The sequence below is a fragment of the Cornus florida genome, unplaced genomic scaffold (assembly GCF_030987335.1).
Source record: "Cornus florida cultivar Cherokee Brave unplaced genomic scaffold, ASM3098733v1 CherokeeBrave_3.0.0_Hap2_Chr10, whole genome shotgun sequence".
Lineage (NCBI taxonomy): Eukaryota > Viridiplantae > Streptophyta > Magnoliopsida > Cornales > Cornaceae > Cornus > Cornus florida.
This window is the reverse complement of record NW_026775580.1, coordinates 108,963,336-109,107,514: the sequence shown is the minus strand read 5'-3', so window position 1 is coordinate 109,107,514 and position 144,179 is coordinate 108,963,336. Positions and strand designations below refer to the sequence as shown.

The window sequence follows — 144,179 nt, the reverse complement described above, 5'->3', positions numbered from 1 at the left end:
ACTCTCCGGGCGCGTTCCAAGCACTGTTTTGCTTTTCCAGATGCTTACTAGCTTCCTGTAGGTGTTTGCAAGCTGATGGAAGATCTTCGCGCAGTGATTAGAGCAATTAAATGTTAAAAGCTGATTCCATTGGCCGTTTTATTTGTTTTATCTGTTATTTATTTATTTATGCGATGTGTGAAATGCATGGAATATATAATTGTTAATTATTTATTATTCATGCATTGGATCCATGATATTTATTTAAATGGCTTGATTTACATTAATTAAATTATGAAAATTAATTGGATTAGATTACTAATTAATTTGATGGCACTTATTGGGAAACGAAAAATTATTTTTGTAAATTATTTTTAAAGTGTGCTTCAAATTAAATATTAGTGAATCATTTAAAGTCCAAATATTTTCTAAATTTAATGGGATTAAAATCAAGACGTTTTGCATGCATTATATCATGTAAATTGAAAACCCTAATTATTAATGACTAAAAATTGAGTGGGAGCTGGGATTTTTATACATTACCCCATGGCCTTCGTTATTAAAACCATTGTAATTAGATCTTCAAAAATAAGGCCCCACGCATGATTTGAAGAGTCTTAATATTACAAGAATGGTTGTCTCATGAAAATAAAAATATTAAATGTTCATTGTAATTAGATCTTAAAAAATAAGGCCCTACGCATGATTTAAAGAGTCTAGATTATAATGACAACATATTTAATGTTTTATTTTTCATTAGAGCATTAATAATGTTATACACTCAATCTAAAATCAATAGTGTTAGCTCCCCAACGGAGTGGTCTACACTAGGTGATTTTAGAAAGGCTAAACATAATCGGGAGTCATTTCATATAGATAGACAAGGCATTGTCTTAAGAGATATGGAGATGATGGGATTTGCCCGCCAATAGCAATAATGAACTTCGCCAACCGAATAAGTTATTGGTGTATTGGTTATCCGATTTTTCATGCAGTGGTTAAGGGACCCACATACTATTTTAATGGAAGTGCTCACCTAATAGTAAATGAATCTCAACAATAGTAATAATGAACTCCTCCAACAGGATAAGTTATTGACATATTGATTGGTTGATTTATTATGCTACAGAGTTGAGGGACCCGCATTAATTAAAAGGGATTGTTCACCAATAATGATAATGATCTCTTGTTCGATTGAGATTTATTGTATTATGTGGTTAACAAGCTCATTTTAATTTTAAATATGCATGACATTATTAATAGTTCACCTTGCATATTGTATGAATGCATTTATATTCAGATTAATTATGTCTAATCCAGTTTATCTACTTGCTTACATATTCTATGATATTGGACCTTATTTATAATGACTGGAAAATGAACTTAGATATTTTATTCACAACGTAAGGGTACAAAATGTGTTTATTACTCCTATACCTATCTCTTTTACTTTGAGATACCAAATTTGACATTAATGCTTTTAATAAATTAGATAAGGCAAATGATATGACTTGGTGCAATATTCTAGAGTTTAGCTCGAATATACTCCAAAGCTAACATTTGTATTATTTTATTTTCTTCAAGCATCATATTAAATGTCAATGAGATATTTTGGTGAGATTAGATAGAGCATATGCCTAAGTACTGTGTCAAATTTAAATACCATCAAGATAGCCTCATGAATTCCAGTTTGAAATCAAATTTTGGAAAATGATTGTTTATTATTTAAAATTAGCTGGAGATCAATAAGGCTGACTTGGGTGGTAAGTTTCAAGTTGACATGATTATTGCCTTGTTACCAAACTCATTCGACTCTGTTAGAGTGAACTAAATAAGGAATCAGTTTGAGTTCACACTCGTTGATATTCTTATAGAATTGGTAACAAATGAAGGGATAATCAACAGTATGGGCGTTCCTATCAATCTAACCTAGTCTATACCATCTTCTTCTAGGCCCAAATGGATGGGCAAAGCAAAGAAGAAGGATGATAATAGGACTAGGCTAGCACAAAACATAGATATCTAAAAGGTTAAAGGGAATAAGGCAGTGCATGTTGAGGGCGAATGAAACTGTTTCTTTTGCCGTTAACTAAGACACTAAAGGAAAAACTGTCTAAGCAATGACGTGGCATAGGAAAATATATATTTAATCATTGAGCCATGTTATGTGGTTGTATCTATTGATTCCTGATGGATAGATTCTAGAGCCACTAAACATGTTTGCAATTTATTGTAAGGATTTCAGGAATCCAGAAGCCTTGATGATATGGATATATATTTATCTTTTGACCTGATGCCAAGGTTGTAGTTAAGTCAGTGGGAGTATTACATCTGAAATTAGAAAGTATGAGGATATTAGTATTAGAGAACTATCTTTATGCACAGAAGTGAAACGCAATCTCATTCTTATTTCACTTTTGGCTTATAAAAACTAGATCGTTATTTTGTAAAACTGGTTTTATAAAATTGAATAGATATGCGATTGCTTCTGGTGCATTGAAAGATGGTTAATATACTATAATCACAAGCTCTTAAGATTTGCAGGATGTAGAAACTAATGTTGCATCTTCTAGATTGAATGTTAAGAGAAAATTTGTTATTCCTGACTCATTGTATTTTTGGTGTCTATTTTTGGGTTGTAATCAATCAAAATGAGATTTAAAGATTGGTTAAAGAAGGTTTATTACCTAGTGAGGCAGAGGAGCCTAAACCAAACTTGTGAATCTTGTTTTGAAGGATAGATAACTCTAAGGGCCTAATCAGCCAAATGAAATAGACATAAAGAACAATTGGAGTCGGTACACACGTACACGTGTAGTCTTATGAACATCCAATCAAGATTACTCACGTTTTGGATAAATTTACCTGTTGCGACACAAGTCTTATACTTTTGGTATATTCCGAGAGGGTCAAGACTGATGTGGAGCACAGATTAGGTAAACTTATCAAGACACTTCGATCTGATCGAGTATTTGAGTATTTCTTGGGATAGTGCAAAGACCATATGGTCAATGAGGGTGTTGTGTACCAGTTTTCCGCAATTGACGCTAAATTAATTTAGGTGTCAAATAGGAATAACAGAATTCTACTTAACATGGTTAGATGTATGATCAGTAATGCCACATTATCTCTGTCATTTAAGAGTTTAGCGTTAATAACATCGATGCGCATTATGAACTGCATTCCATCTTAATCTGTCTCAAGGATACCGTTGAGCTGTGTTTTTGACTAAATATTAGTTTGAATCATATGCACATATGGGGTAGTCTTGCACATGTGCGTTTGATATGGACAAGTAAGTTGGAATCAGATCATAGGCATGCTAGATTTGATAGCTACTCTAAATGTCACTAGGATGGATTATTTTATGATCTCAAAGATAAAAGTTAATTGTTTTCACTCACTGTTTATCTATAGAGGAATCATATTATGAATCACATACCTAGTAGCATAATGTTAGAGAATTTGGTATGAGTACCAGATGTACCACATGTGAACACACTTATTATAGAGATTGAGAATAATATATGAATTCCCTATTGATGCGTTAGCATCATCTACTACACAGATTCTTGCATCGGTACATTGATGTAGTGGGAGGATTATCATCCAATTCGACAGAATCATGTTTTTAGGTGAGACCATAATGGACATCCCTGTTAAACATGAGTTGGACCCGGTAAGCTATACGGAAGCGTGAACCGATGTGGATACAGATCGTTTTGGTGAGTTACTATGAAATCAGAGTTGGAATCTATGTATTCTAATAAATTCTGGGATCTTGTAGAACTTTCTAGTAGGGTGATTCCTATGGAAGGCAAGTTAATCTACAAAAAGATACCAGAAGATTTCTTAGTGAATAAATCATGAGTGTACAAGGGAATGTCATTATTTTTCTTAATTCTATATATTGATAACATCCTACTCATTTATAATGAGGTGGAAGTTTTGTCATCAATTAAAAGGTAGTTGTTCAATTACTTTTAAATGAAGGATTTTCAAGATGTAAGCTATATTCCTAGGATCAAGCTTTTGCAAGATCAGGTTAAAAGGAAAATAGGCTTATCTTAATAATCCTACATTGATAAAGTTTTGACCAGGTTTGGTATGCATAACTCAAAGAATGAGTTCTTGCTTTATTGATATGGATCGCTCTCTTTAGTAAGTAGTTTTTTCAAGACTAGCAGAGGAGATTGAGCAAATGAGACTGGAACAATATGTTTCGGCATATGAGAGTCTCATATATGCCATGGTCTATACCAAACAGGACATCCGCTACATAGTAGGGATAGTCAGTAGAGATCAGTCCAATACTGGACTTGACAACTGGTCTATTGTAAAAAATATCATTAAGTACCTAAGGAGAATCAATGATATCATACTCATTTATGGATGTGATGATATGGTCCTAGTCAGGTATGCTAGTTCTGATTTTCAATCAGAAGTAGATACTATGAGGTTCATGACTTAGTGTATGTTCACTTAATGGAAGGGAAATCAGTTGGTAGATTGTCAAGCAGATTTCAACTGTTGACTTAAACCTGCAGGTGGAATATATTGCAGCCTTAAAGGTGGCAATATAAGCCTATTGGTTTGATCTCACTGATTTAGAGGTTGTGGAGCATACTAGCCTGCCTATCGAGCTATATTGCGACAATAGTGCAGAAGTAGTCCAAACCAATGACCCAAGGTTCCATAGATGAACAAAATACACTGATAGGAAGTATCATGTTCTACATGATATTATCCGGCAAGAAAATGTACTTGTAGCTAGAACATTGCATTGGAACACAACTTTGTTGATCCATTATCAAAGGTGTCATTGATCAATAATTTTGATCATCATCTGGATAACATTGGAGTTAGGTGCAATTTGAATTGGCTATGAGGGCAAGTGGGAGCTGTTGGGATTTAAATGCCCTGGCATAGCAAATTCCTGTTTGGATTAATTGACATATGTTCCTGACGTTTCTGAAATATTTATGTTTTATACAATTGGTGAATTCAATGTATTATATTTCGATTCACTATGAAATTGATAGTGTCCATGTAATTACAAGAAATATTTATGTATATGTATGTGATGGCAATCAATGCATGATATATAAATAGTAATTATAAATTGTTCATAGTCGGTAATTATGGATGGACTCATAATTAATTAAGACTTGAACTGGATCCGCGTTAGGTTGAGATATATTGCGAAAGCCGTCGTATGCAATTACTCCCTATCACCGTCATGACATTTGACTCTTAAGCATGAGAAAAGTATAGACTCTTTTATTAATTAATAATTACTTTGATTTGTTCGGCGGATTCTTCGGGATCCTTATACCGACACTTCGGGTAGTTATGTAATTAATAGTTAGAGGGTTATATTTTCAATATTTGCATCATTGCTACTTGTATTTATTTTGTATTGATTATGGTTGATCACAAAGTAAATTCGAAGGCCTTCGTATGATTTTAGACAAAATGATTTATTATATATTTATTTATTAAATTATTATTTTTGTCGAACAAATGTTTTATTGTGATCGAGCCAGAAATAATCAAAGGTACCAAAATAAATATATTAATTAAGTAGTCGGATTGATGGCATTATTTATCCGATAACTAATTATGCATAGAGGGGTCAAAGTGCAACATTGTCTTAGATGTTATTTATTATTTGATTGGAGTTCAATTAATTTCTTTTAGTGGAGTAGAAATTAATTTATGAATTAATTTAATTGGGTCCATGGACCGGGCCAATCATTAATTCATTGTAGCCAATAAAGTAATAGGCCCAATGGATTCTCACTCATAGCCCAACTTGATATTGGAATCATATTAGATTTGAGACATGTGAATTAGAGATTGAGAAGGATTAGTTGTTTCCTTTTCTTTACCTTTATGTTGCCTATAAATATACATGGTCTATGTATATTTTAGGGGTGATTTTGATGAGAAGAAAAAAAAGGAATAAATTTTCTCTCTCTAGAAAATTAGGGTTTATGTTCTCATCTAATAGAGGCTCCCACAAGCCTAGTTTTCCAAGGTAATTCATGGAGGCTTATGAGTGATTTCTAAAGGCAAAATAATTACCAAGAAGATGGAGATCCAAGGAGAAGGCATCTTGTTAAGGGATCTACAATAAGTGAGAACATTCACTTTACAGGAAAGTTTTAAAGGTTTACTCAGACCTTTGATGTAAGTATTCAATCCATTAATTGAATGATACATCATATTTTTATTTTTGCATAAAACTTGTCTCTATGTAATGAATCAAGATTTATGAATTTAAATCCCTCGAAAAGTTTTTTTAAAACTAGCACGTTTCCGAACAAAAACAACTCTTTTACACTACAGATAATCACCAAAATGAACAAAACCATCTACACATATGATATGAATGTTGCTTTTCGCAATTTGTTCAGTGAACCAGTCAACCTTTAGTTACTAACTTCATCTTTTCCTTCTCTTCTGTGCTGCTGCTTCATCACCATCATTCATAGGATTAGAATAAAATCAAAATGTGAGTCTTCACTCCTTAATCTATACACCATTCGCATTTGAATCATTAATTAGGACGAAGAGAGTATAAACATTACCGAAACAAAACAATGCTGATGATCAAATTGCAATTACTTGAGAAAATTGCTAAACAACTTTATTATACTACATTAGTTCAGATAATCACCAAACCAAAATGAACAAAATCATCTTGCATAATATGTATGATCTTTGAATTTGATAACTATGTTTCGACTTTGTTATAGTACTACATGAATGCGGCTTTAGTTACTAACTTCAACTCCTCCTGTGCTTCTTCTTCTTCTTCTTCTTCTTCTTCATAATCATCTTTTATAGGATAAGAATAACAAGGAGGGTCTGCTGCATCATTCATGATCCGATGATGTCAAAGCAGCAGAGCCATAAGTCTCTTGGATCGAAGTCAACATGGCCATTATCATCTTGGTTGCTATTAGGTCAGTGCATCTGTTCAAATCATCCTGATGCCACAACATAAAAAATCAGGCAAATTAGTCAAACATGGATGCAAGATAAACTAGCTAAAAAAATTATTTGATTAATCTGAATTTCTGTTTTTCATTACTCTGTTAACAAATGGAGCAAAAGCCTAGGTCAAAGCATGGTCCTGATGATACGGATTCAGCTACAAGAGCCGAAGCTGCAATTATGGATGGCTTGAATTGCGTAAATTCGATACCTGTGATTAAAACAATGATTTTGAAAAATAATCATTTATATAACACTAAATAAGTAAGAAAAAGAAAAAAAAATCTGGTTACCAGTTTACATTTTCCTCACAGAGTACCTGCTCAAAATTTGGAGAGAACAAGAAACAATCTCCATTATAAGAAAATCAAAGAATCAGTAGTTTCTGGCTCAAGAGTGTGTTTGTCTCACTAGTTTGAGTATGAAGTCCATCGTTTGCTTTCTCCCAAAGACAGCGGTGGGGTTCTGGTGGTAGTTCTCAGAGGCCATGAACTCTGCTTCAGCTGCCAAGAGACTCTGAAAGGTCTCGAGCTCAGATTCGTTATGGTCATCCATTTCCCTTCTTGTTTGTTTTCAGTCTGTAATTATGCTTTCTGAGAGAAGGATAGTGGTTGTTTAGAGAGAGAGAGAGTCCGAGTTTGGCACGCTTAAGAGGAAGGTTGGTTTTAGTCGAGTCTTTCTGAGGCGGCTATTTTGATAGTTGTTACTGTTACAAGCATCTGAGAGGGAAAGTCCTTTGTACCGGATGGGACCGAGTATAGAAGCTCTACCTTTGTTTTTGTTATTGAGTTTCTTTTGGTCTTATATAGAATGGTGGAGGTGGGAATTTCAATGTTTATCCTGGGTATACCCCTAAGAGGGTGCGTCTAGACGCAACAGTAAAGTTACTCTATTGTAATCTAGAGATCGTTCAAAACCAAAAAAGTCTCTCTATTCGAATGTAAGATTGGATCCCGGGTTTACTTAAATGTATATACACACACACAAAAGGTGAAAAAAGAAAAAGAAAAAATCCCATTTGGAAGTTATTTGTAATTGTAAGAATCTAAGCAAAAATCAACAATGATTTCAGCATTCAAAGAGCATCAGCTCTTTATTGAATCAGTTTCACCACCCTGTCAAGTCTTATTCCATTCTCAACTCTCAAGCCAAAGTTTCCTCAAACAAAGTCCTAAATTCAGTATATCAATATCCCATAGAACATTTGATTCCGTAGTCTTCTTCTTCATATATATACTGCTGAATAGAAACTAAGAATCTGCATAAATGGCTAAAGTTCATGTCCCTAAATTATATATTTGTGTTCGTGCTGTTTGCATTTATGTTTGCACCAGAAGTCTTTTTTCCAGAATAAAATCAAATTATCAATATGTGAATCTTCACTCCACAATCATTACAACAAAAGATTCGACAAGAAAAGCAAAATAAGCTTCAACATACATAGGAAATAAATTCTTTCCACGCAAAAACACAGCTTAATTTCCAACTCAAAACACCTGCAAAGATTAGAGAAAACTACATCCGTTACATAGTCAACGGAAATAGGCCGGCATCATTAACTGCTTTTTATACCTTCTACTTGCCTACAATTAGTTTGGCTCGTGCATGTCCAGCTTCTATCCTGAACTGTTCTCCCAAGCCAAGATGTGCCATCAGCAACCAAACGAAAGTAATAAGCTCACCACCTTTGCTGAGCTGCTGAGCATGGGTGTTTGCTCTGCAATGACTTGCAGCATAGGACAACAATTCCACCCACACTTTGCTCATTATCATCCACCTCTTTTTCTTCATTTCGTTCAGATCTTTCGCGAGCATACATGCATCAAACAACAGTGATTTGCTTCTATCCCCCTTCACTTCAACAGGTTTGACAACTGTATTTACAGAAAGTAGATTATCACAGACTTTTGTTCGTTCTTCATTTGGTTCTGATCGTTTTCCTTTAAAACGATTCATCAATTTCTGCACAATACGCTCCCATGCCGATTTTGACTCCACCCTGCGGAAGAATTTTCTGGCTTCCGCACAGGTGTACCGGAACCTGATTTGCCCAATACCTGCCACTGCTGACATCATTGTATGCCGCATGACCAAAAGATACAACATATATTCTGACAAGAGTTTACAAAATTCGCGATTTGGATCACGATCATCATTGGAGTGATTTTGGTTATTGTGATCAGGTGTTTTGAAGTAGCACAGTTCAGTAGCAATATGCCATAACAAAAGGCTTTCATCATATTCAACCTCCTCGCTCACGCTTGATACAATGGATGCGTGGTAGCAACTGTTCTGTGAGAGAACCCAATCACCTCTCGCTGAAAATATCTTCTTTGCAGTTTTTGAATCCTTCGCTCTCAGAGCCTTCGCCCTCAACTCATCAAAAATAAATTTCTTTAGATTCTCCTTAACAAGTTTGGTTTCCTTGTATTGCATTTCATCAAAAAATTCCTTGAGCCCGAAAAAATCAGTTGCTTTGTCGAGCCACTTGAACCGTTCCTTCATACAGTATCTTATCAAGCTGTGCTGTGAGACAGATTTAGATCACCGGCATCTATTGTCAAATGAAACTCTCTCACGGATGGCAGAAACAGTAGAATTGGCCTTGGAATTCTTGAGTTTCACTATAGTCCAGTCACAGAAAATGAGCTTGAAGAGAGCCAGTAAGTCCAAGCCAACAGCACCAATAAGCAAAGTGTAGGTAACAGCAACATCAGTTCTATGGATTTCGTGGTCTTTATGAATGGATGCAAATTGTATGAAGGATGCCGCTATCAGAACAGAACATATGATGCGGAAAAAGTATCCGACCTTACGATGCACCATTGCCATCTTAGTGTAGAGCACATCATAAATCAAATTGAGCTCAACTTCCATCACTTTAAAAGCATCTTCATAATGCCTTTGAAAGAAGAGTTTTCGACTCTCATTGCGTTCATGGAAGCTAAACATGAGGTCAACAATAAGTCCCTTGAAAATTTTAAAGAAATCGTGCCCATGTTTCACCACCTCAATATCTGTAAGTTTTGGTTTTGGATCTTGAGGTAATTCTTCCTCTTCCGGTATATTAGTTCTGAAACCTTTTTCAGGTTCCTTTACTATTTCAATTTCAACTGGAACTTGGGCAGCTTCCTTAGATGAGTATTCCTCCATGAGCTGAGCATAATTTGGTCCAGCATCTGGTTTTGGAAGCATGTTGTCCTTGAAATTACCCAAGCATGCTAGATATAGAGCACGGGTCCACTCAGCATACTTAATAGTTCCAGCAATCACCAGGAGGACAGTTGGAATATAGAATTGGTTAGGGATCGATTGTGGGAAACATAAAGAACTGCAACAAGCTGGATGACAAGCCAAAGCAAATGTCGAATCCACAGCTCATTATCTTCGAGAGAGAAAGCAGTGATGGTATCAGGGCCACCAAGGTGTAGCAAAAGGAATGGAGCCCAAAAAGCTGCAAGGTCATCATTTACCCTAACCTTCTCACAGTCATCCCCTTGCCCATTGGAGATGAGTCCAACAGCAAAGGCCGCAACCCAATCAGCAAGCAAATAAGCCGACCAGATCATCATGGTTACAATTCTATGTCCAGTTCGTTTCCGTGATGTTGCAGAGAAAATTAACACTACCTGGAAGAAGAGACTGACAAGAACAGCACCACGGAGATTCCATTAATCCCATACCCTCTTGACCCCGTGTGGAATGGGGAAAGCCATTTTACCACTAATTTTTTGATATCTTTCTTAATTTGCACCGTGCAGCTGCTCCTGATTAGTTTGTGAGAGACAAATTGCAACATAGTATCAACAGTCTAAATGAAGGACCCAATATCTAATTAAGTACAACTAAAAGGCAAATCTTGATTGGATAAAAAAAATAGGAGTAAAATGCTGCAGTTTAGATTAGAGCAACACAATTCATTGTCAACCATGAAGTGCAAATTGAAAAAGTTTTGTTCAATCCAAAGAACAGTAGAAATAAATGAAAGGAACTAATGAAAATCAAAATGGCAATCTACTTCCGGTGCTCCATTTTTTCTTGAATTACTCCAACCTGGACAATGAAATTGCACCTCCTAATGTTATCTAAGAATCTCAATGGGGCAATTCCATAACCCCATAAACCCTAAATGACCTTCAAAATCACCCTAAACGAAACTGGCATTTTTTTCTTTCTTTCTCTTAACTGAAAGTGCTGTTGTTTCTCCATGGGACCAAAACCATTTTGCAACAAATTAATCAGTAACAAGATAAGGTAGCTTAAGAAACAGGATAGTGCTTTGTGGATGTCCTGCATTCACTTTGCAAATAAATCGAAGTAATATTTTTGGTCTCAGAAGCAAATCAGTAGCAGTGCAATTTTTCAGTAGTTGCATCACTGCTTGATCATGAGACATACAATCACTGTCACTGTTCCCCTCAGGCACTTGGATAGTATTAGATTTATATTTTATCATTTTAATCCCTTTAGACAGTATAGTAATTTAAGTAACACAAGATTGTAATAAGGAAAAAAAAAACTAAAATTCAGGATAAATCATTGATAAATCCAAATTTGTTGGAAGAACTTGTTCATGTTATGTTAATTACCTAAAATTAAATAAATAAATTGTTAAAGTTTACCAACAGGCCATTAGCACAAAGGGTTAGCCTCTCCTCCCTCAAAGAGGCGGTGAGGGGTTTGAGCCCAGTAATGGTCAATTTGTGAAGTGTGTGTACCCTATAAAAAATAAAAATAAAAATAAAAAGTTCAAGTTTTCTTAGTTAAAGAGTGAGTCAGATTACCCAGAATTGATGCACCCACGACCACTGGCCAACACAATGACAGATCAGAGTTACTAAATTAAGATGAAATAAAGCTAGTTTTTCAAGCATTTCTTTGAAATGTACTGACAATACAAGAATGCATACCCAATTTAGTGTACGAATATTCACAAGGCGAAGATAGTGAAATTACCTGTGTTTTTTTCTTCCTCCTGCTCTCCTACTTTTGCTTCTTGATGTAAGTTTGTGTGTGTGTGTGTGTGTGTGTGTGTGTGTGTGTGTATTCCTTTATCTAATGAGGTTTTAGATGAACAAAAGAAGGGGCTCAGAAACTGATACCTACCTTCACATTGCTCAAAGTCTTCGTCAAGTCAATATTCTCTCTCCTTTTTTTCTTTTTTTTCTTTTTTATGTTGTTGTCGCATCAAGTCGTTAAGAAATTCGTAATACTAATTTGGATATATATCTTTTATTATTATTATATTATTATCTTGTATATTTCCTTTTCGCTTTTCACGCGCTTCATGGTAGACTAACCTTTACGCGTGGGGTACGAGGTAGGCAGCAATCCAATGATCTCAACCTCACTGGAACGTCGGTTGGTAACGGGTATGCATTTGTATTGTCAGTACATTTCATATGTTACAGTAATTATCACATGAAGGGAAAAAAAAATCATCAGATTAATTTGATCATTTTTCATATTAATATTTTGTAGCATTTACATATTAGATCCGAATTGAGCATGTTTTGGATTGATTAAAAGAAAAAGTCTATAATAAGTTTTCAAGGTAAGTAACCAGAGTTCTTGATAACCATCACATGTCTTCAAACTAAAAATTATTGTTTTATTAATGAGCTTGAAAGTAATATATTGATACTTTCTTAAGTCGCATAAGCGGGCACAAGAGGTTCGCAAAAATGATAAAATTCAAATCACATAATGAAATTATTTGGAAGAGCATTAGCAAGAATAGCAAAGACATCCGTTTAGAAGAATTATGTGACTTAGGTATTCTTTTGCTCTTCAAAGTGGAAGTTTTAAAATTTTATGTTCAAGTCTATATAGGAGCAAAGCAGGGGCGAAACCCCTAATGGGCTAACTTGGACTATAGTCCAGGTCCAAAAAATAAAAAGTAATAATTAAAAATTAGTACTACTATTTTCTATTAACCATAATCCAGCCCAAACTGTCCAACCCATAATAAAACATAAATTATAAATGGTTCAAAAAAGCTTATAAACAAATTAGAACTAGAAGATTGAAGAAGACCTAGGGACTATTTGGCATGATATGGTATTGTTTTTGATATTTTCATCTTCTCTACTTGAAAATTTTTTTTCCCAGTAAATTGTTTACTTGAATTCTTTCTTTAGCCCCCTATTTTAAAATCCTGGCTCCACCCTGAGCAAAGTGGGTTGTAAATCTGAGAGTACATAATTGTGTAAAGACAAAGACGTGATCAATACAAAACCTTGTATCCATACAGTTCTTCTTCTTCAAATTTATCACAAACTGAGTTGCAGCATAGGACAACAATTCCACCCACACTTTGCTCATTATCTCCCACCTCTTCTTATGCTCCAATGCCGATGCCGACAAGAAACGGGACTTAAGTCTTGATTGCCCACTACTGCCTCAGAAGAACTTCTTCTTGGCTTCCTCGCAGGTGTCCCGGAACCTGATTTGCCAAATATCTTTCAGGACCATCATTGGGGCGACTTTGGTCATTGTGATCAGGGTCTGTGAAATAGCACAGTTCAGTAGCAATATGCGACAACAGAAGGCTTTGGTCATATATAGTCAACCTAGCTCTTTGCTCACGCTTGATACAATTGAGGTGTCGTGGCAACTGTTATCCGATAGAATCCAATCACCTCTGGCCGAAAATATCTGCTTTTCAGTTTCTTAATCCTTCACCCTCAGCTAGCTCACTGAAAATGAATTCTGTTAGATTATCCTCAACAGGTTTGGTTTGCTTGTATTGCATTTCATCGAGAAAAGTGAGTCCGAAAAAATCAGTTAACTTGCTTTGTTGAGCCACTTGAACCGTTCCTGCATGCAGTATCTTATCAAGCTATACTGAGAGAGATTTAGACCACCTGCATCTATTGTCAAATGAAACTCTCTCACGGATGGCAGAAACTGTAGATTTGGACTTGGAATTGCTGAGTAGTCCAAGCCAACCGCACCAATAAGCAAAGCGTAGGTAACAACAACATCAGTTCTATGGATTTGGTGCTTTTGTACCAAGGATGCCACTAGCAGAACAGAACATATGAGGATCTTACAATGCACCACTACCATCTCGGTGTAGGTGGACTATGGAGCACATCATACATGAAATTGAGCTCCACTTGTATCACTCTAAAAGCTTTTTTATAAGAAATTTCGATTCTTATTGCGATCATGGAAGCTAAGCATGAGGTCAACCAAAAGTCAAAGAGCCTGTACCCATGATTCACTACCTCAGTATCTGTAAGTGTTATTGCATCTCGAGTTAATCCTTCCTCTTCCACTATACATATCAGTTATGTGAGAAACAAATTCAACTGGAACTTGGGCAGCTTTCTTTGATCCATCTGTATACCCACACGAGCATATCATATCATAGCTTGGTCCAGCTTCTGGTTGTGTGATTCTCCTTGCAGTCATGATTCTTTTTATCACAGCACAGCATCAACCATCTGAACATTTCCATGGACAGCAAAGCAATTTCGTCTAGAATTGTCATGATTCATGTGAATTATTGACATGGCATTCAAAACTTATAGACGGCCGTGACTTGCTCTATTATAGATGGTCCATGTGAATTATTGATTGCTAAGTTTTGGAAATGGTGACATTTTTTTTCATATTTTCTTGTGGACTTCCTCTCCATATTTTCAAATTTGTCTGTTATGTGTAAATGAAACTTTTATTTTTTTTAGTTAAAAATGTGTAAATGAAACTTGATTGTGCTAACATTTGAAAAAATTCAAAGTAGAGCATCAACCATCTATCTAAAGGTTTCTATTGACAGCAAAACAAATTTAGTTTCCCTCTAACTGCGTCTAGAATTGTTATGAAAATGAAGTGAGCAGAGGATGATCAAGCTTTGAAGAAAATGTAACGACCCTAGCTGATGTCAAGAATTTTACAAAAAATTCGGCATAACCTCCACTAAAAATAAACCTATCACAACCTGTTTAATTGCATTTTTAACCTGTCATGGCTCAAATTCCGAATTCACGGCAATAGTAGATGATGATACACAATCAAATGACCTCAATAATACTTCAAACTAGTATTACTCTCCCCATTCATCAATAAGGTTTACATGTTATCAAATTCACATCCAAAATATAATCAAATACCTTAATTACATTACATGACAAAGTTTTTGCAAAATATACATATACACCTTCACACTTTTAGTGCTTTGCAAAAATAATGGAAGATATACAAAAAACACAAAAGTGAGCTTCTAGTATCGCTCAAGCTTGAGGTGGGTTGTCGTCCACCGGTTCTTTTCCAAGACCTGAAAAAAATGTATAAATAATAGGGTGAGCTATATGCTCAGTAGGTGACACTTAAGACACAAATCTTGTGTCCTTGTGAATTCAAGCAAAGTATAGGCCAATGGGAGATAGGGATCATACAACGTAGGGGATCAAATATAACATACAAGTCAATTCCAAGTATAAACAATGCAATGCAATGAAATGAAATGCAATGCATGTCAATGACACTCCCCATTTTCATTCTCAAAACCATCACTTTCAAACGTTAATACAGCCCGCCCTTTGGTAACCCCGCCGCGACACGAGAGGAGGATTGGCTAGTGTACCTGACCCTTGGTAACCCCGCGGCGTCATTATGGGGCCCAACTAGCTTAACCACACTAGGGCGACTCCCTAGTCCCCTCTAGGCTATATTAACCTCCGGCCCGTTGGTAACCCTGCAGCGACCGGGTTTATCAAAACCATTTCACAAAAACTATCATCTCCCAAAAATTCCTCATTTTCATTTCAAGACAAATTCTCCCATTTCATGCATCCCAATGACATGTCCAAGAATGTACATATAATCTCAATATCATGACAATGTGAAATTTTGGCACAATACAATTAAGAATGGTCTCATACATCACTTTCAGCAAGTTTACACATGGTGGACATAAACTCAACACATAGGCAAGCTTTTCACATAATACATCACATGTGCATAAACATACATTTCTCTAGACAACATTAAAATAATCATTAACACAATTAATCCCCAAGTAAAGCATGTTAGCACATAAAAGAGGTGTAATTCAAAAAAAACACCACAAAGCCATCATCTATACATGCTTTTCACATAGACAAGTCATAACCCTAAGACATGAATTTTTTCTAAACATCACTTACACCTCATTGAAGCAATTAATTCTCAAATTTAGCATGTCTAGCACAGCAAAAGAGCATAACTCACAATGGAACAAGAAGGGAGTGGATTAAGATGCCCCTACCTCAAGATTGCACCAAAACCCTAGAAAATGGGTCCTCAAATTCGAGCTCCAAGGAAGGTAGCAAAACTGGAATTGCTGGTACTAGAACGTAGAGCTCGTCACACTCGTCGTTTTGCCTCAAACGGCACCTAAATCCGGCAAGGATTGAGAGAGTAATCAAGGGTTAAAGCTTGAAGTGAAAAAAAAAAAAAAAAAAGGAAAAGAGAAAGAGCTGAGAGCAGCAGTCGGGAGAAAGAGAGAGAAAAAGAACAGAGACTAACTTGGTCTCTTAATTCATTTAAAAGGGACGTGGGTCCCACCTCTCTTTTTCTAATTTCTTTTTCTCTTTTTTTTTTTTTTTTTTTTTTTTTTCTTTTAATACACACCGCACACACAGGCATATATATATATAAAGGCACAAACATTACACTCTCCCCTACTTTAAAAGATTTCGTCCCCGAAATCAAGACATACCTGAGGAAGAAAACAACTCTGGATACTTGGAGCGAACCTCCTGTTCAAGCTCCCAAGTAGCTTCCTCGACTCCGTGGTGTCTCCAAAGGACTTTCACCATTGGTATCGTCTTGTTCCTCAACACCCTCTACTGAGTGTCAATGATCTGAACTGGTCCTTCCTCGTAGGAAACATCCTCATCAATATCCACATCTACCCAACTCAAAATGTGAGATGGATCCGGTTCGTACTTCCGTAACATCGATACATGGAAAATATTGTGGACCCTATCCAACTGTGGTGGCAAAGCAAGCCTGTAGGCAACCTCTCCTACTCGGTCCAAAATCTCAAACGGTCCAATAAATTGTGGCGACAACTTGCCACTTTTCCCGAATCTCATCAATCCCTTCCGTGGAGAAACCCGTAGAAAAACGTGGTCTCCCACCTCAAAGGATAACGGTCGTCTCCGCTTAGCCGCATAGCTTTTCTGACGGCTCTGAGCTGTAAGTAACCTCTGTCTTATCAACTTAATCTTTTCAGTAGTCTCGAGTACAATATTGGGTCCTAAGGCGGCTGTCTCACCTACCTCAGTCCAACAAACAGGAGACCTACAAGGTCTACCATACAACGCCTCAAATGGAGCCATCTGGATGCTCGCCTGATAACTGTTGTTGTAGGCAAACTCAATAAGTGGAAGGTGATCCTCCCAACTACCTCCCAAATCAAGCACACATGCCCGAAGCATGTCCTCCAAAATTTGGATAGTACGCTCCGACTGATCGTCTGTCTGTGGATGGAATGCCGTACTAAGATGCAACGTTGAACCAAACGCTGCTTGAAGTCCTTCCCAGAACTTCGAAGTGAACTTAGCATCCCTATCTGAAACAATGGTTACTGGAACTCCATGCAACCTTACAATCTCCTTCACATAAAGAACACCAAGTTTCTCTGCATCATCTGTTGCCTTAATAGGCAAAAAGTGAGCCGTCTTGGTCAATCTGTCAATGATGGCCCATACGGCCTCATTGCCCCTCCTTGACCTTAGAAAACCTGTCACAAAATCCATAGCAATATGGTCCCATTTCCATTGGGTAATGGTTGCAACAAACCTGCTGGCCTCTGATGCTCGGCCTTCACCTGCTCACAGGTAAGGCATCTAGCCACAAACTGTGCAACATCATTCTTCATCCCGCTCCACCAATACTGACGTCTCAAATTGTGATACATTTTAGTACCACCTAGATGAACTGTAAAACGGGAAGTGTGAAACTCCCGTAGGACATCCTCACGACATACTGTGGGAACCACCAACAAACCCCTGAACCGCAGACCCCCATCTGCATGCAAGGCCCAATCTTTCACTGTCTCACCACTAGAGATCAAAGCGTGGATGGCATCTAAGTCCGGGTCCTGTCTCTGTGACTCAATCACTCCTACAACAAGAGTAGGCTGAGCCACAAGACTAAATAAGAATGCCGACTCACTGTAACCATCATCATCAAAACACTGTAATCCCATCTCTGCCAGATCTTTAAGCATCTTCCATTTCCGAATAGCTAAACTGGCCAAAGTTCCACGAGATTTTAGGCTTAAGGCATCAGCTACAACATTTGCCTTGCCCGGATGATACTGCAAATCAAAGTTGTAATCTTCCAAGTACTCAACCCATCGTCTCTATTTGTTGTTCAAGTCCTTTTGGGAAAAAAGGTACTTGAGACTTTTATGACCCGAGTATACCTCGAATCTCTCACCATACAAATAATGTCTCCAACACTTCAAGGCAAACACAACTGCCGCTAACTCCAGATCATGAGTAGGGTAGTTAAGCTAGTGAGTCTTCAACTGTCGAGACCCATAAGCCACTACTCTACCATCCTGCATCAACACACATCCCAACCCGTCACGTGAAGTATCACAATAGATCATATAACCCAAGCCTCGCTCAGGTATCACCAACACTGGAGCTGTAGTCAATCTCGTCTTCAACTCCTGAAAAGATGAATCACAGGCCTCATTCCAGACAAACTTGACCCCTTTCCAGGTCAAACGGGTCATAGGAGCTGCCAAACGGGAGAAATCCTTCACAAATCTCCGATAGTAACCCGCTAAACCAAGAAAACTGCGGATCTCAAACACATTCTTGGGTCGCTCCCAAGTCAAAACTACTTCAACCTTTGATGGATCAACTGATACTCCACCTTCTGAAACAACATGCCCCAAAAACTTCACCTCTTGTAGCCAAAACTCACATTTCTCGTATTTGGCATACAATCGGTGTTCCCGCAAAATCTGTAAAACAATACTCAAATGGACCTCGTGATCTTCCCGAGTCCGTGAGTACACAAGAATGTCATCCACGAAAACTACCACAAACTGGTCCAAGTAATCGTGAAAGACGCGGTTCATCAAGTCCATGAATGCCGCTGGCGCATTAGTCAAGCCAAAAGGCATAACAAGGAACTCATAGTGTCCATACCGTGTACGGAATGCTGTCTTCGGGATATCCTCATCCCTAACCCGCAACTGATAATAGCCAGACCTCAAGTCAATCTTCGAGAAACAACTGGCTCCCCTCAACTGATCAAATAAATCATCTATCCTTGGCAAATGATATTTTTTCTTGATGGTGGCATGATTCAACTTCCGATAATCAATGCACAACCTCAACGAACCATATTTCTTCTTAGCAAACAAGACCGGTGCGCCCCACGGTGACACACTCGGTCGGATGAAACCTTTCATCCTCAAATCATCAAGTTGCCTCTTCAATTCTTCCAATTCAACTGGTGCCATACGATACGGTGCCATAGAAATCGGCGCAGTACCATGCATCAAATCAATAGTGAACTCCACTTCTCGGTGTGGAGGCAACTCTGTCAAATCCTCTGGAAAAACATCCAAGAAGTCACAAACAATTGCCGGATAAACTTCTCCTACGACATCATCTTCTTCAGCTAAAAGGCTAGCTAAGAAATAATCACCATGACTTCGTCCACGAACTCCATAAAACGATGAAATGTGGGAATCACTCCGATCTCCCACGAAAAAGAAACAGTCTCCCTCAGGAGTGCAAACTGTAATTCTCCCTTTGAAACAATTGATCGTGGCATGAAAGAAGGCCAACCAATCCATCCCAAGAATGACATCAAAGCTAGTCATCTCCAGGAGGATAAGGTCAAACACAAAGGTCCGCCCGGCTATCACAATGGAGCAATCCCACACAACTCGGCTCAATGACACTGAAACCCCAACTGGCGTATCAACACATAACGCCCGATCCATGAAACTAACCTCCAACCCCGATGCAAGTGCAAATGATGATGAAATGAAAGAATGAGATACACTAGAGTCAAACAAAACACGGACCCAACAACCAAACACTGGAAATATACCTCGAAGAACTGACGGTCCAGAAGATGCATCGGTCTGTGCCAATGCAAAAACACGTCCCTGTGGTACCTGTGCCTGAGGACTGCCAACCTGAACACCTGACTGCTGCACTGACATAGTAAGAGTATCCCTCCTAACTGATCGTGAACCCTGTGAAGACATAGTAGGCTGTGGTGGTGGTGGTGGTCTGAAACCTGACTGAACTGTAGCCGATTGTGACGGCCTCTGCTGTGACCCTCTACCACTAATGGTACCTGCTCTCTGACTCGGACAATCACGAATCAAGTGACCCTGCTGGCCACACCCATAACAAGCCTTCGGAGCTGACGAAACTGAAAACGATCTCATCGGACAACTAGACTTGTAATGTCCGGGCTACTGACACTGATAACAAACAACTGCACTCCTGTCAGATCCAGCTGGCATAGGAGTGGTAGGAGCAGATCTTGTAGACTGTTGCCCCTGAAACTGAGATGGACTGCCCATATTCCTTTTCCAAGAAGGTCCCTCTGAGGATAGCCCTGCACCCCTCTTTTGCTTCAATTGCTCTCTTCTTGCATCCTTCTCTCTATTGTCAGCCTCCAGCATCAAAGCCCTTTCCACTGCTTTAGAGTAAACCTTAATAAACTGTGCCGTGATCAACGGCCTCATTCGATCATTAAGACCCGAGACAAATTTCCGAGTCTTGTTAGCTTCATCTCTCACCACTTCTGGAGCAAAACGGGAGAGTGAGGTGAACTTGTTCTCATACTCCGCCACTGACATGTTCCCTTGAATAAGATTATGAAACTGGTCTTGTAACTCCCATCTTTTAGAAAGCGGAAAGTACTTTTCATAGAACAGTTCCTTGAACCTGTCCCAGCTCATCTCTTCAATCTTGTACTGGTTGGTGATCGACTTTTACCAAACCTTGGCATCCATAGCAAACTTGGAAGTTGCTAGGATGATCTTCAAGTGATCTTCTGTCACATCCATTGAGGTCAACTGAGTTTCGACTTGATCCATGTAGTTGTCGGCTACCATTGGATCCGCACTGCCCTCAAACATTACTGGCATCAACTGAGAAAACCCCTTAATGATCTTGAGACGCTTTTGAGTTGGAGTCTCCTCAACTCGAACTGTAGGTTGTGGTACCAACTGCGGCTGAGCAACAATAGTTTCTCTCATGGCATTTTGCAACAATCGATTCAACTCTAGTGCCACAGAACCTTCACCCACTTCTACGGGTGCGGGTGTTTCAACATTCTCTCTTCTTGGGGGAACAGCTCTTGGGGGAATCAAGTCCCTAAGAAGCATGTTCTCATCAACTGGCTCCGCCGGATTGGAGCTAGAGCTCTCACCAACATCGCCCCTTGTTGGCCTAGGGCCAACTTTTCTAGGTTCCTCACGCCGTGACATCGTGCTATAAAACGAGAAAACGATTCAGAAACATGACACTAAGGTCCACTGTGGACGACTCAATAAGAATTAATACCGTACAACACTTAGCATGCAAGACTATGCAAGAAACATTTTAACATAAACAAGTAAGCAAGTAAGCACATAGGCAATTAAGCATGCTCATTTAAATAAGATACCACGTAGCAAGTAGTCAAGTAAGCAACACAAACAACATTCCATGCGACTCTATGTAGGCCTCTACCCGTCGTCCTAAAGGTTTTCGAACCTTTGCTCTGATACCAAATTTTGTAACAACCCTAGCTGATGCCAAGAATTTTACAAAAAATTCGGCATAACCTCCCATAAAAATAGGCCTATCACAACCTGTTTAATTGCATTTTTAACCTGTCATGACTCAAATTCCGAATTCACGGCAATAGTAGATGATGATACACAATCAAATGACCTCAATAATACTTCAAACTAGTATTACTCTCCCCATTCATCAATAAGGTTTACATGTTATCAAATTCACATCCAAAATATCATCAAATACCTTAATTACATTACATGACAAAGTTTTTGCAAAATATACATATACACCTTCACACTTTTAGTGCTTTGCAAAAATAATGGGAGATATACAAAAGACACAAAAGTGAGCTTCTAGTATCGCTCAAGCTTGAGGTGGGTTGTCGTCCACCGGTTCTTTTCCAAGACCTGAAAAAAATGTATAAATAGTAGGGTGAGCTATATGCTCAGTAGGTGACACTTAAGACACAAATCTTGTGTCCTTGTGAATTCAAGCAAAGCATAGGCCAATGGGAGATAGGGATCATACAACGTAGGGGATCAAATACAACATACAAGTCAATTCCAAGTATAAACAATGCAATGCAATGAAATGAAATGCAATGCATGTCAATGACACTCACCATTTTCATTCTCAAAACCATCACTTTCAAACGTTAATACAGCCCACCCTTTGGTAACCCCGCCGCGACACGAGAGGAGGATTGGCTAGTGTCCCTGACCTTTGGTAACCCCGCGGCGTCATTATGGGGCCCAGCTAGCTCAACCACACTAGGGCGACTCCCTAGTCCCTTCTAGGCTATATTAACCTCCGGCCCGTTGGTAACCCCGCAGTGACCGGGTTTATCAAAACCATTTCACAAAAACTATCATCTCCCAAAAATTCCTCATTTTCATTTCAAGACAAATTCTCCCATTTCATGCATCCTAATGACATGTCCAAGAATGTACATATAATCTCAATATCATGACAATGTGAAATTTTGGCACAATACAATTAAGAATGGTCTCATACATCACTTTCAGCAAGTTTACACATGGTGGACATAAACTCAACACATAGGCAAGCTTTTCACATAATACATCACATGTGCATAAACATACATTTCTCTAGACAATATTAAAATAATCATTAACACAATTAATCCCCAAGTAAAGCATGTTAGCACATAAAAGAGGTGTAATTCACAAAAAACACCACAAAGCCATCATCTATACATGCTTTTCACATAGACAAGTCATAACCCTAAGACATGAATTTTTTCTAAATATCACTTACACCTCATTGAAGCAATTAATTCTCAAATTTAGCATGTCTAGCACAACAAAAGAGCATAACTCACAATGGAACAAGAAGGGAGTGGATTAAGATGCCCCTACCTCAAGATTGCACCAAAACCCTAGAAAATGGGTCCTCAAATTCGAGCTCCAAGGAAGGTAGCAAAACTAGAATTGCTGGTACTAGAACGTAGAGCTCGTCACACTCGTCGTTTTGCCTTAAACGGCACCTAAATCCGGCAAGGATTGAGAGAGTAATCAAGGGTTAAAGCTTGAAGTGAAAAAAAAAAAAAAAAAAAAAGGAAAAGAGAAGGAGCCGAGAGCGGCAGTCGGGAGAAAGAGAGAGAAAAAGAACAGAGACTAACTTGGTCTCTTAATTCATTTAAAAGGGACGTGGGTCCCACCTCTCTTTTTCTAATTTCTTTTTCTCTTTCTTTTTTTTTTTCTTTTAATACACACCGCACACACAAGCATATATATATATATATATATATATATATATGAAGGCACAAACATTACAGAAAAACACCGTTAACATCATTTTATTTATTTATTTAATGCTATATAAACATACCCGGATTTAAGTTGTTCAATGTTTGGTGGTTATTCCAATCCAATAACCATGTACTGTGGACCTTGAACACGCTCTTTAATCTGTCACATATTTTAAAGATGTGATATTCTTCAACATTTAAGCAAAAATTGTGTTGACATTGGATTAGCTAGAAAGTGGGTCAATATTTAAACGACATATAATGTCAAGAAGGAAAAGACTGTCATAGATTCAAAAGACATTGTAGGTAAAAACAGAAAGACTGTTGATAACTAAACATCTGAGCTAAATTTAATGGTTACCAAACACATCTAAACAGAATTTTTCAAAATAAAAGTGCTTTCAAATAGTAGAGAAACAATGCCAAACCGGCTCTTCGCATGCCTGGTGAAATCAGATTCCTCGGATGATTTTGATTGCATGTGCAAAGGCTTTATTCTACTGTTATTTAACTTATTTATGTTATTTCTACACGTATATAAGCCATTGTCCTCTCTCATAGGACATTATATACAGATGCATATACTTTTTGCTGTTATATATACACAGACATGCATTAATTAATACTACAATTTATCTAACAAGTAACAACACAACAAAAATAGAAAGGAAAAAAAAAAAAAAAAAATTCTAGCAGACTATATTGAGCTGATGTTTATATTAGTATAAGAAGAATTGGAGAGGAAGCTAACAGATCATATTAATTGGCCCTACACTCCTCTAGTCCTCTGCAACACAAACAAAATCAACCACAATTGTATGGTTCAGATCAATTATTTATGTGGACCAATTTAGTTGAAGAAAACTAGAGGTGAGTGAGGTCCATTCAAATTTATGAACCTCGCCAAGAAGTAAATTATTTTTGAAATTAAACACATTCAATTCTTCTCTTTATTTATAGAAAACTCAAAATATACATGAATGCAAGCCCAAACTCAAAACAAAAGAAACGAAATTTCAAATTGGTAGCCGTTGGCAGATGACCAATGTTCTGCTGAAGAAATTCCAAGCAGAGCATCAACCATCTAAAGGTTTATATTGACAGCAAAACAAATTTAATTTCCCTCTAACTGAATCTAGAATTGTTCTGAGTGAAGTTTAGCAGAGGATTATCCAGCTTTGAAGAAAAAGCACCGTTAACATAATACACACACACACACACACACACACATATATATATATTTTATTTTGATGCTATATAAACATACCCGGATTTAAGTAGTTCAATGTTCAGTGGTTATTCAAATCCAATAACCATTTATTGTGGACCTTAAACACACTCTTTTATCCACCACATTTCTTAAAAATGTGAAAGGAAAAGAATGTGTTGATAACTAAACATCTGATTATGACAAGCCTTGCATATATACTACAAATATTGCAACTATTTTTCATTCAATTTGTCATACATAAATTAGTGGAGTTTCTATTGGCCCAAGGTGTGTGTTCAAAAGGGAGAAAAAGAAAAGCAGCAGCACCTAGGAAAGATGTTTATGCATTTCTTCGTCATAATAAACTCTTCTTGTACTTCTCCATCATTGTAGTCTGCTTAAGCAATGATGCAACCGCCACCACCACGACGATTGCCATCACAACCTCGTAGGTTGGTCACTAAACTCATTCACAGTGATTCGATTCACTCACCATATTATAACCCTGGTGCCACCACCTTGGATCGTGCTAGGTGGGCTATAGAAAGCTCACTAGCACGCATTGCTTACCTAAAGGCAAGGATAGAAAGCGGATTAAACACCACTAATGATGTCCGAGGTGGTGTTATCCCAATTGATATTGGCATAGAATTCCTTCTAAACTTTTCTATTGGAGAGCCACCAGTTCCACAACTAGCAATAATGGACACCGGCAGCATCCTGACATGGGTTCAATGCCTCCCATGTACCATTTGTTTCAACCAGTTACACCCCATTTTTGATCCTTCAAAGTCATCCACGTATGTAGACATACCGTGCAAATCTCCTACTTGTAATCACCTCAAGTTTCATAGTCAAGTAGAATTTCGATGTGATAGTTTCTATCGTTGCGGTTATAGCCTGCAATACATGGACAAAAGTACAACAGCAGGAAATGTTGCCTTTGAAAAGCTTACATTCATGACATCTGATGAAGGCACAGTAAGTGTCCCCAGCATGGTGTTTGGCTGTGGACACAATATTAATGACTTCTTAGCCAGCAAAATAACTGGAGTTATGGGACTTGCCTATCATAGTACATCTTCGCCTTTTCAACTGGGCTCTAAATTTTCTTATTGCATTAGCAATATAAACGATCCTTACTATAATCATAACCGGTTAATCATTGGGGATGGAGCATATATTGAAGGCTATTCAACACCAATTGCAGTGCATGACAACCTATACCATTTGACCTTGGAAGGCATAAGCATGGGAGAGAAAAGGCTTGACATCAATAGAGATCTATTCGGCAAAGATAGGGTTGTGATGGACTCGGGTACAACGGATACTCTTCTAACAAGGAGTGGGTTCGAGCCACTTAAAGCCGAGGTGCAATCCTTGATATGTGGATTGCTGACACAGGAGGTTGATAGCAAGAACCCCGGGTACCTAAGTTACAGGGGGGTTGTGGATGAAGAGCTTAAAGGATTCCCAGTGGTGACATTTCACTTGGCTGGAGGGGCGGACTTAGTGCTAGACATAGACAACATGTTCCGACAGACTGACTTAGTGCTAGACATAGACAACATGTTCCAACATGGCCATGGTTGAAAGTCGATTACCCAATCAGTTGAGCATACTTGGGATTATTGCTCAACAGAATTACAACATTGGTTACGACCTAAACAAAATGAAACTCTATTTCCAGAGAATTGATTGTGAACTTCTTGAGGATTGATCACAACTCTTACAAATATATATTTGTCTTGAGGACAATAAAATTAGTGTGTTTAGTGAGTTTTATGTGTATTCATGTATAAGTTGCTCTAGAACTATAAATTATTTATGTAGGGCTCAAAAATATATATATTAAGATTGTGTCCGTTTTTTATTTTAAACTAACACTTTAACAATAAGGACATTGTCATTCTACAATAACTAAACAATAATAATTTAAAATTTTATGTTAATTTCACATTGAAGGAGTTCCTCCCACCACTCTGGAATTTTATTTTTTTTTTGGAATAGTTCAATAGATAAAACTATGTAAATTTAACAAGCAATTTATTAAGCACATAGAAAGAACCTCATGGTTTAGAAATCTTACACTGAAATGATTGAACAAGGCCCTGATGCAGGCTTGAAATATCAATCCACCGGAATTCGATGGCCTTCACAATCCAAATGCGGAAGAAAATTCACAAATATCTATCTATGATGATGAATCAGGGAAAGTTAAGTTTTGAGAAAGAGAAGAATAAAATGAGAGTTATAATTTACTATCATGCCTTAATGTTAAGATGGAATCCAAATCAAGGGTGAATCTAGAGGTGGGCTTTGGTGGGCTTAAGCCCACCCAAAAGAAAAAATACTTATTAATATAGGCAATTTTAGCACAGCCCAAAAAAAATAAAAAATTTATCACTAGTATTACCCCACCCAAATATTAGTCTATCCAAACAAGCTCAAGTCAGCTAAATTTATGTTCAATATTAGCTTACCCCATTGATAATTTCTGGATCCACCCTTATCCAAATGCCTTATAAAGTTTGTGATGTCTGTATATATTAGTGTGTGTGGTGTAATTTAAATGAAAAAGAAAAAGAGAAAAGAAAAGTTAATGAGTGGGACCCACAAGCATTTAAATGGTCATGAGACCATCCTTGCTTTCATTTTTTTTTTTTCTCATTCCCGTAAGGTTATCTCTCTTGTCCAGAACTCCTTCTTTTTTTTTTTTTTTTTTTTATCTTTTTTGGTTCCAATCTTCAAGCTTTGATTCCATCTTCATTACTTGCCGGATTTAGGTGCCGTTTGAGGCAAAACGACGAGTGTGACGAGCTCTACGTTTTAGTACCAGCAATTCCAGTTTTGCTACCTTCCTTGGAGCTCAAAAATTTAAACCCATTTCTAGGGTTTTGCCTATTTTGAGGTAGGGACATCTTAATCCACTCTAGTCTTGTTCTATTGTGAATTTTACCTCCATGTTGTATTAAATATGCTTAATTTAGAGTTAATTATATCTATGATGGTATTAATGATGTCTAGAGGGTTTTCACGATCTTGAATATGGTTGGTTCATGTGCAAATTATATTTAGTTGTTGATTTCCTATGTTTACTATGTGCTAGCATGCTGAAATTGATGTATGAGAGTATGTTTATTTAAATTGCGCCAAATTTCCCAATTCATGATGTTGAGCTCATATATATATATATACATGCACATGCTTAAATGTATTTTGTTGTATCTTAATGTGTTAATAATTACTTGGGAGATGTTGAACATGTTGAATGTTTAATTTTATGATAGAAAATTTTAAATGCCATGACATTGAATGTATGGAACATATATACATGCACATACCATTGAGTTTGCATGAAATGGGAGAAATTGTTCTTGAAATAAAAATGGGGAATTTCAGGGAAGTGTTTTTGATAAAATGGTTTTATGCGAAACCCGATCGCTGCGGGGTTACCAACGGGCCGGAGGTTAATATAGCCTAAAAGGGACTAGGGAGTCGCCCTAGCGTGGTTGAGCTAGCTGGGCCCCATAATGACGCCGCGGGGTTACCAAGGGTCAGGGACACTAGCCAATCCTCCTTTCGTGTCGCGGCGGGGTTACCAAAGGGCGGGCTGTATTAACGTTTGAAAGTGATGATTTTGAGAATGAAAATAGGGAGTGTCATTGACATGCATTGCATGTCATTTCATTGTATTGCATTGTTTATACTTGGAATTGACTTGTATGTTGTATTTGATCCCCTACGTTGTATGATCCCTATCTCCCATTGGCCTATGCTTTGCTTGAATTCACAAGGACACAAGATTTGTATCTTAAGTGTCACCTACTGAGCATATAGCTCACCCTACTATTTATACATTTTTTTCAGGTCTTGGAAAAGAATCGGTGGACGACAACCCACCTCAAGCTTGAGCGATACTAGAAGCTCACTTTTGTGTCTTTTGTATATTTCCCATTATTTTTGCAAAGCACTAAAAGTATAAAGGCATATATGTATATTTTGCAAAACTTTGTCATGTGACCTTGTTGATGAATGGGAAGGATAATTTTAGTTAAAGTAATTATCGATGTTATTTGATTGTGTATGATCATATACTGTTGCCGTGAATTCGGAAATTGAGCTATGATAGGTTAAAAAAGAATTTAAACAGGGTATGGTAGGCCTATTTTTAGGGGAGGTTATGCCGATTTTTTTGTAAAATTCTTGGCATCAGCTAGGGTCGTTACAAAGTTTAACGTTAAACTTTCACTTAAGCTGTTTTTTTCTTTTTTTTTTTCTTTTCTTTTTTTTTTTTTTTTTTTTTCTTTTTTTGTATTACTTTGTAAAAGGGTAAGTTTATAAACAAAAGAAAAAAATGTATAAAGGCTCTCTTGGAGACAAACAAGGCCCATGGGCCATCAAAAGATAAGAGAGCAAACAAAGCCCAAAATGAACTATACAAGGCCTAATTGGGCTCAAGTCAAGAAAATTCAACAAAATACAAAATCAAAATAGCAGCAAAAACAAAGCCAAATCTTGCTATCATTTCTTTTCAAATCTTCCCACTTTATTAGGATAGAAAAGCTATTCCTCTAAATCTCTCCAAATCATTTCTTTTCTTTTTCTTTCAATTCCATAAATCCAAACGAAGCCTAAGAGATGCAGACTAACTCTAAAAGCTTAGATGATTGAATATAATATTTTTTTTGATAAGTGTAGATGATTGCATATAATATTATATTTTATATGCACATGAGCAAAACCTATTTAATAAAATTCCTAGTTAATAAAATCAATCAAAGGGTAAGTCTAACCCTGGTATAAAAGTCGGTTTAAAAGCACTCTTAATTTATTTATTATTTTTTAAAAAATTGCTTTTAACGTATTTTAGTAACAAAAACGAACACTTTTAACTGATAAATATTTCTGCTCAAGAAAACTTTTGGATTAATTTAAAACTACATGTTAAGTATAAGTTCTATTTTTCAGGAAAACTGATGCATAGGGCAGAAGACCTTGGTTTTGTTAAGGGTTTCAAAGTGGGTAGAGATTTAGACCATCAGATGGAGATTTCCCAGTTACTCTTTGCAGATGACACCCTGGTTTTCTGTGATGCTAATGTGTCTCAACTTCGACACTTGAGGTGTATTCTGACTTATTTTCAGGCAGTTTCCGGGCTAAAGGTCAATGTGACAAACAGTGTGCTTGTCCCAGTAGAGAATGGTCCAAATATTTCCTCTTTAGCTGCAGTCCTTGGATGCAAAGTGAGCTCATTCCCTATTCCTTATTTGGGTTTACCCTTAGGGGTCTCTTCTAGTTTAGTGGGGAGTTGGGATTCTGTGATTGACACGTATGCGAAGAGATTAGCAGGTTGGAAGAAGCAATACTTGTTAAAAGGGGGTAAAGTTATTCTTATAAAGAGCACCTTGTCGAGCCTTCCCACTTATTTTCTCTCTATGTTCCAAATCCCTTGTTCCATTGCAGACAGGATTGAAAAAATTCAAAGGGTTTTCCTTTGGGGTGGTAAGGGCGATGAGTTCAAGTACCACCTTGTCAGATGGGAGGATGTTTGTAAGCCTGTGAAATTGGGTGGACTTGGTATAAGACGTTTAGTTCCTTTCAATCAAGCTCTCTTAGGTAAGTGGTTATGGAGATTTGGGAGGGAAAGACATCGACCATGGCGCAGGCTAGTCTCTTGTCGATTTGGCGAAGAGGCTGGAGGTTGGTCTACTTATCCGGTTACCCTAGTGGGAGGAGTAGGGATGTGGAAGGCTATTCGGAAAGGATATGATGTTTTTTCGGCTCATATCAGATTCAAACTCCATGACGGACGTTGCATTCGGTTTTGGGAAGATCTCTGGTATGGGGATCAGTCACTTTCTCGTACTTTTCCAAGATTATATAGTATTGCCGTTAATAAACACGCCTACATAGTCGACTGCTATTGACTTGATAGTAGCGGGATTATATGGGATGTGCATTTTCGGCGCTCTTTTCAGGATTAGGAGATGGACGAAGTATGCGTTTTTTTGGATCCTCTGTATCGACAGGAGGGCGTTGGTAGGGGTAATGATGTTTTAAGTTGGGTTCCCTCTTCTCATGGTCGTTTCGAAGTTAGATCTTTGTTCTTATGTTTGTCAAATTTTGTTAATCGAGACTTCTCGTAAAAAACTATTTGGCGATCTATGGCTCCAACTAGGGTGGGTTTCTTTGTTTGGACTGCTGTGTGGAGAAAGATTCTGACAATTTATAATTTGAGAAAAAGGGGCAATTGTTGTAATGTCTGTAAATTAAAAAGAAAAAGAAAAAGAGAAAAGAAAAGAATTTTTGGTGGGTCCCACCACTAAACCTTAAGTGGCTAGAGACCATTTTTAGTCTCTCATTCTTTCTCTCTCCCCATATCTATCTTTCTCTCTCAATTTTCTATTTCATTTTCTTTTCTTTTTCAACCCAATCTTTGAGGCAAGATTTATTCTTCGTTACTTGGCGGATTTAGGTGCCGTTTAAGGCAAAACGAAGGTCACATCAAGCTCTACGCATCCATACCAGAAATTCCAGCTTTTAGCCTCTTCTTGGAGTTCGAAATTTGTGACCCATTTTTAAGGGTTTTGGTGCAAACTTAAGGTAAGGACACCTTAATCCACTACCTTCTTGTTCCATTGTGAGTTATAATCATTTGTTATTCCAAGCATGCTTAATTAGAAGTTAATTGTATCAATGATTATTTTAAATGTTATATAGAGAAATTCATGTATTTGAATGTGAGTTGTTTTATGTGTAAAGCATGCTCAAATGTATTTTGATGTATCTTAATGTGTTAATAATTACTTGGAAGATGTTGAACATGTTGAATGTTTAATTTTATGGTATAGAATTTTAAATGCCATGACATTGAATGTATGGAACATATATACATGCACATACCATTGGGTTTACATGAAATGGGAGAAATTGTTCTTGAAATAAATATGGGAAATTTCAGGGAAGTGTTTTTGATGAAATGGTTTTATGTGAAACTCGGTCGCTGCGGGGTTACCAACGGGCCGGAGGTTAATATAGCCTAGAGGGGACTAGGGAGTCGCCCTAGCGTGGTTGAGCTAGCTGGGCCCCATAATGACGCGGCGGGGTTACCAAGGGTCAGAGACACTAGCCAATCCTCCTCTCGTGTTGCGGCGGGGCTACCAAAAGGGCGGGCTGTATTAACAGTTTGGAAATGATGTTTTGGATTCTGAAAATGGGGAGCGACACTAGCATGCATTGCATCTCATACCATTGCATTGGATATACTTGACATTGAATCGTTATGCTGTATTATTTCCCGACATTGTATGATCCCCATTTCCCATTGGCCTATGCTTTGTTTGGATTCACAAGGACACACGATGTGTGTCTTAAGTGTCACCTGCTGAGTTTTATGCTCACCCTACTATTTATATTATTTTTTTCAGGTCTTGGAAATGAACTAGCGGACGACAATCCACATCAGGCTTGAAAATTGTTAGAAGGTTGTTTGCTATTTTGTATTTTGACCGTTCTATGTATATTTGTAGTTGTGAAAATGTAACTAAGTTAGTATTCATGGCCTTGTAACTTAAGAACGAACTTATCTTTTATTTGATGTAAATGAAACTAGTGGAATTATGGTATATGTTTCCATGCAATTGTATCATGTAACGTTGTAAGACAGGGACTTTAAATATTAATCTTGTATTTTGGGACTGTAATTATGATAATTTAGATTATTTGGTGTGTGGATGTTCCACCATGAAAGAAATTATGTTAAGGTATAATGAACGGATGAATGGGATGCTTGATGATTTTATGTGTTTTGTGTATTAGGACAGGTTGTTGAAGGCCCATTTTTAGGGGAGGTTATGCCGAATTTTTTTAAAATTTTGGCATCAGCTAGGGTCGTTACAAATTTGGTATCAGAGCGATAGTTCGAATACCATTAGGACGACGGGTAGAGGCTTGCCTAGGGCTGTCTGGGAAGTCATTTGCATTGTTATTTCCTTGTTTGGAAAAGTGTTTTGCTATGTGAAAAAACATGCTTAACTGCTTACTTGCTTACGTGCTTATGTGTTTATATGTTTACATTAATGTGTTCATTGCATAGTATTACATGCTAAATGTTTGTACAGTATGTTTTTGCATTGGGTTGTTCACGGTTGGACCTTAGTGTTATCGTTATTGAATTGTTTCCTTTGTTTTATAGAACGATGTCACGGCGTGAGGAAATCAGGGAAGTTGGCCCTAGACCGACTAGGGGTAATGTTGGCGAGAGCTCCAGCTCCAATCCGGAGGAACGAAATGATGAGGACACACTTCTTAGGGACTTGATTCCCCCGAGAACTGTCCCCACAAGGAAGGATAATGTTGAAGCACCCGTAGAAGTGAGTGAAGGTTCTGTGGCACTGGAGTTTAATCGTTTGTTGCAAAATGTCGTGAAGGCAACGATTGCTGCTCAGTCGCAGTCGGCACCACAACTTACAGTTCAAGTTGAAGAGACGCCAGCTCAGAAGCGTCTCAAGATTATTAAGGGGTTTTCTCAGCTGATGCCGGTTATGTTTGAGGGCGGTGCGGATCCAATGATAGCAGATGACTACATGGAGCAAGTTGAAACTCAATTGACTTCTATGGATGTGACAGAGGATCATTTGAAGATCATCCTAGCTACTTATAAGTTTGCTAAGGATGCTAAATTATGGTGGAAGTCGGTTACGAGCCGATACAAGGTGGAAGAGATGAGTTGGGACAAGTTCAAGGAATTGTTTTATGAAAAGTACTTTCCACTTTCCAAAAGATGGGAGTTACAAGACCAGTTTCATAACCTTATCCAAGGGAGCATGTCAGTGGTAGAATATGAAAACAAGTTCACTTCACTTTCTCGCTTTGCTCCAGAAATGGTGAGAGATGAAGTTAACAAGACTCGGAAGTTTGTTTCTGGTCTTAATGATCGGATGAGGCCGTTGATCACGGCACAGTTCATTAAGGTTTACTCTGAAGCAGTGGAAAGGGCTTTGATGCTGGAAGCTGATAATAAAGAGAAGGATGCAAGAAGAGAGCAGTTGAAGCAAAAGAGGGGTGCAGGGCCATCTTCAGAAGGATCTTCTTGGAAAATGAACAAGCGCGGTCCATCTCAGTTTCAGGGACAGCAGTCTGCATGATCTGCTCCTACCACTCCTTTGCCAGCTGGGTCTAATAGGAATGCAGTTGTTTGCTTTCAATGTCAGTAGCCTGGGCATTACAAGTCCAGTTGTCCTATGAGATTGACTTCAGTTTCTTCAGCTCCGAAGGCTTGTTATGGGTATGGCCAGCAGGGCCATTTGATTCGGGACTGTCCGAGTCAAGGAGCAGGCACCACTAGTGGCAGAGGGTCACGGCAGAGGCCGTTACAGTCGGCTACGGTTCAATCAGGTTTCAGACCACCGCCGCTGCCACCGCCACAACCTGCCTTGTCTTCTAAGGGTTCACGACCAGCTAGGAGGGATACTCCTACTGTGTTGGCACAACAGTCTAGTGTTCAGATTAGTGGTTCACAGGCACAGGCACCGCAGGGGCGTGTCTTTGCCCTTGCATCATCGACTGATGTATCTCCTGGATCTTCAGTTCTCCGAGGTATATTTCTAGTGTTTGGTTCTTGGGCCCGTGTTCTGTTTGATTCTGGTGCATCTCATTCTTTCATTTCATCATCATTTGCGTTTGCATCGGGGTTAGAGGTCAGTTTTATGGATCGGGCGTTATGTGTTGATACGCCAGTTGGAGTTTCAGTGTCTTTGAGCCGAATCGTGAGGGACTGTTCCATTGTGATAGCCGGGCGGACTTTTGTGTTTGACCTTATCCTCCTAGAAATGACTAGCTTTGATGTCATTCTCGGGATGGATTGGTTAGCTTCTTTTCATGCCACGATCGACTGTTTCAGATGAAGGGTTACAGTTTGTACTCCCGAGGGAGACTGTTTCTTTTTCGTGGGAGATCGGAGTGATTCCCACATTTCATCATTTTATGGAATTCATGGACGGAGTCGTGGTGATTACTTTTTGGCTACCCTTATAGCCGAAGAGGATGATGTTGTGGAAGAATATTATCCTGCAGTTGTTCGTGATTTTCTGGATGTGTTTCCGAAGGATTTGACAGAGTTGCCTCCACACCGAGAAGTGGAGTTCTCTATTGAGTTAATGCCAGGTACCGCGCTGATTTCTATGGCACCGTATCGTATGGCACCAGTTGAATTGGAGGAATTAAAAAGATAGCTTGATAATTTGAGGATGAAAGGTTTCATCCGACCGAGTGTGTCATCATGGGGCGCACCGGTCTTGTTTGCTAAGAAGAAAGATGGTTCTTTGAGGTTGTGCATCGATTATCGGAAATTGAATCGCGCCACCATCAAGAACAAGTATCCTTTGCCAAGGATAAATGATTTATTTGATCAGTTGAGGGGAGCCAGTTGTTTCTCCAAGATTGACTTGAGGTCTGGCTATTATCATTTGTGGGTTAGGGATGAGGATATCCCGAAGACAGCATTCCGTACACGGTATGGACACTATGAGTTCCTTGTTATGCCTTTTGGCTTGACTAATGCTCCAGCGGCATTCATGGACTTAATGAACCGTGTCTTTCACGATTACTTGGACCAGTTTGTGGTAGTTTTGGTGGATAACATTCTTGTGTATTCACGATCTCGGGAGGAACACGAGATCCATTTAAGTATTGTTTTACAGATTTTGCGGGAGCACCGGTTGTATGTCAAATATGAGAAATGTGAGTTTTGGCTACAAGAGGTGAAGTTTTTGGGACATGTTGTTTCAGAAGGCGGAGTGTCAGTTGATCCATCAAAGATTGAAGCTGTTTTGAATTGGGAGCAACCCAAGAATGTGTTTGAGATCCGTAGTTTTCTTGGTCTAGCGGGTTACTACCGGAGATTTGTGAAAGATTTCTCCCGTTTGGCAGCGTCTATGACCCGTTTAACCCGGAAAGGGATTAAGTTTGCATGGAATGAAGCCTGTGAGTCATCTTTCCAGGAATTGAAGACAAGATTGACTACGGCTCCAGTGTTGGTGATACCTGAGCGTGGCTTGGGTTAAGTGATCTATTGTGATGCTTCACGTGATGGTTTAGGGTGTGTGTTGATGCAGGATGGTAGAGTAGTGGCTTATGGGTTTCGACAGTTGAAGACTCACGAGTACAACTACCCTACTCATGATTTGGAGTTGGCGGCAGTTGTGTTTGCCCTAAAGTGTTGGAGATACTACTTGTATGGTGAGAGATTCGAGGTGTACTCGGATCATAAAAGTCTCAAGTACCTTTTCTCCCAAAAGGACTTAAACAATAGACAGAGAAGATGGGTTAAATTCTTGGAAATTATAATTTTGACTTGCAGTATCATCCGGACAAGGCAAATGTGGTAGCAGATGCCTTAAGCTGAAAATCTCGTGGAACTTTGGCCTGTCTGGTTATTCGGAAGTGGAAGATGCTTAAGGATTTGGCAGAGATGGGATTGTATTGTTTTGATGATGATGTTGACAGCGAGCCGGCATTTTTGTTTAGTCTTATGGCTCAGCCTACTCTTGTTGTACGAGTGATTGAGTCACAGAGACAGGACCCGGATTTAGATGCCATTCACGCTTTGATCTCCAGTGGTGAGACAGTGAAAGATTGGGCTTTGTATACAGATGGGGGTCTATGGTTCAGGGGTTTGTTGGTGGTTCCTACTGTTTGTCATGAGGACGTCTTACTAGAGTTTCACACTTCCTGCTTTGCAGTTCATCCAGGTGGTACCAAGATGTATCACAATTTGAGACGTCAGTATTGGTGGAACGGGATGAAAAAAGATGTTGCACAATTTGTGGCTAGATGTCTTACCTATCAGCAGGTGAAGGCTGAGCATCAGAGACCAGCCGATTTGTTGCAACCATTACCTGTAGCGCAATGGAAATGGGAGCATATTGCTATGGATTTTGTGACAGGTCTTCCAAGGTCACGAAGAGGCAATGAGTCCGTATGGGTCATCATTGACAGATTGACTAAGACGGCTCACTTTTTGCCTATTAAGGCAACAGATGATGCAGAGAAGCTTGGTGTTCTTTATGTGAAGGAGATTGTAAGGTTGCATGGAGTTTCAGTAACCATTGTTTCAGATAGGGATGCTAAGTTCACTTCGAAGTTTTGGGAAGGACTTCAAGCAGCGTTTGGCTCAGCGTTGCACCTGAGTACGGCATTCCATCCACAGACTGACGGTCAGTCGGAGCGTACTATCCAGATTTTGGAGGATATGCTTCGGGCATGTGTGCTTGACTTGGGTGGTAGTTGGGAGGATCACCTTCTACTTATTGAATTTGCCTTCAACAATAGTTATCAGGCGAGCATTCAGATGGCTCCATTTGAGGCGTTGTATGGTAGACCTTGTAGGTCTCTTGTTTGTTGGACTGAGGTAGGCGAGACAGCCGCCTTAGGACCTGACATTGTACTCGAGACTACTGAGAAGATTAAGTTGATAAGACAGAGGTTACTTACAGCTCAGAGCCGACAGAAGAGTTATACGGATAAGCGGAGACGGTCGTTATCCTTTGAGGTGGGAGACCACATTTTTCTTCGGGTTTCTCCACGGAAGGGATTGATGAGATTCGGGAAAAGTGGCAAGTTGTCTCCACGATTCATTGGACCATTTGAGATTTTGGACCGTGTAGGAGAGGTTGCCTACAGACTTACTTTGCCACCACAGTTGGATAGGGTCCACAATGTTTTCCATGTATCGATGTTACGGAAGTACGAGCCAGATCCATCTCACATTTTGAGTTGGGTTGATGTAGACATTGATGAGGATGTTTCCTACGAGGAAGGACCAGTTCAGATTCTTAACACACAACAAAAGGTGTTGAGGAACAAGACGATACCAATGGTGAAAGTCCTTTGGAGACACCACGGAGTCGAAGAGGCTACTTGGGAGCTCGAACAGGAGGTTCGCTCCAAGTATCCAGAGTTGTTTTCTTCTCCAGGTATGTCTTGATTTCGAGGACGAAATCTTTTAAAGTTGGGGAGAATGTAATGTCTGTAAATTAAAAAGAAAAAGAAAAAGAGAAAAGAAAAGAATTTTTGGTGGGTCCCACCACTAAGCCTTAAGTGGCTAGAGACTATTTTTGGTCTCTCATTCTTTCTCTCTCCCCATATCTATCTCTCTCTCTCAATTTTCTATTTCATTTTCTTTTCTTTTTCAACCCAATCTTTGAGGCAATATTTATTCTTCGTTACTTGGCGGATTTAGGTGCCGTTTGAGGCAAAACGAAACTCACGTCAAGCTCTACGCATCCATACCAGAAATTCCAGCTTTTAGCCTCTTCTTGGAGTTCAAAATTTGTGACCTATTTTTAAGGGTTTTGGTGCAAACTTGAGCTAGGGACACCTTAATCCACTGCCTTCTTGTTCCATTGTGAGTTATAATCATTTGTTATGCCAAACATGCTTAATTAGAAGTTAATTGTATCAATGATTATTTTAAATATTGTCTAGAGAAATTCATGTATTTGAATGTGAGTTGTTTTATGTGTAAAGCATGCTCAAATGTATTTTGATGTATCTTAATGTGTTAATAATTACTTGGAAGATGTTGAACATGTTGAATGTTTAATTTTATGGTGTAGAATTTTAAATGCCATGACATTGAATGTATGGAACATATATACATGCACATACCATTGGGTTTGCATGAAATGGGAGAAATTGTTCTTGAAATAAATATGGGGAATTTCAGGGAAGTGTTTTTGATGAAATGGTTTTATGCGAAACCCGGTCGCTGCGGGGTTACCAACGGGCCGGAGGTTAATATAGCCTAGAGGGGACTAGGGAGCCGCCCTAGCGTGGTTGAGCTAGCTGGGCCCCATAATGACGCGGCGGGGTTACCAAGGGTCAGGGACACTAACCAATCCTCCTCTCGTGTTGCGGCGGGGCTACCAAAAGGGCGGGCTGTATTAACAGTTTGGAAATGATGTTTTGGATTCTGAAAATGGGGAGCAACACTAGCATGCATTGCATCTCATACCATTGCATTGGATATACTTGACATTGAATCGTTATACTGTATTATTTCCCGACATTGTATGATCTCCATTTCCCATTGGCCTATGCTTTGTTTGGATTCACAAGGACACAAGATGTGTGTCTTAAGTGTCACCTGCTGAGTTTTATGCTCACCCTACTATTTATATTATTTTTTTCAGGTCTTGGAAATGAACTAGCGGACGACAATCCACCTCAGGCTTGAAAATTGTTAGAAGGTTGTTTGCTATTTTGTATTTTGACCGTTCTATGTATATTTGTAGTTGTGGAAATGTAACTAAGTTAGTATTCATGGCCTTGTAACTTAAGAACGAACTTATCTTTTATTTGATGTAAATGAAACTAGTGGAATTATGGTATATGTTTCCATGCAATTGTATCATGTAACGTTGTAAGACAGGGACTTTAAATATTAATCTTGTATTTTGGGACTGTAATTATGATAATTTAGATTATTTGGTGTGTGGATGTTCCACCATGAAAGGAACTATGTTAAGGTATAATGAACGGATGAATGGGATGCTTGATGATTTGTGTGTTTTATGTATTGGGACAAATTGTTGAAGACCCATTTTTAGGGGAGGTTATGCCGAATTTTTTTAAAATTTTGGCATCAGCTAGGGTCGTTACAATTGTATAGTTAATCGCTATTGTCTATGCAAGGATGACCAGGAGTCCGTTAATCACCTCCTTTTGCATTGCCCTGTGGCGATTGACTGTTGGAATCTTATTGTTGGGTTGTTTGGCATGTGTTGGGTTATGTCACGATCTACTGAGGAATTGATTCATATTTGGAGAGGTTGTCGAGTGAGAAGAGACGTTCGTGATTTCTGGAGAATTGTACCACATTGCGTATGGTGGTGCATTGGAAGGAGAGAAACAGCAGAATGTTTGAAGGAAAAGAGTCGCCTACGAAAACGGTCAAACTTTACATTCTTCGTTCTCTCTTCAATTATGTGAAAATGAGCTTTTGTTCTTCTTCATATGATTTAATTACTTTTTTGGATTCTTTGGGGCCTTAGCTCCGGTTCCACTTTTGTAATTAGGACGCGTTCCCTTCTTGAACGCCTTTTTTTAATATTATTTTTACTTATAAAAAAAAAAAGTTCTATTTTTCAGGTAATAATTTTTCCTTACAAAATTTTGTCCTTTTTTATTTTCAATAAAGACAATTTTTTCCTTATTTTATAAAATACTACTTATCAAATATAGAAATATCCCATTCAAGGGTACTACTGTAAATTAGCAATAAAAATACTTTAAAAAATGTTGTCACGTTTAGCTTTGAAGTTTCATCACCTTGAACTTGTCGGTTAGGGCCCGGAAATAATTTTCCATATTACATAGATTAATGCTAGAGCCAGTGCAATATTTGTAATTATCAGAAATTGGAGCTAGTCACAGTGATCAAAGAGAAATTATGTACGGGTGATTAGAAGCTTCAAAAGTCGTTAGACCTATTTTTATTTTTTATTTTTTATTTTTATTTGTTTTTGGACCTATTTTATTTACTAATTAAGGGTAGAGCAATTAGAGAAAGTAATTCAATCATTAACAACCAATATGAAAAGTCCATTCTCCATCACTCATTTTCTTCGAATACCTTGTGAAATCAGAGTCCTGGATGATTTTGATTGCTCTTAGGCTTTATTTTACACGTACATAAATCAGTATGTATATATTCTACACACATGCGTTATTACAACTCAGCAAACACAACCACCAAAAACAGAAAGATGATACCGCTTGCTTACTCTCTTTTTTTAGCATATACTTTTTGCTTACTAGCTGTTTATATATACAAAAAAAAAACACGCATTAATACAATTTATGTAACACCGAAGATATCCTAGCAGACTATATTGATTTGATGTTTACATTCAAATATGAAGAATTGGAGAGGAAGCTAATGGATCATATTAATTGGTCCTGCACTCCTCTAGTCCTCTATGATGATCACCTGAAATTAATTAATTTAAGGAGTCTGAAAGTTGTGTGGTTCACATCAATTATTCATGTGGGCCAATTTCGTTGAAGAAAACTAGGAGTGAGTGAGGTCCATTAAAATTTATGAACCTCACCTCCAAGTAAATTATTTTTGAAATTCAACACAATCAATTTCTTCCTTTATATATAGAAAACTCGAGGTACTATAATATATACATACATTTTCTATTTTTTTAAAAAAAATTAAAGCTATATAAAACATACCCGGATTTAAATTGTTCAATGTTTGGTGGTTATTCCAATCCAATAACCATGTACTGTGGACCTTGACCATGCTCTTTGATCTGTTACATATTTTAAAGATGTGATATTCTTCAACATTTCAGCAAAAATTGTGCTGGCATTGGAATAAGCAGAATGTGGGTCAATATTTAAATGATATAATGTCAAGAAGGAAAAAGATTGTGACAGAGATTCAACAGATAATGTAGGTAAAGGAAAATAAGGTGTTGATAACTAAAACATCTGTATATAACGAGCCCTGCATATATACCACAAAGATGAGAAGGTATCTGAAATCAAAGAAAAGGTCGACTTTTGAGCAACAATTTATTTTGATCACCCATCTTGTTAATACATACATGCATATAGATAGTGAAGGAGTTTCTATTAGAGCCAAGGTGGGTGCTCTAAAAGAGGGAAAAGCAGCAGCAGCAACAAGGAGATTATCAAGAAATCAATGTGCATTAGTGTTAACTACAAATAATTTAGTTGGAATGCATTTCTTCGTCATAATAAACTCTTTCTTGTACTCCTCCATCATAGTCTCCTCAAGCAATGATGCAACCACCACCAAAGCGACGATCGCCATTACAAAACCTCATAGGGTGGTCACTAAACTCATTCACCGTGATTCAATTCACTCCCCATATTATAAACCTAGTGCCACCACCTCGGAACGTGCTAGGTGGGCTACAGAAAGCTCGATGGCACGCTTTACTTACCTAAAGGCAAGGATGGAAAGCACTTTAAGCACCACTAATGATGTCCGAGGTGGTGTTATTCCAATTGATGATACTGGCATTGGATTCCTTGTAAAATTCTCCATTGGAGAGCCACCAGTTCCACAACTTGCGGTAATGGACACCGGCAGCAGCCTGTCATGGGTTCAATGCCTCCCATGCACCAAATGTTTCAAACAGTTAAACCCCATTTTTGATCCTTCAAAGTCATCCACGTTTGTAGACTTACCATGCAATTCTCCTGTTTGTGGTATATATGTAGGTACATTTCAATGTGATGAATTTCAATCTCGTTGCACTTATCGCCTGGTATACTTGGACAACGATACCACAGAAGGTAACGTTGCCTTTGAAAAGCTTACATTCATGACATCTGATGAAGGCACAACAAGTGTTCCCAGCATCTTGTTTGGCTGCGGACACTCTAATAATTTCATAGCCGGCAAATTAAGTGGAGTTATGGGACTCGGCTATCATACTACATCTTTGCTTCTCGATTGGGTTCTAAATTCTCTTATTGCATTGGCAATGTAAACGATCCTTACTATAATCATAACCTGTTAATTATTGGGGTTGGAGCTTATACTGAAGGCTATTCAACACCAATTGCAGTGCGTAAGGACATATACTTTTTGAGTTTAGAAGGCATAAGCGTGGGAGACAAAAGGCTTGACATCAACAGAGATCTATTTGGCAAAGATAGGGTTGTGATCGACTCAGGTTCAACGGATACTCTTCTAGCAAGAAGTGGGTATGAACCGCTTAAAGCCAAGGTGCAATCCTTGATAGGTGGATTATTGAAACCGGTGGTTGATAGTGAGAATCCCGAGTACCTATGTTACAAAGGGGTTGTGAGTGAAGACCTTAAAGGATTCCCGGTGGTGACATTTCACTTTGCTGGAGGGGCAGACTTTGTGTTAGACATAGACAACATGTTTCGACAGATTGACACTAATAAGTTTTGCATGGCTGTGATTGAAAGTCACTTACCGAATCAATTCAGTATGCTTGGGATTATTGCTCAACAGAATTACAACATTGGTTATGATCTAAGGAACATGAAACTCTATTTCCAGAGAATTGATTGTGAACTTCTTGAGGATTGATCACAACTCTTAGAAATATATATTTGTGCAGTAAAATTAGTGTGTTTAATGTTACAAACAACCTGTCGTACTTTTATTTTTCCTTAATCCCATGTTAAGGGGCGTTATGAGTTCCACATTAACTTGTGATTGCTTCAGTGTACTAATTTAAGTGTTATCTCTTGCCAATTCACCATAAAAAGCTGCAAAATTCAAATTCCAAGTGAAGATTTAATTCAACTCTTGGTTTCATTTCTATAATGGTGCCAATCGCAAACATATATGTGTAATCATGTAAAAGTTAATTTAGAACTATACATTGTGTAGGGCTCATAAAAATTAAAAGAATAAAGATTTTGTCAGTTTTATATTTTAAACTCACACACTTTAACTGTTGGGATTTATATGCCCTGGTATAGCAAATTCCTATCTGGATTAAAGTGACATATGTTCCTGACATATCTGAAATATTTATGATTTATATAATTGGTGAATTCAATGTATTATGTTTCGATTCACTATGAAATTGATAGTGTCCCTGTGATTACAAGAAATATTTATATATATGTATGTGATGGCAATCAATGCATGATATATAAATAGTAACCATAAATAGTTCATAGTCGGTAATTATGGATAGACTCATAATTAATTAAGATTTGAACTAGATCCGCGTTAGGTTGAGATATATTGCGAGAGCCGTCGTATGCAATTGCTCCCTATCACCGTCATGGCATTTGACTCTTAAGCATGAGAAAATTATAGACTCTTTTATTAATTAATAAATACTTTGATTTGTTCGGCGGATACTTCGGGATCCTTAGACCGACACTTTGGGTAGTTATGTAATTAATAGTTAGATGGTTATATTTTCGATATTTGCATCATTACTACTTGTATTTATTTTGTATTGATTATGGTTGATCACAAAGTAAATTCGAAGGCCTTCGTATGTTTTTAGACAAAATGATTTATTATATATTTATTTATTTAAATTATTATTTTTTGTCAAACAAATGTTTTATTGTGATCGAGCCAGAAATAATCAAAGGTACCAAAATAAATATGTTAATTAAGTAGTCGGATTGATGGCTTTATTTATCCGATAACTAATTATGTATAGAGGGGTCAAAGTGCAATATTGACTTAGAGTTTATTTATTATTTAATTGGAGTTCAATTAATTTCTTTTAGTGGAGTAGAAATTAATTTATGAATTAATTGAATTGGGTCCATGGACCGGGCCAATTATTAATTCATTGTAGCCAATAAAATAATAGGCCCAATGGATTCTCACTCATAGCCCAACTTGATATTGGAATCATATTAGATTTGAGACATGTGAATTAGAGATTGAGAAGGATTAGTTGTTTCCTTTTCTTTACCTTTATGTTGCCTATAAATATACATGGTCTATGTATATTTTAGGGGGGATTTTTAGTAGAAGGAAAAAGGAATATATTTTCTCTCTCTAGAAAATTAAGGTTTATGTTCTCATCTAATAGAGGCTCCCACAAGCCTAGTTTTCCAAGGTCATTCATGGAGGCATATGAGTGATTCCTAAAGGCAAAACAATTAACAAGAAGATGGAGATCCAAGGAGAATGCATCTTACTAAGGGATCTACAATAAGTGAGAACGTTCACTTTAGAGGAGAGATCTAAGGTTTACTCAAACCTTGATGTAAGTATTCAATCTTTTAATTGAATGATACATCATATTTTATTTTTGAATAAAACTTGTCTCTATGTGATTAATCAAGATCTATGAATTTAAATCCCTCGAAAAGTTTTTAAAACTAGCACGTTTCCCAACAGTGATATCAGAGCGAGGTTTGATTCATTACTAGAGATCATGATTTTATGAAAATCATCATTCATGGATCCAAAATTATATTCATATATATTTTTATTGATGTATGTTGATGTATGATTTAATATGTTGATATATATTGATACATGATGATGTATGAATAACTGTGAATGAATGATGATGTATGGTTGGGCCATGGATGAAGTTTATAGGAATATTGAATGTAATTTTATCTTTGAATGAATGTAATTAAGGCTTTGATTTAGCCGTTTGAAAGTTCAATGATGTAATTTATTTTTCCCATTGTATTTCAAGTTGTAAATATTTTTAAAGCCATGTAATATTCATCAAAGGATGCTATGAAGCTTCAAGAAGGTCCAAAAGGGTTAAATTATGCTTCAGTAATTTTCTGAAATTTTTCTGAATTTTTCTGGAATTTTTTGAGGCTTAATTTAATTTTCTGAAATTTTTCGGCGTTTTTCCGGTGGCCGGAGCATCGCCGGCGGCGAGAAGAGGCGTCGGAGGAGGCTGGAATCAGATATGGTGCATAGGGGGTGAGCCTGGCACGTGAGGAACACGCGCAAGGAGGTGACATATGCTGGCGCGTGCATTGCACGCGCCAGCCAAGGTTGTATGACCTCTACGCGCGTGCAGGCGCGTGGAGGCAGGTCCCACGCGCCCCACGCGCGTGCCAGCGTGTGAGGGCGCGTGCCAGCGCGTGGGGGCGCGTGCCTTCACCTGCAGCATGCCCCAGGCGCGTGTGAGCGCGTGTGGGGCCCTCCAGGCGCGTTCCAAGCGGTGTTTTGCTTCTCCTGGTGCGTATCAGCCTTATGTGGGTGTTTGCAAGCCGATGGATGATCTTCCCGCAATACTTAGAGTAGTTAAATGTTAAAAGTTGAATCCATTGGCCATTTATTTTGCTTCTGTCTGTTATTTATTTATTTAACTGATGCATGGAATAATTAATTATTTATTATTATTATTCATGCATTGGATCCATGATATTTATTTAAATGGCTTGATTTATATTAATTAAGTTATGAAAATTAATTGGATCTGATTACTAATTAATTTGAGGGCACTAATTGGGAAACGCAAAATTATTTTTTGTAAATTATTTTTTAAAGTGTGTTTCAAATTAAATATTAGTGAATCGTTTAAAGTCCAAATATTTTTTAAATTTAATTGGATTAAAATCAAGACGTTTTGCATGCATTATATCATGTAAATGAATAAAATGAAAACCCTAATTATGAATGATTAAAAATTGAGTGGGAGCGGGGATTTTTATACATTGCCCCATGGCTTTTGTTATTAACACCATTGTAATTAGGTCTTCAAAAATAAGGCCCCACGCATGATTTGAAGAATCTTAATATTATAAGAATGGTTATCTCATGAAAATAATAATATTAAATGTTCATTGTAATTAGATCTTTAAAAATAAGGCCCTACGCATGATTTAAAGAGTCTAGATTATAATGACAAGATATTTAATGTTTTATTTTTCATTAGAACTTTAATAACATTATACACTCAATCTAAAATCAATAGTGTTAGCTCCCCAACAGAGTGGTCTACACTAGGTGATTTTAGAAAGGCTAAACTAAATCGGGAATCATTCCATATAGATAGGCATGGCATTGTCTTAAGAGATATGGAAATGATGAGATTTGCTCGCCAATAGCAATAATGAATTTCGCCAACCGAATAAGTTATTGGTGTATTGGTTATCCGATTTTTCATGCAGTGGTTAAGGGACCCACATATTATTATTTTAATGGAAGTGTTCACCTAATAGCAAATGAATCTCTACAATAGTAATAATGAACTCCTCCAACATGATAAGTTATTGACATATTGATTAGTTAATTTATTATGCTACAGAGTTGAGGGACCCGCATTAATTAAAAAGGATTGTTCACCAATAATGATAATGATCTCTTATTCAATTGGGATTTATTATATTATGTAGTTAACAAACTCATTTTAATTTTAAATATGCATGACAGTATTAATAATTCACCTAGCATATTGTATGAATGCATTTATATTCAATTTAATTATGTCTAATCCAGTTTATCTGCTTGCTTACATATTCAATGTAACTGGACCTCATTAATATTGACTGGGAAAGGAATTTAGATATTTTATTCACAACGTAAGGGTACAAACGTATTTACTACTCCTAAACCTAATCCTTTTACTTTAAGATACCCAAGAGAGCATTAATGCTTTGAATAAGTGAAATAAGGCAAATGAGATGACTTGGTGCAATATTCTAGAGTTTACCTCGAATACGCTCCAAAGCTAACATTTACATTATTTTATTTTCTTCAAGCATCATGTTAAATGTCAATATGATGTTTTGGTGAGATTAGATAGGGCGTATGCTTACGTACTATGTCAGACTTGAACACTATTAAGATAGCCTAAGGAACTCCAGTATGAAATCGAATTTTGGAAAATGATTGTTTATTATTTAAAAATTAGCTGGAGATCAATAGGGCTGACTTAAGTGGTAAGTTTCAAGTTGACATGATTATTGCCTTATTACCAAACTCGTTCGATTCTGTTAGAGTGAGCTAAATAAGGAATCAGTTTGAGTTCACACTCGCTGATATTCTTATAGAATTGGTAACAGATGAAGGGATAATCAAGAGTATGGGCGTTCCTATCAATCTAACCTAGTCTATACCATCTTCTTCTAGGCCCAAGTGGACGGGCAAAGCAAAGAAGAATGATGATAATAGGACTAGGCTAGCACAAAACATGGGTATCCAAAAGGTTAAAGGGAATAAGGCAGTGTATGTTGAGGGCAAATTAAATTATTTCTTTTGCTGCTAACGAAGACACTAAAGGACGAACTGTCTAAGCAATGACGTGGTATAGGTATATATATATTTAATCATTGAGCCATGTTATGTGGTTGTATCTATTAATTCCTGATGAATAGATTCTGAAGCTACTAAACATGTTTGTAATTCATTGCAAGGATTTCAGGAATCCAGAAGCCTCGATGATATGGAATATATTTGTACTTGACCTAATGTCAAGGTTGTAGCTAAGTCAGTGGGAGTATTACATCTAAAATTAGAGAGTATGAGGATATTAGTATTAGAGAACTATCTTTATGCACAAATGTTAAACGCAATCCCATTCTTATTTCACTTTTGGTTTATAAAAACTGTGTTGTTATTTTTTAAAACTGGTTTTATAAAATTGAATAGATATGCGATTGCTTCTGGTGCATTGAAAGATGGTTAATATACTATAATCACAAACTCTTAAGATTTGCAGGATGTAGAAACTAATGTTGCATATTCTAGATTGAATGTTAAGAGAAAAATTGTTATTCCTAACTCATTGTATTTTTAGTGTCTATTTTTGAGTTATAATCAATCAAAATGAGATTCAAAGATTGGTCAAAGAAGGTTAATTACCTAGTGAAGCAGAGGAGCCTAAACCAAAATTGTGAACCCTGTTTTGAAGGATAGATAACTCTTAGGGCTTAATGAGCCAGATGAAATAGACATAAAGGACAATTGAAGTCGGTACACACGGACACGTGTGGTCTTGTGAACATCCAAGCAAGATTACTCACGTTTTGGATAAATTTACCTATTGCGACACAAGTCTTATACTTTTGGTATATTCCGAGAAGGTCAAGACTGATGTAGAGCACAGATTAGGTAAACTTATCAAGACACTTCGATCTGATCGAGGATATGAGTATTTCTTGGGATAGTGCAAAGACTATATGGTCAATGAGGTATTATGTACCAGTTTTTCGCAATTGACGCTAAATAAATTTAGGTGTCAAATAGGAATAACAGAATTCCACTTAACATGGTTAGATCTATGATCAGTTATGCCACATTATCTCTTTCATTTAAGAGTTTAGCGTTAATGACATCGATGCGCATTATGAACTGCATTCCATCTTAGTCTGTCTCAAGGATACCGTTGAGCTGTGTTTTTGACTAAATCTTAGTTTGAATCACATGCACATATGGGGTAGTCTTGCACATGTGCGCTTGATATGGACAAGTAAGTTGGAAACAGATCATACGCATGATAGATTTGATAGCTACTCTAAAAGTCACTAGGATGGATTATTTTATGATCTCAATGATAAAAGTTGATTGTTTACACTCACTGTTTATCTATAGGAGGATCATATTATGAATTACATACCTAGTAGCATAATGTTAGAGAATATGGTATGAGTACCAGATGTACCACATGTGAACACACTTATTATAGAGATTGAGAATAATAAATGAATTCCCTATTGATGCGTTAGCATCATCTAGTACACAGATTCCTGCATCGGTACATTGATGTAGTGGGAGGATTATCATCCAATCCGACAGAATCATGTTTTTAGGTGAGACCGTTATGGACATCCCTGTTAAACATGAGTTGGACCCAGTAAGCTACACGGAAGCGTGAACCGATATGGATACAGATCGTTTTGGCGAGTTACTATGAAATCAGAGTTGGAATCTATGTATTCTAATAAATTCTGGGATCTTGTAGAACTTTCTAGTAGGGTGATTCCTATGGAAGGCAAGTTAATCTACAAAAAGATACCAGAAGATTTCTTAGTGAATAAATTATGAGTGTACAAGGGAATGTCATTATTTTTCTGATTCTATATATATTGATGACATCCTACTCATATAGAATGATGTGGAAGGTTTGTCATCAATAAAGAGGTAGTTGTTCAATTACTTTTAAATGAAGGATTTTTCAAGATGTAAGCTATATTCCTAGGATCAAGCTTTTGCAAGATCGGGATAAAAGGAAAATAGGCTTATCTTAATAATCCTACATTGATAAAGTTTTGACCAGGTTTGGTATGCATAACTCAAAGAATGAGTTCTTACTTTATTGATATGGATTGCTCTCTCTAGTAAGTAGTTTTTCAAGACTAGCAGAGGAGATTGAGCAAATGAAACTGGAACTATATGCTTTGGCATATGGGAGTCTCATATATGCCATGGTCTATACCAAACAGGACATCCGCTACATAGTAAGGATAATCAGTAGAGATTAGTCTAATCCTGGACTTGATAACTGGTCTGTTGTGAAAAATATCATTAAGTACCTAAGGAGAACCAATAATATCATACTCATTTATGGATGTGATGATATGGTCCTAGTCAGGTATGCTAATTCTGATTTTCAATCAGAAGTAGATATTATGAGATTCATGACTTAGTGTATGTTCATTTAATGGAAGGGAAATCAGTTGGTAGAGTGCTAAGCAGATTTCAACTGCTGACTCAAATCTGCAGGTGGAATACATTGCAGCCTTAAAGGCGGCAAAATAAGCCTATTGGTTTGATCTCACTGATTTAGAGGTTGTGGAGCATACTAGCCTGCCATCGAGCTATATTGCGATAATAGTGCAGAAGTAGTCCAAACCAATGACCCAAGGTTCCATAAATGAACAAAATACACTGATAGGAAGTATCATGTTCTACATGATATTGTCCGGCAGGAAAATGTACTTGTGGCAAGAACATTGCATTGGAACACAACTTTGTTGATCCATTAACAAAGGTGTCATCGATCAATAGTTTTGATCAACACCTGGATAACATTGGAGTTAGATGCAATTTGAATTGGCTATGAGGGCAAGTGGGAGCTGTTGGGATTTATATGCCCTGGCATAGCAAATTCCTATCTGGATTAAAGTGACATATGTTCCTAACATATCTGAAATATTTATGATTTATATAATTGGTAAATTCAATGTATTATGTTTCGATTCACTATGAAATTGATAGTGTCCCTGTGATTACAAGAAATATTTATATATATGTATGTGATGGCAATCAATGCATGATATATAAATAGTAATCATAAATGGTTCATAGTCAGTAATTATGGATGGACTCATAATCAATTAAGATTTGAACTGGATCCGCGTTAGGTTGAGATATATTGCGAGAGCCGTCGTATGCAATTGCTCTCTATCACCGTCATGGTATTTGACTCTTAAGCATAAGAAAATTATAGACTCTTTTATTAATTAATAAATACTTTGATTTGTTCGGCGGATACTTCGGGATCCTTAGACCGACACTTTGGGTAGTTATGTAATTAATAGTTAGAGGGTTATATTTTCGATATTTGCATCATTACTACTTGTATTTATTTTGTATTGATTATGGTTAATCACAAAGTAAATTCGAAGGCCTTCGTATGTTTTTAGACAAAATGATTTATTAGATATTTATTTATTTAAATTATTATTTTTTGTCAAACAAATGTTTTATTGTGATCGAGCCAGAAATAATCAAAGGTACCAAAATAAATATGTTAATTAAGTAGTCGGATTGATGGCTTTATTTATTCGATAACTAATTATGCATAGAGGGGTCAAAGTGCAATATTGACTTAGAGGTTATTTATTATTTAATTGGAGTTCAATTAATTTCTTTTAGTGGAGTAAAAATTAATTTATGAATTAATTGAATTGGGTCCATGGACCGGGCCAATTATTAATTCATTGTAGCCAATAAAATAATAGGCCCAATGGATTCTCACTCATAGCCCAACTTGATATTGGACTTATATTAGATTTGAGACATGTGAATTAGAGATTGAGAAGGATTAGTTGTTTCCTTTTCTTTACCTTTATGTTGCCTATAAATATACATGGTCTATGTATATTTTAGGGGGGATTTTTAGTAGAAGGAAAAATGAATATATTTTCTCTCTCTAGAAAATTAGGGTTTATGTTCTCATCTAATGGAGGCTCCCACAAGCCTAGTTTTCCAAGGTCATTCATGGAGGCATATGAATGATTCCTAAAGACAAAACAATTACCAAGAAGATGGAGATCCAAGGAGAATGCATCTTGCTAAGGGATCTACAATAAGTGAGAACGTTCACTTTAGAAGAGAGATCTAAGGTTTACTCAAATTTTGATGTAAGTATTCAATCTTTTAATTGAATGATACATCATGTTTTATTTTTGCATAAAACTTGTCTCTATGTGATGAATCAAGATCTATGAATTTAAATCCCTCGAAAAGTTTTTAAAACTAGCACGTTTCCCAACATTAACAATAACGACGTTCTCATTTTAAAATAAATAAATATAAATAATTTAAAATTTTATGTTAGTTTCACAATGAATGAGTCTCTCCCACCACACTGGAATTATTATTATTATGAATAATTCAACAGATTAAACTACGTAAATTCAAGAAGCAGATGATTAATAACACATCATGTAATGAAACTCATGGTTTTGAAATCTTACAGTGAAATGATTGAACCAGGCCCTCCTGATGCAGACTTGAAATATCAATCCACTGGAAGGAATTAGAAAGGCTTGACAATCGAAATGCCGAAGAGAATTCACGTACATCTATCTATGTCTATGATGATGAATCAGGGAAAGCAGAGGGGATTGACAGATACGGTAAGAGATGTAGACTAACCCCTTCGTTTGGATACATAGGAGAGAGAAGAAAAGAAATGATAGGTATAATTTATATTCATGTTTAGATAAATAAGAGAGAAAATAAATGAATTGATAATATTGTTGTTTGGATAATGCAAATGAAAGAAAAGAAAGGTAAGAATAATAATTAATTTACCATATTACCCTTCTTGATGAGGTCGGTAGCTAGGGTAAATCTTTCAGCCTCCATAATCGTCTCTCTCTCAAAATTATCTTTCTCACAGATTTGAACTTGCCTTTTTTCTCTCTCACTCTCTCACCACCATTCATTATACCCCCACACGACGCGTTCTATTTTGCTCGTCTTTTGCCCCCTCTCTCTCTCTCTAAAAAAATTATCTCTCTCTTTAAAAACTATTTTTGGTTCTGTATTTTCCTTCAACGAAATCTACCCTTCAGAACTGTTCCAAATCGTTGCTAGATTTTCATGTCTCATACAAATTCATATATGTTTGGATTTCGTGTCTCATACACATACATATATATATTTCTGACTTATTAATTTTTTTCTTCCTTGATTCTGTAATCAAGGTCTCCCTCTGCAACTGCAACTTCCAGCGATAAGGTTTTTCTGCAACTTCCGGCAATAAAGTTTTTCTGCAACTTCCGGCGACTTTTCCCCTCTCTGCAACTGATCAGAACCCATATCCGGCTGTCTCTCTCTCTTGCCCCTTGGTATAATTTGCTCCCTTTCTCTCCAAATCCCTCCAAATCTTGTCAATTTTGTAGGGATTGGGTTTTACTATATTGGAGGGATAGCCTATCCCTCCAAATCCTTCCCAATCATTTCTTTTCTTCTCAATTCCCTTCACCTAAACACACTAAACTCTATCCTTCCCTTTCTTTTCTCTCCAAATCTCTCCAATTCCCTCAATCCAAACGAGGCCTAAAAGCTCTGATGAGTGCATATATTATATATATACATATATATATAGATATAGAAGAGGGGATGTCACGGGAACGCTTGGGACTTGGGCCTTTTTTTCGCAAAGGGGCTTTCACAAACCCTAGTTAATATCAAATCAATCAAGGGTTAGTGTGACCCTGGCTATTTATAGATTTTAGGGTTAATTACACTCACACCTCCTGAAATTTGATATATTGACAATCACATGAAAGTTAGCCATTTTTTTACATTGACACCCCCTATAAGTATTTTCCTTTAAAATCATGTAAAATGTCTAATAACCCTTTATTGTTTAATTCATTAAAATATCAGAAGTGCAAAATGACCAAAATGCCCATTATAATTATTTTTTATTATTTAATTCATTTTACTACTTTCTCTTTCTAACCTATCACCTAATGGAGGCGCTGTCCTCTGGACACCCACTGATTGGTTGCATCCCACGACGAGATTTAGGGGATCTAACCGCAGACGTCGAGTCCTTTGAGCCGACGTAAAAAAACGGGTCGAATTTGGAGATCTGATCGAGCACCAGAGTGATGACTGAATTGCCAGAGCAAGCCGTGTTGAAGTGTAAAGTCGACGAGGATGTGGAATCGTGGACCATAAGGCTATACAAGAATGACGACCCTTTGATTTGAGAAGAAATAAGAGCGAGCTGCCGCCGATTCTGAAGGCCAAGGATACAAATCCGAGTTTCTTACCAACGATTACAATATTGTGTGCCAGTGCAAATCGTTGACTTGATGAGTTTTATTATTATTAAATCCATGGCAGCACGAGAAAAGGATTAGCTAACTGTCCCTGACCACAAGGCAACTTCAGGGCGTCATTTGGGGCCCAATTAACTCAACCACGCTAGGGTAGTCTCCATAATTCCCCTTAAGTCACATTAACCCCACGGTCCCTAGGCAACTCCTAGGCGGCCGGGTTTTTCGCAAACCCTTTCATTAAAAAATCATTTCCCCAAAAATAATTTCTTCCCTTTTCAAATCAAATTTCCCATTTTATACCCAATGCCATACATGAATGCATCATGCCTTTCCATATCATGTCAATATCAATTTTCACATATTTTATATACATCATTCTTGCATACAAAATAAAATAAAATAATTAACTCAAAAGTTTCAACAAAAATCGAACTCAAATTCATAACATACAACATTCTATGCATATAGGGAATTTAAACTTAGCATGCTTTTTCATATAAATTCAATTAAAACATGTTCATAGCACCAATTTCTCACATAAGAATACAACTAACATGATTATTACACATAGCCCATATAACCACAAACAAAATCATATAATTAAGACATGGTGGAGTCAAATAATAGAGAAATAATTCACCAAAATCAAATATTGCATGCATTAGAGACATCTACCTTAAATTAAGCAAAAACCCCCAATTTGTGCTTTAGATCTCGAATTCCCTAGAGTGCACCAAATAAGGAATTGTTCCGATCAATTCGTAGATCTTGATGGGCTCGTCAATTTGCCACAAACGGCACTCAAAAACTCCAAGTATTAAAAGAGAAATCAAATTTGGAAGTTTGAGACAAAAAGGAAAAAAAAAAAAAAAAAAAAAAAATCTAGAAAAGGAAATAGAGGAAAAGGGTTGTGAGAGAGAAAAAAGAGAGAGAGATTATGTGATCAAAATGGCCTCTTGGCCTTATTTTTAAAAGGCATGTGGGCCCCACCATTTTGTTTTATTTTCTTTTTATCTCTTTTCATTTTCTTTACACCACACAAATAAATATATACCAACTATATAAAACTTACATAAAAATGAAAATATTACAATCTACCCTCCTTAAAGAGATTTCGTCCTCAAAATCTACACTCCTTAAAGAAAGAGACCCACAGCCACACACCTTCTCAAGAACAGCTCACTAAATTCCAAAACCATGGACTCACCAACATCATTATTACCTTTGATACCAGACGTCACCTGGCAAATCAGAAACCATTGCCATAAAACCGATGTTCACCACCCTATGAAGGTACTCATCACTCACGACATCAAAACACAAGACTACAAGACCTTACGCTTGACTCAAAACGGACATCGGTCCACTCTACACTGCAGCGAAAGGCTCCAATGCCCAAAAAAAACACAGTCACCAGACCACCGAAAAAAACAACATCCAACCTCAACTCACCCTTCAAAGGACGCACAAAATCTCAATTCTATACATCTCCGTCAGACCAAATACTCACTATCTAACACGTAGCTAGACCATTACATATCAGTACAAGTAACCATCAACCGTACCATTCTGTAACCATTACACTTAACAACCTCAAGACGACAAAATAATGAATCTCCCAATGCCTGCATAAACATTAGTCACCAAATCAGTAAAGCGCACTATCTTGTAATCAGGACAAAATCCTCAGAACAAAATCTTCAATGACTAAACAAATTGGACACTTGGTTCCACCTAACACACCTCATCACCCAAGACAGACCACCTGAATCCTCACTGTCACGTTGGCACAACCCGCAATACAGTACCCTCATTGTCCTTAACAACCAAAACAATCATGGACCTTTGATCCGACATCATGTTAAAGAGGGACTGATTCAAAAAAAAAATGGTTGGCCAGGCCATTCTCATCATCGATCCGATCTCAACACAGACGTCGTTCCTGTCCTCAGGTCCAGACCTCGAGTACAATCTCACACAGTACACAAATTAACAATGAGATCCACTCACAATCCATCCATCACTATACGTAACTCAACAACCATGGGATTCATTTACTATCAATTCATCTCTCTACGCAACCACAACGGTTATATAGTCACATACCTACTCTAAAAATCCCAATCATACTTTAATCATAACAAGCTAAAAATAACACAGCGCCAATACCATAATCATCAATCAACCTAAAAACTTTCTAATCACCTCATATTACCTACAACAGGTAGTCAACATCATAACATCATTTAATTCAATTCTTATTTTTTCGAAACGTACAACACGACTGTTTCATGTTTGAAACCTCATACCAAAGTCAATCGTTCCATTTATTCCTCAATAGAATCACACATTCACTTTCTAGCTACTTAACACTCAAACAATACTAACACTCGTCTTCAAGACACTGCTAGAATCAGTCACCTATAAAAACATCCAAATACATGAGTTACATCACGTCACCTAATCATCCTCAATCTTTCATTCATGACAAATTTTTTGCCACCACTACTAGTACTAGACATTGAAAACATACAATCCCCATCTGACAACTAGTGCCTCACATACCACCGGTCAAGACCACATTCAAAACAAGCATTACAGAAACCAATGACTCCACCTCCCTCCAATGGAGTGAGTCGACTCCCTTCAACCGGAGCTTCTACCGATGAACCCTAACAACATAACAAACCACACACAGGTCCGCCCTCCCACGAATGCGCACAACTCCTAATTGGAGAACAAGACTCACGACAACCGGCGTCCTTGCCAGGACTAGAACAACGGAAAGGGTAACAAACCCCCTTCTCTCACAAGAGTCTGACGACTCACACCTAAATGCACCCGACAACCTATCATACGCTACTCATCATTCGTCCGACTATGGACACCCAATCTCACCTGAGATGAATTGAACTCCTTATACACAAGAAGAAAAACTAACTTGGAAACACATACGGAACCACAAACATCAATCTAAGTGACCTCGCCACTAACGGACCGCCCTACACAATCAACGCAGAAACCTCGCACGCACTTCTCCGTCACACTATGCTAACCGAAACCAATCAGATAAAAGCACCAATACCCTCAACATACTAACACTAAAAACCATCACTGCACGTTGGACACCGCGTCCCATCCTACCCAATAATCTTCGAATGAGAAACTCTATAAAGTGCAATGATACATGATCACCCGTTCCACCTCTACCCTTTGAAAGCGACACTGCCTCGATCACCGTACACACAAGACCCGTGACCTCAATCACAACGACCCACAAACTCGCCAAAAGAAAAGGGTGTCTATCTGGCAACATCGTCCTCACTGACTCTAATGACTACACCACCCACAATCACCTCAACTAGCACACAATCCATCACCTACCTGACAACACACATCAAAAAACTCGTAATTTCCAAACCGCATTTGGACCATACCTTAAACCACTCTACTCATCAGCACTAAACATCACACTACAACACCATAACACTTTTACTGCCATTCATTCCAACCATAGTTCTATCATATCATCCCACCGTACCATCAAACCACTACTAAAGGATTTTTCCTCGAATATCCCTAAGACAACATCACCATAACAAAAAAATAAGCGCCATTACTTTCGATACTCCCCACAACGACCACTACCTAACACTAGAAAAGAACATCCATACAGCAACGTCATGCCGACAAACCTTCAAAACAAAATGAGCACAAATCTCAAAATGCTCAACATCCAATTGTCACCTCAATACCATCAACGATGCCATCAATCATTAACGCTTAACCGATAACATCAAACCACTCTTTCTAAGTGATCTACGCATCTAAACAAGAAAACTCTATACCCCAAGTTCAACATCGTTACTTTTTCCCATTCTCTCTCCCTAAAACATCCTTGGTCCCAAAAAAAAAAAAATCAAATGGGACTACCAACTGACCTACAAGATCAACCTCGTCCCAATCACTCCAATTATTAGTTTATCCCTTCAAATCCTCAAGCAACAAGCACTATCTCCTGATACTCCAGACATAATCTGAAATATAACCTTAATCTACAACTTTCAAATTCTAAAACACAATTTATTTGATAACACCATACTCACCAGCTATTACTTCATTCATAAATAACCAAGCACTCCAATGACCCCATACAACCCGCCTTATTGTGCAATCATGCACTATTCAACTAAAACTAACCACTATACATCACCTCAAGACCTTCTAGACAGATGTGCCAACCCAGAACCCCGCTCATCTACTGAGCCATGCAACCGACTCACCAAAAGTCGATTACCTGCAACACACTCTCGTAACTATCCTAAATGAGAATCATTCCTTGACAAACCAGCCTCTAGAACAAACTCCTACAAAACCATGAAATGATCTACATCCCGCAACCGGTCCTAAATCACCATAGACCTACAGAGTCCACTAAGTCCCCACGACAGTCAGAACCAACACGCTTCCTTAGACCGTACCAAAAGATACACATCTACAACTCATATACCACATTCGTGACTTGAACAATCTCTGATACACTTACCACGACCGGTTCGATAAGAACCTCCGCACCAAACCGTGACCCAAGTCACTAACACTAACCTCCTAAGGTCATACCTTTCTCCCTTGAAACTCTCACTCGCACACCTGACCTCCATGGTCACAGGAACCCATCCACCAATGCATGAAACTCACACACAACAAGAACACCATGCCATGAAATACAAACCCGTTCTAAGATCATGCTCTAAGCACCGCACAAAATGCACCAAAAGATTAAATAGACCCCACACTGGATAGCTCAATCCACGAGCTAAAAGATCAAGCCATTCTTTCGATAAGAACTGGCACTCAACCACCCTGGAGCAACCGAGCTCTTCGCCTACTCAGGTCAAAATTGACACAACCCTCAATGCCGTGACAAGTACTCTACCGTACTAGCAACCATCCCATGCTCGACTGCATACATGCATAAAAGTACATAGGTATACATACAAGACATACTTATATATATATACACACACACACACACAAAATAACTAGAACATAACCCTTGACACAACTGTGTCCTATCGCATTAGTTTAAACAACGAGTTCATTAAATTATTATGTGAAATTAATTATCCCTTCTATTCTCATCATCATTTCGCATACTACACACTTGCACAATCCATACTCACAGCTTGCCATTAACATACTTCTCATACTTATCATCATATCGAAATCAACATGCTTTCAATCATTATCATGGTAATAGCATACATTATTTTAAACACATAAATATGTGGTCACATAGGCAAATAAGCAAGTAAGCAAGTAAGCATGTTTTCCAAAATCATAAACACATAAGCAATTAAACAAATAAGCATACTTCTCAAATAACAATCACTTTAACACATAGGCACATAAACAATGCAATTCAACTTCCCATGCAATCCTAGGTAGGCCTCTACCCGTTGTCCTAATGGTTTTCGAACCATTGCTCTGATACCAATTTTGTAACGTCCCGAACTTGAGGGTCCGAAATCGCTAACCGAGTTCTTACCCGAACCCGATGTCAACTAAGGGCACTACTATCCTTTCTTATATCAATACATAATATACGTGACATCCCAGGGTTTATATAATAATAATAATAAATAAATAATACTAAAATGAGGTCATAGCAATAAAGTATGTCAAAACGGTCTACTAACCCATTGAACCCTGTGGAAGAGCGTCGTCCGCCACTTTCCTTCCGTGTCCTGAAAAATGTTAAATATAAGGGGTGAGCAAATTGCTCAATAGGTGGTGCCTAAGGCACGCCTCTTGTGACCCCGTGAATCTAAATAATGATAGAAAAATAGAGAAGTGGGATCATGCTGTATAGGGGTAAACATAGCAACAAAATCGACAGTCTAAGTCATAATTAAACTTATGTTGTGCAATGAGATGCAATGTCATGCAATGTCACGCAATGTCACTTCCCATTTTCTAAAACCATTTCTACCACCATTTCTAAACCGTTAATGCAACATGTCTCATGGCAGCTCCATGGCGGCACGAGAGAATGATTGGCTAACTGTCCCTGACCACAAGGCAACTCTAGGGCATCATTTGGGGCCCAGTTAACTTAACCATGCTAGGGTAGTCTCCCTAGTTCCCTCTAGGTCACATTAACCCTACGGTCCCTAGGCAACTCCTAGGCGGTCGGGTTTTTCGCAAACCCTTTCATAAAAAAATCATTTCCCCAAAAATCATTTCTTCCCTTTTCAAATCAAATTTTCTATTTTCTGCCCAATGCCATACATGAATGCATCATGCCTTTCCATGTCATGTCAATATCAATTTCTACATATTTTATATATATCATTCTTGTATACAAAATAAAATAAAATAATTAACTCAAAAGCTTCAACAAAAATCGAATTCAAATTCATAACATATAACATTCTAGGCATATAGGGAGTTTAAACTTAACATGTTTTTTCATATAATTTCAATTAAAACATGTTCATAGCACCAATTTCTCACATAAGAATACAACTAGCATGATTATTACACATAACCCATATAACGACAAACAAAATCATATAATTAAGATATGGTGGAGTCAAATAATAGAGAAATAATTCACCAAAATCAAAGATTACATGTATTAGAGACCCCTACCTCAAATTAAGCAAAAACCCCCAATTTGTGCTTTAGATCTCGAATTTCGTAGAGTGCACCAAATAAGGAATTGTTCCAATCAATTCGTAGATCTTGATGGGCTCGTTAATTTGCCGCAAACGGCACTCAAAAACTCCAAGTATTAAAAGAGAAATTAAATTTGGAAGTTTGAGACAAAAAGAAAAAGAAAAAATCAAGAAAAGGAAAGAGAGGAAAAGGGTTGCGGGAGAGAGAGATTGTGTGATCAAAATGGCCTCTTGGCCTTATTTTTAAAAGGCATGTGGGCCCACCATTTTCTTTTATTTTCTTTTTATCTCTTTTCATTTTCTTTACACCACACAAATAAATATATATCAACTATATGAGACCCACATAAAAATGAAATTATTACATATTCTCTTTCCTCTCCACCCACTGCCGTCACTATCTCTATCCTCTCCACCTCATTTTCCACCCTTCGTCGCTGCCATGGCCATGGTATTTTGTTTTATATATTCTTTTGGTGGTTTATTTTCTGGGTTTAGCTTTGTATGTTATGATATCTTTCTCTACAATTTTTTTTTTTTTTTTTTCAATTTATTACTTTGTTTTTGTCATATTTTGAATTTCAAACCCTAATTCCTTTTGCCCAACAATCTATAGATTGAAGCTAATCACAACCCTAATTTTAAGATTAATTTGTCATCGTACCATTCGGAAATGAATGTAGGGGGGAATCAACGGTAAGAAATGGTGGTGGGTTCTGAATATATTGGTTTTTACGGTGGGGTGGCAGCAATGGTCGTGGAAGCTAGAGATGATGAGAGGTGCGACAACTAAAGATGTATGTTGGTGTTCTTGGGTTCTGATTGGGTGAGCAATGGTGTTATTGGGTTCCAATTAATTGGGTCATGGTCGATGGATCGGTGATGGTGATTGCCGATCGTTACAGATGAGAAGGGGAAAGAGACGACACGAAGGGGACTGAGATAGAATGCAACGAAAGGGGCAAATGAGAGATTGAGAGAGAGAGAAAAGAAATGGTGTCGTGTAGAGCAATAAGAGACTTGTCAAAAAAATTTGGCAGCTCTTATATTTAAGAGGAGATTTGAAAATCTCAAATTTTAAGAGCCCAAATGAGAGCCCATTGGAGAGCTCACTTTTTACCCACCTCTCAAATTTTGAATTTGAGAACTCATATAGCAGCCCATTGCTCTTTATGTGAAATGATAAGTCACATTTTTCTCTGAAATACCAATACAATTGAAAATTCACTTTTATATTTTTAGTAATTGCTTGTTTTACTTTTATCCTTTTCCCTGTAAAATAAAATATTCATTGATATTCAAGAGTCCACCAAGCCAAATAGGCATACCGCATACTATCAACAAACATCTTATAACTCATTCAAAAATAATATCAATCAATTGAACCGAGTCACTCATAGCACCCTTAACTTAAGTCAAAGCTTCAGCAATATTCGCTTCAACTATTTTGCCCAAAAAGAACAAATGCATTTTACAACTGTTCGTTGTTGGTAACGTTGGATCTCAGAGAAAACAATAACCGGTAACATTTCAAACTGGATTGACTAAGTTTCCTCATTGAGTATTCTTCTCCTCAAATCCAATAATTTTGATGGTGAAATTCCTCTTCAATTGTGCCACTTAAAAATGTTATGTTTGTTAACCATACGGGATCTTTCTCGGAATAATCTTAAATAATACTGTATTTCTCTTTAGATACTTTGACTTTGTAACAAGAAGAAAAATGTTAAAATAGAATCAGCGTATATAGAAATGATATATTCAGCTTACCGTTTTAGTGATATTCAAAATTCGTAATCAAAGGCATTTAATTGGATAAGTACTGAAGCAATTCATAATTAAACGCTAAATTGAATTTTCATACAATACCTAAGTTAAAAAATAAGAGAGTTCATACATCTTAAAAGCATTGCTCTAATAAAATATATATATTGTTCTGTGTCCTCCAACAAAATCAAGTGGTGTTGTGTTTTAGGTTATTTATTACTTTACAAAATCAAGTGGTGTTGTTTTAGTCTCCCAATATTCTAATAAAAAATGTAACCTAATTGGAATAGGAAAGAAACGACCAATTTGTTCCCAGCTGGTTTCGCTTAAACGCAACCGTTTCTGTTAGACCAGTGAGTTATAATTCAAAATCAAAATTTGAAAATCAACTGCGCAACCAGTTGCTGAGAGCGCGACCGACTCCGCAAAGGTAGTGCACTTTTTAGAAAACTATCTTTTGAAATAGAGAAATGATAGGTCTTCCGAACTCAATTGCCGACTCCTCCTCCGAATACAACATAGTTGGATTACCTTAGAACTCTTAAAAAAATTTCCGTAAACATCTCTTTCTCTTCGACTCATTCCCAACCACGTTGTATTCGGAGGAGAAGTCGGTAATTGAGATCGAAAGACCTATAACTTCTCTTAAATATTTCTAAATGCCTACACCTAAACTCACCAGTGATAGAATAAAGTGTATTCACACATTTGCCCCTTCTAATTTGATAATTCTCATCAAACACACATCCATATCTTCGATTTCGTTTTGAAACTCGAGACTCAAAATTAAAGAATAAAATTATAACTCAATTGGACTTGTTTTGAAATTGAAATTTGCCGATTACAATATTATTTCACACTACAAATCCGTCTTAGTGTGTGAGAGAGAGTATGAAAGTATCTAATTTGTGAAGAGTAATTTAAAGAAGAAATCTCAATGGTCACTTTTTGACAATTAAATTTTAAATTTAGTACCATTCATCTTTTGGTGACTTTATTGTCACTTTAAAGTAAATTTGCTTAGAATTGATCATTAATACTTAATTTTCTCTATATATTTTTTTTCTTTCTTTTGGTTTTTGTTCTTAGGATGGTTTGAGACAGCTGCTAGAACATACATGATAATATCAAATGTAACATTAGCCCCACAAATATGATAATATCAAATGCAACTCCAAAATTGAATTCAAATATTAAATTTATTGCAGTTGATATAATTAAAAATAATAATGAGTTTGTAATATTTTTTTTACATTAATCTTTTATACTCATACCATCAACGTTTATCACTTCTTTGTTATTAAGAACATTTATTCCACCGTGATATATCATGCACTGCTGCCTTACAAGAGGAGATGGGATGTGATAGCTTATGTTCTTCGTATTTATAGTGCACTAAAGTTACTTTTCCTTGAATTATCTTTTATTTTTTTAATTTATACAAAAGAAAAAATATATATATAGAATTATTTATTATTTTCTCATAATCTAGATCCTAGATATTTTATACATTTTTGTCACAAATCATTTGACTAGAGATATCTATAGATCTTCTCATTTTTACAAATAAAAAATAAAAAATCAACAATTACTACTTTATTAATTTCTCATATTCTAGATTAATATTTTGTATCCATATTTTTCACATGTCATTTGTTTAAAGAAATCTACCTAGATTTTTAGTAGTCCTCCTTGGACTCTTCCAAAAACGTGCACCAATTATCAACATGGTGAAATGATGGTCCGAAGTGGATATTGCGAACGATTTAGTGATTCATAGGGTCGAGAATTTGGCTAATGGATGTGGCTTCACCAGAGTAATGTTTGAGAGTGATGCAACAAGTTGCATACGTGACGGTTAAAAATGGTTGGTCCATTGCTCTCTCAAGGCCCGACATCCAGACTCTCATTCAAACCCGCCTTAAGGGCAAATGGGTTGGCCCAAAGGCATGGCAGACATGGGCCATGAGAAGAGAACTAGACCAGTGACCAAATTCTCCACGAATGTTCTAAAGTCAATCGGCGACTAGGTATCGGAGAGGAGTTTCCGGCATGCTCACTAAGCCATAGTCGCCGGACGTCTTCACTTTGCTTCACTCACTCTCTGGTAAGCTAGTTTGCTTTCCATTCAAATCTTTGTGTTCTGTTAGGTCTCTCTCTGTTCTGATTTGGACCACGAACTCAACTCTTAAAACAAAAACCCTAATTTAAAGTGAATTTCAATCAATTTTGACAAGCCTGGTTTGGAGGCTCTACTAGTGTTTGAATCTTCCATTCACGAACAAACCAAACCTAATTTTACAATTCTTAGTTTGTGAAGATTTAATTTAACTCTTAGTTTCATTTTTATAATGATGCCAATTGCAAACATATGTGTGTATTAATATATAAGTTACTCTAGAACCTGTACGCAATTTTTTTTGTTCTTTCCACCAAAAGTTTTATCTTTCTCTCTCTAATTTTCTTCCCTGTAAATCTGTTTTCCTCCTTCAACTTTCTTTCTTTTCTCTCCCATTTTTATTCTGCCCTCTGTCTCTTCCTATATTTGTTCTCTCTAAAACATTCAATAAAACCTTCATCTTTCAACCAAAAGTATTCGTTCTCTCTCTACATTTCTTCAAGAGCATAAAATATATTTCAGGAGTTTTCTTTTGCACTTTACCCAATTTATTTATTTATTTATTTATTTATTTATTATTTTTTTTTCCTGTCGACAAATATTTTATCTTTGCTCATAAAAACAAATACCTTCCAAACTCTTCATACATGAAGAAAAAAGCTAAATGATAGTCGACACCTTTGCTTTTGGTTCACTTTTGCACCAGTGTTCCAGAACCAGGGCGTTTCGATGCGGTCTTTCGCTTCACGCTGCTGTCGTCAAGACAGGAGTGCAAGCCAATGTCGTCGTCTCCAACCACATCCTCAATATGTATGCCAAGTGTGGCAACATTGTATTTGCCCGCAAAGTGTTTGAAGAAATGTCTGAGAGAAACCTTGTGACTTGGTCTGCTATGATATCTGGCTATGACCAGTCTGCAGAACCTCTAATGGCAATTGACCTTTTTTCTCAAATGCGGCTTGTGCCCAATGAATACATCTTTGCCAGTGCTATCAGTGCATGTGCCAGTCTCTTTGCACGGACACAAGGCCAACAGATTCACGCTCAATCTATGAAGTTGGGTTATTCTTCTATCTCTTTCGTTTCAAATTCTCTTATTTCAATGTACATGAAATGCGGCGGATTTAAAGATGCTTTATCAGTCTTTAGTGGCATTTCTGAACCAAATCGTGTCTCTTATAATGCACTTATTACTGGGTTGGTAGAAAACCAGCAACCAGAAAGTGGGTTTGAAGTGTTCAAACTTATGTACCAACGAGGTCTAATCCCGGATCGTTTTACTTTCGTGGGAGTTCTGGGAATTTGCACTTCTGCAGACGATATGTGGGGAGGAATGGAATTGCATTGCCAAACAGTGAAGCTCAATCTTGACTCCACTGCCTTTATTGGCAATGTGATAATAACAATGTACTCGAAGTTCAATTTGGTAGAAGAAGCCATGAAGGCTTTCGAATTGATTGAAGAGAAAGATGTCATTTCATGGAACACTCTTATTACTGCTTGTTCTCATTGTGATCACTATGCAAAGGGTTTGAGTGTTTTCAACAAGATGACGAAAGAAAATGGTATAATGCCTGATGACTTTACTTATGCCAGTGCCCTTGCTGCATGTGCTGGCCTTGCTTCAATACGTCATGGCAGCCAGATTCATGCTCATCTCATCAGAACAAGGCTGGATGAGGATGTGGGCGTTAGTAATGCACTTCTCAACATGTATGCTAAATGCGGTTGTATTGGATATGCGTACACTGTTTTTAACCAAGTGAAATGTCGTAATGTTGTCTCATGGAACAGCATTATAGCTGGATTTGGAAATCATGGGCTTGGCGAAAAAGCCCTAGAACTCTTTGAGCAGATGAAAGAAAGGTGTTTGCAGCCAGATTCTGTTACATTTGTTGGACTTCTGACAGCTTGCAATCATGCAGGGCTTGTGGACAAAGGCCAAGCTTACTTCAATTCCATGTCTGAAATCTATGGGATTGCCCCTAGTGTGGAGCATTTATCTTGCCTAATCGATTTACTGGGACGAGCTGGCAGACTAAATGAGGCTGAGGAGTACATAGAAAAGTTCCCTTTTGGGCATGACCCAGTTATATTAGGGAGCTTGCTTTCTTCATGTCGACTGCATGGAGATGTTGTAATTGGTGAACGCTTGGCTAGACGGCTTCTAAAACGTGAGCCTGTTACTACTTCATCGTATGTTCTATTGTCGAACTTATATGCTTCAGATGGAATGTGGGATGCCGTTGCAGAGGCAAGAAAGATGTTGAAGGGTAGTGGACTAAAGAAAGAGCCAGGCCATAGTCTGCTTGAAGTGAAAGGAATAGTGGAAAAGTTCACAGTTGGTGATTTTTCTCATTCAAAAATTGAAGAGATAGTGGACATACTCAAAACTTTCAGTTGGGCAGGGGATGAAGTTTCATTATATAATTAATCAAGTCGTCAAAAAAAAGGTGTGTTATGTTATTTACATTTATTTCTACATAAAAAGGTGTGATTCTTATATACCCCCAAAAAAGGTACCGACTTTATCTTAATATTTAATTAGCATCAAGAAGAAGTAGAAAAAAATTGATATGTAGAATATGGAAGTTGTTGTTATTGATGGGATGGATTGGAGGTTGGGATAGAAAAACCATTTATGCTATTAAATACAAAAACGAAATGAAAGCTCTAGTATAAAATGTGATGTGGTTAGAGTGGTTTTTAGTTTTTGATTATTATAATATTTGGTACCAAAAGAAGTCTTCAACCGGAGAGGGAGAGAGCTTTTTTCTCTAGAATCCTAAGCTAGCTCTTTGGTAATTAGTATCATTCTTGTATATAGTGCTATATAGATTTATATGCTGGGATTTAGGTTGTTCGATGTTCAGGGGTTCAATACTAGTATTCCTTTCAATAATCATGTATATACATGCTCTTTAGTGCATCACATATTTTTAAGATAGATGTTTTTCAACATTAAGGAGATAAAAATTATGTTGATACTTTTTCTTTTTCAATATATCCAATAGAGATATTGTAGGTAAAGAAAAAGAATTTGTAGTTAAACATATAAATATGACAGCCTTGCTTTGTACAAAGATGAGGTCTCCAAGAAGAAAAAAAGGTGGACTGTTAAGAAACAATCTTTCAAACAGACACACACTTTGATAGGTAATTACCAATCTTTCTAATAATTATTTTAGGAAGTCAGCATAAATTAAATATAATGCTTACAAGCTTTTTTTCAGTGTGTGAGTATATATATTGCAGCTATACAGTTTATTCATTTGTCATACAAATAAATCAGTAGACAAGTTTCTATATGCGCAGAGTGGGTGTTTAAAAAGAAAACAAAAGCTAGAATAGCTTTAGATCAAATTAAAAAGAAAACAAAAGCTAGAATAGCTTTAGATCAAACTTTATCGGTGCTTCAACTGAATAATTTTGTCCTCTACTCTCTATCTATTAAAGATGCTTAAATATTCATTTCTTCATCTTGAACTCTCTCTTGTCCTTGTCATTGTCGTTTCCTCAAGCAGTCATGCAGCCATCACTAGGCCTCATAGGTTGGTCACTAAACTCATACACCGTGATTCGGTCCTCTCCCCGTACTACAACCCTAATGCCACCACCTTGGACCTTGCTAGATGGGCTACAGAAAGCTCGGTGGCACGCTCTGCTTACTTGAGGGCAAGGACAGCGAGCTCTTTATACTCCACGGTTGATGTCCGAGGTGGTGTTATTCCTATTGTTACTGGCATTATATTTCTTGTGAATTTCTCTATTGGAGAGCCGCCAGTTTCACAACTCGCGGCAATGGACACCGGAAGCATCCTATTATGGATTCAATGCCTCCCTTGCACAAAATGTTTTGACCAATTAGGCCCCATATTTGATCCCTCCAAGTCATCCACGTATGACGAGTTATCTTGTGCTTCTCCTTATTGTGATTTTCCATTTAGATGTGATAAATCTCGAAGTTGCAGGTATGGTGAGAACTACTATGACAATACTTCCACAAATGGAGGCCTTGCCCTTGAAAAGCTCACATTCTTGACATCTGATGAATCCACAACTAGTGTCCAGAGCATAGTGTTTGGTTGTGGACACATTAATGAGAACAAAATAGGCAAATTTAGTGGGGTTTTGGGACTCGGCAATCACGTTGTATCTTTGCCTTCACAATTAGGTTCTGTATTTTCTTATTGCATTGGCAATATAAACGATCCTTACTATACTCATAACCAGCTAATTATAGGAAACGGGGCTAGGATTGAAGGCTATTCAACTCCAATGACAATCTATAGAGGATTGTACTATCTAACCTTAGAAGGCATAAGTGTGGGACAGAAACGGCTTGACATTGACCCAGAAACTTTCAAACGAAATCCATTGGGCAGAGGTGGTGTGATCATTGACTCAGGCATGACAGATACTCTTCTAGTAAGACCTGGGTTCGAACCGCTTAAAGCCGAGGTGCAAGCAGTGATAGGTGGATTGTTGAGACGGGTGGTGATTACTATGAAACCTAATCTCCTATGCTACAGGGGGGTCGTGAGCGAAGACCTTAAAGGGTTCCCAGTAGTGACATTTCACTTTGCTGGAGGGGCTGACTTAGTGTTAGACATAGACAACATGTTTCAACAGCACGGCCCTAATGCATTTTGCATGGCTGTGTTTGTGTCTGATGATGAGGATCGGCCTAGTGCAATTGGGATTATGGCTCAACAATATTACAACATTGGCTATGACCTATCCGGCAAGAAACTTTATTTCCAGAGAATTGATTGTGAACTACTTGAGGACTGATCAACTCCTATGATTTGTAGTGAGGACTTTAGTGCGATTAATGCTATTTTTGCTTTCCTGTTTTTTTTTTTTTTTGCCTCCTGTACTCCTTGTTAAGCACTTTTAAGATTCATAAATTTATTAGTAATCTTTGATTACTTTATTATCCTCGTATCATGTATATATTAATATAACAAAAAAAATATTTGACTAAAGTACTTGTAGCGGAATGTTACAGATTCAGCTACAGAATTCAAGTTATGCCTTAGGCAGCTTGGCTATTTTCATTCTTTCGGATATGTGTTTCGGGCCTTTGGCCTATTTTCTTTTTGTATATGGGATTTTGGGCCTTTTGAATGGGTCTGCCCAAGTCTGTTTGGTAGTCCTTAACCACCTCCATCTGAAAGCCGTTGGAATCTGCAACCCTCACCTAAATTGACCTAATCATCTATACTTCTTTGAATTTCCGACAAAAATGAACAAATATATAAATAAATAAAAAGAAAAAAGATTAGAGTGAGCATATTATTAGATTTGGCATCAAATTAACTCACCTAAAAATGAGTTGTTCTTCTTTTCTCTTTTATTTATTTTAAAACAAATAAACTCCTTATAGATATCTAATATATCTATATATATAATTCTAGTAAAGTTCCCTATATAGGTCATTTATATACTTCTTCTACTGTGATGTTGATGTATTTGGCACAAGGATACAAACAATTCTTACAAGGAATTTCTGCTTGCCATTTTTCCATGTGTTAATGCATTAGTTGTAGAATTATTATTTTTTAGAATACTTTTATTTTTTATTTATTTTGGCTTGCCATGGAAGAAGCTAGATTTCATAGACTATTCCAAACTTGATTGTTATTTTATTTTTTGGCCACATGTTCTGTGAATTAATTGTTCATATATGGTAACATAATTAATTTTCATGCAAACTTTGCTTTCTGTAGTGTTACAAGAAATATATAATTCCTCTTTAAAACCCCATGTTTATGGACCTTCAACAAGCTCCTTTTTTTTTTTTTTTTTTTAATCTCATTTTTTAAAGGCAAGATGGTCTTCAAAGATCAAAAGCAAGAATTTATATATATGCTGAGCTTTGTAATAGAAATTCTGTCAACACTAGAATGAATATTTTGATATTTTATTATATTTGATATACATATCCACTGTATATATCTTTAATGTGCCCATGCATTTTTAATAATCCTTTAAATACAACAGGTCATGCATTATGCATACTATAAAGATGATATGGTCTCCAACAAAAGATTAACCTTTATGCAACAATCTTTATAGCACACATGCGGTCAACCAACAATCTTGTTAGTAATTATTTAACAAATTAAAATAAAAGATCATGCTTTTTATAAGCTCTTTTATACTACGTGTATTGCAACTAGCAATACGTTGTTCAAATTTTTAAACCAATAGATTAGTACTGAAGTTAGTTTCTATAAATCCAAGGTTGGTATTCAAACAATAAAGGAAAAAGAAAACAACAGAAAAGTTAAAATTTACTAGAAAAATCAAATTGTATCATCAGTGCTATGAATAATTTTGTTCCCATTTTCTTATCCATGAAAGTTGCTTCTGCATTTGTTAGTTTCAAGCTCATGATTCTTTGTTCCTTCATCATTGTCGTCTCCTCAAGCTATAATCCTGCAGCCATTGCCATGGCAACGCCGCCTCATAGGTTGGTCACTAAACTCATTCACCGTGACTCCGTTCGCTCTCCATATTACAACCCTAATGCCACCACCTCTGACCATGCAAGGGGAGCTATAGAGAGCTCGATGGCACGTTATGGTTACTTAAAGGCAAGGAAAGAAAGCTATTCTTTCACCACAGATGATGTCCGAGGTGATCTTCTTCCCGAAGATCATGCCTCCGCATTACTCGTGAATCTCTCGATCGGCGAGCCACCGGTTCCACAACTCGTGGCGATGGACACCGGCAGCACCCTATTATGGGTTCAGTGCCAACCTTGCAGAAGTTGCTTCAACCAGTATAGTCCCATATTCCGTCCTTCTAAGTCATCCACATACGCTTACCTACCGTGTGAATCTTCTTATTGTGATGATCCAAATGTCGGATATTGCGGTCTTGGAGACGATTGCGTTTATGGAAAAGTATATGGTGATGGAACCACGACAGAAGGACAACTTGGTACTGAAAAGCTCACGTTTGTGACGTCTGATGAAGGCATAATTAGTGTGCCTAATGTGGTTTTTGGTTGTGGACACGAGAATAAGAACAGTGGCATAGGCAAAATGAGTGGAGTTCTAGGACTCGGACCTTATTATGTTTCTTTGCCTTATCAGTTTGGTTCTAGGCTATTTTCGTATTGCATTGGTAATATAGATGATCCTCACTATAACTATCACCAGTTAATTATTGGGGAGGGGGCGAAAATCGAAGGCTATTCAACGCCAGTGACAACGTATAGAGGCTTTTACTATGTAACCCTAGAAGGCATAAGTCTGGGAGAGAAACGAGTTAACATCGATCCAACAACGTTCAAACGAGATTCGTTAGGCAAAGGTGGTGTGATCATAGACTCAGGCTCGACGTGGACTTTCCTAGCGAAAGATGGGTTCGAACCATTGAGCAGAGAGGTGCAGGAGTTGATAGGTGGAGTGTTGGAGCCAGTGGCACCTACTGATCAAGATGGTAGAGGTCACCTGTGCTACAAGGGGATTTTGAGTCGAGACCTAAAAGGGTTCCCGGTGGTGACATTTCACTTTGCTGGAGGAGCTGACTTAGGGTTAGACATAACCAGCTTGTTTCAACAAGATGGCCCTGATGTATTTTGCATGGCAGTGCTTGGGTCTGATGATGAGGATCGTGGGACGAGTGTAATTGGGATTAGGGCTCAGCAATATTACAACATTGCATATGACTTGAATTACATGAAACTCTATTTCCAAAGAATTGATTGTGAACTTCTTGAGGACTAATTACAAGAATTGGAATCATGGCCCCAGGTATTACAAATTTTCATTTGAAATAAGGCCGTTTCTGATTCATTAACTATAATTTTCTTTTTCTTTTTCTTTTTTCTATCACTTTGCTCAATTTCTATTTGAGTATTGAACTTGGTAACTTTTGCCATCCCAAAAGAGAAGGCGTATGATTTAAGTTATAACAAGGACTTGGGTACCTCTGATATTATTTAGTCTCTTAATTTCATGTTTACTAGGATAGCACATGCATAAGTCAATAGGTAGCAATTTTTTGTTTTTTGTTTTTTGTTTTTAAATTTTTTTGTGGGTAATTTAATAGGCTGTGTGTTGCACGCGACTCATAGAAATAAAAAAAATTAAGGTTCCATTTTAAAACATTTTTCGGAAAATATCTTGCACTTGTAGCTCATCTTTTTCTTCCCTACAAATAATTTGATTGAATATCTCACAAACAAACCTTCGTCTAACAATTATTATTTTGTAGAAACCGCAGTCTACTTTGTAGATTTTTATGATTGTAAATATTTTTAGTGATACAGATAAGAGCTTAAATTTTTATATGAAAATACTTTCAAAAATCAAACATATGAAAACTTATTCTTAGAAATTATTTTCAGTGAACCAAAAACTGAACAATGAAAAAAAAAAAAAAAAAAAAAAAAAAAATTACATCAAAAATATTTTACATCAAAAACATTTTACGCCAAAATCCAATGTCAAATAATTATGGAAAATATTTTTTGTTATTTTTCATTGTTTGGCTCCCCTTTAAAAATAAAATATTTTACGCTAAAATGGTTGAAAATGATTTACCAAGTAAATAAATAGCCGTAAGTCGTTTTGTAATTTTAAGTCCACAAGTCACAAGTCTCCTCGAAATACATGAGCAACAAAGAGATAAAAAAAAGTCAAATGTTTCAAATCAATACACCATTTGACGATGGTGATCCTTGCTAACAGGCAATAATAGTTATCTTGGTTAATGTTGTCAATTGTGCATCTGGCAGGCTATTATGGTGCTAGGTTATGGCACATGATGCCAAGCTAAGGAAAAAGAAAAGTATTATATATGTAATAGTAAATTCTAAATGGTAGGTGGTCTTTTGAGGATAAAATTTAATAATAAAATTGTGTATACTTAGACATAAAAAAATGATAATATCATATTATGTGATAGTATGAGGTCCTTATAAATTGTAAAACATAAGGTATTTGATACACGTTGTCAAAAGAAATTCAAGAATTGTTGTTGACCTTTGAGCTGTTTGATAGAATGTCTCACAAAATTATTTTATTTACAAACCTCAGTGTATATCGTCCCAATCTGATGTTGCAATTATAACTCATCTTTTTTATGAGTACAAACTGTTTGATAGAATGTCTCATAAACAAACCTTAGTCTAATTATTATTATTTTTTACAAACCGTAGTCTACTTTAGATTTTAATGATCATGACTGTTTTTAATGGTAGAGATAAGAGCTTGAATTTTATATGCAAATATTTCCGACCACACAGTGAACCAACAACAAATATATATATATATATATATATACAAATAACAAATTTTAAATGGAATTTTTTTTACAACAAAAAATTTTACGTAAAATGTTTTTTGAAAAATATTTTTGTCATTTTTTGGAGTTTGGCTCCCTTTTAAAAATTGAAAGTGTTTTTCTAGTAAAATATTTTATGCTAAGGCTCCGTTTGTTTGGGCGTAAAATATTTTTCAGAAAATATTATCTTATATTTTGGTGTTTGGTTGTCATAAAATATTTACGAAGAAAAAAATATTAAAATTTAACAAAAATAACTTATCCATTAATTTTTGGCAATTTATTTTACATGCCCTGCCTGATGAACTCAACGTAAACTTTTGCCAAACACAAACAAAATAAAAATAAAAGAATATTTTATTTAAAAAATATATATATTTTTCAAAAAAAATATTTTACGTTGAAACAAACAAATATAAAAATTAAAATTTCTTTTTTCACGGATCCCACTTTCTGACCATATGAAGCCAGACCCTGCGTTGCTAATAATGGCTTCAAAAATTAAAACTGTTCCTCAATGGTTAAGGTAGAAACCCAAGATCAATATTTTTATATAAAAATAACTTTAAATTTTTATTTTTTAAAAAAAAAAATTTTATACAAACACACGAAACATATGGTTGTTGATGTAATCTATGTCTAGTCGTTTTAGGTCTAACTTGATTCATATCCTCCGGATCTGATATTGCAATTATAGATCATCTTTTTCTTGTCTACAAACTATTTCATAGAAGGTCTCTCATACAATCTTAGTCTAATTATTATTATTATTATTATTTTACAAACCACGGTCTACTTTTTATAATATTATGATCATTAAAGTTTTAATGATAGAGATTAGACTATTAGAGCGTGAATTTTTATATAAAAATATTTTCAAAAATCAAACAAATTAAAACTATTTCTTAAAAATTATTTTCACCTAACGAAGCACTTAAAAATGAAAATGAAAAAAGAATTTTACAAACAATATATGAAAAATATTTTATGCTCTGCTCCGTTTGTTTGGATGTAAAGTATTTTCTGGTTTTTTATTTTCTAGTGTTTGTTTATCGTAAAATATTTTCGAATCAAAAAAGTATTTAAAATCTAACAAAAATAATTTACTCATCAATTTTCGACAAGTTATTTTACAGCTCCCTCCCGAGATGGACTCGCCCTCAACCTCGACCTAGATATTTGTCAAATACTGAAAAATTAAAAATTAAAAAACATATATTTAACTTGAAAAAGGAAAATATTTTACGTTAAAACAAATGGGCCCGAGGGAAAAATATTTTGCAAAAAAAACATTTTACGAAAATATTTTTCATTATTTTTTGGTGTTTGGCTCCCTTTTAAAAATTGAAAAATGTTTTCCATGTAAAATATGTTATCATAAAATAGGTGAAAATGACTTGCCAAGTAAATAGCCGTAAGTTGTTTTACATTTTTTTAGTAGACTTTTTGACGATTGTCACTCATCGCCGGCGATAATTCTAATTCAGTTTATCAAATCCGGTATTTTATATCTACGCGCGCCAACAGCAATTTGGTCGTTGATAAACCTTTTTGATGCCGATTATATATCTAATTGACGGTGTGTATAGGTTGTGAAACATAAGTTATTGATGTTCTCTCTATCAAAGTAAATCCAAAATTTCTTGTCGACGTTTGAACTTCAAAGGAAGTTTGGGTCATATTGGGTCGCTGGTGAACTATTTTTTTTATGCCGATCATCAAATTGACGGTTGTGTTTAGACTGTGTACATAAGTTTCTGATATTCTATCTGTCAAAGTAAATTCAAAATTTCTTCTTCATGTTTGAACTTCATCGAGTCTGGCAAAATCATGTCAATTCTAAGTTGATTCATATCCTCTCAATATTATGTTGCAATTATATTATAGCTCGTCTTTTCTTATTCACACACTGTTGACAAACAAACGTTAGTCTAATTTACTTATTTATTTATAAACATCATTTTACATCGATTGTTGCAATTATAACTCAACTTCTTCTTGTGTACATACTGTTTGATAGAATGTTTCAAAAACAAACCTTTGTCTAATTTTATTTTTTATATTATTTTTTGACACCTCAATCTACTTTGTAAAATTTTATGACCACCAAAGTTTTAACGATAGTGATGAGAGATTGACTTTATATACAAAAACATTCTCAAAAACCACGCATATGAAAACTATTTCTTTAAATTTATTTTCTATTTTGTTAGTCTAATTTTATTTCATTTTTATATTTTGACAAACCTCAGTCTACTTTGTAGATTTTTATGATCATCTAAGTTTTAATGATAAAGACAAGAGCTTAAATTTTTAAATGAAAAAATTTTCAAATATCAAACACATGAAAACTATTTCTTAATTTTTTTTTTTCAGCGAACAAACACTGAAAATTGGAACCCAAAAAAAAATATACATTTTACAAAGAAAATAATTTATGTGAAAAAAAAAAATTACCAAAAAACAAACATTTTACAAGTAAAACTTTTTTTTGGAAAATATTTGTGATATTTTTTGGTGGTTTTTTTTCTCATTTTTTAAAAATTGAAAATATTTGTAATTTTTTTAGTATTTGGCTGTTGTAAAATATTTGACGTTGAAATAGATGAAATAACTTATCAAGGAAATAGATGTATTTGCCGACAATTGTTATGTCGCTGATGAACTTTTTTGACATGATCGGGATGCCAATGAGTTAAGATTCTCTATGTTCTCTCTATTAAAGGAAATCCAAAATTTTAGGTTGACATATGAACTTCGATACTGTCCCAAACTGTTGGCGTATGAACTTCGATACTGTCACGGTCTTCTATTCGTTTCAATCATATCTTAAAAAAACAACTCACTTTTTCTTGTCTACAAACTGTTTGATAGAATGCTCACAAACAAATCTTAGTCTAATTATTTTTTTTACATAGAAAATATTTTACAACAAAAAAAATTTAAATTGAAACAAGTTAAGAATAACAATTTGTGTTCGCGGGTCGTAATCGTATTGTGTCGACTTAAGAGTATTCTACTAAACAGCTCAACTCGAATACGACCTGTTTTATAATCGTGTTAGGAACCTTCAACACTAACCTTACCTGTTTATTAAACGGGTTACATTTAATGACCTGTTTAATAAAATCAAATATTTTATTATTTAAATTATTAATAATACTTGATCAAACATTAAATACTTGAAAAATATAAATTTCAATCCAACCAAATTACTAAATAATCTTTAGTCTACAAAAAAAAAAAATATATATATATATAAGATATAAGTTTTAATAGTTATTTTAGAACTTAAATAGAAATTTGTTTATGACACGTATAGTTAAACGGATATAAACGAACCCCTCAATCCAAACATGACACGATTAACTAAACAGGTTAATCGTGTCGACTCGTTTATGATCTGAATCTGTTTAAGGTCAACTTAAGCCCATTTAACTCGTGTTGTATTCGAGTCGTGTTGGTGAGTCATGTCAAACTTTGTCACACTTAGATTGTGTACCTCACCCAATATAATAGCTTACTGGTACCACCTACACACGCTCACACACACACCCGCGGACAAGGCCGCCACATACTCTCAAATATAATATAGACATATTTTATTGATTATTGACCCTCTCATTCTTTAGTGTTTTAACTTATAAGTGTGTGTGTATATATATATAAACAAAGCTACTTAAATTTGGTGAAATAATCAGAATTATATGTTAGATGGTCATCATTTTCTTAAATGCCCTGTTTATGGTATTGAAGTCAGAAGTTGAGATTATTATATGTTTGATCCAAATCTATTCACATGAAATAATTTATTAGGTCCATTTCTAAATACATCACAATCAAATCCCAACTCACCCTTAATCAAAATTTACTCATTTTTGCTAATTAAGTTAATACAATATTTACTCCAATTAAATTTGTTGTAAGTGCCCCTTTTAACACGCAAAAGACCCTACGTCTCTTGTTTTACTTGTTCTTGGTTTTTGTTTCGACATGAAAGTGTGACATTTTGTTGTTGTTGTTGTTGTTGTTAGCTAACATGAAAACAAAAACCCATTTGCGTGGTGGGCCACAACTCACAAGTGTTTTTATGTAACACCACACCACCTAGAAAGCAAGTCTTTCTTTCTGATAAATTGGTCTTCGTTTTGTTTGTTTTGGCCACTCTGTGGAGTCCTGTTTTAGACAGTCAAAATTGTCATCACACTCTGCGTATGATGACTTCCATGGTGTCCTTCTGACTTGGTCGTAATTCAAGGTTTAGACTGCTTACTCCCTTATTACTGTATTTTGAACTCCAATTAGACTACTCAACTGTTTTTAACTGACTCTTGTTGAGAATAAGAAGAACTTTTGAAATTGACCGTTGAAATAGTTTAGATTTGATTACATTTGTGGAGCTTGTCAAATTGTTGAATTTTACCATAACCTACCCTGATGAACTAATAAGCAGTATAAGACTTGAGAAGAAGAAGAAGAAGAAAATATTTCAAATTCAAAGTTAAAAATTAGATTATAACTAAAACATGCGGTTAAGTGATTATCTCTTCTTCTTTCAAAGTCAAAAATGAAAGATTTAAATTTTTTAATGATATTGTGAAAATTTGTTTGCCAACCCATGTATAGTGATAAACAAATCAAAAGAACAAAAGTGAATAAAATTCATTCACGCATCATGTATTTAAAATAACGTTTTTTCCTTTCTTTCACTCATGTTCACTTTTTTCGATCAAATTTTTTAGTATCTTTATCCACACCAAAATATATTGGACAAATTACATTAATATCTAAAAAATCTCATATATATATAGATATATATATAGTAAAATTGAATTTGATGACGGTGCTTAGAAGTTAGAACCCTAGTCCCCATCTCCACCCCCAAACCCCACGGCAGGGACGAATTCAAAATAGGTCAGAGTCCATGGGGAGTGATTTGTAGTGAGTGGTCCGCACAAAAAAAAAGGCTCTGTCAAGTAGAAAGACACGTTTTCTTCCTATCAAATTCTTACTTGACTTTTTAGTAATTTCCAAAAGTGGTTGGCCAAATGTCCAAATTGCCTACTATTTTCCACTATTAAGCCCATGGAATAAAGTCTTCTTGTGGGTCTCATCTATTTATTTATATACACATCCCTATTTAATTTTTCTATGCATGAAAACATACAAGTGAAGTCTCATCTACTTTCTATAGACATTTATATTCGTGAGACAAATAGAGAGAGAGAGATAGAGATATAGAGAGATGGGTTGTTCTTTCTCTTGCAGTTCATCATCTACTTTCAACAACATTCGTATTGTGCACCTCAATGGCTATGTTGAGGACTTTGAACCACCAGTCACGGTGGTCCAAGTCACCGGCAAGCCACCGAAGCATTTTCTGTGCACTCAGGTCCAACTTCTGTCCGGTGACTTGAAGGCCCTCAAGCCCAACACTCAACTCGAGCCGGGCCACGTTTACTTCTTGCTATCATACGCAACATTCCAGGCCGAGGTCTCTCCCATGGACTTGGCCTCTATGGCCAGGAAGCTCACCAAAGTTGCAAAGACTAGCCGGTCGGAATCCCTGTCTGGCCGGACAAGTTTCGGGTCCAGCCCACATTGCTCGAGCCCAATATGGAGCTCACCGGGTCGGAGTCCTAACCGGTTCTCGGAACAGTGCACAAGGGTGGAGCCAGAAAGTGGTGTGGTGGCTTATGGTTTATCCAAGTCATCAAAAGCAAGGTCATGGAAGCCAATTTTGGACACCATTAGAGAAAAATCGTTCAATAGGAGAAGTGAATCGGACTTACAAGAAAATCATATAGAGGCATCAAAAGTTGCATGAATGTGAGGTAGGTTATATTGTTGTAAATAAAAGTGCTATGGAATTTTTTTTTTTGTGTGTGTGTGTGTGTGATGGAGTTTTATGTAATGTGCTGATGGGAAATTGGGTAATGAATTTTTCTTCTTTGTTGCTATTTCAACTTCCTATAAATGGCTATATCCAAAAGGCATGTTTATAAAGTTATGTAATGAAAATCTTTCATGGGAAATTTGAGGATGCCCAAATTATGAGGCTTTCAGTCCAATTCTCTTGACTTCTTAAAATCAATCTGAAATCATGTTTTTGGTAAGAGTCATGAGTTAAAAATTCAATGAATTTTCTAATCCAATGTTTAGCATCACGATGCTTATACGAGCACAATTAATCAAATCGATGAAATTGTACCAATGGACCATTAATCAATGATATATAACCCCCAATAATCCAATGATATATAACCCAATAATAATCTCCCGAGTGCAGTGATAGCCCAGTGATAGGATAGCTGTAGTTTGGAACCTTTGACTTAGGTTTGAATCCCACCCCATCTTTTCCCTTCGCATATTACTAACACACTAACGTTGCCAAGATAAAAATATATATATAATAATAATAACCTCCTGGGAGGGTTTGCCTCCCGGTGTGGATAATATGCTTGTGTAAAGACTTATCTAATATAAAATAAATTTGTTAACTAAAAATTCAGACTTGCATTTGAGCATTCCAATTCTTGATGTTTTTGAGGTGCAGTGTATCTGATCATTTGAATTTCCATCCACTTGAAAGTTGGAATTTAAGTGTGTACAAAATATGGAAGTTTCTCCAATTTATCTCGAGTGTACCTATTTTTCAACTCTATTTATCAATTTCTACAAGCAAACCCTCCTCATGAAAACTGCAGCCAAATGTTATGAATCATTTTGTTCAGCAACTTCTACTTGCAAATTTGTCAATAACCCAAAACTTAGTACATTAATTTAATTCTTTACAAGTTTGTTCAGCTACAAAGAATTTGGAAAGTGTCAAATTCCATGGATTAATAAGATTAGAGAACACTAGTCCGCTTGTGTGGTCCAAGTGGTTCAAAGCGGTACAACAATTGGAGCTGGTGGGACCCACCTCATATTTGGTGAGCAGTCCCACCCACTTTCCTTGCTATATGATACAGTGAAATGCTTAGGTACCCAAGTTTCTCCTCTGGCATTCCTTCCTCTAAGAAGCTCTCTTTCAATTTCCTCCAGAGCTGTCTTAGCTTCCTTTGCTTTCTCCCAATTTTTCTTCAAAATGCTTTCACTCACTTGACCCCACACCACAGCTGATTCACTTGCCCAAACACCCTAGGACAGTGAATAACACAATCAGATACAAAGTTACAATCATAAGCATATATACACATACATTTACACACACACACACACACACACACAAAAAAGCATAATCCATTCATAGATCATACATGTAGTTCATATGTCAATGTTGTTAGTAGCTTGTTAAAACAGATGATTAATTGAACTTGCATAATCATCTATAACTGAGATGATTTGTTGTATATCAGACTATTTGATTGAATTTGTCTGTGTGCATCTTATGGTATGATCGTTCTTCATAAATGACCTCTCATATATGTAATAGAATTCAACGATGGATACAACAATTGGAAGGGGTTGGTTACCTCTGGATTGTTGGCAATGGGTGTCTTCAGTCCTGAAATCATGTCCTTCGCATTGTATATCACCGTCACTTTTCCGTTACTAGCATCCTTAATTGTAATCGTTCTGCATATTTAGATCAAGCAAAACAAATAAAAAAAAGTGTCAACAAAAATAAAATGCAATGTTTATGTTAAACTCATTGGGATACAACAAATGTGTTTGGCATAGAGTCCTTGCAATAAAACTTCCACAAAAAGTAACCAACATCTCAAATTCCTTCTTTGCAACAAACAACATTTAATAAGGAAGTATTATCTTCAAATACCCCATGAATTACAAGCACAACAGAAGGAAAGCCCATGTACTAAATGAATATTCAATAGGGAAAAAAGTACCTATCCCAGTGGCCATTAATCTCGTATATAGTCTTCAATGATGATGACATAAAAATCTTTCCATTAATTGCCCGGTGATTTGTTCGGCGGCCTAAAAAAGAGTTGGTTCGATAACAAAACTCAGCTTCTAGATCAGTTTCTGGACATCGGATTGTGACGCTGCCCACCCAATCAACACGGGGAAACGGCAAGAATCTTATCACAAGCTTTGGAGAGTTCATTACATAACTTTCACCCTTACTCAGGAGCTTCAGCAGTCTTTTCCCACACACCTCGGTTTCTACAGAGGTACCTACAACATGTATTTAGGAATATAAATAAACAAACTAATATTAAAGGAAAAACAATTTTTAAATGATGTAATTAAACACCATAAGGATGATAATAATTACAGTTGAATTAGAAGCATAAGGATGTTCAATGATGTAATTTAACACCATGTCTATAGTTGATGCATGTCTACAGTTGAACAATTTTTGATGCATTGTTATAAATATTTATAACATCAATGATTCCAAACTTTACACTACCAATATTCAGAGGATAAGATTTATACCATGAAATTTTGGAGTAGGATATTGACACCATAACAATTCAACATTATCTTTCTCATCAGTTGCATGAAGGGCAGACACCGGTGGGTGATGAGAAACCTGCAAGCATGGAACACTAGGGTTCAGACATAAGCCAAAAGCAGGGGTATACACATTAGAGGAGCGAAAACACGTCATGCAGAGTGAAGCCAGTCGAGCTTCCAAGCTCAGCATGGACTGATGATCTTGGATTCCCCAAGGTAAACCAGACCAAGTGCTGTTACTTGAGAAAATCAATTGATTCAATCATATTACTACCATAGTACTAAATTGAGCTTGCTTAGCAATGAAAGTTAAAAACAGTTTGATCTTGGTTCACCTAGCTTGCAAAGAAGTTAAATTTGGCAATAAAGCTCTCTAGGTAAAGAATAGAAATAGAAATATGCTCTAGTACCTGTTCAAGCAGCACATTGAGGTTGCCCCTTGACACATGGTGAGTCTCTCCAAGAATGGGATTGTAAGGAGCAACGCCAAATGCCAGAGGGCGCATGGTAGATATGCTCCATGCAACGACAGATGTAAATCTTTCAATTGAGCTCTCGCCATTGGCAATCTTGGTCAACAAATTGTCACCAACGCAATACACTGATTCCCCATAACACTGAAGTTGTGACTTTGGAATGTTGAAGAGCGGTGGCAGCTGAAATTGTAGATGGAACATATTAACAAAATCATCATATGATCAGAGCATTGTTGACATCAACACATCAACAACCAGACACCCACAATCATACATAAGCTGAAAAGTGAGAAAACAACAATGTTGTCCCTATTACCAAAACAGAGTATTGGCTTTACCCATTTGCACACCTACTAAATAAATTGTTACTAGATACACGAACCATAAAACTAAGCATCGAAGGAAAAAATTAGTTTGAACAATTATAATTAGCTCTTCATATACTCGGTTCTGGCTACAATTACATTCATTTTTTCTGACATTGAAACCATAAGGTGTGTAACTAAACAAATGCAAACAAAATTTAGATATGAAATATTTGACTGCTTTTCTCTGTATTAAGAAAAATCCATGAAACTTAGGGGTCTAATTGTTTAGAGGTTTCCACTTGGAGATTCCTTTCTTTAATTTGTCATAACATCTTTAAAACTAAGCAACTAACTATTTATACAAATGTGTCATGTATTCTTCCTTGCATTTTGGGATACAATAGAAACTCCAAACTCTTTAACAAACATTGAATTTAAATGTCCCACCATGGCACCATATGATATGTGTAATCCTAGAAGAGGGTGTAAAAACTATTGTCCTGAGCATCTCTCAAATTTTGTACTTTTTATTTCACTCCACAGACCTCTCAAACTATTGTGCATAGCATCTCTCAAACTATTGTGCTTGGCATCTCTCAAACTCTCAAACTATTGTTCCGACAATTTACAATTACAAAAATTATATATATATATATATATATATATATATATATTCCTCCATATTTTTTCCTTTCACAAGTAACACCAAATCAAGATCTTTAAGGAGAACAATCAGTTCAACATTTTTTATGACTTATAAATAATCTAAAAGTCAGCCTAAATTGTGGGTTTTACAATTCAAGGCTAGGGTTTAATTAAAGACATGTGCAATGAAAGTTGACTATATAACACATACATATATATATATATATATATATATATATATATATTGGTATACATGCCTGGAAGCGGGTGAGATCTGTGCCGGGGCGTACACTCTTCAAGAGACTCAAGATACGTTGTATAAGATTAGGAGCTCTGTAATTAACATCTGATTCCCCCTCTAACGAAATTGGTGATGTAAGAACAGCAACCTTTACACCTCCAACATCTCCTTCCTTCACCTGCACCACACCATATAATTATCATTATCATTGTAATTATAATTATCATTCCACCAACAGTATTAGTTTTCCCCAAAAATAATAATATCAATAGTTTTTTTTTGGTAAAATAATATATATAATTACGCTGGCGACGGATTTTTTTCTCTCTTTTTCGATGAATTATGTGCGAAGTAGTAAAAATAATAATAATTTCTTAATTAATTTTTTTTTTTGATCAGTTCGATCCACCATTTACGCTGCCGACGGATGATTCTCAGCCAAAAGTTCAATCAGCCGTTTGGAGGAAATTGAAGTAAAGAATCCAAGAAAAAAGTGAAAAAAGCCAAGGAGAACGCACAATTTTTTAATGGTTTGTTTATAATCCAATGATTAGGTATAAGAAATTGATTTTAAAAAACAAAAATTAAAATTAAACATCCAATTCTAAAAAAGAGCACCGAATAAATATTATTCCGTGTGCCTTACGATTGAAAAATTATGCTATTAATAATTTTATTGAAAAAATAATAAATTAATACTTTGAATTTACAATTAAAGAAGGTTTAGCATGTTTGAGATGAACTGTTTTGAAAAGGAAAAAAAAAAAAACAAAAAAGAGATACGCAAGAAAAGGATTATGAGCTGTCCATTTAAGTTGACCAAAGAACAAGCTTTAAATATATCAAACACTAATTCTTAAATATTTTCGAAGCCCAAGGAAAGTCAAATTTTTCATTTTATATAGTGTTACTATTAATAATTCTATATTTTATCCATTAATAAATTTGATTGTCCTATTAAGAAAAGATTTTTTTTTTAATAGTTTGTGATTAATTCTCGTTCTCCTGTTCTTACAATAGTCTCGTCATTTTCGTGAGGCCCAGCAGTCATATGGGCCTTGTGATTATGAAATTGTTAAAAGAGTATATATATCTTCCCTAGCAAGCAAACCAAAAAAAAAAAAAAAACTTTTTTTTATTATATATTTTTACCATTTATCAAGAAAATCCAGTTGTTGATGGCACAAGTTTTGGTTTCAGTACTTTGTAATTATTGTATAATGAAATTATATATAACATATATTTATATTATATAATATAATAATATACGCATTCGCATGTGATCAAATCTTACCGTTCAACAAACATAAAGAGAACACAAGACTCCAAACCCGGCCTGCCAAGGTCCAACCCTACCCACTATCCCATTTTTGCTTTCCACATGACAACAAAGCATTATATCAATATATTAATTATACCTAAGATATATCAATTCATATGTATAATATATTAACACCCACTACACATATTAATCGGTAACTGATTTTTACACGCCGGAAAAGCCCCACTTTTCCGACCATACCAATCAAACAGCCAATCAAAATATACATGTTCACAGAATATGTAGAGATATGTATATAGAGAGAGAGAGAGAATTAAGTACCATTAATTGGAGTGACGGGTCTGTCGGCATGGAGGAGCTTGCTTACGACTCGATGCAGAGAGAGAGAGGATTAAGGTCTGTTGGTTTATGGTAGATTTGAACGATAAGGCAGAAAGGCCTTTTTAAAAGGCTTTGGAGAGAGAGAGAATTGAGTAGTATTTCGTCTATATGGGTACGATCGAGTATATACAATATATATATATATACACACACATATATATATATCTAATTGGAAAAATTGACTAATGAGTTGTTGTAAAAGAAAAAAATGTTTCGTTTCATTCAAGAAAGGCACAGGAAAGGGACATAAAGAAGGGAAAGCAATGACTTACTAGTGTTGTATAACATGGATACAAAGTGATTACGAAACCGGGTAATGCCGAATTTGACCATTACGCCATTTTATATAATTAAAACAACCTCTTCTTTCTTTCTTTTTTATTTTTATTTTCTGAAAGGATATTGTGATTTTTTCACTTTTTTTTTTTTTTAAATGTGGGACTTGAACCAAATATATACAAATTATTATATGGTCTGAAATTACATAATCGGACGAAACCATGTACATTTATTCACGTAGGAACTCAGACCCCTCCATTCCTCATTGAAGATGAGGAGATAATACATTTGGGGCACTAAAGTGCTGTTTGATAAAACTGAAAATTAATCGGTTAAATTTTTAAGTACTAAATTTTAAGCATTAAAATTTTAAGTGTTAAATGTATTAATTTGAAAACATGTTTGATAATATTTTGATTTTAAGCACTGAATTTAATAAGATTATTTATTATATACAAAAATTGAAGTCTAAAAGTTGTACATATTAAATTTTTACCCTCAATATCTGGTACTCATAACAATTTTATATTTATAATATAAAAATATTAATAAAATAATCACATTAATTCACTCAATGAAATATATCAATTTAAAAATGAATATTAATGTCAAATAATTATTTAAAAAAAAAATAGAATTCTTATCTATAAATAGAACTCTATTATATAAATAACTAATGAAAATTTAAATTATATGAATTTTGGATTACATAACATTTATATAGGATATCTAAAAGAGTGCTAAAAAAAAATAATAATAATTAAAAAAAATTAAAATTAAAATTTAAAATATATGGGTTTTGGATTATTTATTATGTAGGATATCAAAAAAAATGTTACAAACATTAAAGAAAGTAAAATTTAAAGCATATTGGCTTTGGATTACATAATATTTGTGTAGGATATTGAAAAGGGTTGTTATAACGAAAGTACGTGAAAAATAATTCTTATCTAGGAATAGAATTCTATTATATAAATAAGTGATAAAAATTTAAAATATATGGGCATTGGATTATATGATACTTATGTACGGTATCAAAAAGAATATTAAAAATATTTTTTAAAAAAAAAGGTGAAAAAGAATTCTTATTTACAAATAGAATTCGATTATATAAATACATTGTGTTCTATAATGAATCAATTTAAATAGGTAACTAAAAGAGACATGTTTATAAGATACTAAATAGAACTATTATTTTATTATTATTATTATTATTATTATTTTAGGAGGGGGGGGGGGGGCGGGGGTTTAAAAATATAATAATAATAACAGCCAACCAAATATATATAGAAGAGTTTTTCAACGATAAAACTTTTCAGATGCATAGAGAAATCACAAAAAGAAGTCTAAGAACAACTCCAACGGCCCAAAATTTAGAGATTCTTGTCCTCTTTTAGCTATTGGATTGCTCCAATAGAATCTCCAAAAAATGGGCCACATGTTTTGGGTTGCAGAAAAGGGCGACCCAGTTAGCGATTGCAGGCTTCTTACTTGCGGGCCCGACCAATTTTTGGATTTTTAACTTTTGCGGTCCAGCAACACTGTAGCCTAGAATACGTTTAAGGGCGTGTTTGGTAGTGGAAAAAAAAAATTCTAAAAATCAGTTTTTTTTTGCATTTTTTGGCCTTTTTTTTACCTTTTTTTTTTTATCTCATCATAATTGAACTAAAGAGCCATTAAGGCACTATTTAGCTTATACAAACAGTGCCTTAAAGGTTTTTTAGGCCAAAAAAAAGTTTTAAAAAAATAGAAAAAAGTGAATTTTTTTTCCTTTATAAAAAAATAAAGGGAAAAAAGATAATAATAACAACCAACCAAATATATATAAAAGAGTTTTTCAACGACAAAACTTTTCAGATGCATAGAGAAATCACAAAAAGAAGTCTAAGAACAACTCCAACGGCCCAAAATTTAGAGATTCTTGGCCTCTTTTAGCTATTGGACTGCTCCAATAGAATCTCCAAAAAATGGGCCACATGTTTTGGGTTGCGGAAAAGGGCGACCCAGTTAGCGATTGCAGGCCTCTTTTACCTGCGTGTTTGGTAAAGAAAAAAAAAAAAAAAAAATTCTAAAAATCAGTTTTTTTTTTGCATTTTTGGCCTTTTTTTTTTTTCCTTACCATAATTAAACTAAAGAGCCATTAAGGCACTGTTTAGCCATTAAGGCACTATTTAGCTGACACAAACAGTGCCTTAAAGGTTTTTTTAGGCCAAAAAAAGTTTTAAAAAAATAGAAAAAAGTGAATTTTTTTCCCTTTATAAAATTTTAATGTTCCTATTACATCATAGCCGTTTTAGGTACTGTTTGGCTGACCCAAACAGTGCCTTAACAGCTATATTGGCTAACCAAATAAATTTTTTTCCCTAACAAATAGAAAAAAGTAATTTATTAAAATTATTAAAATGTTAATATTTTTGGAGAGTGAAAATTCACCATTGGAGTACATGCGATAGCTAAAATTTGGAGACTCTAAAATGCTGACGTGACTATGAGAAATGCTGACGTGGCTATTGAAAAATGGTGATGTGGCAAATTTGGAGAACCTAATTTTAGAGATTCCATTGGAGATGCTCTAAAGAAATAATAAAGAGAAGCCTAGAAGAGACAGCGTGATTATTTGAGGGTAAAATAGTTATTAAAAAATAGTTTTAAAACCTAATTAGCTACTGTCTTTCGCGATAGGCAACCCTCCCCTCGCTTAAAATTTTGGTCTATTTTAAGTGGTACCTACATGTTTAGTGGTATTCTAAAATTTTATCAAACGCACTTATTTTTAAAAACCACTTACCGTCTCCTTCATACAGCGTTGAAGTATGGAATCAAGTGGGCCTAAGTCTTTGATAATCCGGAATTATTTACTCCTCGTTTCCTTTTATGTTTAGATGAATAAGTAATAAAGTATGAGGGCAAAGAAATTGGATTAAAACCTTGTGATAATGAAAGTTTTTTTTTTTTTTTTTCCCTTTTAGAGTACATGTATCGGCCCCACAACACGCACCATTCAAGTCAGGAGTGCGATTCGAAAGCGAAACTTCAAGGATTTACCTCCTAAATTCCTGTCAACGCCGCTATGCCTCTAGGGCTTATGATAATGAAAGATAGTGTAGCACAGTAAACACACTTCTATTTTTAAAAATTGCTTTAAATGTATTTGATAATCATTAAAAACACTTTTAATGGTAACAATTTTAGCTCAGTAAAGCTTTTGAATAAAGCTAGGATTTGAAATTTTTTAATCAGGTTGTATATTTTAGGTATCTATTTTTCTTTAAATAATTTTATCTTTTTTTATTTTTTATAAAGACATTCTGAACTTTTTTTTTATAGAGTCATGATACATAGGTAGAAAGATTGGACCGATTTGTTAGGTAGAATCTACATAACACAAAAAGATAATTAATATGGTAATCAAATGGACCCACTAGCATGTCCATTAAAACAGCATGAATTTTCAAAGACAATTACCCTTATATTGTCTTCTTTTATTCATCCTTCCTTTTTTAGGATCATTTAACCTAGATCATCGTTTAAAAACAACTATAATTAAAAATTCTTTAAATTTCTTTTATAAATTTTATCAGAACATTCTCCTTCTCCTTTATATAAATAAATAACAAGTTTTAAATTTTTCATCATAACTCCAAAAAAAAAAAGTGGTGGTGTTTGTATGCAGGGTATGATTAACACTCTTTTGCACAAAACCAACAACAGACTAAATGAGCTCGTCAATAAAGTGACGGATCTACAGAACCAAGTTCATCAACTTGAAAAGGAAAGAAAGAGAATGCCACCATGTAAGAGGAACAAGTGGTCTCTCAAGGCGACTTGATGGCGACGACAATGGTAGTGATGTCACCAAGTACTGTAAAGTGAAATATTTGTGTATCCCGGTTATAATCGAGAATCAATGATGGCAATGGAGAAAAGGGTGAGAGAAGAAAATAAAGAATGGTTTGACTATGGTATAGAGATGGATGATGGGAGACATTAATGTTAATTGAGATTCTATGCTAATTTGGATTATAGGATAATTTTGTCTTTAAAATTTTTATCTTTCCAAGTGTAATACAATTATAGTGACACATCACCATCAGTTTGAGTTTTGGGTCTGAGTATTCCGTACAAGTATCATTTTCTTTTTTTATAAAGTTGTTATTATCAACATTATATTAAAGAATGTTATTATAAAATTAACAATACAAATATTTTTAAAAAATATTATTACTAAACAAATTTTAAAATAATTTACTTATAAAAGGACTTATTATAATATGTATCAAACACCAAACGATTATTAAACAAAAAGCATGTGAACATTTTATTGGTGGGTCAAGTACGTAAAACACCTCTAAAGTATGCTTACGTGTATATCACATCACTCACATACAAAAAATACCCTTAAAGTTTTAATTTGTGCACATAGGTCTCTCTGACAAATTTAAACCTCAAGTTGACTAAATTACCCTTACTGAACTATTTTATAAACTATATAAAAATAAATAATTTTGTAAACGGGCTGAAAAGGACATTATTGGAGAATGTCTTTCTTGTGCAAAAAAACACCCCAAAAATTTCAATCTAGTGCAAATAGGTAACTCTAACAAATTTAAACCCTAAGTTGACTAAATTACTTTTAATGAACCATTTTATAAAAAATATAAAAATAAATAATTTTATAAAATGACTAAAAGTAACATTATTAGAGGACGCCGGCAATGGACAAGTAAAGATAAAAGTATAAAAGAAAAGTTGAGATAAAAATAGAAAATAAAAAACAAAAATAAAGTGCAAGCTAAAAAAACAAAAAAAATTCAAACTCTGAAAACCAGTGCACACTGATATTGGGATTTTTTATTTAATTTTTGTTTAACAATGTTGGTACGAAATAAAATACAATAAAGAAAAAAAAATTAGTAGAAAAGAGTAAATTGGAATCTCAAAAAATTCAAATCATTATTTTACAAATTATCAAAGTTTAAAAAAAAAAAAAAAAAATGTTTAGAAATATATATAGAAAAAAGTTTTTTTTTTTAAAATATATATATATATATATAAAAGGTAATATACACATAACACCATATACTATGAGATTAGTAGCATATATATCCCATTGGACATTTTCGAAAAAGTAAAAAGGCAAAATGGATATTACATTACTAATTTATGTCAGGAGGGATATTTTTGCATAATATGAAGAAAAAAAATAGGAATATTTTTTGCACATTCTTTTAAACAGGAAGTAAAAATATTAGGCAAAGTATATTTTAAAAGTGTTTTATACACTTGTCCCTTTTTTTGATATACCATGTGGATCAGCTAAATGCTCTCCATTGATTGGGATGCATTCCTTCCACCACTTGATTGAACACCTGACATCAGTCTGGCACCTGCGAAAATGAAAAATAGTGCGTGTAGCACAACAGAGCTTGTTTAGAAGCACTTCTATTTTAAAAAAAAAATTGAGTTTAACTGTATTTGGTAATTATTAAAAGCATTTTTAATAATAATAATTTTAATTAGGAATTTTTTTTGAATAGAACTAAGATTTGGAGTATTTTAAATTGCAAGTTATATATTTTAGGTATCTATTTTTCCTGAAACAGTTTTATCATTTTTTTTGATTTTTTACAAAGACATTCTTAACATTCTTTTATAAAGTTGCTACTATCAAATATGGTATTTTTATGTTAAAAAATATTATTATAAAATTAACAACACAAATGTAATAAAAAATATTGTTACTAAACAAATTTTAAAATAATTTTAATTATAAAACTACTTATTATAATATGTTCATCAAACACCTAACATATTTTTTTTATCAACGATAACTTTTTAGACAACTCTAATAACGAAAGAATAGTGATACTCATACCGAACAGTTACAGTGAATTGCCTAACCTAATAATTTTTAAATGATTATTTATACCAAATACAACTAAGTGGAAGGCTTCACTTCCTTATTTATTGTATAATTCACCGATTAAAAGAGTAGCTTTAACAATTTACAGCAACTATTCAGTCCAAAAATCATTTTCCATAACAAAAACACTTCTTTTATTATAACAAAAACATCAAAGGTGGAATTTTATTGATAAACCATATGAATCAGCTAAATGCCCTCCATTGATGGCACCAAACGATGGAATTTTATTGATAAACCATATGAATCAGCTAAATGCTCTCCAGTGATGGCGTCGAACGGTGGAATTTTATTGATATACCATATGAATCAGCTAAATGCTCTCCATTGATGGGGATGCATTCCTTCCACCAATTTGATTGAACACCTGTTGTCAATCGGTTCGACACCAATTAAAATTATGAGAGGCAATTCGTGTTCGCATGTCGTAATCGTGTCGTGTCAACTTAAGAGTATTATACTAAACAGTTCAACCCGAACGCGACCCATTTAATAATCGTGTCAAGAACTCTCAATACTAACACGACCTATTTACAAAAAAAAAAATTATATATTATTTAAATTATTAATAATACTCAATAAAATAATAAATATTTATAAAAATATAAGTTTTAATCAACCAAATTACTAAATAGTTTATAGTTTACAAAAAATTAAATTATAAGACACAAATTTATATAGTAATTTTAGAACTTAAACGGAAATTTATTTACGACATATATAGTTAAACGTGTACAAACGGATTACACGAGTTGAACCCCTCAACCCAAACACGACACGATTAACTAAACGGGTTAATCGTGTTAAACCGTTTATGACCCGAACTCGTTTAAGGATAACTCAAACCCATTTAACTCGTGTCGTGTTCGAATCGTATTTGCTAGTCGTGTCAATTTTTGCCACCCCTAATTAAAATAATAGTCGATTAACTTCTTTTCTATCTATACTATCCCTTGACTCCTTCCGACATTTATATTAATTGCAAAGTCAAATATCTATCTCTATTGCAATCAATCACTGAATAACATTATAAATGATATAGCATTTTCGGTTAAATTTCATTGTCTATTTTTTCTTTTTCTTTTCTTTTTGTTGATTAAAGAGTGTGTGTGTGTGTGTTTTTTTTTAAAGGGTTAAATCATTTTCTTTCTTATTTATTATTGTTATGTTTGAAAATATCAAATCAACACCTTAAATTTAATATTAAAAAAATATTATTTATTTCTAAATTTAAAATACAAAAATGTGTGTAATTCAAGAAAATCTTTGTGAGATGGATTTGAAGGAACAGAATCTATCCTAACTCCTAAGGCACACCTCTTTTCTTTAATTTTTTTTTATCTAATTTTTATTTTTTTGCCACTCCTTGATGTTATTTTGTTACAGTTTTTAATTGAAAATAGTTGACAACTTGGCATGATAGTGTGGCATATCCTACAAAGCATGTATTACCTATGTCTTGAATTTATTGTAAAATTTAACAGAAATTCGACCTATTCGTACTTGAAATGGATCACTCACCAATCTCACATATAAATCTGTATTTTTAGTGATTGAAAACATAATGTAAAATAACATTTTGACTAAACTTGGGATTCCGCGTAAAGCAACCACTTAAATTAATGGAATTTATGGCACGAAAGAGAATGGTTATTAAGCTATCTACGTAAATTAATTATATCCATATCTGTTATATCTATCTACCTATATCTATAAACCTTAAACACATTGACCCCACAAAAAGAATAGGTATTTTGCAAACACCTGTCTGTCACCTTCACCCTTTTTATTTTGCAACTGACATAAAATATCACCAAATTACACCCATTGTATTTGAAATGCATGCGTATGAGATGGTAAATAAGTAAGTTGAAAAAAAATCAATTTTCAAATCATAAATTTGGATCATTTTAATCTTCAGTGTCGTATATATGTATGTATGTTACATATATATATATATATAATAAAATAAAATAAAATCACTAGTCCAGTCTTACAACCACTGCATATATACATACCTAGATGGAATAAAAAATCATCAATTCTCACTGTAGAGCAAAGTTTGTCGTATGTTCCGATATGCAATGTATTGATCGATACGTAACATTTTTTAAAGTTTGATATACGATTTGTATCGATCAGTTTACACTGATTTTATTCGAATTTGTTATTCGAATTTGTTACATCGTTACCGTAACTATGACTGATACTGAGAACCATGCTGCAGAGTCCCTTAGAATGCTATTTATATAATAAGTCAATATATATGGTGTGTTTGTGTATGGGTGTTATGTATGATAATGTCAATGTAAACTTCGTCTTTATTGTCCTCATGTGCTACCTTAGTCTTAAGTCACAGAGCATGTGGTCAACTTCACGAATTGATTTGTGTAGCATAGTGGAGTTTTGATTTGTCTCCTTCGGATTATTATCACAAGATCAAATTAAGTGGAAAAAATCTGATCAAGTCGGAGACAATCAAAATTGATATAGATCAAAGATTTTGCCAGAGATAAAATAACAGATTCACTCATACTAATCAAAACAAGTCAAACATGAGCAGATTTAACCGAACAAAAGCAAAAACGGCATAAAAAATACTCACAGAGCGAACTTATTGACAAAAAGGCACCTTCCCACTCTCATGGAAGGGAGTAGGGAGAAAAACGGAGGGAAAAAAGGGGTTGTTATAGAGAGAAAGGTTAGCAAAGAAATTGGATTGAAAGCTTGTGAAAATGAAAGATAGTGTAGCACAGTAAAAACGCTTTTATTTTTAAAAATTGATTTAAGTGTGTTTGATAATCATTAAAAGTGCTTTTAATGGTAAGAATTTTAGCTCAGTAAAACTTTTGAAATTTTTTAAACTTGGGTTGTATATTTTAGGTATCTATTTTTCTTTAAACAATTATATCTTTTTTTATTTTTTATAAAGACATTCTAACCTTCTTTTATAAAGTTGCTATTATCAAATATGATAACATTATATTAAAAAATATTATTATAAAATTAACAATACAAATATTTAAAAAAATATTATTACCAAATAAATTTTAAAATAATTTAATTATAAAAATACTTATTATAATATGTTCTATCAAACACCTAACAAAAACACCAAACGGCTCTTAAACAAATGGCATATGAACGTTTTATTGATATACCATATGGATCACTAAAAGCTCTCCGTGGATGGGGATGCATTCCTTCCACCAATTGATTGAACACCTGATATCAATCAGTCACCGGCACAGATCAAAATAGTAGTCGGTTAACTTATTTTCTATCCATCCTTATCCTCCCTTTATTATTCTACTCCTTCCGACATCTATTGCAATCAATCACTGAATAACAATATAAATGCTATAGCATTTTCGGTTAATTTTTCTGTCCTTTTTTTTTAATGTTAATTAATGAGTATGTGTGTGTGGCGGGAATCTAAAGTATAGCGGACAGATGGCTGGAATCTAAGGAAATGCATCGAGGAGAGATCAACATGAAAGGAAGAGGACAGTTGTTATCTAGGACCGAGCTCAGTGCATTAAATGCACCATCTTGCCTTCACCGTGGTTCAAACCCCTTACCTCCCTTTAAAAAGTAGGAATCTAATATCGTTAGGCCACTTGCGTACATGACCCACATTAAATATAAGAGGTATAATACCCCTAATTTTTAAAAAGATAAAATTTAAATTTAAATTATTTTTATTTTTCATTTTGATGTGACTATTTGCTTGTATGTTAAATTGTGTATTCTTTATTTGATCTACATTGTTACTTGTGTATTTGAATTTTCTTATTTGGTTAATTATTTTCTTTAATTGAATTGTGGTTTGTTTAATTGTTATTATTTATTTGAGTTAATTGTATTGTTGGTATTATTTTAAAATTGTATTATTGTTTTCATTATTAAGTGGTTTAAATTTAATGGTCTTTAATACGCGCTTAAGTGGAGGTTTAATTAATGGTTTTCATTAATTAATAAAATTAGGGTTTTTGTATATTTTTATGGGTTAGCCGACATAATTTATTTAGTATATAGATTAGGATTTCAATTGGACCTAAGTCTCAATATTACCTATAAATATATACGTTATATGTCTGCCTAGGGTTTGAGAACCATATTCACTATACAGTGAAGGCAGAGCATGGCAGAGGCTTGTGAGGACAACTGAGAGATATCAATGTGGGTTATGACTGTGGATTGAAGGTCGGACATAGGAGAAAGGAAGAGCCGGAGTAGTGGAAGGCTTAACAGTATTCAGAAATTGCCAGAAAGTTAGAGACGACGCCGGGTTTCATAACTGAAATCACAAGTAAGTTCTTTTCTTCCTCCTTCCCTTTGCCTGTGTTCTGTGCACCTAGTTAGCCTCTAGGGTATTAATTAGATAATAATTGAACCATGTATGATTGTTGTATGAAATATTTGATAACCTGTTATCAGTGAAATTAATCTGAAATTGTTCAGTCATATATGGTTTGTATGTCTCTGTTTCCGTATAAAAACGTCTACCTGTTCTAAATCTTTTGTTGGATCTTCTGCACTAAATCAAGAACTTAATCATCACTAGATGTAAATTAAGGCCTGTAAGCTCAAAATAGAGGAAGAACAGTAAGGTTCAAGTGGCCGGAGACGGAGAGGACAAGCTGAAATGGAGCAGAAGAAGGCCGGAAGCTCTCAAAAGGGGTGAGAGGCGACTCCATAGAAGTGGGAGCCAGCTCCCACACAAGTAGAGCCAGCTCCAAGGGCCTTGGAGCCGGCTCCAAGTCCATTAGAGCCTGCTCTCAAAATCTAGAGCAGGCTCTCTCTCAAAAATAGTTTTGAATTATTTTTTTTTACGAGTGATTTTGAGACTGTAAAGGCTGTGAACTGTATGGGCTGAGGCTGGGACTTCATAGAAGGATTCAAAGGGTAATTTTAGGTATTAATAAGACCTGCAGTGGATTAAAGTTTAATTCTAAATCAACAGGACAAACAGTATAAAACTGGCACATATTCTATACAGGTAACGGATGAAAATCGGATTATTTGCTTAACTGAATTTAGCAATTTAATGGGATTTGGGATGTTTATAAAACCTATTTTCAATGCATGATAGGGTCCTCTGTATATTTATTTTGATCTATACGTGCGTTGGGATGTTAATTGTAGAATTATTAAACTCTTTCTGTAATTAATTGGATTACCGTTGGATTTTATTCGCTAGGAGCCCTCTCTTTTGTTTTTGGAGCCTTCTCTTTTGGTTTAGAGCCTTCTCTTTTGTTTTAGAGCCTTCTCCTTTGTGTTTGGGAGCCTTCTCCTTTTGGTTTTAGAGCAGTCTCTTACGAGGATTTGTTTCTGAAGTTTTTAGGCAACGTTTGGATGATTCTATTTTGGTCTGGACAGTGTGGTGAGTACTGGGGTTTTGTTTTACCAATTTCAAGAGTGGTTAAAGCCTCTTATTGCATAATTTATGTCTCTACACTAAAGGATGAAACAGTATAAAACTATACGATTTAACATACTGTTAACGGGTGGAAGGAATTGAATTATTCTGGAAAATTCTGGGACTTCACAGAATGATTTAAAAGGTTAATCTTGGGTATTGATAAGACCTTTAGTTGGTTAGAGTTTACTTCTAAATCAACCGGACAAATGGTATAAAATTATTGAACTTTCTATACTGTTAACAGATGAATTACGGATTAGTTGCTTAACTAAATTTTAGCAATTTAATGGGATCCAGTATGTTAATAAAACTTGTTTTAAATGCATGATAAGGTTTTTATTTTAGATTGAAACTATGCATGCCTTGAATGTTAATTGTTAGAATATTAAATTCTCGGATGCAGTTACATGGAGTAATACTGGATTTTAATTGCGAGATTGTTAATCTTCTTTCTGCAATTATTTAGATATTTGGTTTTGGACTGTAAATTACTTACTTATTATTTATATGTTGTAATTTACATGGACATGGAGGATTGTATGCACCGGTATGGGACGGTGACATACTAGGTTTGGTTTTGCTCAAAACGCTAATTCCTACCTTATGGATTTTATTTGGTGAACAGATTTACCTGTTCAATCAATTATATGGACTTTGTGGATTGTATGCACCGGTATGGGACGGTGGCATACTAGGGACAGACTGATTCAAAATACTCAGTCCTACCTATTTTGGAATAAGGGTACGGGTTGTTACTAAAATCCTCCTTATGTATATGAGTCAATGCGGTTGAATACGCCGAACGACTTACTGGATTTCTTATGGATGAATTTGAACAGATTTTATATATATTGTTATGGTACCGTGACATAAGCTTGAGTCTCATAGTCGATGGTTAGGAAGCGTATATGCAGTCGGATGTATAACTAACTATGTTGGTTGAGGTATACCCTGTTAAGCTTAAGTAGTCATGCCCACTCAGGTGCGTATTACATGTTGCCTTCTATTCAGGTTAAGACCCTCAGCATAGTTTAGTAAGAGTCCTGTAATGTGGATATATATATATTTAGCTATTACGGACTATATAGATATTGTTGAGGTATTTAGGGTATATCTGCGTATCGGGTCACTGTTTGGACTGTAGTTAGAGAAGAATTTGCATGTGGGCCTGACCCATTCTTATTTTTACAGGTGTTTGTTTGTTCCAGTTTTAGAGCTAGATCGTGCTGAGTAAATACAGTCATTCACTCCACCGATGACTAGGATTTTATTTCACATACTATACTTGGGTTTTATTTTGCAGTTGGGATTTTAGGGGTCCACTAAATGGATTCCCGAGTTGTATAATTTGGAGAAGGATTTGTATTAGAAATGGAGAATTTAGATGTATCAGAATAATTCTTTATTAATAAAATTTTATTATGAGGTTTTTGGATTATCATTCTAGTTTCTTTTCAGCAATTTATTTATTCCTGTTTTCTTAATTGTATTATGTGTTCGTTAACTGCTAATTGATTTGATATCTTCGGGTAATCGGGCGTGGGCCTGGCCAACTCGCATTCGGAAGTCCGGGGGTATCACAGGAGGTGACCCCTCCCACGAACCAAGGTATTAACCGCCTCGGGCCACCTACTAGTGTCCCTTCCGTCAGAGGCATAACCATTAGACATATAGGTAGGAGAGGAACCATCCTCGTGACCAGAGGTCTTTAACTGAAGGAACTAATATAAATGGGAGCGGTTCCTTTCCAAAAATAGTTCTCTCCAGGCATCTACAGGAATTAATCCTACGACTCTTAAGGTGCCACATCAACAACTTATTTTTGACTCGTTCAAAACACTAAAAGTTACTACACTTTCTTAAAATATCTAACTATATTAAATTACAGTTTACCCACATTAAAAAAAAACTTTTTTTCTCTTTCTCCTCTCTTCCTTCTCTCTCCTATATATAACATATATATATCACATGGCTAGATATATATATATATATATATATATATATATATATATATATATATATAAAGATTATATGCATATACGTCGGACTCCAGGGATGTTGTCTTTGGCGTCCATGCGCTCGAAAAAGGCGGCCATGGGTTTTGTGATCTGGCTTCCATGTCTACAACAGGATTCGTTCTCCAATAATATATATTTAAGAGTTTGAATAGTTTTGTTGATTGCCATCACCAAGCATTGGAATTATTAATTGATTCGAAGGCTTCAAGCTTGAACAATTTTGTTGATTGAAGGTTTGAAGCATTTGTTCGCCACTTTTCAACAGATTCTTGTGAAGCCAATTCAATGCGACATCTGGAACGACATAGAAAGAAAGAAATAGGAGGTTTGAGAGAGAGAGTTGTCAATGGCAGATCAAGAAATACTCCGACTGTATATAATCTGTATATATATACATATATATATATATATGTAATACCCCGATAATTTTAAAAGATTTATTAATTAGGATTAATTATTTTATTTTATTTTTCAATGATTTATTTTATTTTATTGAGTGCTAGATTAATTATCTTATTTTAATTAAGTTATATTTCGTGATTATGTATGATGATTGATTGTTTGTGTGGTTGATTATTGATTGAATTATTGGTGTGTTGATTTTATTGGTATTATATGACTTAGTTGTAAATTCTTGTTTGTTTATGTGCTTCATGTAATTAGTTATTTTAATTTCTGTATTTAATTAATTATCTTATTTATTTAAATTAATTGGATTGGGATTAAGGAAAGTTGGACCAAAAGATTTGGTCTTGGGCTTGTATGAAACCTTATTGGGTTAATTAATGAAGGTCCGTGGTTATTTAATTATTTAAATGATCACTTTTGTATCAATTATATTTATATATATATATAATTATATATAAATATAATTAATTAATAATTGTTATGGAAAGATATATATATAGATATATATTTATTGATATTTATAAGTATATATGATTTAATTAACTAATGAGTTAATTATGGAAGGAATATATATTTATATATATATATGTTTATAGATATAAATTATTTAAAGATTATTATTTTAATTCATAATACTAGTTGGAATAGGATTTGGAATTTAAGGTGTATAAAAATACACATAAGGCTTTAGGGTTAAAGGTTTTACACGTTAGAAAAATAAAACAGACAGAGAGAGAGGAAGAAGAAGGGCTGACAAGGAGGAGGTCGGATCTGAAAAGGAGGACGTCGGAATTGGAAGAGATAATTAAAGCTTAAAGCGTCGGTTTCGTTTCGAAACCTTCAGGCGAGTTCTTCTCTAACTTTCCTCTTAGAACTCATAAGGATTTCACCTTGAGTATCAAAATTTAAGATTAAATTTATTGATTAAATGATGGTTAGAACGGAATCTTAAAAATATGAATTATTATATTTTATTTTTGGAATTTTAGATTTTTATTGTTTTATATATGTGTTGTATATTTTGTTTACATCAATCGATAGGCTGGATCTAGACCCAAGAGGGTTAATTAGTGTTTCTAGCATTTATGAGAATTTTTTGGAATTTTTAGATTAATTTTAGAATGTGTTTTATATTTTTTGGAATTATTCAAGAATTATTTTCTATCTTAATTTGGCAAAATTATATAGATAATTTATAATATATATATATACAACACTGGAGGCGGCTTTGTAAGGTGGGCGCAACAATAGGGTAGTAATCTGGTGTAGGACGGTGCATGGTAAGAGGTTACACCACTAATCTGGGCCATTGGAATAGTTTAGATATAAGTGGAATAATTCGGTGCATTGCGGTGTACACAAAAGAGTGCACATGTGAATCTGGACCATGGATTAAGTTTGGTCAACAGAAGATTGATCTGGTGTGGGTGCATACATGTGAGCTCAAGTGAGCTAATCTGGTGTGGGTGCGTTTGTGTGAGCTCAAGTGAGCTAATTAATTGTGGGCGCGCTCACAGTAGTGTTTGAGCTCAGCCAATTATTTTGCCTGTTTGTGACATAAAATTAAAACGGTCATAACTTAGTCATTTTAAATCGAAACTGGGTCATTCTTGAGCTCAAATTCAAGGATTTTTCGTCCTCTTTCCAATGGTACCAATTTCATTATCAGATTCCCATCCTACTAGGAGATATTTATGTTTTAGTGAGAAAGTGTCGGAAAACTATTTAAACCAATATGGAGTATTTAAAGGAAACTATTTCTGACATATTTAGTTGTACTAATTTGTGTAAATATAATAAATTAATAATTTGTTATGGAAGGAAGTGTATATATATATATATATATATATATATATATATATATATATAATTTGTCTATGAGTTGTATGGAAGGATGAATATATATATATATATGTATGTATGTATGTATATTGATTTTAAATAATCAAGGATTATTAAAGAAGGTGTTAAACACATATATACATTAAATAACATATGTGTAGGTATATATATATATAAATCATTTAAGATGATTAATATTATCATTCTTATTTGGCATATCTTAATAGGCTGGTTGTTAAATTAATGATATGCGTATAATATGCATGTGATGGCTATGTATGATTTAGCGTATTGTTAATTTTAAAGTTAATTCATGGTTAAAGTGTGGGCATGGATGAATTGTCAAATGATTAAATATATTACCTAAATATTTGTATGAATAGAATACATATATGGAAAGCATGGATGAATTGCTAATTAAATGTATGAATAAATATACCTGTGGAGGCATGGTTGAATTGCCAATGTATAAATATACATACACGGAGGCATGGTTGAATTGCCAATGTATAAATAAATATACTTATGGAGGCATGGTTGAATTGCCAATATATAAATAAAAATATTTACAATGGCATGGTTGATTTGCCAAAGCATAATTACGTTGTTATGTGTTAGATGATTAAAATATCATCTATGGTTGTTGTATGTATGGATTGGATTAGGGTTAGATATTCTTAAATGAGAATAGTTTAGTACTTACTGGTTAGTGTATTATTTTACATTAATAAAATAATGTTGGGGAAGACGTGGATGATTTGTCAAAACTTGGATTTTGGATATGTGATTTAAACAATTAAAATCATTATCGGGTTAGGATTAAATAGAGTATTTCTTTTATTATAATTTGTTGTTTAAATGATTAAACAACTGACTAGGATGGGATTAAGGTCAAAGGAGTTTTTATAAAATGAAATGGTAGATTGGTCTAGGTATGAATATTATTTTAATAATTATTTAATAGGTATGGAAATTTAATAAACCTATTAATGGATGTGATTAGTATAGTATATATAATTATATATAGACATGTATATCGTGCTTTATTAAAGTTAAAACTTTATTAGGTTTGGTTTTGATCAGAGATGATCTGCTTATTGGTTTTCAGAGGCCTGGTAGAGTGAACTTGCTCGTAGGGTTTAACCCACGATTTATTTTTCAGGTTATTAGAAGTTCCAGTCTCGAGGTTGAGGATCCGCAGCTGAGAGACTGTTATTCATCTATTCATCTTGTGTACTTTTGAGTAGTATTGGATTATAGATAATGTTTTAAGGGGTCCTTGGGTTATGGGATTCCCGAGTTGTAATTGTTGGAGAGTTATTAATTAATGGAAATTATTATTTATTAGTTTTTCTTCAGCGTATTATTTATTTTTTTATTTCACTTTGTATTCTGTGTTTGTTTAAAATACTTTAATTTGTTTTGATATCCCTTGATTTTGTGCGCGGACTTGATCAATCCGTGTTCCAAAATTAGGGGGTATCACAATATATATATATATATATATATATATATATATATATCTACCAATCTGGATATATATATGTTATATATAGGAAAGAGAAGGAAGAGAGGATAAAGAGAAAAAAAGTTTTTTTGAATGTGGGTAAACTTATAATTTAATATAGTTAGATATTTTAAGAAAGTGTAATAACTTTTAGTCTTTTGAAGAGTCAAAAATAAGTTGTTGATGTGGCGCCTTAAGGGTCATATGATTAATACATGTAGATACCTGGAGAGAACTATTCTTGGAGAGGATCCATACTCAATATACATAGCCGAGATAATCAGTCATTAAGGTATATACCAACTACCCCCGAGCTCGAGTTACTTGGGTACTAATTTCTGCCTTCCCTAACTCTCTCAATCTCAATAGTAACGAAGAGTCTCTCATATTACTCAGATTTCCTCTTAAATATTAATTTTAACATTCCTGACCTATTCCTCATTCTTGAAAACTATCATCAACACTTATTTTCTATCCATCCAACGCTTATATTAATTGCAAAGTCAAGTATCTATTGCAATCAATCACTGAATAACAATACAAATGCTATAGCATTTTCGGTTAATTTTTCAATTTTTTTTCTTTTCTTTTCTTTTTGTTGATTAATGAGTATGTATGTGTGGTTTTTATTTATTGTTTTTTTTTTAATTATTATTAAAGTGTTAAATCACTTCCTTCCCTATATATTATTGTTATGTTTGAAAGTACCTTAAATTTGAAATTAAAGAAATATTATCTAATTCTAAATATAAAATACAACAATGTGTGTAATTCAAGAAAATCTTTGTGAGATGGATTTGAAGGAACAGAATCCATCCTAAGGCACACCTCTTTTCTTTAATTTTTTTCTTCTCTTTTTTTTTTTTTTATCTAATATTTATTTTTTTGCCACTCCTTGATGTTATTTTGTTACAGTTTTTAATTGAAAATAGTTGACAACTTGGCATGATAGTGTGGCATATCCTACAAAGCATGTATTAACTATGTCTTGAATTTATTGTAAAATTTAAAAGAAATTCGACCTGTTCGTACTTGAAATGGATTTTTTTTTTTGTTTTTTTGACATACTTGAAATGGACCACTCACCTATCTCAGATATAAATATGTATTCATAGTGATTGAAAACATAGCGTTAACTTACGATTTGACTCTAAACTTGGGATTCCGCTAAAACCAACCACTTACATTAATGGAGTTTATCGTACGAAAGAGAATGGTTATTAAGCTATCTACGTAAATTAATTATATCCATATCTATTATATCTATCTACCTATATCTATAAACCATAAACACATTGACCCCACAAAAAGATTTGGTATTTTGCATACACTTTTCTATGGGTGCAACTTAAGTTGAATAATTCGAAACTAATTCGCGTCCAGTCTAATTTTTTATAGGTTTGAATAATTATTTTTATATATATATCTGAATTCGAGTTTAGGTTGCTATCACTTCAAATATATATATATATATATATATATATATATACTTTTAAATACATTATATATAATATTTAAATTATGATTAACTTATTATATGTTTACATTTAAGAGAATTAATTTTTTAAAAATTTGTTAGTAATTTATTAAAAAACTATAAAAAGTCAATAAATTTTTTTTTACTCAAGAGTAATTTAATCTAAAACTAATTCAAGATTATATTAAATTTTCGGTATAAAGATTAGTTATATGAGTAACTCAAATTAACCCGAAATTTAAGCCCGAATTTTAAAGTAGAAGGATGGGTTGAGTTTGGGCTGAGTAATTAAGGTTAAAGATAAGGTTAGAGTTGGGTTCGAATTTAGCATTTCATATGATAAGTTCAACTCAAATTATACTTCAAACTCGTTTAATCCGCCCAAATTACAGCCGTACACCTGTCATCTATATACGGTACCTTGAAAAATATCTCAAGGAAAGTAAGATTAATCATATTCTTCCTTTTTTTATTTTTTAAAAAAAACTACTGTACACTCCACTATCAAAAAAAACTCCACCAATGATACGGTGTATCGATAATACTGTAGAACTTCTCTTTGCTATATGTGTTGCGTCATATTAGACCAATCCCAAACTCACACACATTTCGTAGATTTCGACAGAAATATAGATTTCACCGTCTTAACTAAAGCCCTAAAGCTCTAAAGCCCTTATTTGTCCACGTACATCAAGGTTCCTTAAATACGTCTTCTCAAATTCAACTCAACTCCATTTCGTGGTGGCCCATTTTCAAAATGAATTTTTTATATATATATTTTTTGTCATCGTCTTTCAAAATCATTTCTTCCACTAGAAGTCTAGAAAGATGATTCAAAGAATACAAAAAGATTTTGTCAAAAAAATATAAAATAACCAGAGGAAAATTGGAAGAAATTTCAATTGAAATCTATGCAATTTTTTTTTCAATCCTAACAAGAAATTTGCACTAATTTGTCTCTATGTAAATTTCAACCTTCACCCTTTTATTTTGCAACTGACATATAATATCACCAAATTACACGCATGGTATTTGAAATGCATGTGATGTGTATGAGATGGTAAGTAAGTTGAAATAAAATCAAATTTCAAATCATAAATTTGGATCATTTTAATCTTCATTTTTGTATATATGTATGTATGTTACATATATATATATGATGAAGGGATTGTAAGAAAAAAACTTAATCTATTCCACAAAAAATATAAAAAAAAACTTAATCTATTCCACAAAAAAAATATGACGAAGGGATTGTAAGAAAAACAAGTTTGAAAGTGATACCTAATTTGATATTTGATTAATCCCCCCCTCTTTTTCTTAGTAATAAATATAAATATATATACACATATATATCTTACAACTAAATGATAGCTGCAAGATATTAATTTTAAGTTATTGAGCATGTGGTCAACTTCACAAATTGATTTGTGTAGCATAGTGGAGTTTTGATTTGTCTCCTTCGGACCATTATATGTTTAAATGTTTTTGATTTATTTGTTGAACAATATTTTTATTATTTTGGTCTCTTTTTCAAAAGTTTTTTGGTATTACCAAAATGTTTCATGCTTTAGTTCTGACGCAATACACTGTCCGAAAAAGAAAAAAAAAAAAAACAGGGTTTGCCAAAAAGCCCTAGAAATATAATATATAGTGTTATACCTCAACCACCACAAATATATGTTTAACCCAAGACAGACGAAAAAATATTCTTTTCAAAGGTCCCAGGGGTTGCACCAACATTAATAATAAATCAATCATAGCAAAGATGGTGGTGTGACATAAAAACATTCCATATGAAATGGAGTAATGGACATTAAATAGTAAAGACCACACATAAATTATAGGGATAGGACTCTCCCTCAAGAAGGGAGGTGCATTAAGGTTCGCAACTGCTAAATGGAGCCTAGTTTTAAAGGCTTTTGTGAACAAAGTTCAATTTGCCATTTATACGGGTAAACTTAATGTACCAAATATCAGTAGCAAGTATTTTTGAAAAATTTAGTCAGGGAAACATAAAATCTTCATGCCACGTGCTCATGATTTCACTCAAGGTTCTTATATACGTTAAAGAAATCACTTTAAACAAAATAACTTAAAAAATTAAGTCTATTTCAAATCTGTTTTTCGTAATTTTGTAAATAAGACATATCATGAACGTTTTGTTGGGTTGATTAGTTCTAATTAAAAGCATACTTTTCAGTTCAATGTAAATGGCAATTTCTCTTCCTCGTACAAAACAGAAAATCTAAAAACAAGGGTGGGAAATTTTTTAATTTTTTTTATAAAAAAAAAAAACTTAATCTATTCCACAAAAAATATATGATGAAGGGATTGTAAGAAAAACAAGTTTGAAAGTGATACCTAATTTGATATTTGATTAATCCCTCTTTTTCTTAGTAATAAATATAAATATATATACACATATATATCTTATAACTAAATGATGACTGCAAGATAGAGATCGATACTTTCTTATTAATGTCAGTGTGTGTATACTTTTTTATATTTTTTTTGTTCGTTATTAGTGAATTAAAGGCACCAATCCCATGCAACTTATTATAACACTTAAGAATTATAAAAGTCTGGTTTATGGAATAACACAATTTTAAACTCAAATTTATGATAACAGTTATTAACCGAATAAAAATTTGAACCATTTTAAATTTTCAATTATCAATAAATAGGAAATTGTTTTGAGATTACTAAATAAATGAGGTCTGTCTTATTATGAGATTACAGAGTGTCAACTTGTGATTAGCCCAGAACATGTAATCTCGAACCAAATAAAAATTTCTCTTCGAAGAGGGAATGGCAGGCACATAATTGAAATATAGAAACAGAATTGGTGAACATACATTTTGCATTGTGAAAGCCCCAAAGTCATTGCCTCATAATTAGTACACTTATTTGGTATGGATGGACCACATGCTGTGTATATCTGTTATTTAGGGTAGGATTATGACTTCAAAATTGAACATCATATATACTCAGAAAAATGAAACAAAAGATAGTGATCTACAATCATCTGCCCATAATTACAATACTAACCTCACACAACATGCATACACAAAGACTGATTAGATGGCCTTTCCAATGGTGAACCCTAGTCCTAACCAAATAGAGATGAGGTTAGGTTCGAGAAGACTACTGCATGTGTAGATAAAGATATATATCCAAAGTTTTTATGATACGTGGCAATCAATTTTGTCTAAAGTTCTGCAACTTTATTTGATTAGGGTTTGGCAAAGTAGTAAAGTTAAATTTGCCCAACTTTATTATAAAATCTATGTGTATATTATTAATTTGTACAACACAATTTGAAATCAATATATATATATATATAGTGACATGATTTGGGGTAAATGTTGATAGCTGATAATTAATCATATGAAACATATAAGTCCCACATGGTCCACTTCAATCAAATGAATGGCAATCCCTAGCTTTAAGGTCACCCATTGGTACCATTTCTTAATAATTAAGGTGCTTGTGAACATTAGATTTTTTTGTAACATTCATCAGAGATATATTAATTCACGTGGACTGCATGAGACAGCAGACTCAAGTATCCAAACAAGGCTAAGATTGTACCATATTATTGACTGGTAAATCGAATTGCTATATGTTATTACAACTTGTCAAACACACATCTTCTGTGTAGTTATTCACTTTTTTCTTTTCTTTTTTTTTTCTTGTTTTTTTTTTTTCTTTTTTTTTTCGTTTTACATTCTATGTCTTGAAACACTATGTAGAACAAGTAACCAGGACAAACATCCAAAACAAAAAAATATAAAATAAAACAAAGACAAGAAAAGAAAAAATTACATTAAAAACATTGCTCAAGAGATATATAGCCGTAGAAGGCTACATATAGAGAGAGAGAGAGATTTAAGATTTGTGAGATAGAGACGAATTGGGAGGCCCTTGGCTGGGATGGGCATGGGATCAGCCACAATCTTCTCATCTGGAATGATTTTCTCCCACCTGAACCTCTTCACCAGGTGGTGCATGAAAACAAGTATTTCAGGACGGGGATATTCTTTTCCCGGACACATCAAATGGAACAAATGTGTAAGGAGCCAATCCACTTCCCTCAAATCTTGAAGGATTGAATTTTAGAGGCTCCGAAAAGATTTCAGGATTTCTATGTGTTGAATTCGCAGTCCAATATATATGTACCAACAAAAAAGCTTTGGATATTGAATGAATTATGCTTTCAGAGGAATTTTCTTTTAAAAAAATAAATTAAAGTAGTATATATGAGCCTCTTCACATGTAGAGATAAGACTCTATATATTCAGACTCTAAAATAGTAGGAGTTTCGTGCACAAAGTTACCAGTTATATATATGTGTGTGTATATAGATGTGTAATTGATGAGTAAATTTGAGTTAATTACCTTCTAGCCCTTTGGAATGGAGAAACCATTGAACCTGAAAGCATTGAGGGCTTCTCTGAAGGTTCCTTGAAGGGGAGGTGCAAGTCTAAGCACTTCACAAGGGACATTCCAGGAGTACCCATCTTTTGAATATCATCCCAGTTCAACAACTCACCTGGACCTTTTGACTTTGCTATCTCCATTTGCTCTGTTTATAAAAAACCAAAACTAATTAATTAAAATGTTAATCATGGATTGGGTTTGCAATATATATGGTGTGTTTTTGTATGAGTGTCATGTATCACACAATGTCTATGTAAACTTTGTCTTATTGTCGTCATGTGGTATATTAGTCTTAAATCAAAGAGCATGTGGTCAACTTCACAAATTGATTTGTGTAGAATATTGGAGTTTTGATTTGTCTCCTACTCTCCTTCATATCATTATCACAAAGTACAAAGGCCTCAATATATATATAGACCAACCCAATCTTTAGCCCAAATGTGACGCAAATGGAGTTTTGGACGGGTTCGATATATCTATGTAGTATTTCTTATTTTATTTTTGTTGGAAACGGCATTAGAAAACACAAACTTTGGAAGGATTATTAAAAAGATTCCGCTAAGAATTTTTTGCGAATCTATTGATGAGCGCGTTCCTCTCTGCGAGGAGATGAACGTGGTATATTTATTTTCTCAAATCCGTTTCCGGGTGAATGAGAAATTGGCTCCAAAGTAAGTGATTTATAAAGCCTAAATGGGTGTGAATAAAGTGGGAAATGCTTGTCCCACATCGAAAAAGTAGCAAAGCAACCTTGAGTATATATATGTCTAGTATGGGATTTGGGTTTGGGCCCAAGGGCACCCAAGTTTTTAAGAGGGGGAGGACCTAGGCTAGCCTGGATCCGAACCAACTACCACACGCGCGCCGCCGGTCCGGGCTAGGGCGGGGCGGGGCGGGGCTTGATTGTGAAATGTGTGGTAATTTTATTTTGTTGCTAGACTTATCAAAATGGGCCTGTTTACTGGGCTGAATTAATAGCCGAGTTGGGTTATTCTGGGATGGGCTGGATCAGAATTAAAAGGATTCAGTTTTAAATTTTGAACCAAGAGTTGCACCCTTTACAAATTAAAAGCCACCAACAGTTTTTTAATTCTGATTGGTCAACAATGGTTGCACCCATTCGGACTATGGGTGCACCCATTGAGAATAGGCACCAACAAGCCTATAAATACCCATCATTGGGTTCATTTCATTTCACACCAAATTCAGAAATCTTCTTCTCTTCTTCTGAATTTCTTCTTCTAATTCTTCTTGTTCGGTTTGGGTTCAACCTAAACTGGTTTGGATTGGGTTCGAACCTTGGTTTCCGAGTTAGGGTTCAATCCTGGTCTCCGAGTCTGAGTTCATCAGAGAGTACTACACCGAGCCGGTTCGCCTATTCCATTGGTTTGAAGTGCTACTACCAAAGGAAGAAAAGTCGTTGTATCCTGGGAGATAGACGCCGAAGAGTCCGTTAGCACCGTAGCGGGGCGTATCTGTCTTAAGGCTATAGAATTAAATTCTAGCCTCGACTTTATCAGGTTCTTTTATAGTTTTATTTTCTTGATATTAAACTATATAAATATATATATATATAGATTATTATAATAAATATTATATTTACAAATAATATTTAAATAAATTATACTATAGTATATGATACATTAATTTATTTTTATTAACAATCTTAAGACAGATAACTTTATACTATAGTAATAATTATTTAATTATTATTCTTGTTATAATTATAATTTGACTCGTGGTCTGTATATCAATATATAACAGACAAATGGCAAGTACGAGTATTACTGTGCCTAATGTTCCCGTCAGTCATGGGGAGAAGCCCGAAAAATTCAACGGGACAGAGTTTAAAAGGTGGCAACAGAAAATGATGTTCTACCTTACAACTCTGAATCTAAGCAAGTATCTGACTGAGACTGCTCCAGTGTTAGATGAGGGTGATACAGACATTACCAAGCTTGGAGCTGTTGATACATGGAAGCATGGAGACTTCCTATGCAAGAACTACATCCTCAATGGATTGGACAACACCTTATATAATGTGTACAGTCCAATAAATACTGCTAAAGAGCTTTGGGAGTCGTTAGACAAAAAGTATAAAACAGAGGATGCTGGATTGAAGAAATTCGTGGTTGGACGATTTCTGGACTTCAAAATGATAGACTCCAAGACAGTCGTGAGCCAAGTGCAGGAGCTCCAGTTAATCCTACATGAGATACATGCTGAGAAGATGACATTGAGTGAATCCTTTCAAGTAGTTTCAATCATTGAAAAGCTGCCACCTACTTGGAAAGATTTCAAAAATTACTTGAAGCATAAGCGCAAGGAAATGGGGCTCGAAGACTTAATTGTCAGGCTGAGAATTGAAGAAGATAACCGTACATCTGAAAAAAGAGCCGGAAATTCTTCAATAGTGTCAAAGGCAAATGTAGTGGAAGCAGGACAGAAAAATAAGAAGAGGAAGCACTCTGGAGAAGGTCCTAGCCAAGGAAACTACAAGAAGTTCACTGGGAAGTGTTTCATATGCGGCAAGCTAGGACACCGAGCTAAAGATTGTCGTAGCCGCAAAACACATCATAACCCCAAGAAGAAGACCACTGAGGTGCACATAGCTGAAGAAGATAAGTTGACAGCTAATGTATCAGAGTTAAATCTTTCAGCTGTGGTTTCTGAAATCAACCTGGTAAGCAACAACAGAGAATGGTGGGTGGACACAGGAGCAACTCGTCATGTTTGCTCTGAAAAGAGGATGTTCACTACCTATGAAACTATAAATAATGAAGAACAACTCTACATGGGGAATTCTTCTACTGCAAAGGTTGAAGGACAAGAAAAAATCAAGCTGCTAATGACCTCAGGGAAAGAGCTCACTCTTAATAATGTGCTGCATGTACCAGACATCAGGAAGAACTTGGTCTCTGGGTCACTACTAAGCAAGAATGGGTTCAAGCTGGTCTTTGTATCTGATAAGTTTGTGCTGACTAAGAATGGGGTGTATGTGGGCAAAGGGTATTTAAGTAATGGACTATTTAAGTTCAATGTAATGACTGTTGTACCCAAAGCTATTAATGATAATAATAAAGCTAGTGCTTCTTCTGCTTATATTATTGACTCATCTGATGTATGGCATGGTAGGTTAGGACATGTTAATTATGATACTATTCGTAGATTGATTAACATGGAATCTATACCTAAATTTAATATTGATTTAAATCAAAAATGCCAAACATGTGTAGAAGCAAAATTGACTAGAACCTCATTTCACTCCATAGAGCGAAGTACTGAACCTCTAGCATTAATTCACAGTGATATCTGTGACTTTAAATCTGTGCCAACTAGAGGTGGGAAAAAGTATTTCGTTACTTTTATTGATGACTGCACAAGATATTGTTATGTATACTTGTTAAGAAGTAAAGATGAAGCCTTGAAAATGTTTAAACATTACAAGAATGAGGTTGAGAATCAACTTGGAAAAAAGATAAAGATGTTTAGAAGTGATAGAGGTGGTGAATACGAAATACCATTCGCTGACATTTGTTCAGAACATGGTATTATTCACCAAACTACCGCTCCTTATTCACCTCAACAGAACGGTGTTGCTGAACGCAAAAATCGTACCTTAAAAGAAATGATGAATGCTATGTTGATAAGTTCTGGTTTAACCCAGAATTTGTGGGGGGAAGCTTTGCTCTCTGCTAATTATGTTCTCAACAAGGTACCTCAAAAGAAATCAAATGTGACACCTTATGAATTATGGAAAGGTCAAAAACCTTACTATAAATTCTTAAAAGTGTGGGGGTGTTTAGCTAAGGTTGCGGTTCCTACTCCTAAGAAAGTTAAGATAGGACCAAAAACCTTTGATGGTATTTTCATAGGCTATGCACAGAATAGTAGTGCATATCGTTTTCTTGTGCATAAATCAGACATTCCTGATATCCATGTCAATACAATTATTGAGTCAAGGAATGCTTATTTCTTTGAGGATATATTTCCTTGCAAAAATCCTCTTAAAAGAAATTATGATACTGCTAATAGCAATATACAAGAGAATATAGACCAAGAGTCTATAGATGATAAAAATGAGGAAGAACCTAGACGTAGCAAAAGAGCTAGAACGTCTAAGTCATTCGGTCCTGACTTTCTGACATATATATTGGAGAATGAGCCACAAAGCTACAAGGAAGCTATGTCTTCTCCTGAAGCTAATTTATGGAAAGAAGCCATAAATAGTGAAATTGAATCCATCATGCAAAATCATACTTGGGAGTTGGTGGATCTTCCTCCTGGTACTAAACCTTTAGGGTATAAGTGGATTTTCAAGAGGAAGATAAAGCCTGATGGTTCAATTGAAAAATATAAAGCCCGACTTGTTGCTAAGGGATATAGGCAAAAAGAAGGCCTGGATTATTTTGATACATATTCACCAGTCACAAGAATAACATCCATTAGATTGTTACTAGCTATTGCAGCACTGCAAAACTTAGAAATACATCAAATGGATGTTAAGACTGCCTTCTTAAATGGTGAATTAGAGGAGGAAATTTATATGGAACAACCTGAAGGGTTTATAGTTCCAGGGAAAGAAAAGAAGGTGTGCAAACTTGTAAAATCCTTATATGGATTAAAACAAGCACCTAAACAATGGCATGAAAAATTTGACAAAGTGATGTTGTCAAATGGTTTTAAAATTAATGAGTGTGATAAATGTGTGTATGTGAAAAACACTCAAAATGGATATGTCATTGTGTGCCTATATGTGGATGATATGCTAATAATGGGTAGTAATGATGTTATAATCAAAACTACTAAAAAGATGTTGACCAAAAATTTTGATATGAAAGATTTAGGCATAGCAGATGTCATACTAGGAATTAAGATTTCTAGAACATCAGATGGTCTAGTATTATCTCAATCTCACTATATTGAGAAAATATTAGAAAAGTTTAATAAAGGGGATAGTAGTCTTGTAAAGACTCCTGTTGATGTAAATCTTCATTTATCGAAAAATACTGGTCCTAGCATATCACAACTTGAGTATTCTCGCATTATAGGAAGCTTAATGTACTTGACGAATTGCACACGCCCAGACATAGCATACTCAGTTAATAAATTGAGTAGATATACTAGTAATCCAGGAAAGAACCATTGGACTGCAATAATTAGGGTTCTAAGGTATTTAAAATATACTATAAGTTATGGATTACATTATTCTAGATATCCAGCAGTACTTGAAGGATACAGTGATGCTAATTGGATATCAGATACTAAGGATTCTAAATCCACAAGTGGCTATGTCTTTACTATTGGAGGAGGTGCCATATCTTGGAAATCTTCAAAACAAACTTGTATTGCCAGATCCACTATGGAATCTGAATTTATTGCTTTGGATAAAGCAGGTGAAGAAGCTGAGTGGCTTCGTAATTTCTTAGAAGATATTCCAAATTGGCCTAAACCGGTGCCCGCTATATGTATACATTGTGATAGTCAATCAGCAATTGGAAGGGCACAAAGTAATATGTACAACGGTAAGTCTCGACATATACGTCGACGACATAATACCGTTAGACAATTGCTCTCAAGTGGGATAATCTCAATAGATTATATCAGGTCAAAAGATAATTTAGCGGATCCGTTTACAAAAGGTTTGACAAGAGAGCAAGTATATAGTTCATCGAGGGGAATGGGATTAAAGCCGAAAGCTAACGAGTCATCTTAATGGAAACCCAACCTAGTTGACTGGAGATCCCAAGATCTAGGTTCAAAGGGACAACAGAAATTCTGAATGGCTCACCAGAAGCACTGGGAAGATTCAATCTTCTACCCATTTCTATGATGAAACAGTGTTACCTACAGCGATGAGTAGGATAAGCTATGCTTTTAATGACTCTTATACCTTGAAAATTCAAGTGGGGTATGGTAGGATACTCTTAATAAGAAGTCACCTATATGAGTGTGAAGTGGGGCCGCTTCTATGAGAACTTCCAAGGCTAAGTTTTCTGGAGCGCTCATGAAATACCAGGCGTTGTTCAGGGCCATATGAACACAACCGTGAGAACCGACTTTGTGTGGGAAGGAATTGTGTGTTTGCTATTGTCTTGGTTTACATCAATGGCTGAACAGTTCAAGACATAATGTTCACTGGTTAGCTAGTAAATCCGATAGTAATACACTAGGGAAGGTTCAAGGCCAAAAGCTACCTATCCCGATGCAGTAACTTTCCAATAGTACTCTCTATAGTGTCTGTATCTTCTCCTTTTGTAATCTGCGAAAATTTTCATTCATGTGGGGGATTGTTGGAAACGGCATTAGAAAACACAAACTTTGGAAGGATTATTAAAAAGATTCCGCTAAGAATTTTTTGCGAATCTATTGATGAGCGCGTTCCTCTCTGCGAGGAGATGAACGTGGTATATTTATTTTCTCAAATCCGTTTCCGGGTGAATGAGAAATTGGCTCCAAAGTAAGTGATTTATAAAGCCTAAATGGGTGTGAATAAAGTGGGAAATGCTTGTCCCACATCGAAAAAGTAGCAAAGCAACCTTGAGTATATATATGTCTAGTATGGGATTTGGGTTTGGGCCCAAGGGCACCCAAGTTTTTAAGAGGGGGAGGACCTAGGCTAGCCTGGATCCGAACCAACTACCACACGCGCGCACCGCCCGCCCGACCCGACCCGGTCCGGGCTAGGGCGGGGCGGGTCGGGGCTTGATTGTGAAATGGGTTTAACTTTTTACCCAAAGTTAGGATGGGCCTGTGTGGTAATTTTATTTTGTTGCTAGACTTATCAAAATGGGCCTGTTTACTGGGCTGAATTAATAGCCGAGTTGGGTTATTTGCTTGCTGGGCTGGATCAGAATTAAAAGGATTCAGTTTTAAATTTTGAACCAAGAGTTGCACCCTTTACAAATTAAAAGCCACCAACAGTTTTTTAATTCTGATTGGTCAACAATGGTTGCACCCATTCGGACTATGGGTACACCCATTGAGAATAGGCACCAACAAGCCTATAAATACCCATCATTGGGTTCATTTCATTTCACACCAAATTCAGAAATCTTCTTCTCTTCTTCTGAATTTCTTCTTCTAATTCTTCTTGTTCGGTTTGGGTTCAACCTAAACTGGTTTGGATTGGGTTCGAACCTTGGTTTCCGAGTTAGGGTTCAATCCTGGTCTCCGAGTCTGAGTTCATCAGAGAGTACTACACCGAGCCGGTTCGCCTATTCCATTGGTTTGAAGTGCTACTACCAAAGGAAGAAAAGTCGTTGTATCCTGGGAGATAGACGCCGAAGAGTCCGTTAGCACCGTAGCGGGGCGTATCTGTCTTAAGGATATAGAATTAAATTCTAGCCTCGACTTTATCAGGTTCTTTTATAGTTTTATTTTCTTGATATTAAACTATATAAATATATATATATATAGATTATTATAATAAATATTATATTTACAAATAATATTTAAATAAATTATACTATAGTATATGATACATTAATTTATTTTTATTAACAATTTTTCCCTCACAACCAAAATACCATTATATAACAAAATTACCTGAGTCTTCTTTCACTACTGTAAGAATATTAACATACAAATATTCAACAAACATAACATACATGAGGTCAATCTCTAAGGCTTTGATATTAGCCTGGCCAACAAAATTTACACGACAACATATAATTGAAAACAGAGCAAGATGAAGCCAAGATATTACAGCACGAGTGATGCTCTCAGAAGCTCCAAATACATCCCCTTCTCCTCGAGTCAAGTTTTGCACTAAACCACCAATATCCACTTGACCTTTCACCATACCCAGTCAAAGCGATTTCCAAACTTGAGTCATTGCAAGCTGTGAAAATCCGCCAGCAAGCTGAGCACATTGGTATTTCTTATGTTGATGTTGCCTGAATCTGTAAATGGGGTTGAAAACAAATTGGTGAGAGATTGAAAGAGGTTGAAAATGGAAAGAGCTTGAGTGCTTATTGTGAGAGTGAGATTAATAATTTGGATATGTTTGTAACAATTCAAAAGGGCAAAACTGAGACTATACATCTACTTTATATCACGTAGTGGTTAAAAGTTAAAATAAAAAAAGTGAAGTAAAGTAAAGAAACATTAAGATTTCTTGTAAATTTAGTTAGCATGAAAATTTTACAAATATATATATATATATATAAATTATCATTTTATAATTTAAATAGGTAAGTGTGGAAAGTGATTTTTTCTCAAAATTTTCACTTTTCTTTTCTAACCAAACTTCTAAAATATTCTGAAAATTTTCATCTCTCTCCAAATATTCTATATGGGTAAAACTATGAACATTGAACTATGATATATATATATCTATATATATATATATATATCATAGTTCAATTTTCATAGTTTCCCTATGTTATAATTTACTTAATTTTGTCACAAATAAATAGAGGTCTGAAAGTATTAGTACGTGAATCCAGATTCCAATACAAGATCCTTCATGTCTGCCAAAGTGACTGCCTTTTTTATGGAGATTTCCATTGTTTGTGGGTGTGCCTCTCACTTCACTACTTCAGTGCTGTTGTCTGCATTAAAAATGGACAACGAAAGTTTTAACTGTTCGGGAAAATGAAAGTTTATATATCAAACAAAGATGTCAATTCATATTTTATACATGTATATATAAGTTCTATATATGGAGAGAGAGAGAGTTCTACATGCTAGGCCATATATGCAACTACACACAAATAACAACCTTTTATTGTGCATTATTGCACACGAACTGGGGTCGTTTCAGTTAGGTGGTATATATATTTTTTTTTCAAAGAGGAGCTGATCAAAAAATAGGCAGAATACGTGTTTCAATCGATCACATTATCACAAGTTGTAACGCAATTAAAAAATTGAATAAAATTGACATATTTAATTGAATGACAGCTTGTAAATGAACAATATCACATTACCACATAATCTCTGAACTCTAATAATTTCTCGAACAATAGAGTTTGAATTTTAAATGAGCCAAAAATTAATGTATGGATGAGCTGTTTATCTATATATGTATATATATATAGACCAACCCAATCTTTATCCCAAATGTGACGCAAATGGAGTTTTGGACGGGTATGATATATCTATTTCTTATGTTGATGTTGCCTGAATCTGTAAATGGGGTTGAAAACAAATTGGTGAAAAATTGAAAGAGGTTGAAAATGGAAAGAGCTTGAGTGCTTACTGTGAGAGTGAGATTAATAATTTGGAAATGTTTTCAACAATTCAAAAGGGCAAAAATGAGATTATACGTCTATAAAGTAAAAGAAAATTAAGGGTTCATGTAAATTTGGTTAGCATGAAAATTTTAATATATATATATATATATATATATATTACCATTTTATAATTTGAATAGGTATTTATGAAAAGTGATTTTTTCTCAAAATTTTCAATTTTCTTTTCTAACCAGATTTTAAAATGTTCTGAAAATTTTCATCAATCCCCAAATATTTTATATGGGTAAAACTATGAACATTGAACTATGATATATATCCTATGATATACTAATTTACTTAATTTTGTCACAACAAACAGAGGTCTGAAAGTATAGTGAATCCAGATTCCAATACAAGATTCTTCATGTCTGCCAAAGTGACTGCCTCTTTTATGGAGATTTCCAGTTTGTGGGTGTGTGCGTTCCACTTCACTACTTCAGTCTTTAGTGCTGTTTTCTGCATTAAAAATGGACAACGAAAGTTATAAATATTCTATACACGTGTGTGTGTGTGTGTGTGTGTGTGTGTACAAGTTCTCTCTCCCTCTATATATATATAGGTTGTAGAGTTGTACATGCTAGGGCCATATATGCAAGTACACACAAATAACAACCTTGTATTGTGCATTATTGCATACTAAGTGGGTCGTTTGAGTTAGGTGGTATATATTTTTCTTTTCAAAGAGGAAGCTGAACAAAAATTAGTCCCAAATTCCCAATGTGTGTTTCGATCAATCAGCAATTAAAAAACATTGACATATTTAATTGAATGGCAGCTTATAAATGAATAATATCACATTATCGCATAATTCCGGAACTTTAATAAGTTTTCGAACATTAGGGTTCCAATTCTAAATGAGTCAAAAATTAATGTGTGGGTGAGTTGTTTATCTAACCAAAATGAAAACTCCAAAACGATATAACATCGTATTAAGTAGTGCATATATATCAAACAGTAACATTATTATACATAAGAACGTCAATGACTGTTCTTGCAATTAAGAGAATTGAATTCCAAATTTACAGAAGAATACCGATCGATCAATGACCCTTTTTGCAGGAGATTTTTTTTTTTTTTTTTTAACAGTTTGCAAGAGTAATCTCATCAAAATGCTTGTTACAGTTTGTAAGATAAATTTTAAATTATTATTTGGGTGTTGGGAGTAAAAAATGCTTATATTTGCATTAATTTATTGGTGCGTATAGTTACACGCACATTAAATATAAGCTTAGTCACATTTACTTCGTATTGGTCCACTAGAGGGGTACGAAATATTATTTGATTCGGTACATGTTCATGAAACAGCAAATACCAAATGAAACATGAAAGTGCATCTCGCAATCTCATCTACACCCTCCTTATTTAACATTTGTCTCAAATTCTGAACCCTACACCTAATTTCATTGCACATTAAGGGCGTTTTTAAAGGGCGTTTCATACGCACCTCATTGTCATCCCTGCACCTAATTTCATTGCACGTTAAGGTTCCATTTGTTTGAGCCAAAAAAATATTTCTCCGTTTTTTAGTGTTTAGATGTTGTAAAAATATTAAAACTTAACAAAAATAATTTATTCATCAATTTATGACAAGTTATTTTACACATCTCACCTAATGGACTCGACATCAACCTTGACCTAGACCTTTGCTAAACATCGAAAAATAAAAATAAAAATATATATATTTTACCTGAAAAAGAAAATATTTTCCTAAGAAACAAATAGAGCCTAAAAGCCAAAATACACACAAACGTATATATACCTTAATGCTATATTTGGTTGGAGGAAAGAATTGAGGGATGAATGTGAAGGATAAATGAGTCTTTTTCGTTTTTGATCGAAGGAAAGGGAAAAGAGGGAGGATTGTTTTGTATTTTTCTATCCGTCCAAAATTGAAAAGAAAATGAGAGAGAAAGGAGTGATAATTACCACAAATATGCATTTTTAACCTTCCCAAATATTTAGAATGAATGTCTAATTTTATAAAATAAAGAATATAAAACTCCCTTTTCCCTTATTTTCAACCAAAAAAAAATATCACCCCATCCATTCTTTCCAATATCCATTCCATCTGACCAAATAAAAAATGAAAAAAACACATTTCCTTCCCTAAAGATGCCTCATCCTCATCCGTCCCTTCTCATTTTCCTTCCATCCATCCATTTTTCATCACTCCAACCAACCAGAGTATAAAGGTCGTTTCCATTCTCCATGGTGGTTGTTTAAATTGATGTAATGGAATCGAGTCTCAATTGATTTTGCACAACTTGAAGTGGAGTTTCCATGATTGTAGGTTTTAATTCAGGTTAAATTACGGAATCGGGTTCCAAGTGATTTTACACACAGAGAGATGGGGATAGTTTCAGTTGATGAGGTAAAACAAAGGGTTGGAAGAGGAAGATAAAAATAAATACACACAGAGAGATGGGGATAGTTTCATGTTTCATTTGGTATTTGCTGTTTCATGAACATGTACCGAATCAAATAATATTTCGTCCGACTTACCCAGTTTGGTGCTTCAGGGTGGGGTCCATAAGAGTCGTGTCTTGGAATGCTCTCTGTGCGCCTGTAAATACTTTTTCGTTCTTTTATACAAACCCAATTATGAAAAAAAAAAAAAAAAAAAAAAAAAACCAAAGGGTTGGAAGAGGAAGATAAAAATAAATACTGTAATAAATAATAAATAACAAAACAAAACAAAAATGGGTCAATTTAAGTAGATATTTGACCTCAGAAAAGAAAAAGATCAATTGAACCTCATGTCACTCGTCCAGATATTAAGAAATCAGACACTACAACAAACACTTGAAATGGAACCACTGTTCAATATCTTTTATATATATATATATATGCCTCTAAACAATAAAAAGAACCTACAATGCCAAATAATAGATCACTTACTGTGAGTGTTTACATATGTTTCGTGTAAGAAATAGTGAGGGTGACCAAGAGAAACATATAAATGCTCCGAGGGGTGTGAGTACCAAAATATTTGTTTATAGCAAAACAGCGCTTTTGCAATCTTTTTAACCTGTTATAGTGCACTAGATGCCTAGCTATTTTCAGAGCTCAAACCCAGATTTTGTAAGGAATCTCAAAATTAATATTATAATCAACCCCGAACTGCTTTTTCATTTTAATAAAGTACAATACCAAATTGATTCTTCACCATCATTCACTTGGAATCAGATGACCGTATGCCATGGCGTTTGAAATATTCTCTAAATCCATAGGCACTGAGGTCGTAGTTGAACTGTTTATTGAAGAAAAAGTAAAAATACGATTAAATTTAATAGAATGAAATTTAAATTTATAAAAAAAAAAAAAAAAAACAAAACAAAAACAAAAAGGACTGTACTGCAAATCGCAACAGAACTTATATGATATGATCACAATTTACCAATGACCTAGCTGCTAAGTGATTATTCGATTAGCACTCTGGAAGTGCTTTTCTTGCTTCCAAAAGCAAAAAACAAAGCAATGTTTGCTTTCGCAATGAGGAAAAGTACTTCTAAAAGTGCTGGCAGATGATACCGAGTAGAATGATATGATAGTAGAGAGACTTGTAACAAAGAAGCAAAAAATAAAGCACGAGGAGGAAAATTACTTCTAAAAATGCTAGCAGATGATACCTTGGACTTGGAGGATTGATAGAAAAGAGTCTTAAAAAATAAGCAAAATTGCAAGCTATCAAGTTTCAATAACATTCTCCTTATTCCCATTAAACAAAGATATCACCCACTCAAAAGATATCCTTTCTTCAGAACTCCATAAGAAAATAAACGAATGTATAAAGAAAGAAGTAAAAGAATGCTATCATACATACACCACCAATTTACTGTCAATGGTTTTCAACTATCATTTAAACTAAATATACAAAATACATTATCCATCTATTCAACAAACGTGGTGCTTAGCACCATAAATTAAGGGATTGAAGGTGCAGACCTAAGACCTTCTTCCACAATTATCTTAATGCCTTTATGTTGGTGCTTTTAATTTCAATAACAAAATATATATGCTTTCTTACCATATTTAAATAAAAAAACAAATAAAAAGGATATGTTTGGGTAGTACACACTAGCAAGTTTACTTACCAGTTAGATCAGCTTATCATGTGGTGGCTAGAAGATTTAAAGTTTCTAGAAGGTTTGTTTTCAGAATGGGTTCTCAAAACTATTCATGGTGCCATAAAGTTGGAGATTTATTTCAGGAGACATCTTGCCAAAATCAATTTTGGTTAACATTTGATGTTCACGCTGTGGATTGAAGAGGAGTAAGCGGATAAATAGTTTTTACTGTCTAGTGGAGAAATATTTCTGCTTCAAAAATGAAACTTCAGAAGAGAGGATTATTGCCATATTGGTACCAGTGATTGGCTTTATAGCCAGTCGAACCCAGAAAAGATGTCAATAGGCAGTTTCTAATTATAGTTTGGTTTCTCTCTTTCTTGGCGTCTCGAGAAGCAGACTAGACTCCTCTTGCCCACAAAGCCTTGGTTTGAAACACGCCACACACACACACACACCAAAAAAATAAATAAATAAATAAATAATAAATAAAAAAACACCGTGACACCCTATTTTATTGCTCATCAAGAAAAATATAATGACAAGGAAAGAAAATGATGTTTGGAAATGGTTCTTGGGTCCCTAATAGTTTGTAATCTGCAATCGTAAGATCTTACTGTGAATTTTTACCAATTAAAAGAGGTCCTTCAATCAAGAATTTGATTGTTAGCATGCGGGTGCCCCTCAAGTTACCAGGTAAAATGGTGGAGGTGGTAAAATAAAGGCTTTGATTACGTTACACATCAAGATATATGTTGTAAATCATGCATCAATAGAAATTAGCAAGGGTAGATCTCCTATAAGCGCTTAGCTCCTTTTTTTCTTTTTCTTTCTTTCTAATGTTTTATAATTGAACAAGATACTTGCTAAAATCTTACTTATCAAAAAAAAAAAAATATTTGAACAAGATACATGCTTATCTATGATGAAATAATGATTTACTCTTCAAGTGAGCTCTGTAAATTCTATCCTCTCTTTTTTCCAAGTACTAGGCTGGTTCTCTTCATCTCGTCTATCTTTTACTCATCGCAATGCATATAACAGCAAATTTCTTCCTAAGTGTGGAACTATTTTTATTATCTTGAACACAGGTAGTTCTTTTCTTTTCAACTGGAAATGAGGGCTGGTGTGTTGCCAATTTTCGAAAATGAATTTTTGATCTCTTATTGTATATATATCTAGACCTTATCAAGAAAACCTTTAAATCGAACAAAATATGTAAATGGCAAGTATTATCAAATATTGTCTAGGAATCATCATACTTAGCATTCCCATACCACCCACCCCTTCCTGAACATAGTAGAAAAAACAAAAGGGTTGACTCTTTGAACTATCGTTTTCAAAGTGCAATAGTAAGAGCCTCTGAAGTCTGAAGTTAGCAAATGGAAAAAGTTAGCAAGCAAACTTGTCAAATTACTACAATCAAAATATAATATATATATATATATATATAACACTTGAAACTCACAGGTAAAACTTTCACAGAGTACTTTGTAATATTTGGATCAGCAACCCTCCCTTGATTAGCCGCCTGCACAAGAAAGAACATAAACCACTCAACAGAAATTCAAACATCCGTTGAAAATAATACTAACACAACATTGAATGTCAAGAAGGCAAAGTCATAGGGATGGCAACAGGGCGGAGCTGGGGTGGAGTAGGCTAAACCTACTCCACTCCGCCCCGTTAAAAAATCTATCATACCAACTCCGCTCTAACTTTATAATTGGTATACCATCCCCGCCCCCCTACTCCGGTAGACAAAATACCGACCCCGTCCCGCATACTCCGTTTAATTGCGGTAAAGTTGAAACTATTGAATTAATTCCTGGACTTGGGATAGAATACTAAGATCTTGAATCCTTGATTGATTCTTGAAGATTGAATCACGTGCACAATTGTGGAATTTTAGCAAGTAGTTATTCTAGCGAATATTTAGTCAAAATATACTAATGGACACTTAACTTAAATATATACTTTATATATATATATATATATAATCGGGGTGGGGTCGGGTCGCCGGGGGGGGCGGTGTGGGGGCATCACTAAATCCGTCCACGCCCCAAACCCGTTTCGGGTTTTCAATTCTTTACCATATCCGCCCCAAACCCATTTATGGAGCTACCAAATCCGCCCCATTAAGAGTGGAGCGGGGCAAAAACCCAGCGGGTTGGAGGAAATTGCCATCTCTAGGCAAAGACTACAAGAAAAGTGCTAAAAAATTGTCACAAAATAGAAGAGCACCCCTCCCCTCACCCCCCTCCCAAAAAAAAATTAAAGACCCCCCAAAGATATAAACGTTTGTATTTTTGTATATACAACTTGCATTGATTGTTACACCCTATAATACTTTTATAGATTTTGTATTTTCAAATTCGACCGTTGGGTTATATATGTTTACTGTATCTGTTATGCATGACAAATATTAAGTCAATCAGACAAAAGTGTCCACCCTATGAACCCATAATTTTATGTTAATGATATATTAGAATCAGACTTCATTTAAAGTGTAATGTTGATGAGGCAGTTCTAAATCTCCAATAATTTGATTTTTGGTGTGCAAGATTAACATGAAGACATTCAATCCAACAGTTAAATTGTCATAAATGAAACTTCAAGAATCGCCAAGTCTGAGTAGAATTTACATCAGCATGCTGAGTCTTACTTACTTGTTCTGGACTATGAAATATTTCTATAAATGGATATTCCTTCCTCTGTCGTGTAATACAAAAGCCGGGATATTTTGGACATTCAACCTGAAAAACACCATCACAAGTACTAAGAATCATGAGATTCGAGTATTAACTATTGTGATGACAGAGCTATTGCAAAATGCTTCATTGATACTTGCGTACAATCATGTATGCATAGCAAGCGAGCGCACGCGAAAGAAAGAGAGAGAGGTTTAAACTATGAAAATTTTATCTGGAATTGTATGCACCCTTTAAAGTGCAGGAACAATGCTCGATTTGGCTATATAATTTACCATTTTTCTAAAAGATGTTAAGAAAATTAAAAATCATGCATATTAACAGGTTCAACATATTATAACTAATGATAACCCGAGTTATATGACAATACATAATTCATTTTCAAGAAGCAACTTACGCGCATAAATTTTACATGCGGATAAAACTCAACTGCAGCTTCCTCCAGTACTTTGTCAAGATGTTTTGTATAATTACCCCTTGACCATCCAAAATAAGTACATAGACACAAGGAGTCAGTTTGATGAAGATAGGAGACAACAACAAATAAGAAAGTATCAATTCCAAATCACCTGATGGTAAATGCCACAACCATAGGGTAACCTTGGTGTAGAAGCTGCACAAACTCACGCTCTGAGGTAAAATGAATAACCCGAGATGGCCTGAGATCCTTCGGATAACCAGTATAATATCTTTGAATTTTTACAAATGACACAGTAAAGGCATGTCAGAAAAGAGGTACTTCAGTGATGGACAAGAGGAAAATTGGATCAAACAGTGTAACTATGCTTAAGGTGATTCCATATCTCAGAACTAAGAAGGGGGTGCATCCCGTTAAGACACCAAACTTAAGAAACAATCTGCATATTTGGCACTTCATTTCTTCAAAAATAATAATAATAGAAGTTAATAATTTTATCTTTACATGAATGGCACAAACACAAACTGCATAGGATCCATGCCTCAATCAAGCATGTGTTTGGACACTAACACGGGCCAGTCATGATAGCTCACGTGGGATCAACACTGTCTCCAAAATTTTAAAATGATTTTTTTTTTTTTCCCCTATCAAAGTAAACAAAGCAGAACTTTGTTATTTTTCTCATTCAAAAAAACTGTATAATTGTATTGAAATAATAAGGAAATCATCAGCTTTTTCTAAAACCTAGCATCTTCAAAAATAGAGAGAATCTCATTTTCAAACAAGAAAAGAACAATGAGGAAAAAATAGTCCTTGTGCTTGACATGTTTTCTTTTAATTTCCTGTCAGCAAGCATGTATGGTGTCTAATCCATGTGAGTGTCATCATATGAAATTTGAAAATTTTAAACACAATATTTTGCAACCAAAAAAAAAAAAAAAAAATGCCAATCAGAAAGCTTATATAAATAACATCCTCAATTTGTGGAAGAAATAGCATACAGAGGGTTTGAACTTTAAGATGTTAATGCCACAAGAGTGTCTTGAAAATATGAAAATCAGTCCAAAAGATGTTTTCCCCGCACGAGACTCAGTACATATATTATACAAATTATCCCAACATAAAATTTTCCATTAAATTGGGTGAGAGAGGAAAGGAAATAAACAACGGTTAAGATAATATGTTGCATGCGAGAATTTTATTAAGAAAAGGGCACATTCCAACAATGAAATACTGAGTATGAAAAGTTACACACTCAAGAAACAAAGTACTTTTGTGTGTGTGTGGAAGTTACAAGTAGAAATGTACTGCACATACTTGCACGTTGTACGAAGCTGATTCATCATTGTACCAAAAAATGACGAATCCTCCATCTGGTAGCAATTTTTCTATGTTTCTGCAAGATATATTAGTCATATATTTAAACCAAACACTATACTTTAAAAGAAATGACAAATGCTATGAAATGTCCTCAGCAAGTGCTAACTGCAAAGCAATACTGAACACAAAGTGCTACAGATTTTACAATCAAGTAAATTTGATATCCAAAAAATTAAAACACAACCCCAAAATTGAGATCTCCAATCCAAGTAAAGATAAAAGCCTCAACCAATAGACAATAGGAAAAATTAAGTTAAAGGCGTAAGAAGCTTAACCTAAAATTAGACTTCGTATATAAAATTACAAGGAAAATGAAGAAATGGTAGTCAATCCTAGAAGTGATTTACATGAAAAGATGATTTGAGAACTTTGTAGGGTAAAGTATAACTGATCAAACAAAATAAGAATAATAGTGCAGTGGAACTAATCAAAGAAATTGAAAAGGAAATTGCAGCTCAAAGTAAAATACCTTCGTTTTCCGTCAGTTGTACGTGTGTTTGAGCCAGTGTGTGTGTGAGTGAAAGGGAGACGGAGCACCGAGAACTTTGATTCATCAAGTACGAGTTAGGGCTGGTCACCAATGGATGGGTCTAGTTAGCCGCTAATGCAATGGGCCTGTGACTGGATGTGCTCGTGTCGCTAACTTGCTACGTATATAGTTGCCAACTTGCAGATAATAGAATGGAAATTGGGCCTGGTTTGGGTTAAACCCAAAATAGATTGGGTCTACCCGCTTATAAAAGCGGGTAATGTGTTGTGTTCGTCATTTGAGCGACTGTGTTGCGCCAGCCCTTAGAAGCCTAAGACTCTCCGTTATAAGAAGGGCGGGAGCGTTACGGCTTGTGTTTAACAGCCCTTATGAGGTCAAGACACTTCGCATCCAAATCCAATCGAGGGACAAAAACCCGCAACACTGGGAATCATTTTTCTATTAACAATTTACTTTGTATTTTGTGTAATAACGATGATTGAACACTTGAGCGATTCATTTTTGTACCTCGAGTCCTCAAAACCAATTGTCTCCAACACAATTAAGTAGTTCAAAAGCTGTCTTGGAATTTTTTTTTTTTATTTTATTTTTTTTTCCAAATGCTGTCTTGGATTAGATAGGTTAAAAGTGTAGCTTAAGTCCTCAGGTACCACATGTCAGTTGTGTCTTTATTCATTATTGGCAACTAGTGTAACAATCTCTGGTTGTCACGTTCTCCGACTTTTTGCAGCAAATAGCCATGGGTTGCAATTTATCTGAATGCGTGGGCGTAAGAGGTTGTGAAAGTTGAATAAGGCAATATAATCCAACCAAGATGGTGCAAACTGTAATTAGTTATTACTAGAAAAGTCAATAATACAACAATAGAGAAGCATAAAACCCCATCCCAACCCTCCTTCGCTTCTCCAATCTTTAAAGACCTAGGAACCAAGGCTACTTCATACAATCAATGTAAAGGGGAATACAGGCATTCCACCATATTACAAAACAAATTAGCAAAACTTATATGAGAGGAAGAAACTAGTAGTCTCACCCTACTATTAGTGATCTTCTTTACATCCCTTCCATAGATATATATATATGTGTATATATTTCAGACAAATACATTTAGCTTTTTATATCTTATTCCCACATATTACAAAGAATATCCCAACCCATAACGACTTAATTTCCATTATTAATCCAAGCTAGTGCTGGTAACCCATAGCCACCACAGGGATCCTGACCTTGTGCCCTCTGCTTCCTTTCATCAAAACCTCTCCAAAAGCATACTTTCCTGTGAGTGATCGGACAGTGAGAGTCACCGTAAACTTCCGTGAAGCACCAGGTCTTAGAGTCATGGCTGGGGGGTTGGTTTCAATGGCAACCGCCGGTGCCATTCTTGCCGTTATCACATATGTTTCTTCCTCCGCAACATTCGTGACAGTGCGTGTAACAACTTGAGTACCAACAAGATGGGAAATTGCGATTGATGCGGTGTTCAGATTTGATGGGTGGCCAAGAGTGTAGTTGCATGGTGAATATGTGTGGTTCTTGATCTCACGAGCATCAATTCCAGGTATTGTGCACAAGAAGCCCAAGTAATCCTCATAACCTACAAAATAGAATCCAGCAAAAAGAAGTTTGACCGATTAGGGATTAAAACTAGAGAACAACCTGCCCACCCAAATAGTCAATATTCTCAAACATCCTAAAAACAAGACAAACATTCCCATATGAAATCCCTTAAACAGTTTCCTAGTACTCGGATACTTTCAAAAATAAGTTCCTCATCAGATAACTTTTTCATTTACCCATCTAAATATATAGCAATTTCTAGGGTTCATATTTCTTCTTTCCCATACACCTCTTGGGCAACAGGTCTGTCATTTCTATACTATAGCCCGTGTTGGAGCTTGATGTACATTGTTAGCCCATTCTTAAACAGCTTGAACTTTTAGAGCAATTGGTTGTAGCGGGGCTTTTTGAATTGGTAGTCTTACCCCTCTTTATCTCCCAGAATTATTATTTAACTTCAGAAAAGAGAAATAAAGAAGCAACTATCAGAAATCTTCCTTGAGATTCAGAGATTCTTAACATTTACCAACCTTACTAGAGTTAAATGTGTCCAAAGAGTGTGTGTGTGTGTCATATATGTACAATAAGATTTAATCCCTGGACATCATACAAATTCTGTGGCCATAATTGAACAGAGGCTAAGTCTATGACCACGTGCAAGTGAAATATGATAACATCTAGGTAATGATGTGTCAGGTTGGCAGGCAAGATAACAGATACTTCAGAAATCTGACAGTTGGCTTCTTGTGAAAATCAAAACCCACTCAAAAATAAGTAAATGAATAAAAGGAGTCAAATCATAGCAGTGATAGAAGGATCAAACCCCCAAGCAGTAAGTGGAAAGTACATTGGTTTAAATTCAAGTTCATCAAAACAAATATTATTTACTTTCAATTCCCACGTGAAGTCAATAATAGATCAAGCCTCATTGGGCCTCAACTCGTGTGTTATCTCATTATGAGGGGGGAAAAAGTGAAGAAGAAAAGAAAAGAAGACAAAGAAAGAACCTGCATCAAAGACAAGTCCAGGATCTAGAGCAGCTCTGGGATTGACATGGCCACTACCATAATCAAAAGGTGTTGCTGATACCAATGTCATGGTTTCAGAACCAGAATATTGCTGGGCTTGAAGAGGTCTCCCTGCTCTGTCCAGTGTAGTCGATGTCGTCATCAAGGCTGATTTGATGGCAGCAGGGCTCCAATGAGGGTGCTTCCGCTTTATTAGAGCAGCTATCCCTGCAATATGTGGTGCGGCCATGCTAGTTCCAGATACCATTGCAAATCCTTCACCTAATCCAAGCAAAATGATTTCTAAGTTGCTTAGTATGTATTAAGTGCATTTTTTTTTTTTTTCCTAGTTGGTACTCACACACAAATGCCTCCACCGAGGCTCGAACCCCTAACCTCTCTTTGAGAAGTAGAAGCTTGGTACCGCTAGGCCACACTGGCCAAGTTGGTCAAAACCTCAAATTTACATACATATATACATATGTCAGAAAAATTATTTAAGTGCCGCGAAATTCTATTCCACTTTTGAAGTAATAAAAGCTTGGTAGAGCCTCTCTAAGCCTAAAACATTTAATGGAACGTCTAAAACAAGGAGAGAATAGTGATCAGGAATATTATTGCTTTACCCATGTAATTAGGCTCATCCGTCCCATTTGGAGCCCAGGCTGCCCAAATTAGAGAACCAGGAGCTAGAATATCTGGCTTGAGAAGATCCGCATCTTGAAAGCTATAATCTTTTATATTGGGTCCTCGAGCAGAGAATAATGCTACTTGGGGGGCTGATTTGTGGAGTATGGGCAGCAAACCGTCCCCGATGTTGCCTGTGGCCTTGAAGCTCCTTACTCGTCCAGTCCAATCTCTTGGTGTAGAGATGTTGTAGTAGTCTATAAGCTCCTAAAACCAGGGATGCCCATGCAGTGGATAACAAAAACATAAGAACCAGGAATAGTCCAGACTTGAGATTAAGAACAGGCAAGAAAATAATAAATACACAAAATGTGAAGACAAAAGAAAGCAATGCATCTTAGCAAGAGTAGAACAAACTGAAAAGGAAATGGGTGGTGATCATCGGGGAGTACAAACTTGCAAAAGTGAACTTCAGTGGCACTGTCCATATGTGATTACCATTCTAAATACTTATATGGCACAGCCCAAGGGCTAAGGCCCAGTAGTACTTGACTCCCAAAAATCATAACATCAAGTAGAAGAGCCATGATACTTACCATTGACTTGCTAACATCTGTTATTAGAATCCCAGGAATTCCAACAGGAACAGGATCGAATTTCGTTCCTGGAGAAACATTTTCTACTGCAAGAACAAAGCCAATTGCACCAAGGCTCTTGGCTGTTTCTGACACTTTCTTGATTGATGCAGTACCAACAACAAAATTGAAGGAATAGCCACAAAGAAGAATGTTTCCCTTCACCAAGTTTTTGTTTAAAACTTCTGGCCTTTGGCAATCTGAAGGGCTGTACTTCATGACCGAAGAATCAAGCAGTACATCATTAGCCGCGACCATGGTGAATGTTTGATTCAAATGTGTAGCAGCTACAATAAGCCATGAAACATGCTTCAGCTTTGAGAATGCATACATATATCAAGGGAAACTAGTAAAGAATGATCTCAAACAAGAAGTTCGAAGGTAATTGAGAATAGAATTTAATTATGTAAATAAATATTGTAGAATGGAACAGCTGCAACATCACATGAGAATCCTCTTGAAGGCTACCAAATTAAAACCAAAAAAAAAAAAAAGGCAAGATATAATCAAGTTGCGTGAAACTTACGTGACAACCCAATTCCAGGTAATATTTTCCCATTTCCCAGATTCAGATGGTTTTTGTATCTACGATCATCAATTGCAGCAGCCACAGATGCTATCCATGGACTATAAGACAACAAGGTTTTTGGAAAAGGACCTCCATTTCCAGCTGCCTGTGCAACAAACACACCGGCTTTCACAGCTGCAAGAAGTGTAGCATCAAAAGGGTTTAAAAATGTGGTCTTTATGGTTGTTGGAGGACTGTTTGGCCCCACCGAGAGATTGAGAATGTCAACACCATCATGAACAGCCTGTTACAAAAGCTTTCAAACATCAAATTCCTTACGTAAGCAGAAATTATAAAAGATTATCAGACAGATAAAAAAATAAGTAATAAAAAGGATCTCAGATTCTCATATCACTTGCAGCTATTGCAGCCTTCGAGAGGCCATCAATTAACGGTTTCTTTTCTCTTTTTCTTTCTCTCATTTTTTTTTTTTTTTTTTGTTGTATCATTCTGGGTAGTGGGCACATGAGGAGCATCTCAGCCATCAAGATTTTAGTTCAGCAAATTAAATAAAACTTAAAGAAAGATGCTCCATTTATGTAAGAAGTAGAGGATACATAATATATATATGTAATAAATAAATAAACACAGAGCTGTTACTTAGATGTCAACAAGCAAACCACACAAAGCAGCAGGTCAGAGTTGTTCCACCATAAAAAAAAGTTGGTAAGTGCCACGAACTTACTAAATGTTTCAAACAGAAAGTATGCAGAACACATTGCAACAGAACTAAGCAATACTATAGCTGAAATAAATATGACTATATTACTTCCTACCAAGTCAAAAAACATGACAGGTGACAACTCCAGAGAAGGTAATAGTATAAACACCATAACCAAACCAGAGAGAGAGAGAGAGAGAGAGAGAGAGAGAGAGAGAGCAATTTACAAAATTATTAAAATATTTTTGCATCTGTGAAACCAAAAAGTGAAAATTCTATCCAAAATAAAAATACACAAACTGCCACAAATTGCCAACTAAATTTGTCGCTTCAAAAAGAATTACCCTTCAACCTTCATGGTTCTTCCCCACGCCAAGGTAGCAGTTCTCTTGTTAAACAGTTTAGCACCACCTGATCTCATCAACTACAGTACCAGAATCAACAGCCTCCCTCATGGCACAGTCACTTATTTACTAAGGCCTGATATCTTTCCTTCAATAATTTCGTCACCAAATGCAATATATTTCCCTTTTATTTCTTTTTGTAAGTAAATGCTATATATTTCACTCAAGGAAATCTGAAAGTACTGTGTGATCTGAAACCTGATCTCATGTGACATGACACCTAAGAAATTTTTTCTCCTACACTGTCGCAACTGAAATCGAACTTTAGAATATGTATAATAAATAAATAAAAAACCATCAACTGATAGAGAAGGCAAAAAATTCTAAACCACCAACCAAGTATGCTAAAGCTAAAAGCCAAACTGCCCAATTAATAGGGAAAAAATTGGAAATCAACAAGAATTTAGTAAACAAGAGACTACCGAAAAACTTTCAAAATTTGTAGTCCAGAGAGTTTTAAGAATATTACCTACCAAAAAAGTTGAAAAGGGTTTCAGCAACGACACAAAAGCTTGGAGTCTCAAAAGGCAACCTGTTAGAGCTCCTTCTGGATACACCAAATGATGCAGAAAGGAGTTGTTTCCACACTCAGGCAAAAAAATAGAAGGAGATTCGCTCCACCAATCCTCGAAAAGAGGCAAAATATAGAAGAAAAAAAAAACAAGATTCACTCCACCAATCTTCAAAAAGGTGAGACAAATAGGATGGCAAACACCAATTAGCAAAATTGGGATTATAGAAAAACAAACAAAATTCAGTGGCAGCAAGAACACCATAACTTAAGTTGGTATAATTTTCTCAAAATTATAACTTCCTCGAAAAACCTCATCATTGTTGATGGTATTTATAATTTATACCATGCAGAAAATCAATCAAGCAAAAAAGAAGAGCACAAATAAGACATTCAGAAAGTGAACAAGAAGAAGCTTCCATTTCGTTGCCAGTCAAAGTAAACAGATCTAAAATTCTGAGTGCTTTGCTTGCATGGAAACAAGAGACAATAAGGAAAGCTATACAACATCATAGCCTCAGTTTATTCCAGAGGACAAACGCAACAAAGAATAATACTAGCATCTCCTCCAATTTCATAAGTCAATCTTGGCATACCAGCATACCTGCTCAATGGCAGCCACAACATCTGCAACAAACCCTCCAAAAAGCCTGTAGAGTGCCTTGTAAACAGCAATCCTGAACATAGACAAATAAAAAATTGTTCTTCCTGTAACTAATACCAAGAAAGAGGATGATGAAAATTCGTACTATATATTCGCCAGTATATATATCGATCATTCGATCCTCACCTGGCACGAGGAGCCATCCCACTTGCTTTCCCAAATTCATATCCATGCATTCTCACTGGAATCCCATTATTTCCAGCTGCAATAGCTGCTGTATGACTGTCAGGCAACATTGTTAAAGAAAAACAGATCAAAATTAAATAGAATGAAGTGACTAGCAGTTGAAAAAATTTGAAACGCTGTAAAACTAAGCAAACAGAACAATTAAATTTTTCCTCATTTTTCTGTTTGGTTGTGCAGTGAAGTAGGTAGAGACTATGGCTGTGGTTGGTTATATATTGACCTCCAAAGAGAAATTTTGAATTTGCTTTCCACTCATAAAGTGGTTATGAGTTTGGTCCCGACATGGACTAGTGAGGAAGAAAATTCCTTGGCCAAGAGGGAAGCACAAGAGTCCTTCAGACAAAATCCCATGAGGTTCTCTTTTGAGTGTGTTGGATTTTGGCATAAGGTTGTATTAGCCTCAGCCTTTTTCCTTCCCTTAGTATTCGAGTTTTTGTTTTTCCATTGCTTTAAAAGAAACAAAACTCATGTCGCAGAATGCGCATGGTTGGGATGAGATACTTCTGACCACTTGAACTATTGAATTTTTTCCCCTTCTATTTAGGGTTGCAAATGAACTGAACCAAGCTAAGGTTTGGCATGTTAGGCCTCAGCTTGCCAAAGTGAGAGAGGTGTTCGGACTTGGCTTGTACTCAGACGAGCTTGGTCTAGTCGAAAGGATCTCAGCTTGTTAGTAATCCTGGTAATCTCAGGCTCGGCTAGGCTCAACTTGATCTCACTTGTCCAAACACATAGAATCTCAGGTAAGATGTATATATCACACAAAGCATTGTGTGTGTGTGTGTGTGTGTGTGTGTGTTGTACAAAGGTCACACATAGATTATACACATAGCTTCACCTACACATTCAAACAAGTCCATATATACAATTACAAATATATATTACATACATATATACTTGAAAGTTGGAGGAAATAGTCGACAGTAGTCCACCGTTCTCTTTCCATCTATCGCATCCGAGGATGGAGCTATGCGAGACTCTCTCTCTCTCTCTCTCTCTTCCTCCAATAACAATCGTAAATGTACTCAATGAAAATATCAATTAACTAAAATTCTTTTATTTATTATGGTTTGAAAAAAAAAAATCTTATCGTAGTTCAAGACTGTCCCGTCAGAAACTAAAGTTGTCTAATACTGTTATTGATCGTATCTTCTCCAGAAAGAAACCAATGTTGTGAAGGGAGAGGAATGATAGAATCAAGGCCTGGATCGAGAAGGTGGTTGTAAGCAACCAGGAAATGAAAGTTGAGAGTGAGGATAGGGGCATGAGAGTATGGCAATTGAAAATGAGATAGATTAGGATTTCTAATTGTGGATGCATATGGGCTTTAGTTGGATTGGTGAAGGAACATGGGCCATTTTTGTTGGGTTTATCATTTGGTTTAATATATCTTTCACATATAGGCTTATATATATGATTGTAATGAGTCTTATTTGATTAATAGAGAGCCATGGACTATTATTTTCATCGGACTAATCTTATACTAAAAAAAAACTCATCATGATTAAATGAGATTGTTCACAAGCCTAGCATTGTTCAGCATCAGCTTGTTAATCAAAAGAGCTTAAAAATCGAGCTCAAGCTCAGCTTGTTCACTTAATAAATGAGCCCAATCCAAGCTTCAAACGAGTCAAGCCTGAACTGTACATGAACAGTTTGGTTCATTTGCAGTGCTACTTCAGTTTGCCAACCCGTCTTGGGACATGTCCCTGTAGTAGAAGACAACACCCAAAGCCTCTCACGATTATAGAGGACAGGACAAGAACAACAAAAAAACCATGATATGCTAACATTTTAGAGCATCATAGGTTATTTTAGTGTATCCTAGGTTGTGAATTTGTGTTATAACAAAAAATATGCAAGATTTAGTATGCAATAACCAATATCATATAAGGAAACATTCATCACATCCAATCCACAGTCTATTTGGTTTTGCATCTCGCGTCTTATTGTACAATATGCTTTGCAAACACATTTATAAGTAATGTGGTGCAGTCAGAAACAGCTGTTTGCAGGTTTACAACAACAACAACCAAGCCTTTTCCCAATTACTTGGGGTCAGCTACATGAATCCCATGTTTCCGTTCCGCTCTATTTAAGGTCATAGCTGTTTGTAGGCTTGCGTGTGTGTAATAGTAAAATTAATTTATGTGTTACCTACGTGATAAGGTGTATATAATCGATTTTTCACTTTTTTATTTTCAAATTAAGTTATGTGTTATATATAGTCACACATCCAGAACCTTATATGTATTACTTTATTGCATTTCCCTGAATTTAAATCTCTCATATTACTGGTTCAACTTTCCAACATGTATCAAAGACCAGTTCCACATCAAACCCCACTTAAACTTGGCAAAAAGTACACAGGTTATTTTAGTTCCCTGGAAGCTATTATTATCTCCTCATGTCAACCAGTTCTATTTCAAATAAAGCTATTAAGCAAATACAGAAGAACTTCATAAAAATTAAAAGAAAGAAATGGCACCACCATATTCTCATTGGAATTAGTAGTATAGAAGTGTATGGGTTCTAACCTTCCATGTCCATCACCGTCCAACGGAGAAGGAAAATCTATTGCAGGATTGAATGCCCCAGCTGCTATTGCAGCTTCCGCAAAATGTTGGGCTCCAATAATTTTTCCGTTGCAGAAGTCCCTCTTGGTATCAGGATCAACTTCACATTTTCCTCTGTACTTCGGAACAGGGCCATATGGTTCGGTATTGTGCGTAGCAAAGCTTGGATGACGTGGATAAATCCCAGAGTCCACAAATCCTATTACAATGTCCTCTCCAGCCTTATCAAAGCCGCCTCCTGTCGGCCATACTCCAGTTGGAAGTCCCAAAAATTGTGGTGTATGTGTTGTAAGTCTCCTCACTTTCCAATCTCTCTCCACAGATTTCACACCAGGAGCCCGTCTAAGAATTTCTGCCTACTAATATATACTAAGATTGTGTAAGGAAACGGAAATGCAAAAGGATTGAAGATCAACCAGCTAAGAGAATTGTTATAAATAGAAATTACTTTTAAAAGAAAACTGGTAGAAAAGAAGTCCAAGCTGTCACCTGGTCAGGAGAAATGTGAACTGCAAAACCATTTAGAAGATGCCGGTAGCTGTAGAGTTTCTTGTAGGTCCCACGGTCAAACAGCATCCCGAGAAGCATATCATGTTTATTTTCAAGGTGACGAGAATAGGAAGTAACTACTTCACTGAAAGAGGCCCAAAATATAGGGGAAATGTGTAAACAAGCATGGCTCTAAATGTATCAATGAATTTTATGAAATAGGGAAGAAAACTATCATAATGTTTAAGGAAAAAGGCATGGTAACAATCAACGGAGATTCAGAGAAACTTTTTTCCTCGGCAGAATAAGGAGTATACTCCTCAAATTGCATCATATAGAATGTGGAAGTGATAGGGCAACAGCTTTTTCTCCCAAAATAATACTGGCTGTAGTTAGAATGGCATGGTAGTTTTTTTTTTAAAAGGCATGATATATAGTACATCCATATCAGAATATTTAAGTAGCTGAACAAGATCACATCTAATCTTATTGTTAGACATTAAGAAGGAGTGATAACAAAAGCAAGGGAAAATGACATGAGTTTGAGGTACTTTATGTGATACCTTATCTTTCTATCTGCCAGAGAAGGAAACATTTGCAAATAAGAGACTTGACAACTTGGTTCTGTCAATTTTAAATTATTTGGTAATTGAAGGATTTAGTGTTGTTTAATAGGGGGACTGGTTCAAATATAAGTTCTGTTACCAAAAGGCATAAAGCAAGAAGGGGATATAAAACATTAGTCCTTGTAAATCAAGCACAAAAAAATGAACAAACAGCAATAACATCTTGTCTATATCATGAGAAATTTATTAATATCTACCAGAAAAGGCACATTTTATCAATAACATATAATTTAATCAGGTGGGCAATATTCACACTCCAAAATAGCCTCCCACACTCCATAATAGTAATAGATTTCATATAACAAAGAATGGGGGGCAGGAGCTTTTTTGGACTGCTGATTTCACATCCCTTTAGTTTTACTTATAAAATTTTAATAAAACCCAAATAAGTGCAGTATGTACCGAGTCAATTTAACATGCTTATATCAGACAAAATTTATTAATGTTGATAATTTAGATTAGATCTCCTAGAAAAATCAATATAAGTGCAATTTATGTTGAATAATATCACAATAAACGCTGTAACAGTGTAACTACCGCTACCTAAGCACCCAATTATGTGTCCTTGAAGGATAATTTACATGATAAGGTGCAGCCAATCTCTCCTATAAGTATCAATTTTAATAATAGTGATAAGAATGAAAGCCAGTAGAATAGTTCAAATGATCAGATTGTCAAACATATAAACAGGGGAAAAAAAGTCCTATTCTTTAACAAGACATTTCAGCGGTCAGGACCCACTTGCATGGCTTGATTAGAGGGTGACATGCTACAGCCAAGATTTCAAAATACATTTAGTTTTTTAAAACAAAATACTACTTGAGAGACATTGTCAGTACCTGGTGACATCAATCTTCTCATCGGACTCCACCGCTGTGGCTTCAAAACCATCAAGGTCGCCTTTATAACTTATCACAGGCTCTCCTTCAACAGTTGCAATGTAAACCTCCGCCTTCCCAATGATCAAGAGGCCAAATAACATTAAAATTGTACACCTAAACTCGACATCCCTCATTTTCACTGATCCAGAGTCAACTACAGGAGCCAAAAGATCTATTAAGTTCAATTTACTAATAACTAACTAAAAATTAAGTGATGATTCTAGAGAGAGTCAGAGACTGGAAAGAGCAATCAAAGCTTATTTCTAGCATTTTTAATTACATAAAAACAAGCTTGTTTTCAACCGTGTCCAGTACAAACATAAACACAGTTTTAGTAGTTTATGTATAGATGCATTGAAAAAAGACTGAACGTCCTATGAAAATAGAAACAGATGGCACAAAATATACAGATACACAGATAGTTATATATAGAGAGTGAGAGTAAACCAGCAACTTCAATTAACGAATAGCGTTGTGTTTTATTAAAGCAATAAGTTGATCCAATCGGTAAGGCTCTCTCTTATTCACATTTGCCACATGTGATTAATCTGCGTAATACGGCGAGACAAAAATTGATATACGGATATATATGTGTGTGTGTGTGTGTGTGTGTGTGAGAGAGAGAGAGAGAGAGATAGAGAGAGAGTGAGAGAGTGTGTATAAGACCAACAATTCAAGAAAGGAATCACAAGATCTACCCTAGCTCACATCTTTGTCCTTAGAAATAAAAAATAAAATCGAATTTGAACCAAAGCAATAGTATAAAGCAGAGATCTTTACTCACATTGATTCACGAAAGGAATCAACAAAAGCGTTATCTGCAATAAATTCACATAGAAGCGATCGTCACTGTTCCTCCACCGAAAATGCAACAATCGAACACTAATTACGACCGAAATCGAATACGCTACATATCATCCACCACTACAAGTGTGACATTAACAATATATATATTCACACACTGAAAATTAACTGGAGTTGTTGAGCAAAGAGATCAATGTTAGCTGAATAAGGAGACCAAACTAGGGTTGCACAGTTAGTGTGGAGAGAGAGAGTGAGACTGGGCACTGGGAGAGAGGTGTGGTGGTTAGGGTTCTATCTTTTCAGACGCGCCAGACAGGGAAGCGAAGATGGAGGAGTCGCATATAAATCGTTAAATAAACAACATTTTTTAATGTATTTGAGTTTTAATTAGGGAAATTTTGATTAAATAATGCTATTTTTTAAGAGTAAAGAGAGTGAAAAATAGGAACATTCCAGCGTGTGGTGTCGGATTCTCGCTTCTCAGATGGTTTGATTAATTGTAGCTTCAATTACGGAATTATCCCTGGTCATTTTTTATAATGACGCTATTGCCCTTGAGCCAGATCCCCAAAGTCCAAAATGTAAAGCCTTGGTGTAATGAATTTTGAAGCTGGTTAATAACAAAATTTAAAATGAAAAAAAAGTGATCATACATTTTCTTATTTGTTTTTATATTTTCTCCATCCAAAAATAAATAAAAATAGATATGGACAATGTGAATTTGTTCTATTCATACACATTTTATGTATAAAATATATCTTTTAAATATTTTCTCAAAATAAGTCTGTTTGGGGGGTTAAAAGGAAAGACAATAAAGAATCTTATCGGTTATCTCCTCATTGTTTAATATGATATTCCAATAAAATGAAATAAAGGGAATTCTTAAACCTGCTACATTTCAATTATAAAAAATATAAATAATATTAGTTATAAAATGATGGTCCTTTTTGGAAATAATTGTTTTATTTTATGAATATTAAGACAAAATTAGAATTCACTCGTTTTAAAAACTATATGAGCAAAATAACTAATCACTAACTTTTTTCTCTTCAATTTCCTCAATCCAAACAAGGCAAAAGCTAGAAACTCTTAAATATAAAAAATAAAAAATAAATTGGGAAAAGGGTTCAAGAAAGTTTGTGTTGCCAATTTTGCCCTCAACTTTTTATAATTACTCCAATGAGTTCTTGTTTTGACTCCTCCACTGTCATGAACTTCACAATTATTTCCTTTTTTAACAGTCTTATCGGTGGAAAAGAAAAGTGAAACAAATCAGGAAATGAAGGAGAGTCATTCATTCATTCATTTGGTAGCGGATAAGGAGGAAGGAGAGGAAGAGAAAAGGGAAGTCCCTCCCCTTCAAAACCATTGCCTTCTTTCCACAAGAGGAAAGTAGCAAAGAAACATATTCCATTCTTCTCCCTCCCCCAATTTATTTAATTTAAAAAGATGTATCATTCCTTTCTCTCCTTTCTTACTCAACCGAATAGCAGGAAAAAAAAATAAATAAATAAATTTGAAATTTCCTCTTTTTTACCAATTGTTGTATTGATGTTATCTCGTCATACATAAAATTAATTATTTATTTAAAGATTGAGGGTTCTTATTTTCTTTCCCAACAGAAACAAAACGGAGTGGGTGTATGAATTTGTTTGAAATTTTAGAGAAATAATAATAATAATTGAAAGTAACTAATAAAATTTTTTGCTTCTTAGAAAAATGCCAAGTCCATGTGTATCACATTCACACCACACGAAAAAATGGGCCTCATCTATAGAAAAATGCCAAGTCCATGTGTCTCTTTTTTAGGAGTCTGTAAATGAAGAGTCAACAAAAAAAATAAATAAATAAATAAATAATTGACTGATGTGATGTATAGTATTTATATGTTTTTTGTCCACGACATTGTTTTCTAAAATGAACACTATTATAGTTAATGCGTGTATTTTCTGGTGATTGTGATTCTCTGTTTCCGGATTAGAGAAATGGGGTTGCAACGGTTACTTTTCGAGGACATGTGAGTGTTGCCCCCACCAAACTTGTCGTTATGCTTGTACACCGCATGTGACTTGAGTAAGACCATTTCCTGACAGAAAAAAAATAATACTACGTAATAAAATAAAATAAAATATATATATATATATATATATATGGATTGAATAATCCAAACATGAGAAATCAATAAAATACTCGAACCTTCTTTCTATTCAGAATGACACCACCCAAACAAGTCCCTACATGAAATCCACTCATATTGAATCCATATGCACCCATTATCTTCACAACACCGTTCCAAGTGTTGGTTCAGTGTAGCACTAATTTAGTGGTCACTATTAAATATTTAAAATCATGTTAATTTATTGTTATTATGTGATCTTAATGACATTAAATATTAAATATTAAATCCATGATAATTTATTGTTATTATGTGATCTTAATGACATTAAATAATGAGTTACTGCAATTCATTTTTTATAATAATGAAATGCATACAAAACCTAAATGGATCCAGTAATTAATTGATGGGAGAAATTATTAAATGATCTCCCACCATAAATTACTTTGTGGTTTTGAATCAAAATTTATGTTTAAGTTATTTTATGTAATATTTTATGAATTTTTTTCAAAGAATTTTAATTAAATTGGATCACGTGATTCAACACTATTTAATAATTTATGGTTCAAGGTGCTCCTTAAAATATTTTATGTATTTTACAATGATCATCAAATTTCGTCAAACTATTTAATATGTCTCACTTAATAGATTTTACACGACCTAAATCTTTGTCAAATATTAAAAAATAAAAATAAAATATTTTATCTAAAAATATATATATTATTTCTTTTAAATATTTTACGTGGAATCTAAATGATGAAATGGAAATGATTAAAGATGCATTGTAACATTCATGTTCCAAATGTGTGTGTGTGTGAGAGAAAGAGAGAGAGAGAGAGAGAGAGAGAGAGTATTTGTTTTTTTTAATATTTTACGTCGACTCTAAATGATTAAAGATGCATTGCAACATTCATGTTCCAAGTGTGTGTGTGTGAGAGAGAGAGAGAGAGAGAATAATTAGACATCTGATTGGTGAAAATGACTCCACTCCACTCCACTAATATGTGTGTGTGAGAGAGAGAAAGAAGAGGAGATAGAGTAATTAGACATCTTAATGAGGGTGAAAATGACTCGAATCCACTAATATATTTAGTGGGACAAAGGTAGTTGTCATTGGGACAAAGGTCATGGACTTTTTGGTGCTCAATGAAAACAAAATCACCCTCAATATCTCAACTTTAGTTATTTCTCTCACTTTATGGTTTATGATCTAGCATAATCATGATCAACCTGTTGAAATTGGTGCAGGGTCATTCGTGAACTTTCAAGTGATTCATCAATTGCAATAACTCTCATCTTGATTCTCTGGTTTTTTTTTTTTTTTTTTAACTTTCAATGCCTTTAAACCGTTTTTTTCTGACTTGCCCTGTAGTAATTTCACTTATTCTGATGATGCCAACATTTGACTTCAGGAATTTATTCACCCTATAGTATGCTAATTGAAGTAGCTACCAGCTAGCTTTCTTTTGACTACACTCACTCTTGTGTCATACAATAAATAAACTTTATAAAAATAAATAAAATAAAATAATCCATAAAAAAAATTATTTTCAAAAAATTATAAAAATTATTATATGAAAATACGATTTTCTTTCTCTTTATTTGAATTTTTATAAAACTACTTTCAGAAATCTTTCAACCAAACTGGTTGTGTGATGTTTAATTAGGAAAAAAAAAACTGTTAATCAAATAAATTTATGTATATCATTTTATGATTTTTAATTATCTGAAAAATATACAGTAGAAAATTAAACCAAAAAAAAACTAATATCATTCTTGTACGTTTAAGGAGGCCGAGATTTTCCTTACCCCTACCAATATTCTCTTGGAGGCTAATAGACAAGTATTGTCTAATATAAAAATTAAAGAAATAATAATTATACATATATATATTGTCATGAATCATGATAGTGGTGTTAGAACTCTTACCCATAATTTACCTAACATGCAGTTCTTCTATATTTTGTTCCACATGTCGTGAACAATTATAGGAAAATTTTTTGAGAGTGGTGAATTAAAATTCCCGACCTCCGAAATGTGTTATAAGAGTCTTTATTATTAGGTTATTCGTCTGAAGTTATTTAACATATGGGTGGGTTGAAGCTGCCAGAAATAGGATGGAGAAGAAAGAGGACCGAAAGCAGGTAAGAATTGAAACCCTGTTGTTAGGAATAACAAAGGACAATACTTGCGTCAAAGTTTTCAACCCAAGTTGGATGAAGTTTGTCCGACCTGCGTACATGGGCCAATTAGTGCATGACAAGTGTCTAACTTAATACCCAACTTAAATGGGTTTGACCCGGCAGAACTTTTTTTTTTTTTTGCAGTATCGGTTCCCACATCCCCACCATCCACCAATACCACATCACTGCCACCGGCAGGGGCGGAGCCAGGATCTTGAGATTGGGGAGGCCAAAATTATAAACAACATTACATAGTTATAACTTTTGAAAAAAAAAATTATTATGTAGGCAAAAATATTTTACTATTTAATATATTCATATAAAAATATATCTATTTAAACTTTTTTTAATTTATTTAAATAAAAAAAACTAGTTATTTAAATAAATTTTTTATCAAACTTTCTGAACAAACACAAATAAGATTTATGTCAAAATTATAAAAAAATTCAATTAAATAACTCTCTTTATTTATTGAAAAGAAAAAAAAAAAAATTTAAAAAAAATGTAACAATTGAAAATTTAACAAAACAAAAACAATGAAAAAAAAAACACACACACAAACAAATTAATAAAATAAGAATTTAGATTCTTAAATCATCTATTTTTATTGATATTCAAAACTTCAAATTAAATTTTTATTCTTGATTTTGTAAAAATTAATTTATTATAGAATTCTTATAAAAGCATTTCA

The 144,179-nt window shown here is 35.0% G+C and overlaps 9 protein-coding genes and 2 long non-coding RNA genes across 15 annotated transcripts; 4 read left to right on the top strand and 7 right to left on the bottom strand.

Annotated features, from left to right (window-relative positions):
* Positions 1-8,342: 8,342 nt before the first annotated feature.
* On the bottom strand, positions 8,343-12,125 carry LOC132276967 (uncharacterized). Of its 2 annotated transcripts, none has more exons than XM_059778634.1 (2): positions 11,938-12,125; positions 8,343-10,748 (listed from the first exon to the last, which is right to left on the bottom strand). In XM_059778634.1, the coding sequence occupies exon 2, from the start codon at positions 9,484-9,486 to the stop codon at positions 8,557-8,559; it is 930 nt and encodes a 309-aa protein (XP_059634617.1). In that variant the 5' UTR covers positions 9,487-10,748; positions 11,938-12,125; the 3' UTR covers positions 8,343-8,556. The 2 variants fall into 2 exon arrangements, with proteins under 2 accessions (XP_059634617.1, XP_059634618.1); XM_059778635.1 differs by having other exon boundaries at positions 8,343-9,630.
* Positions 9,526-10,553, bottom strand: LOC132278371 (uncharacterized). Its single transcript, XM_059780164.1, has 2 exons — positions 10,305-10,553; positions 9,526-10,233 (listed from the first exon to the last, which is right to left on the bottom strand). Exons 1-2 carry the CDS (start codon positions 10,551-10,553, stop codon positions 9,526-9,528), a joined length of 957 nt encoding a protein of 318 aa, XP_059636147.1.
* A 2,882-nt stretch (positions 12,126-15,007) lies between the features above and the next one.
* Positions 15,008-17,135, bottom strand: LOC132279796 (uncharacterized). Its single transcript, XR_009471401.1, has 2 exons — positions 16,238-17,135; positions 15,008-15,265 (listed from the first exon to the last, which is right to left on the bottom strand). It is a non-coding gene; the product is annotated as an uncharacterized LOC132279796 (long non-coding RNA).
* A 4,766-nt stretch (positions 17,136-21,901) lies between these two features.
* Positions 21,902-23,495, bottom strand: LOC132279795 (uncharacterized). Its single transcript, XR_009471400.1, has 2 exons — positions 23,132-23,495; positions 21,902-22,159 (listed from the first exon to the last, which is right to left on the bottom strand). It is a non-coding gene; the product is annotated as an uncharacterized LOC132279795 (long non-coding RNA).
* A 1,643-nt stretch (positions 23,496-25,138) lies between these two features.
* On the top strand, positions 25,139-26,326 carry LOC132278370 (aspartic proteinase CDR1-like). Its single transcript, XM_059780163.1, has one exon. It carries the CDS (start codon positions 25,139-25,141, stop codon positions 26,324-26,326), a length of 1,188 nt encoding a protein of 395 aa, XP_059636146.1.
* Positions 26,327-63,993: 37,667 nt separating this feature from the next.
* On the top strand, positions 63,994-66,887 carry LOC132276965 (pentatricopeptide repeat-containing protein At1g11290, chloroplastic-like). 2 transcript variants are annotated; one of them, XM_059778632.1, is made up of 2 exons: positions 63,995-64,291; positions 65,010-66,887. In XM_059778632.1, exon 2 carries the CDS (start codon positions 65,112-65,114, stop codon positions 66,735-66,737), a length of 1,626 nt encoding a protein of 541 aa, XP_059634615.1. In that variant the 5' UTR covers positions 63,995-64,291; positions 65,010-65,111; the 3' UTR covers positions 66,738-66,887. The 2 variants fall into 2 exon arrangements, with proteins under 2 accessions (XP_059634614.1, XP_059634615.1); XM_059778631.1 differs by having other exon boundaries at positions 63,994-66,887.
* Positions 66,888-66,958: 71 nt separating this feature from the next.
* On the top strand, positions 66,959-69,404 carry LOC132276966 (aspartic proteinase CDR1-like). The gene has a single exon (XM_059778633.1). The coding sequence runs from the start codon at positions 67,760-67,762 to the stop codon at positions 69,095-69,097; it is 1,338 nt and encodes a 445-aa protein (XP_059634616.1). The 5' UTR covers positions 66,959-67,759; the 3' UTR covers positions 69,098-69,404.
* A 1,261-nt stretch (positions 69,405-70,665) lies between these two features.
* LOC132278369 (aspartic proteinase CDR1-like) lies at positions 70,666-72,794 on the top strand. The gene has a single exon (XM_059780161.1). It carries the CDS (start codon positions 70,666-70,668, stop codon positions 72,043-72,045), a length of 1,380 nt encoding a protein of 459 aa, XP_059636144.1. The 3' UTR covers positions 72,046-72,794.
* Positions 72,795-80,330: 7,536 nt separating this feature from the next.
* LOC132276964 (oxysterol-binding protein-related protein 4C-like) lies at positions 80,331-85,514 on the bottom strand. The gene is made up of 7 exons (XM_059778630.1): positions 85,310-85,514; positions 83,723-83,884; positions 82,447-82,692; positions 82,016-82,112; positions 81,460-81,751; positions 81,085-81,187; positions 80,331-80,749 (listed from the first exon to the last, which is right to left on the bottom strand). The coding sequence occupies exons 1-7, from the start codon at positions 85,337-85,339 to the stop codon at positions 80,495-80,497; spliced, it is 1,185 nt and encodes a 394-aa protein (XP_059634613.1). The 5' UTR covers positions 85,340-85,514; the 3' UTR covers positions 80,331-80,494.
* A 32,673-nt stretch (positions 85,515-118,187) lies between these two features.
* Positions 118,188-127,140, bottom strand: LOC132276960 (uncharacterized). 2 transcript variants are annotated; one of them, XM_059778626.1, is made up of 8 exons: positions 126,973-127,140; positions 126,441-126,519; positions 125,275-125,394; positions 125,103-125,181; positions 124,664-124,750; positions 123,463-123,525; positions 120,430-120,509; positions 118,188-118,383 (listed from the first exon to the last, which is right to left on the bottom strand). In XM_059778626.1, the coding sequence occupies exons 2-8, from the start codon at positions 126,494-126,496 to the stop codon at positions 118,371-118,373; spliced, it is 498 nt and encodes a 165-aa protein (XP_059634609.1). In that variant the 5' UTR covers positions 126,497-126,519; positions 126,973-127,140; the 3' UTR covers positions 118,188-118,370. The 2 variants fall into 2 exon arrangements, with proteins under 2 accessions (XP_059634609.1, XP_059634610.1); XM_059778627.1 differs by lacking the exons at positions 118,188-118,383; positions 120,430-120,509 and adding an exon at positions 120,730-121,177 and having other exon boundaries at positions 126,973-127,133.
* Positions 127,141-127,808: 668 nt separating this feature from the next.
* On the bottom strand, positions 127,809-139,543 carry LOC132276959 (subtilisin-like protease SBT2.5). 2 transcript variants are annotated; one of them, XM_059778625.1, is made up of 12 exons: positions 139,170-139,543; positions 138,833-138,933; positions 138,344-138,539; positions 136,879-137,023; positions 136,351-136,745; positions 133,754-133,849; positions 133,568-133,640; positions 131,346-131,631; positions 130,781-131,106; positions 130,184-130,451; positions 129,558-129,839; positions 127,809-128,587 (listed from the first exon to the last, which is right to left on the bottom strand). In XM_059778625.1, exons 3-12 carry the CDS (start codon positions 138,517-138,519, stop codon positions 128,181-128,183), a joined length of 2,454 nt encoding a protein of 817 aa, XP_059634608.1. In that variant the 5' UTR covers positions 138,520-138,539; positions 138,833-138,933; positions 139,170-139,543; the 3' UTR covers positions 127,809-128,180. The 2 variants fall into 2 exon arrangements, with proteins under 2 accessions (XP_059634608.1, XP_059634607.1); XM_059778624.1 differs by lacking the exon at positions 138,833-138,933.
* Positions 139,544-144,179: the final 4,636 nt, after the last annotated feature.

Bases quoted from the DNA above. Each gene is read 5' to 3' on its own strand.
- LOC132276967 (XM_059778634.1), bottom strand. From the start codon at position 9,486: ATGAAGGAACGGTTCAAGTGGCTCGACAAAGCAACTGATTTTTTCGGG.
- LOC132278371 (XM_059780164.1), bottom strand. From the start codon at position 10,553: ATGATGATCTGGTCGGCTTATTTGCTTGCTGATTGGGTTGCGGCCTTT. The intron at 10,234-10,304 runs GTTTCCCACAAT...GGAACTATTAAG, and splicing joins AGCTTGTTGCAGTTCTTTAT to TATGCTGAGTGGACCCGTGC.
- LOC132278370 (XM_059780163.1), top strand. From the start codon at position 25,139: ATGATGCAACCGCCACCACCACGACGATTGCCATCACAACCTCGTAGG.
- LOC132276965 (XM_059778631.1), top strand. From the start codon at position 64,968: ATGATAGTCGACACCTTTGCTTTTGGTTCACTTTTGCACCAGTGTTCC.
- LOC132276966 (XM_059778633.1), top strand. From the start codon at position 67,760: ATGCTTAAATATTCATTTCTTCATCTTGAACTCTCTCTTGTCCTTGTC.
- LOC132278369 (XM_059780161.1), top strand. From the start codon at position 70,666: ATGAAAGTTGCTTCTGCATTTGTTAGTTTCAAGCTCATGATTCTTTGT.
- LOC132276964 (XM_059778630.1), bottom strand. From the start codon at position 85,339: ATGCCGACAGACCCGTCACTCCAATTAATG. The intron at 82,113-82,446 runs GTACTAGAGCAT...CCATGCTTGCAG, and splicing joins TCAATGTGCTGCTTGAACAG to GTTTCTCATCACCCACCGGT. The intron at 81,752-82,015 runs GTATAAATCTTA...TACATGTTGTAG, and splicing joins TCCTACTCCAAAATTTCATG to GTACCTCTGTAGAAACCGAG.
- LOC132276960 (XM_059778626.1), bottom strand. From the start codon at position 126,496: ATGGAGGATTCGTCATTTTTTGGTACAATGATGAATCAGCTTCGTACA. The intron at 125,182-125,274 runs GTGATTTGGAAT...TGGATGGTCAAG, and splicing joins GTTGTGGCATTTACCATCAG to GGGTAATTATACAAAACATC. The intron at 123,526-124,663 runs GTAAGTAAGACT...TTTCTTGTGCAG, and splicing joins TATTTCATAGTCCAGAACAA to GCGGCTAATCAAGGGAGGGT.
- LOC132276959 (XM_059778625.1), bottom strand. From the start codon at position 138,519: ATGAGGGATGTCGAGTTTAGGTGTACAATTTTAATGTTATTTGGCCTC. The intron at 131,632-133,567 runs GTATGCTGGTAT...CTTTTGTAACAG, and splicing joins TTGTGGCTGCCATTGAGCAG to GCTGTTCATGATGGTGTTGA. The intron at 130,452-130,780 runs GTAAGTATCATG...CCCTGGTTTTAG, and splicing joins CAGATGTTAGCAAGTCAATG to GAGCTTATAGACTACTACAA.